This window comes from Tenrec ecaudatus, chromosome 2 (assembly GCF_050624435.1).
Source record: "Tenrec ecaudatus isolate mTenEca1 chromosome 2, mTenEca1.hap1, whole genome shotgun sequence".
NCBI classification, from domain to species: domain Eukaryota; kingdom Metazoa; phylum Chordata; class Mammalia; order Afrosoricida; family Tenrecidae; genus Tenrec; species Tenrec ecaudatus.
The window spans coordinates 115407903-115552081 of NC_134531.1; the positions used below are offsets into that span (position 1 = coordinate 115407903).

Sequence of the window (144179 nt, forward strand, 5' to 3'; positions counted from 1 at the left end):
TTAAATTCATCTTGATTATAAAAACAATTCACTCTTATGAAGTATATTCCAAAAACACTGCACATGCATATGTTTAAAGTTACCCGCTTAAACAAATAAAACAACCACAAGACTCTGCATAGTCATTACTTGGTGCTTGCCTCGCCAGATTCTCAGTTACTTTAACCAGTTGTGGGTTGCTATGGTGCCTTCTGTCTATCATTCTCTCTAGGGCATTATGAGCCTTGCTTTGTTCCTGTATCCTTCAAGAATTCTACCTTTACCTGTTAGATTTTATGTCAACTTGGAATTGTGTAGGGATGGAGTCCAACTTGGTCATCAGCTCAGCCTGATGATGCCTCCTGGAAGGTGTTACCTTTTTATAAAAGACACTGGTGTCCCCCGCCTTTCTGCCCCTTTGTCTTCCTGATGGCAGTCTAGCACAGCACCCTGAGTCACAATGATCGTATGTAAAGAGAACTCTTAACCGGAAGCACACAGTGAAAGAGTAATCACGTGGTGCTATCCCCAAACCACTGAATTACTTATTATTCAATGAGGTTGCCAATCTCTAAGGGTAAATACTGTGACAGAGAGGATAGAACTGGACTAACTTTCATTGAGTTATATCACAAATCACTAGTCATACTTAAATATATTACCTTACTTAATGCTGTTGTTGGTGGGGAATCATTGCTTTTGAGCCGATTCTACTCAGAGTGTCCCAAAATAACAGAGTAGAACTGCCATGGCATTCCAACACGGCAAATCTTTATGGAACCAGATGGTTAGGGAACCATCTTTTCCTGTGTGCATTCTAATGGTGACCCTTTGGTTAACGGCAGAGTGCTTAACCATGGTGCCACCATGGCTCCCTTAGGCGGGAATAGGTAGTTAATGGATATGTGAAGATTCTTCTTTATGGTGTGGAGGATGGCAAGTGAAGGTGACAGAATCTAAAAAGGTTTAGTCATATGCCCAATTGTAGGAGCTGGGCTTGAATTTATTTCTGTCAAACTCACATCTTTAACATTTACATATGCTATCTTAATATCAGGGTCAGTTCCACACAGACGCTCATACTCACTCACTGCCATCAAGTCGATTCCAACTCACATTCATATGTTAAGTAACATAGTTTTGTTTTTTTATTAATCATTTTATTGGGGGGCTCTTACAAATCTTGTAACAATTCATCATTCAATTGTATTAAGAACACTTGTACATATGTTGCTGTCAACATTTCCCTAACATTTTCTTTCTACTTCAGCCCTTGGTATCAGCTCCTCTTGTTTATCCCTCCCTCTCCCACCCACCCACCTTGAGAATCTTTGATCAATCATATATTATTGTTGTCATTTCATGTCTTATACTGTCTATTGTCTCCCTTCACCCACAGTTGCTATTCGTCCCCCTGGGGTGGGGGGGCTATCTATCCAACCTTGTGATGGGTTCCCCCTCTCTCCTCCTAAGTAGCATATTTTCACAATCACAGCCACTGTGACAGTTTGTTGTACTGTGGTAGCTTGCATGTTGCTATGATGTTGGAAGCGACGCCACTGATATTTCAAGTTCCAGTAAGGTCACTGATGGTAGGTCACATTTCAGCAGAGCTTTCCTACTAAGACAGACTAGGAAGGAACGTCTGGAAATCGACTTCTGAAGGAAAAATAAGATGGTCGCTGAACATTGTCTGATGTAGTGTGAGGAGAGGAGCCCCTCAAGCTGGAAGACACTCAAAACACGACTGAGGAACACCTGCCTCTTCAAAGTATAATCGACCTTAATGGTGTGTATGGAGTACAGCTTCGGAGACCTGCATTTGATGATGTGGCACGACTTAAATGAAAAGAAACAAACAAAAGCATTAATTATCAAAATGGAATGTACAAAGTCAGAGTCAAGGAAATTTGGAGGTTGTCAAAAATGACAGGGTGTGCATAAAGATCAATATCCCGAGCAATATCCTGGTCTTGTAGTGGCCATTTTTAGTCATATTTAGTCAGCCAATCTATATGATTACTGTGGCGAGGAAGACAAATAGAAGTAGAATGCTATAACGATCATTGTCGAAAAGGACATTTCAAGATTAATCCTGAAATACAATGTTGTCGGTGATAGGATCATATTTCCAAAGAAGAATAGTTGATATTACCATTCCGATTTACCCACCAACACTAATGCCAAATATGAAGATTGTTACCAATTTCTGCTGTCTGAAATTGATCAAACATGCAATCAAAATATGTTGAAAATGACGGGTGTTCAGAAAATGAAAGTTGGAGATGAAGAAAAGAAGCAATAGTTTCGTTGAAAAATAGGACCGTGGTGAAACAAATTACCTCAGGGGCCACCGGAGAGAATTCGCTCGAACAAAGACTCACTCATTGCAAACACCTTCATTCAAAACCATGAAAAGCAGCTATACATACGAACCTCATCAATGGAATGCCCAGAAATCAAGTCAACTATATTTGTGGAAAGAATCAATAGACAAACTCTGTGTCATCAGTCAACACAAGGTCAAGGGGCCAACTGCAGAACAGACTGCCAACTGTTCATATGCAAGTTCAAGTTAAAGGTGAAGAAAATGTAAATAAATCCCTGACAGCTGACATAAGACTTGGAGCAAATCGCATGCAAACATAGAGACCATCTCAAGAGGGAAATTGCTGGTGATATGTGCCGTTGAGCGGACTCCAATCCATGGCGACTGTGTGGAAAACAGAAGAAACCCGGCGTGGTCCTCCTCCATCTTCACAACTGATCCTGTTGAGCGTCAGCCCATTGTTGCAGTCATTGTGTTCATCCACTTCCCTGAGGGCCTCCCTCTTTTTCATTGCCCTGCTACTTTACCGAACACAATGTCCTTCTCCAGGGACCAGTCTCTCTTGACAGCATGTAGAACGTTCGGAAGACGAAGTCTTGCCATTCTTGCCTGTCTAAGGAGCATTCTGGCTGGCATATTAAACAGTAACGACTAATGACCAGAAGAGTTGTAAGATGCCACCAAGAACATGACCCCTAAAGAAAACAAAAGGTCATTAAACAGACCAAAAAGGGTGTCAGAAGACTCTGAACCTTGCTCTTGAAGGTAAAGTAGCTGAAATGAACACCTGGACATGCTGCCTGGGTAAAGTTTTCTTCCTTCTGTGACCTTTTAAGTAAAATACTCTTGTTACGTCCTGTAATAAATGAAGGAATGAATGAATGTAAGAAATTGTGAAGTAAAAGAGCTGAACAAAAGATTTCAAAGGACAGCTGGAGATTACAAAGTAAAGTATTATAATGAAATAGGCAAATATTTGAAAGTAGAACACCAAAAGAGAAGACCATGCTCAATCTATTCTCAAGCTAAAGAATGAAAGAAAAAATTCAAGCTACAAGTTACAATAATAAAGGATTTCATGGACAAAAATTGAATCACACAGGCTGAATCAAAAGAAGATGGTCATAATACACAATTCCAGCACCAAAAAGAATTGGTTGATGTCCAGCCATTTCAGGAGTTAGCAAATGATCTAGAACTGGTTGTATCGAAGGAAGGAGTCGAAGCCACACGGAAAGCATTGGAGAAAGGCTTCAGGCATTTACAAACTACAACTTGAAACGTTTTAACAAACCAGTGAAGTGCTGCAAGTGTTCACTTATCGATGCCAAGGAATTTGGGTAAAACAGATGACAGATTTATGTTTATGTCCACTCCAAAGGGAGGTGGCTCAACAGCTTGAGGGAATTATCCAATAAAATCTCATAGTAAAATCTTGCTGAAGATAATTTAAAATACAACTGCCAACAGTATTATGGAGTAGGAGCTGCCAGAGATTCACTGGATTCAGAAGAGGGTGGGGAACCAGGGATATCATTCCTGATGTCAGATGGATCTTGGCTGAAAACAGAGCAGCATAACAGATGCTCGCTTGTGTTTTATTGACTGTTCTAAAGGCATTCAACTACGTGGATCATAACAAACTCTGGATAACATTGCAAAGAATGGGAACACTTCATTGTGCTTACGCAGAACCTGTACACAGAAGAGGCAGTCAAACAGGAGGAGGCTCTGTATGGTTTAAAACCAGGAAAGGTTTGTGTAAGGTCTGTATCCTCTCACCATGCCTGTTCAATCTGTATGCTATGCAAATAATCTGAGAAGGTGAACTATATGAAATAGAATGCAGCATCAAGATTGGAGGAAGGCTCATTAATAAGCTATACTATGTAGATGAGCTACGGTAGCACAGAGAATTAGGCATTGGGCTGTCAGCTACCACTCTACCAGAGAAAGACTAGGCTGCTTGTTCTTGTAAATACACGTCTCAGAAACCCTTAGGGACAGATTTAGTCTGTCTTTCAAAAAGGTTTACAGCCTCAGACACCCACAGGGACAGTTCCACTCTGACCTACAGGGTTGCTATGAGTCGGAACCAACTTTTTTCCTTCCAAGGGCCATTTGGATATTTAAACCATCATTTGCAGGCTATCCAAAACTAGCAACTTAAAAATTAGCCTGCTATATTTGGCCAAACACTTAATTAACTCACTCTTAATATGATGGCTGGAACGGCTTCTCTTTGGTGTGAAGTGTGATAGTAGCTGGAAATGATGCTTTCACAGACTGTGAATGACCTTCAGGAGAAGTGGGCGTGCAGTGACTACATATTGGGCAGCTAACCAGCTGCTCCGTGGGAGAAAGATGGGATTTTCTCTTGTGAACAGCTACGGTCTCAGAGGCTCACAGGGGCAATTCTATTCTTTCCTATATGGTCACTATGAGTGGAAATGGACTTGATGGCAATGAATGAGTCTGGTTTTCTTTTTAATATGGCCCTTGGGCTGGACGGTCCCTACCTCTCCAAAGGAGCACTTCTCTGCTAACCTCCCTACATTTGTGAGAAGGTAATAACTCAACACATGCTGAATTTGGAACGAATCCCCATGATTTAAAAAAATCAACATTTTCAAATATGTTCCAATTCAAAGTGAGTACTACAACAATATCCATACACCCATCCCCAGTTTTAATGGATATCAGGATTTTCATTATGAAGATTTTAAGAAAAACCATCAGCAATAGACAAAACATTCATATTTACTAGTCCTAAGTATGCCATGGAAAAAATAACCTCAGTTGTACGGGATGTAAATACACTATCAAGCTATAGAGATAAAAATACCTAATTTATCTTCAACTACATGCAAGCGTAAGTTATGACTATGCTTTAAAAACTGGACTCTTTAATGAAATGGGATTATTGAACGTGCGTGGTCATCCTTGGTGATTTTAGCAGAGTCCCGGGTTCCCATGAAAGGATTGCCTGAGTAGCTTCTCCCTGCTCATCTCTCACCCTTTCTTAACGTTCTTCTAATAGGGGATCCTGGGCGGTATATATTCTCCCAATTCTTCTGTATTCTTACAAAGATGCTCTTCTGGATCTTGATACTATCCTAGCTAAATCCTTAATTTTCCATTATTGGTACAGCCTACTTTTAAATGGTAGCCTACTGGCCGAATTTCTTTACAGCCGTACAAGGATAGGTGTCAATGGAAAGTTCTGATTATTAATTGATGTTTGTAGCTGTTTCTTCTCGTTTTGCATTGTGCCCCATTGACAAATGAAGATTTCAAAGGCTTTATTTCCACGGGTGTTTTTCTGTCCTAACAAACTATGTACAGGCTTGAGAAGAATGAGCATCCAAGATATTTCATTGTGCTCCTGCAGAGCCTGTACATGGATCAAGACACAGCTGTGCAAACCCAAGAAGGAAATACTGTCTGATTTAAAATCAGGTAAGTTTTGTGTCACGGTTGTGTCCTCTCACCATGCTCATTCAATCTATATGATGAAGAAATAATCAGGTTCAGATGAACGTGTATTTATTTATTTTTAAAGAAATACTTTTATTAGGGACTCTTACATTTCTAATTACAATCCACACAAGCATCCATTGTGTCAAGCACATTTGTACACATGCTGCCATCACCATTTCAAAGCATTTTCTTTCTACTTGGGCCCTTGATATCAGCTCCTCATTTCCCCCTTTCTTCCCCCACCCTCCCTCATAAACCCTTGATAAGTTATAGATTATTATTTTCATACCTTACATCTTCCTCTGTCATCCTTCACCCACCTTTCCGTTGTTCATCCCCCTGCGAGGGGGGTTTTATGTCAATCCCTGTGATTGATTCCCCCTTTCTCCCCCACCTTCCCCTTACCCTCCTGCTATCTATTCTCAGTGTTGGCCCTGAGGGGTTTCTCTATCCTGGATTCCCTGTGCTGTAGGCTCTTACCTGTAGCAGTGTGCATGCTCTGGCCTAATCTGATTTGTAAGGGAAGAATTGAGGTCATGATAGTGGGGGGAAGGAAGCTTTAAGGAACTAGAGAAAAGTTGTGTGTTTCATCGGTTCTATACTGCACCTTGACTGACTCATCTCTTTGTTGTGACCCTTCTGTGAGGAGATGTCCAATTGTCTACAGCTGGGCTTTGGGTCTCTACTTCACACACACACCCCAATTCACATTGGGTATGATTTTGTTCTGGGTTTTAAATGCCTGATACTTGGTCCCATCAGCACCTCATGATCACATAGGCTGGAGTGCTTTTTCCATGTGGGATTTGTTGCTTCTCAGTTGGATGACCGCTTGTTATCTTCAAGCCTTTAAGACCCACATGCTATATCTTTTGATAGCCAGGCACCACCAGCTTTCTTCACCACATTTGCTTATGCACCCATTTTGTCTTCAGCGATTGTGTTGGGAAGGTGAGCATCACAGAATGCCGGATTATTAGAACAAAGTGCTCTTGTTTGAGGGAGTACTTGAATCGAGGCCCAATATCAATCTGCAACCTTAATTTTTAACATGTAGATATAAGTACAGAGATCTGTTCCTCTGTCATTATATACAAATAATATATAAATATATTTACATTTCTACATGCCTGTATTTAGACTTCTATCAATGTCCTTTACCTCCTGGTTCTTTCCTCTGTTTCCTTCTACTTTCCTCTTGTTCCACCATCATGTTTGGCCTTCATTCAGGTTTAGTAATTCTTCACTGCTACATTGCCCTTGATTAAGCCCCAGTAGGCATCATACGCCCTTCTCTCCATTGATTTTAGTCCCTTGTCCCTGGGTTGGTTCCACATACCCCCACCTCCCTTTCTCCCACCTTCCCTTCTTCCGCATTCCTCCGGAACCATTGGTCCCATTGTTTTCATTTTCGAACTGTTTGTCCCGCCTATCTTATCTAGATAGACATGCAGAGGCAATAAACACGAAAACCAGGCAAAGCCAAACAAAACAACAAAGGAAGCCAAAACCAACAAAAGAAAAACAAAATAACAACAGCCAAAAGAAAGCCACTGACAAAAATGGAAAACCCTATAAATAGTTCAAGGTCTGCTTGTGGGCCTTTATGAGCGTTTTCCAGTTGAGTCAGATGGGGTGCCACACTCTGTCTCCAAAGTCTATTTTTGGTATTCCCTGGGGATCTCATCACTTTGCTCCCCTTGCTGCTCTGTTGCATGCCGTTAGTGTTTCGCCCCAGTGTGATGGGTCAGATCGGGCACAGTTCCCGTACTGTGTATGCAGTGTTGTCCCCCGCAGTGCTATGGTTTAGTGAGGGATATTGTATCTTGTGGTGGGCCTGGCCCTATGATGTTCTCTGTGCAATGTCTGCTCTGAGCAAGAATATTGTCCTTGGAACTTGGTGGACCAGGATGTGTTTCTCTCCTTCTCCATGCCTCTTCGTTTCTCCTGGGTGCTCTAATAAGATGTGCCCCTCTCCCCAAGCTGTAGCCTCAGTGCTGTCCTCTGAAGTGCATTCTTCTGGAGTGAAGGGTGTGTCCACATAACTGGGATTGAGGCCAGCCCTGCAGACCTCTCCATGGGTTTCCTGGTATGTGCCTGTATGTTTTATTCACATCTTGGCACATCAGTTTGAAGCCTGGTCTCTCTTTCCCTCTCCTGTGGAGATATAAACAATACCTTTCCCATGGGTGGGTTAGTGTCCTGATACCCCCCTACTCATGACTTCTTTTTTTTCTTTTTCCCTCCGACTTAGTTGGCTGCCATATGTATCCTTGGATTGGGTTTGGCCTCTGCCATAGTACCTGGACCTCATCCCAGGAATGCTTGTATATAGTAGCTTTCCCTCTATGCCCCATTTTAAAGCTTACCTCAGTGAAATCATGTTGTAATTGTCCTGTTGTGCTTGGCTTACTTCACTTAGCTTATTTCCTCCAGTTCTTCCCATGAAGCAAAGTGTTTCATGCATTCATCGCTGCTTTTTAGGGATGCTTAGTACTCCATTTTATGTATGTACCACAGTTTTTTGATCCATTTGTCCGTTGGTGGAAATTTGGGTCTTTTTCCAACTCCTTGCAATTGTGAACTGTGCCGCAATGAACACTGGAGTACAGGTGTATGGCCTTGGTTTGTTTCTTGCCTCTTCTGGGTATATGCCCAGTAGGGGGATTGCTAGGTTGTATGGTAGCTCAATTTCCATCTGTTTTAGATATCACCAAATAGATTTCCATAGTGGTCGTACATACCTACAGGTCCACCTGCAGTGGATGAGAGTTCCTGTCTCACCACAGCCCCTCCAACACTTGGTGCTTTCTGATTTTTTGGATTGGGCTACCTTTGAGGGTGTTAGGTGGTATCTCATAGTTGTTTTAATTGGCATTTCTCTTATGGCTAATGGTCGAGAACATCCTCAGTGGGCAGTTAGTTTTTCTCTTATTGTAAGCTTGCAAAGTATTGTAGATTTTAGTAATAAGGCCTTTGTCTGATATGTCGTTGCTAAAGATGTTTTCCCAGTCGATGGGCTTTCTTATTATTCTCTTGGTGAATTCGCATTTTGCAAGTCTTATTGCAATAATGAACATAGGCTGAAGATCATTAAGAAAGATGATTAGGTATCATATATTATATACATGAAACTTATGAAGGAGTCTTATCCAAAAAGTGTACCTGGATATGACCAAATCCATAAGCCTGCTAACAACTTATAGAAAATACAGAGGATAGTAGAGCAGAGAACATTACATGAGAACGCAGTCAGCAAAATGCAGGTGTGTCCTACAAACCAAGTCAAACAACTCAATTTCTTACAGAACCAAATTATAAAGAAAAGTGGTGTATGTATGGGGTAGGTAGGGCTTGTACATTTAAAGCATCTTAAAATAGGTTTGGTTTTTTGTTGTTGTTTTTTTTTTAAAGAAAATTAAACAATAGAGTTTAGGGATGCATCTGAGTGGCAAGCTATTTTACAAAGCAAGGGAGTGATACCTTAACAGTCAAGACATGACAACTTTTAGAGGGAAGAATGAATGAAGGCCCTGTGGATGTCTGGAGAGTGGACCCAATTAGGACACATCCCATGGGGAGTTTGTTTTCTTTTGGGAGAGATAAAAAATAACTGCTTTATAAACAAACATTATAGCTTAGTGATAAGTGCTAAAAATAAATATGTATTAAATATAGTATATCCCAAACCTGTAAACATGGGGCAACTGAGTGTCACTCTTAATATAAAATAAAAAGCCAACTGCCATCGAGTTGATGACAGTTCTAAGACTAAATTTTTATGGAAGCAGATAGTCTTATCTTTCTCCCTCAGACCAACTAGTAGGTTTGTACCACCGACATTGCTGTCAATAGGCCAAAGCTTGTTAGCTTTTTTCTTATTGTAAGCTTGCAAAGTATTGGAGATTTTAGTAATAAGGCTTTTGTCTGGTGTATCATTTCTCAGACTGTGGACTCTCTTATTACTCTCTTGGTGAATTCTTTCTATGTACACAGGTGCTTCATCTTCAGTATACTCCACTTGTCAATTTGTGACTTATCCGTTGTGTTAGTCTGGGTAGACTAGAGAAACAAATTCATAAACACTCATATGTGTATAAGAAAGGTTTATATACAAGAGCAATTGAACATTGAGAAAACATCCTAGCCCAGTTCAGATCAAGTCCAAAAGTCCATATTAGCCCATATGTCCAATATCAATCTATAAGTCCTCTTCAGACTCATGAAACACATACAATAAAGCCAAATGCAGGATGGTCAGGAGCTAGGGGGTAGAAAGTTTTTGGGTCCAGCAGCGTTGTAAGTGTCTCAGCACTTATAGGGGTCTCTCTGTGGCTTCTCCGGCTTCAGAGGTCTGGTTGCATCCATGTGGCTTGTCTTCTGTAATGTCTCCCAGGAAGTCGCAGAGAGAGGTGTCTTCTACCTTCAAGGAAGAAGTACCAGATTTCTCAGAATTCTCAGGAGAAAGCCATGCCCTCACAGAAGTCTCATTGATCATTTCCAGATTGACAGCCTAGACTCCACCCTTACACTCTTAATCCTTAAATTGACACCAGATTAGGTGACTACCACATCCATATTTGTGTCCTTCCCTACATCTGATAGACTATGTATTCCCTGCACCAAAGTTTGATGAAAGTGTATTAACCACCTAAGACATGTCCATGACACAACCTTGCTTGCTGAAAGTGAGGAGGAATTGAAGAACTTGCTGATGAAAATCAAGGATTATAGCCTTCCATAGTTAATAGTTAATACATGATGGATTATAACTCAATGTAAAGGAAACCCAAATCCTCACAACTGGACCAGTGGGTAGCATCATGATAAACGGAGAGAAGATTGAAGTTGTCAAGGATTTTCATCTTGCTCGCTTCTACAAGCAGTGCTCTTGAAAGCAGCAATCAAAAGATGTGTTACCCTTCCCGACATGATTGCTGAAGATAAAGCGAGTGCATAAGCAAATGTGAAGAAAGCTTATGGTGTCCAGTTATCAAAAGATATAGCGTCTGGGGTTTTAAAGGCTTGAAGATAAACAAGCGGCCATCTAGCTCAGAAGCAACAAAGCCCACATGGAAGCAGCACACCAGCCTGTGTGACCACGAGCTGTCAAAGGGATCAGGTATCAGGCATCAAAGAACAAAAAATCATATCATTGTGAATGAGGGGGTGTGTGGGGTGGGGACTCAAAGCCCATCAGTAGGCAACTGGACATCCCCTTACAGAAGGGTCTCAGGGAGGAGACAAGCCAGTCAGGGTGCAGTGTAGCAACGATGAAACATACAACTTTCCTCTAGTTCTTTAGTGCTTCCCCCGCCCCCCACTATCATGATATCAGTTCTACCTTATAAATCTGGCTAGACCAGAGGATGTATACTGGCACATATAGGAACTGGAAACACAGGGAATCCAGGACAGATGAACCCCTTAGGATCAGTGGTGAGAGTGGCGATACTGGGAGGGTGAAGGGAAGATGGGGTAGAAAGGTGAAACCAATTACAAGGATCTACATATAATCCCCTCCCTGGGGGATGGACAACAGAAAAGTGGGTGAAGGGAGACATCGGACAGTGTAAGACATGACAAAATAATATTCATTTATAAATTATCAAGGGTTAATGAGGGAATGGCAGGGAGGGAGGGGAAAATGAGGAGCTGATACCAAGGGCTCAAGTAGAAAGAAATTGTTTTGAGAATGATGATGACAACAAATGTACAAATGTGCTTGATATAATGGATGGATGTCTGGATTGTGATAAAGAGTTGTAGGAGCCTCCAATAAAATGATTATAAAAAAAAGAAAGATGTGTTGCATTGGGTCTCTCTGCTGCACAAAATCTCTTTAGCGTGTTGAAAAGCAAGGCTGCTACTTTGAAGACTGAGGTGATCCTGACCCAAGTCATGGTATTTTCCTTTCCCTCCTAAGCATGTGAAAATTGGACATCGAATAACAAAGATCAAAGAAGAATAAATGCATTTGCATTGTGGTGCTGGCGAAGAATATTGAAAGCAACATGGACTGACAAAAGAGCAAAGAAATCTGTCTTTGAAGAAGTACATTCAAAATCCTCCTTAGGAACACGGATGATGACATGTCATCTCATGCACTGTGGACATGTCAGAAGAGCTCAGTTCCTGGAGAAATACCTAACACTTAGGAGAGTGGCAGTGAACAAGAGAAAGGCTCTCAACAGAATGGATTGACAGTGGCTGCAGCAATGGGCTCAAACTTAAAAGCTCTTATGGGGCTGGCGCAGGACCTGGGAGCGTAGTGTTTGGCTGAGCGCATGGCCACTGAGTTGGAACCAACTCGATGGCACCTAACAGCAATAGCATATGTCAAATGACATCTTCACTTCCCATTAAGGCAAATTTCCTCTGTTATCAGATAATAGATGGAACTTACACTGATGATTTAGTGTCGCTATTTTTGGCTTGAGTCTTTCAGCAGCTTTTCTAATCTTTTGGGCGATTTTGGGGGTGTGGCCTGGAGGTGTTGGTTTTAGGTGTCATCGAGTTGGTTCTGACTCATAGTGACCCAAAATATAACAGAATAATCACAACCTGATCTTGCATCATACTTGTGATTGTTATGTTTGGGCCCATTGTTGCCAATAATTAGTTCCTTTTGTTGAGACTCCCCCCCCCCTTTTTTTTTCTGATCCTCGACTTTACCAAGGATGATATAGAGTATATTCAATATCTTTCGCCAATACCATAGTTCAAATGTATTAATTCTTCTTAAAAAATCTTCCTTATTTATTGTGTGATGTTCACACATGCATGAAGCTATTCAGAACACTATGACTGGAGTCAGGACACCTTAGTGCTCAAAGGGACAGTGTTGCTCTTCAACAATTTAGAGAGATTTTGTGCAGCAAAATGAAATGAAACCTTTCACAACTTCAGTGTTTTCTCCATTTATCCTGGTATTGTCTATTGATCCAGTTGTGAGAATTTTTATTTTCTTTACATTGAGTCATAATCCATAATGAAGGCTGTATTTTTTAATCTTCATCAGTAAACCTTCAAGTTTTCTTTGTTCTCAGCAAGCAAGAGTATACTACTGCATATCATAGGTATAATATATATAACAACCCTTTTAAAATTTTATTCATTTATTAAAAAAATTATTTTATTGGGGGCTCGTACAACTCTTTTTAAAAAATTCATTTTATTGGGGGCTCCTACAGTTCTTATCACTAGCCATCCATCCATCCATCCATCCATCCATCCATCCATCCATCCATCCATCCATCCATCCATCCATTGTGTCAAGCACGTATGTACATTTGTTGCCATCATCATTCTCAAAAGATTTGCCTTCTACTTGAGCCCTTAATATCTGCTGCTCATTTCCCCCTCCCTCCCCACTCCCCCTACCTCATGAACCCTTCATAATTCATAAATTATTATTATTTTGCCATATGTTACACTGTCCGGTGTCTCCCCCTGCCCTCTTCTGTGCTGTCCATCCCCCAGGGAGGAGGCTATACATAGATTCTTGTAATCGGTTCCCTCTTTCTACCCCACATTCCCTCCACCCTCCAGGCATCGCCACTCTCACCACTGGTCCTGAAGGGATCAATCGTCCTGGATTCCCTGTGTTTCCAGTTCCTATCTGTACCAGTGTACATACTCCGGTCTAGCCAGATTTTTGAGGTAGAATTGGGATCATAATAGTGGGTGGGGAGGAAGCATTTAGAAACTAGAGGAAAGTTGTATGTTTTATTGTTGTTACACTGCACTCTGACTGGCTCATCTTCTCCCTGTGACCCTTATGAAAGGGGATGTCCAGTTGCCTACAGATGAGCTTTGGGTCCCCACTTCACACTCCCCCTTATTCACAATGATATGATTTTTTTGTTGTTTGATGCCTGATACCTGATCCCTTCAACACCTTGTGATCACACAGGCTAGTGTGCTTCTTCCATGTGGGCTTTGTTGCTTCTGGGCTAGATGCTGCTTGTTTACCTTCAAGCTTTTAAGACCCCAGCTGCTCTATCTTTTGATAACCGGGCACATAAGCTTTCTTCACCACATTTGCTTATGCACCCATTTGTCTTTAGTGATCATATCTGGGAGGTGGGCATCACTGATATGATTTTTCGTTCTTTGAGGTCTGATAACTGGTCCCTTTTACACGTGGTCAGATAGGCTGGATGTGCTTCTTCCATGTGGGCTTTGATGCTTCTCAGCTAGATGGCCACTTGTTTATCTTGAAGCCTTTAAGACTCCAGATGCTATATCTTCTGATAGCCAGGCACCATCAGCTTTCTTCACCACATTTGCTTATGCACACATTTTTCTTCAGCAATCGTGTGGGGAAGGTGTGTATCATGGAATGGCAATTTAATAGAACAACGTGTTCTTGCATTGAGTAAGTGCTTGAGTGGAGGCCCAATGTCCATCTGCTGCCTTAATACTAAACCTATAAATATATGCACATAGATCTGTTTCTCCACACTATTATATAAATATATTTACATATGTACATTCAAGTCTGTAGACCTCTATAAATACCCTTTGTCACCTAGTTCTTTCCTCTATTTCCTTTTCCTTTCCTCTTGTCCCACTCTCATGCTCAGCCTTCATTTGGGTTTCAGTAATTTCTCTTGGTTACATTGCCCTTGCTGAAAGCCTATCAGGTCTCTCACACCCTCCTTGCCACTAATTTTGGATCACTTGTTGTTCCCCCATCCCTGAGTTGGTCAGCACCACCTCCTTGCCCCTGCCTCCCCTTCTCTCGTGGCCCCTCGGAACCAATGTTGCTGTTGTTTTCTCCTCCAGACTCTTCATCCAGTCTATCTTATCTAGATAGATCTGTGGAGATAATAATATGCACCAAAATTCAAGACATAGCAAGAAAGGCAATGACTGAGAACACAGCGGTGACAACAAAAAAGGAAACCAAATACCCATAGAAGAATAAATTAATTAAAATTAAAAGTTTTAAAAGAAAGAAAAACTTGTAAATAGATCAAGGTCTGATTTTTTATCTCTAGGAGTGTCCTTCAGTCAGGTCCAATGGGGTACCATGCTCTGGCCCCAGAGTCCGTCCTTTGTACTCCCTCAGGGGCTCCCTGCTCTGCTCCCACTGTTGCTCTGCCGCACACTTTTAGTGGTTTGCCTCGTTGTAACGGGGTCAGTCTGGGCCATTCCCAACACTGAGTCTCCAGTGATTTCCTCCTTAGGGCCCTGGGTCATCAAGGGATGGCGTGTCCCATAGTGGGATCAGCCATCGTGTCCACTCTGTCCATTAGAATAGGCCTTTTAAAAATCTTGATCCCAAATTCTTTTTATATAGTCCATTTTCTCAGATCAGTTGCTCACCATGCAGATTGATTAAGTTTGGTGAAAGGATAGAACCTTTATACACACCTTTCTGGATTTTAAGCCATGCGCTATCTCCTTGTTGTGTTCAAATAGTCGTCTTTTGGTCTATGTACAGATTCTGCATGAAAACAAGGAAATGTTCCTGAATTTCCATTCTTCCTAGTGCTGTCCATAATTTGTTATGATCCACACAATTGAATGCCTTGTCATAGTCAACAAAACACTTCGTTCTGGTATTTTCTACTTTTAGTCAAGATCCATCGGACATCAGCAATGATGTTCCTTGTTCTGTTCGCTATTCTGAACATGGCTTCAGTTTCTGGCAGTTCCCTCTGAACCTGCTGCTGCAACCATTTTTGAATTATCCTTAGCAAAATTTTACTTGCATGTAGTATTAATGATATTATTGTGTCACCATTCTTTGCAGTCTGTTGTCTAAGTAGCTATCTTCCCAATTTCCTGGTGTAGACTAATGAGTGCTTCCAGGGCTGCATCAGTTGTTAAAAAATTTCAATGGATATCTCATTAATTCCAAACGCCTTACTTCATGCCCATGCTCTCAATGTAGCATTGTCTTTTCCTCTCAGAGCGTCTGTTCTTGATCATATGTTCCCCCTGGAAATGGTTCAGTGCCATTTCTTTTGGGTATCTCAACTCTGTGTGTTTTGTATCAAAAACCCTTTTCTTTTGCAGGAAAACGAAGGATGCCCTAACAGAGACATGAACCCTGGACCCTAAGATTAAAAGTTTGATGCTCTATCAACTGAGCTATTTTTCCATCTTTTCTGGATGCTTCCTGCATCATTCAATATTGTGCCATAGAGTCCTTCAACATCGAAACTTGAGCCTTAGCTTTTCCCTCAGTTCTTTTAGCTTGAGATATGCTGAGCATGTCTTTCCTTTTGTTTTCTTCCCTAACTCCTGGTCTTTGCACTTTTCATTATATTGTTCTGCTTGTCTTCTCCAGCTGCCCTTTGACCTTTCCTGTGTTCCTGTCATCGTTTCCTTCTTTCACTTCAGCTACTCTGTGGTTAAGAGCAACCTTCAGTGTCTTCTGATACCGACTTTGGTCTTTTCTTTCTTTCCTGTCTTTTCCATGATGCTCTGCTTTCTTCATGTGCATGTTATTCATGCCCTCCCACAACTTTTCTGGTTGTTAATGTTTAATGTGCCAAATCTGTTTGAGATGATCTCTAAGTGTATGTGGCATGGGATCTTCTCTTGTATACCATCCTTTTGCTTAGAAAGTTTTTCTGTGTGAATTTCTCCAAACCTCTTCTATTTTTACTATGGATCTTATATTTCTTGAAAATTCTATCTTCTCAAAAAATTAAGCATGTAAGTCTAAGATGGGGTTTTCCCTCTTCTCAGTCACACTCAGCCTGAGCTAACAAGTGCTCTGAGATATATATTGTCTTTTCCGATCTCATTTCCTGGGAGCTGAGATTTAGTATTTGGGATATAGTTTAAGGGTGTTCTAAATATTTTGAGGCACATTACTTATAAATACTTAAAATTTAAACTCTAAGACCTAAAAGATCATGTATTTTATATTTTTCTGTATTGTTGCTGGCTATATTGGGGTTTGTTCTCCTACATATGATTGGAATATGCTATGGTGATACTGTAGTGGATAAGAAAAAGAGGAAGAATGTCAACTAGTTGACAGAATCTCCCAGAGTCATTTTTAATAATATGGGCAATGTCTCACATGAACCCAAAGTCTCAAATGTCATCTCCATTCTTAGTATGATTCTTGCTGTTGTTTCGATAGTTCACAGAAGCTGTATATTCAAACCAATGACATGCAAGGCCCAAGACAAAGGAAAGTAGCTTTCTAGTACCACCTTGTGGCAAATCTATTAATACACATTTAAAACCGATGGTAAAAAAAAAAAACTCACTGTCGAGTCAATGCTAACTTTATTTAAATTTTAATCACACCTATAAGCAATCTTAAGTTAGATTGATACTCTTACCACAGTAATATGTCTCAGTTGACAATGTACTATCTCTTGCCATCGAGGTGCAAAGTAATACTCAATTAGAGAAACCCTTTGAAAAAATAAAGTGAATAGTTAGAAATCTCTTATGTAATTAATATACCACACCCTCCCCCCCACAACCAAACTCGCCGCTCTTTAGTTAATGCTGCTCAGAGTGACTCCTATGGTTTCCTTCTCCGGTGGAGCTGCTGGTGATTTCTAACTGACCTCCATGGGCATGCAGCCCAACTCGTGAATATGTAGGGAGCTATATACACACACAGAATTGAGCAAAATATACATTTTTGTAAGTATGCTTATATGTGCATTTATGTGTAGCGATAGGAAGAAATTTTAAATCTAATCAAAACTTGGATCTCTATCTCACTACCATTAAGTTGACTCTGACTTATAACGACCCTATATACAGGTTTTGTGGCTATAAATCTTTACAGGAACAGAGAGCCTCATCTTTTGGAGCGGGTGGCTTAGAACTGCTCACCTTGTAGTTAGCAGCCCAACACTAACCACCAAGGCTCCTTTGAAATTCCTTCAGTGCTGACAAATGCTCAACGGGCACCAGGCTCTGCAAGCGATCTTCTTGTCAGAAGGCACTCAGCGTTTCTTATTCAATGGGCTGAGAAACCCACCTCTCTTTCCTGTGGTCTTGCCACTGTTGGGTTCTCCCATCTCATGGACTCAGCAAGGTTCCACTGCTCTGTCTTCGGGTCTTGATGTGGCCTCTGGAGCTCCTGTGTCTCTGTGGCTTCTGGCTGGGCTCTCGCATGCGCTCTGCCAGCGGCTTTTCTTTCCTGGTGGTTGTGGGATCCCTCTCGTCCAGCTGCTGAGATGATTTGCTTATACCCAAAGGAATGGCCAAACTGACCAATCACCTGCTTCAGCTGGCAAGGCTCACTTCCTGCAAGACATCCCTGAGGAGAAGCCACATGGACCTTCCCTGATGCAGCCCTGGGTGGGACTTGTAGACTTGAGCAGCACTGGTTTGGGATGTTTTCTTTCTTCTTTTTTAAAAATCATTTTATTAGGCATTTGTACAATTCTTATTACAATCCATACATACATCCATTGTGTCAAGCACATTTGTACATTTGTTGCCATCTTCATTCTCAAAACATTTGCCTTCTATTTGAGCCCTTGATATCGGCTCGGCATTTCCCCCCTCTTCCCCCCCCCCGATGAATACTTCATAATTCATAAATTATTATTATTTTGTCATATGTTATACTGTCTGATTTCTCCCCCTGCCCACTTCTCTGCTGTCCATCCCCCAGGGAGGAGGCTATACATAGATTTTTGTAATCGGTTCCCCCTTTCTCCCCACATTCCCTCCACCCTCCAGGCATCACCACTCTCATCTGAAGAGGTCATCTGTCCTGGATTCCCTGTGTTTTCAGTTGCTATATGTACCAATGTACATCCTCTGGTCTAGCCAGATTTGTAAGGTAGAATTGGGAGCATGATAGTGTCAGGGGAGGGGAGGGGAAGCATTTAAGAACTAGAAGAAAGTTATATGTTTTATCATTGCTACACTGCACTTGATTGCCTCATCTCCTCCCCACAACCCTTCAGTAAAGGGGTGTCCAGTTGCCTACTGATGGGTTTTTACCTCCACTCTGCACTCACCCTCATTTACAATGATATGATTTTTTGTTCTTTGATGCTTGATACCTGATCCCTTTGACAGCTCGTGGTCACACAGACTGGTGTGCTTCCTCCATGTGGGCTGTGTTGCTTCTGAGCTAGATGGCTGCTTGTTTACCTTCAAGCTTTTAAGACCCCAGATGCTGTATCTTTTGATAGCCGGGTACCATAAGCTTTCTTCACCACATTTGCTTATGCACATGTTTGTCTTCAGTGATCAAATTGGGAAGGTGGGCACCCATTGATATGATTTTTCATTCTTTGATGTCTGATAACTGGTCCCTTTTACACCTTGTGGTCAGACAGGCTGGTGTGCTTCTTCCATGTGGGCTTTGATGCTTCTGAACTAGATGGCCACTTGTTTATCTGCAAGCCTTTGTGACCCCAGATACTATATCTTTTGATAAGTGGGCACCATTAGCTTACTTCACCACACTTGTTTATGCACACATTTGTCTTCAACGATCGTGTGGGGAAGGTGTGCATCATGGAATGCCAATTTAATAGAACAACATGTTCTTGCATTGAGTAAGTACTTGAGTGGAGGTCCAATGTCCATCTATTGCCTTAATATTAAACCTATAAATATATGCATGTAAATCTGTTTCCCCACACTCATATAAATATATTTACATATGTACATTCCAGTCTGTAGACCTCTATAAATACCCTTTGTCACCTAGTTCTTTCCACTGTTTCCTTTTACTTTCTTCTTGTCCAACGATCATGCTCAGCCTTCATTTGGGTTTCAGTAATTTCTCTTGGTTACATTGCCCTTGCTGAATCCCTACCAGGTCTCTCACACCCTCCTTGCCACTAAATTTGGATCACTTGTTGCTCCCCTGTCCCTGGGTTGGTCAGCACCACCTCCTTACCCCCACCTCCCCATCTCCCATGTCTCACCAGAACCATTGGTCCCATTGTTTTCTCCTCCAGACTATTCATCCAGTCTATGTTATCTAGATAGATCTGTAGAGATAATAATATGCACCAAAAATCAAGGCATAGCAAGACAGGTGATGAATGAGAACACAGCGAAGACAACAACAACAACAACAACAAAAACCAATTACCCATAGAAGAATAAATTAATTAAAAGAAAATAATTTAAAAGAAAGAAAAACCTGTAAATAGATTTTTGATCTCTAGGCGTGTCCTCCAGCCAGATCTGATGGGGTGCCATGCTCTGACTCCAGAGTCTGTCCTTTGTACTCCCTCGGGAGCTCCCTGCTGTGCTCCCCCGTTGCTCTGCTGCATACCTTTAGTGGTTTGCTTCCGTGTTGCGGGGTCAGTCTGGGCCAGTCCCGACACTGAGTCTCCAGTGTTGTTTCCTGTAGGGCCATGTGTCAGTGAAGGGCAGCGTGTATCCTAGTGGGATCAGCCATATTGTCCACTCTGTCCATTGGCTGTTTGGAGTGGGGATATCATCCTCCAGGCCTGGGGGGCCAGGATGTGCTCCACTCTCTCTTCCTCCCCCTACATTTGCTCCCACATGCTCTGATCAGATATGTCCCTCTCCCCTAGCTACAGCTTAAGTGCCGTCCTCTAAAGTAAATTTGTCTAGGGGAGGGGCGGTTGTCCACGTGGCTGGTATGGGGCTGAGCCCTCAGGCCCCTCCACTGGCTCCTCTCTCCATGCTGGCACGCTGCATTCGCATCCCGGAACACTGGCTTTATATCTGGTCCTTCTTTCCCCGTGGAGACACAAACAATACCCTCCTCTTGGGTGGGTCAGTGCCCTCTTCCCCAGCCGCACATCTTTCCCTCCTCCTTATCCTGCCCCCCTTTCAGTTGTCCACCATATGTACCCCTGCATTTGGTCTGGCCCTGCCATACTACCTGGACCTCACCCCTCGAGTGTTTGTAGACAGCAGCTTTTCCCTGTGCCCCTTTTGCAGTTTTCTTTTCTGTTCTTGTTTTTCTTTGTAAACTTACCTCAGCAAACTCATGTTGTACTTGTCCTTTGTGCTTGGCTTACTTCATTTAGCATAATTTCCTCCAGTTCTTCCCATGCGGCAATATGCTTCACGCGTTCACCACTGCTTTTTAGCGATACATAGTACTCCATTGTATGTATGTACCACAGTTTTTTAATCCATTCGTCTATTGATGAAATTTGGGTTGTTTCCAACTCCTTGGAATTGTGAACTGTGCCACAATGAACATTGGAGCACAGATGTCTGACCGTGGTTTGTTTCTTGCCTCTTCTGGGTATAGGGATGTTTTCTGGATGTGCACTTACCCTTTATATAAAACTCTTTCTTTTACCTGGGTTTCTGCAGATTTGCTTCTCTAAAGTTCCCAGACTAGCCCAGAATGGAAGATCCATATCATGTGATTTCACGTCACTGCCAGTGCTTTAGCCTTTTCCATAGACTTGCTTCCCACTTCTGATGTCAGTGAATCAGGAGATGAGGAAGGGGTTTCTGATCCATGTTCACAAATAACATAGGCAATATTGAATTATTCACATTTCATTTCCAATAGTGCAACTCTCTCATGTCTGATACGTCCTATGCCCTCTCCAGATCTTTCTTTGGCAGCAGGAAGTACTCTGCTGCTCTACATCACAATGAGCCCACTAAGCCCTACCAGCCTACAACACACTGTGCTGCCGTTCCCACCTCCCTGCCCCCACCTCCCTGCCCCCACCTACCTGTCGCTCTAGGCCTTTCCATGGGAGAACAGCACAGGTCATATGCATATGTTCTAGGATCTCCTACAGAGCCTTTGGGACCAGGGCGCAGGATCATTTAAGTGGCCCATTGGAGTGGAAGTATGAGGTGTCTTCCTCTTCCAAGCCTTAAAAGAAAATATTTAATCTTAGAAATCTGGCTTTGATGTTATGTTTTTCTTCCAAGACAATTGTTCTTTGTGATTGCTGTTTCTCCCAGATCCTAAGCTTCTGAAATGTCAAAAGGCAATGTCCCCTCTCTGGGTTCTGTGAACATATTGAAGAAGTATTTGGTGTATTTCTCAGATTCCTGTAGGATTCTAGAGATGCTGTACAGTGTTGGCTGACAACTCAAAGCTAGCTTCTGCTCCAGACATTTGCTCTCTACCCAGGTCACTGCTTCACTTGGAAAGCAACTTCCCATTCCTCCAGACTCCTATATTGCCTTGGCTGTTTGCCATGGTGTTTGCTTTGCCTGGGGCTACAACCTTTAGACTCTTTCTCAATATGGAGTCACTCTATGGCGCAATTTATGTTCCAGAGCTCCTTGTAGTATTTGATCAATGCTGCTCTCCATTGAGAACTATTATTGCTTAGCTTTTTTTCATGCCCCAATCCTTCTTCCTTTCCTCCCTTCTCCTGAGGTGACATCCCCAGGAATCACTGGAACAAGAATCCCTAGTTCAGGTGCTGCTTCTTGGGAAGACAATCTTCCTTTTCTGAGGCAATGGACCCTAAATTATCTAATTAACAAAAGTGAATGCGGTAGAAAGTAGAGGTGTTAGGGAATAAAAGAAGTCATAAAATATCAGTAATAACAACAATAGAAGCATATTGATTATGTTTTAAATATATGTTACTCTGCAAGGCTAATGCCATTGATGAGAAGAGAGTTTTCTAGAACAGTTTTGCTACCACTTTGCCTTGGTATGCCACGAGAGGTTTACACGTGTATGTAAAACTGATTGCTCCTTCTATCTGCCCCTATCCCCAACCTTGAGACAGATGAGTAAGACCAGGGTAGCCAGATCCATGAGTTCAGTTACATCTCATGAAGATCAGCTTTATCTATATCTATATAGATTCACCATCATAAGCTGTCACCATACCATCCCCATACATACTGCTTTAAACAAACCCAGTGCAAACCTTAGTGGTTGAAATTAATATTTATTTTATTTGATAAAACATTTTATGGGTTAATAATTTCGGCTCCTCTATGCCACCAGGGGTCCCAGTGTTTACAACACATTACAAAACGGAGCACTGTCGCTAGAAGGACCATGCCAAGTAATTAACTACAGCATACTTATGCTCTAAAAAAGACCATTTTCTACCTCCGTGCATGTACTCTGCATCAAGTGGTGGAGGGAGACTGGAGCAACCTCAGGGTGCCAGGCTCCGGGACTCCTCACTGGTGATGGTGCATATGGAGTGCCTTTGGACAGGCGCTGTAAAGGTACCCTACTTGGGTGATGGGAGGATTCTTTTAAGGTCCTAATCCTGCTTTAGGAAGAATATTCTTGCTTAATTCCTTTCAGTTGCTGGCTCCAACTGCTGTAGGTCCCTCCTTGTTCACCCCCCTTTTTAGCCACATCTTGAGTGGGCACTGGCAAGGATTTCCTCCCAGGAGGCCACACGACTTTCAAGGTTCCTTTCGTGTTAGAACAATCTTTGACGGCGTGGTGATTAAGATGGTTTCGTGGCTCAAGCCATCAAGAGAAAGTTTTTATATTATGGCTTGAGGTTTCTTTGAAAATATATTCTCCACCAAACATAGCAGGGTTCTCATTAATTTATGTTCTTGCCTGTCAGGTCTGCGCACCAGAAACAAAAAACACAATTTCCAAACTCATTTTGGTCTTTGCTTCTGCACTCCCGGATCTATGTTTTTCTTACCTTAATGTGAGCTAACTTGAGGTTATTTGAAATAACAAATTATTTTAAAAATATTTTTTCATCTGATCTTTCCACAGAATTTAAGCATTTGCTTATTGAGAAGTTTTATTGGGTGGCTGATCTCAAGTGTTTTAAAATCTTATCTCTTACTTTTTAAAGTCTACCTCTGAATTTCTAGACTATTGTTTTTCAAGTCTGTAAGAGAGTCAAATTCTTTCTTGAATTTTCTTTTTCCTGATCAAATGCCACCAAGACACGCCAATATACATTTTTAATGAGAATTAGTGCTAGACTTTCAGAAAAGTTGCAAAAGTAGTACAGAGACTTCATGCAGGTTTTCCTAATGTCTACACTTTACATACCCATGGCAGCTGTGGTGGCGTACCAAGTCTCCTTCTTCCTTGCATGGAAATAGTATATTATAAATACCGCTTTATACATTTTCTTCCTCAGTTAACGATATATCTAAAGTGCAAAGCACTTATGTTGCTTCGTTGTTGAGCTGGTTCTCACAGAGACACTATCGGCCACAGTGGAACTGACCCACAGTGTCTCCAATGTGGTAACTCTCTATCGAAGTAGACAGACACGTCTTTCTCCTACAGAACACTTGGTGGGTTTAACCACTGGCTTTTCAGCTAGCAGCTGAATGCTTAGCCACTGCGTCACCAGGGCTGCGTAGTGATAAATCAGCTCGGTTAGTCCGGGTAGACGAGAGAAACAAATCCCTAGACACACATATGTGTATAAGAAAGTTTATATACAAGAGCAGTTGAATATTGAGAAAAATATCCCAGCCCAGTCCAGATCAATTCCATGTCTGATATTAGCCCATATATCTGATACCAATCTATAAAGTACTTTTCAGGCTCACAAAACATGTGCAATGATGCCGAATACAGGAAGGTCATAGTGGGTGGGAAGTCTTGTGGACCCAATGGCAGTGGATGCAACTCCATATCTTTAATGTTGCCATTTGAAGAAGGTTGAATACATGGAATCATATGTATGTGTAATCTTTTGAGATTAGATTTTTCCCCCTTTCAACATAGTTTCCTTGATAGCATCCAAAATGTCGTATGTATCAATGGTTTGTTCCTTTTCAGTGTTGGATACATGAATGTAAGCCAAAAAGTACTGCTTCTAATGTTCCAGCTTATACACGCATGGGTTTATCTCCCCACCTCAAATGTGATCAAACACATCTCTGTTATCAGTCAATGGCTGCAAATAAAAGTTTTTCTCAGTTATCTTCTTGTCTAAGGCTTATTAGGGGGTCTTCAAAAAAATATCCAATCAACATGTAGCTTCAGAGAAAACCAACTGAGTCATTTAAATTTAAGGCTACGTGGTCAGCTTTAAACTTAGCCTTTAGTTGAATTTTACTTTAAAAAGGAAATTTAACCTTAAATTTAACTCAGAAGTTTATGAGAACTATTTGCCGGGGTGTGTGTGTTAATCTTAATAGACTTTCTCAAAGGATCCGGGGGGCTTATTATGAAGATGTTTTACAAAAACTGGAACTTGTTTTGGTGAGAAAAAGGCCAGGAAACTTGTGCGGAGGGATTTTTTCCATCACGCCCCTTGGACACCTTACCCCATTCACCCTCCACGCCAGATTTTTCCCTTTCAGACTTCTCTTTGCTTCCCAAACTCAAAGAACGTTGACAAGAAACATGGTTGGAGCCCCTTGAGGATACAAAAGCTATTTTTTGATGTGGCATAAGTGGGAGAACATAGACTTCTTTGGGGGGAAAGTAATCAAACCCAAATCACTCCCATCGAGTTGATGTCGACTCATGGTGACCCTGTGGAAAAGGGGGGCACTGCCCTGTGGTTGCCGAGGCTGTCCATCTTTATGAGGCAGAAGTTCTCATCTCTCTTCCAAGGGGAAGGACTGCAGAGGAGAGAAATACCAACCTCGGAAGTGTACAGATGATGAGGTAGACTAGGCCAAGAAACAATAGCTTCATATTTTGATGCTCTGCTTAATAAAGGTTTGTATGATTGCACTAGACTTTGACTTACCCTTGTAGTCCGTGATATGAATATACAAGGTGAATTGGGCAAAGGGTTTACCGAACAAATCAGTTTTCCGTGTAACAATTCATACACATTTTGTTTTACATCATAGATTCCTAGCCTCACAATGTAACATCAGCCATCCCACTTCCCCCCTGTGTTTTCTCTTCCTATTCCTTATTTTGATAGCCTTCAAAATTTTGTCCTAGTTATAGATTTTTTTCCATATCTTACATCGTCCTCCGTTGCACTTTACCCACTTTTCCGTTATTCGTCTTCCTGGGAGGAAGTTCTGGGTTGATCCTTGTGATCAATTCCCCCTTTTACCCCACACCCTCCCCTAATTCTCCTGTTATCTCTACTCTCCTTGTTGGCCCTGAGGGGTTTATCTATCCTGGATTCCTTGTGTTGCGGGCTCGGGCTCTTATCTATAGCAGTGTGCATGCTCTGGTCTAAGCCGATTGGTTTTTTATTTTTTTAAGTATTTTTTATTAGGGGCTCATACAACTCTTATCACAGTCCATACATACACCAATTGTGTAAAGCAAACCTGCACATTCACTGCCCTCATCATTCTCAAAACACCTGTTCTCCACCCAAGCCCCTGGCATCAGGTCCTCACTTTTCCCCCTCCCTCCCCCCTGCCCCCTCCCTCCTGAACCCCTGATAATTTATAAATTAATATTTTGTCATATCGTGCCGACATCTCCCCTTACCCACCATTCTGTTGCCCGTCCCCCAGGGAGGAGGTCACATGCAGATCCCTGCAATCAGTTCCCCATCTCCAACCCACGCTCCCTCCACCCTCCCAGCATTGCCACTCACACCACTGGTCCTGAAAGGACCACCTGCCCCGGATTCCCCGTGTTGATAATTTATAACTTATCAAGGGTTTGTGAGGGGTGGTGGGCGAGGGAGGGAGGGGAAAGAAATGGGGAGCTGATATCAGGGGCTCAAGTGGGAAGAGCATGCTTTGAAAATGATGATGGTGGCATATGTGCAAATGTGCTTGACACACTGGAGGAATGTATGGATTGTAATAAGAGATGTAAGAGCCCCCAATAAGAGTATTAAAAATAAATAAAAAGACATAAGAGCTCATGACACAGGATTTCAGGCACAGGAATGGGCATAGCGATACCAGGAGGGTAGGGGGAAGGTGAGGCGAGTGGGGGAAGAAAGGGGAACCGATTGTGATGATTGACATACAACAGCATACCCCTCCCCTCTCAAGGGACATGGGGGAAGGGAGACAGCTGTTGGTGTAAGATATCAAAATAATAATTCATGGTTTATTAAGGGGCCATGGGGGCTGGGGAGGGGTGGGGAAGAGGAGCTGATACCAAGAGCTCAATAGGAAGTAAATGTCTAGAAAATAATGATGGCAACATATGTACAAATGTGCTTATTATAATTGATGTATAGATTATTATAAGAGCTGTAAGAGCCCCCAGTAAAATGATTTAAAAGCATAAAAAATTGTCCTAGAGTGAATACTGCCCTTTGGACCTCAAATGGTTGTTTATTCTGGGTCTGCATATGTTCCTAGTGAGTAATAGGCGTGAGTTCATTTTCCGACCTGCAGTGTGACTAAGAGCCATGGTCTCTGGACTGCCACCCATTTGTATCTGAGAAGTAAACCTGCTCTTCACTATCCGCTGTCAAATCTGTAATATTCACAGGAATACCACCACTTTGGCTCCACACCTGTTCACCCTTTGCTTCTCTCTAAGCACTGACCTGTAGATCAGCTTTGTTCCAGAATCTTCTCTCACAATCGTTTCCTTTGTTGTCTTTAATTCTTTTACTTCTCTCAGCCTCCGTACTTGCTGCAGACCTTCCTCTTATTGCATATATGGGCTTTCTCTTCATTCGTGGTAGCATGTGTCTGCCCCCTAGTCAGTACCTTTACCCCGTCCTGCTGCAAATCATCTTCTAGTGTGAAAACCTTTTCTTCACGCTTGATAATAGTGATCTCCTACAATATTTGTCCTTCCATCATCTTTTAATTTAATTTTCTCATTCTTTCTGAAGCCTTCTCATGTCATGGCTTGTTTAGTCATTCAACAGTGAAGGACATTGGGACTGCTCCTAGTTTGGGGCTATTACAAATAAAGTTACTATAATCAATTGTGTGCATTATTGCTATATGCATTTTTGTTCTGTAGATGATAAATATCTTTATCTGTGGCCTCTTTTGCTCTTTTTCTATTACTTTAAGAGAGCACACATTCTTACATACCAGGCAGTGCTGCTTATGGGGGCATTGAGCTGTTGGGTATAAAGTGTAACAGAACCAAGTTTACCACCAGAAATGGCTGCTTCAAGTTCACATCAGGCAAGGAACAAAGCTCGAGACAACTAGCAACACCGAAGAAGAGTATACTTAAGTTGAAGACACAGCACTTGATCTGAAACACGAAGTCTGTACCTACTCCACAGCTTAGAGGGAGGACTTCCCAACACCGCAGTCGTCTTCTTTCCTCCAGAGCTGTACTGTGAGGTTGCCCAGTGCATCAGCAGTCATATTCTTCATTAGCTTGACAGGTCATTTTTCTCCTGCTCTTTTTTTAATACTAGCAACTTTCATCCCTTGAAACATGTACTGAAAAAGAAGAATAAGCAAACACTACTGAAAGTGTAATATTTGATTATCACTGTGAGGTGAGCTTTGATCCAAACCTTTTCCACAACAATCAAAACAATTGGTACCCCAATGGTATTTCAGCAGCATTGCACAAAGCTGGGGTTATTGAAAAATGCTAACCTCTTATGGATTTATTCAGTCTTCAGAATGTCAACCTAGACTATTTTTCTACTGTTCTCAGTATAATGGCAACTTGCAGGACTCAAAAGTAGGAGATGATGTTGAATTTGAAGTATCATTTGATTGGCAGACTAGGAAACCCATTGTTGTTAAACTGGTGAAGATAAAACCAGAGATCCTCCCCAAAGAATGGATGGATGAACAAAAGGGGTTTAATCTGACACACACCCCTAAAGATTCTGAAGGCAATGTTCAGCTGGAAACCAGAGATAAAATAAACTTTGTAATAGACAACAATAAGCATACTGGTGCTGTAAGAGCTTGTGATATTACGCTCTTGGAAAAGAAGCAAGCTCTCTGCAAAGGAGTAGTTTGTGCCACGAAGGAGGCATTTGGCTCTATTGTTAAAGAGATTCTTTCACTACAGTGAATTTAAGGGTGACCTAGAAGCCTTACAGCCAGGAGATGATGTGGAGTTCACAGTCAAGGGCAGAAATGGTAATGAAGTTGCAACAGATGTCAGACGTTTGCCTCAAGGGAGAGTCCTCGTTGAAGATATCAAAGCATTGAACATTGTGAAGGCACTCTAGCCAGTGACCCCCAAAGTACCCAGTGAAAACCAGAACGATCCACTGCCGGGACACATCGGAGTTGATTTTGTAATTCCTAAAGAACTTCCCATGGGAGACAGATACAAAATCCAAGGTGAGCCTGCTGGAAGGTGACCAGGCTAGATTTAATATTTCAACAGACCGATGTGACAAATTAGAGCAAGCAACGAGTATGCAAGTTCTATCCAATACACTTCCATTCAAGCCGGAGAAATGGGCGTGACTGCTGCCAGGAGAGATGGTTTTGGTCTCAACAAGTGTGTGGCTCCTGATGCTCATGTGTTCTTTCACTCCCGTGAGATTTTGATGGGAACCAGCTCCATATTGCCGACGAAGTCGTGTTGACTGTAGTTCCCGATATGCTCTCTCCCCAAGGAAACCATGCTATTAGGATTTTAAAACTTCCTGCATAGTTTTGTTTCATTCCCATTCCAATCATCACTTTCTGGGCACCGTAGAAAAAGAAGCCACTTTTCCCCATCCCAGTACCACTAGCCCAAATGAAGGCAAAGAGAAGGAGGCCGAGGATGGCATTATTGCCTATGATGATTGTGGGGTGAAACTGTCTATTGCTTTTCAAGCCAAGATGTGGAAGGATCTACCTCTCCTCAAATGGGAGATAAGGTTGAGTTTAGTATTAGTGACAAACAGAGGCCTGGTCAGCAGATTGTAACTTGTGTGTGACTTTTAAGTCATAATTCCAACTCCAGGAGGCTGTTGGGTTATGAGACAACGCTGAAGGATAATTTTGGATTTATTGAAACAGCCAATCATGATAAGAAAATCTTTTTCCATGATAGTAAGTTCTTTGGTGATGTCAGTTGCCTGGAATTGGGAGATAGTCGAGTATAAGCTTGTCCAAATGCAAAAGCAACATAGTCATTGCGGAAAAGCTGAATAAAACACAGCGAATGGTATTACTGAAGAAGCTGATCCCACTCTCTAGTCTGGGAAAGTCATTCGTCCCCAGAGGAGTGTTGATTCAACACAGACTGAGTACTACGGGATGATTGAGATTGTGGAAGGAATGCATGTGGAAGGTGAGGTGTTTCCTTTGAGCATAGTTGGGGTGGCCAACAAGGGGATTGCCTGCAGGAAGGGCAGAGTGCCAAGTTCCACTTGTGTGTCCTGGGCCAGCATGCACAGACTGTGGCCTACAACATCACACCTCTTCAAAGGGCCACAGTGGGGTGTGTGAAGGATGGGTTTAGCTCCATTAACTATGAAGTAGGAGATAGAAAGTATGTGTGGATTATGATAAGAGTTGAATGAACCCCTAATAAAATTATTTAAATAAAACAACAAACCAAACAAACACCCAAATCAGAAAAGAAAGAAAGAAGCTCTTTTTGCATGTGAAGGAAGTTCAGGATGGCATTGAGCTACAGGCAGGAGATAAGGTGGGGTTCTTGGTGATTCTTCATCTTCGCACTGGCAAATGCAGCACCTGACATGTTTGGTGTGTCTAGGAAGGCTCCAAGACCTGGTCAGTGGGTCAGTCGCTTGAAGGCTATCACTCTGGATGATGCTAGTGCTCCTCACCTCACGGTTCTTCATCAGTCAAGGGGACCAGATAACTCAATGGGATTTGGTGCCAAAATAAAGCTCTATCAAGCTGGTGTCATTGACTTATCATACCCACAAAGCACATCATTAGTCAACTATGATCAAGTTGGGGTGTGGGGGAAGGGTTATGAGTATCTCCCTCTTCATCCTGCCTGAAATATGGAATGCTTATTCAAATAAGCTATAACACCAAAACTTCCACATATTACGTTAAAAAGAAATTTAAGAAAATCATCTTAAGTTATCCACAGTTGCAGCCTGGAAAAACTTAAGGTGGCGCCTTTTAGTATCAATTTTAGGAGCTTCTTTTGGTGCATCTAACACAACTGGTAATTGCAAAATCCACTTCTGTTGGGAACCGGACATAATCAGCCTGACAAGACCGACTCCATGCTGTCTGCCCGGCAGGGCTAAAGCCACTTCACCTCAACCTTACCTTATCCTGACAAACACCAGATGGCCCACCTTTGTTGACTCCGGCACCAGACATTACAACCGTAGATTTGTGTCTCCCTACCTTGTGTGCTCTACACCCCCTCCCTTCCTTTTTTTTACCTTCCCTTGGAATTCCTTTGTTTGCCTCACCCTTTAAAAAGAGGCTTGTGTAGCAATAAACAGAGACCTTGACAAGAATCTGCTTGGTCTCCTCTCTCTCGCCCGTTTCTCTTTCAGGCTGGGTCCCCCTCGGTAACCTCTCGAATAACTGAGTCCCGCTGTCCCGGGCACACTTCGCTGGTTTAAGTGATAAATATAGACAGTTACCTTGTTGGTCCTATGAAATCCTGCCCTTGACAATTTCTGCCTTCATGACTTCTGCCACGATGTTCTTCCTTAGCACTTGGCAACTCTTCTCCTTGACCTTCCTGTTTGTTCATCATGCTCTCATTCTGAGGACCAGATGAGGGTGACTAAGCTACCTTTGAAAAATGACAAACATTTGTCACAGACAGATTCCTTCCATGGATGGCCAAGGGCTGGTTTTCATGTCGTATACAATCTTCTCACAGTCCACTAGTGAAGCTTGGTTAGATTTCCATGCAAATTATCTTCCAGAGTGGTCCCCCCGCCTTCCCCAGGATAGGGGTAGTGCGTGAGGGGGGCTAACTTTACTACAATTAGTATGTATGGTGCAGAATTTCATGCAAATGAGGTGTGCCAGGAATGTGATCATTTAAACGTATTTTAACTAAAACAACAAAGGACGAATGCACAAATGTGCTGCTACTTAGACCACTGCAGTTTCTGGGACCCAATTTCTTTTACTGATTTAAAAATAAAACAAAGAAAGTTGTGCCTGAAATGAATCCTTTTTTTTTTTAATGAACCAGTAGCCTTGGTCTGGTTCCTGTATCACGTAAAATATGGGTGCTGGAGCCTTGGTGTGGCTTCTGTTTGTCCTGTCACGAGAATGAATTGGTCTAACTTCATGACCCTCATCTTGAATTGGCCTCGTAGAGGGCACCTGGCCAGTGAACTAAAAACAGTGTGTAAGGGTCTGCTCAGGGGGAAGGGGGGACAGAGCTTTATCTTCCCCATTGTCATTTGAGGTTTTGGTCTTCTCTGGGTAAAGAGGCATTTATCTTTGTGAACACAAAACAATTTTGCTTTCTCCAGTGGGGGAAAAATGGAAATGAATCAAGTTTTACTGATTTTTGAAGAAAAAAAAAAAACCCCACGAAAACAAACAGATAAGAGAATGTATCTTAACCAGTACTGAATGTGAAGGACAGCCCTGGAACTGTATTAAGAACTTTATCTGCATCAAGGTAATTTAATATACCTTAATCCTGATAGTAACTCAATGATGTAGGCATTTTAATCATATATGGGTACATTCTACTAATGGGGAAATAAAAGCATAGGAAAATAATTGATATATTGGTTCTATCTTATAGTTGTCTGGTCAGAGTACCTTGTTTTCATCACACGACTATAAAATAGTAAAAAAATCATTTGTAAATATTCTATCTTTCTGCTACCTTTAATTTTCTCTGAAATTCATATGTAAAATAAAATGACAGTGCTTTAGTCTAAGCACTTAGAAACCTTTATGGGCATACAAAATATTGTAGAAGGTAGGCTCTGACCAAGCTTATATCTTATTGCTAGGTAACTTTAGGTACATAAGTGCTCTCTTCTCCTTTGAACAGGTTCCATACCACTGCTAGGTACTAGGGACACAAAGGGAGCCCTAGTGGCATACTGAATTACAAGGCCAGCAGTTCAAAAACACCAGCTGCTGCATGGGAGAAAGCTGAGGCTTTCTGTTTCTGTAAAGAGTTAAAGTTCAGAAATGCACAGGTGCCGTTCTACGCTGTCCTGTAGGGTAGCTATGAGTCGGAATGGACTCAGTGGCAGTGAGTTGAGTTGTTGTGGAGGGATATACATATTTAGGCATTTATCCAAAAAGTAAAGAAAAAAGGCAGAAGACAACCTTTAATGAGCTCTCATGGCACTGTCAGTAGGACCGACCGCTAACCTCAAGGTTGCCTATTTAAACCCACCAGCTGCTCCTTGAGACAAAGATAAGACAGTCTACTGGTTCAGCTGTTTGAACTCACCAGCCATTTCTCAAGTGTAAGGTTTACAATGTTGGCACCCCTATAGGGCAGTTCTACTAGCTCCTATTGGGTTACTGTGAGTTGGAATCAGCTCAATGGCAGTAGGTTTGTGTGGTATGAGCTGGGGGTACCAGCCCCCACCACTATTCACGGGTTCAGTAAGCACAATTGTACAGTTGAGATATATAAGTATATTATATTAAAGTCATCGAGAGCATGAGAGATAAGAGATATTGCAATAATGGAGTCAGACACATTTCATAGTAGCATGCTCACCTCAGCTTTGCTTGGTGGTCCGCATGGAGAGAGGGGGAAGGACAGGAGGGCAAGGGGAAAGGGGACAGGGGAGTGAGGATGGGATAGGAGAGGAGCAGCTGAGCGAGAGGGGCGGGGGTGACCAGTGAGAGCCATCTCTATTGCTAACCCAGCCTATATACCTTGGGGGGGGCGTGCAAGCCCACTAATTACAGGTAAAGACATAGGTCACAGGAAGGGGTTGCACTATAGGTTATACAGTAATGAGAGGGGGTGGTCTAGGGACATACACACAATAGGAAGAGGAGGGATTGGGGTATACATGTGACAAGATGGGCGGGTCCTAGATTTAGGATGGCAGCTTAACTTTGACCTGTTCTTTGGATCTCCATAGGAACCATTATCAGTAGGGTGTGAACTCCACCTACAGGAACCAAATCAGTGACTGCAGGCTTTTCCATTGTCTTTAACAGCAGGGAGTGGGGCCCTCTGCAGTCTGGCAACTAATAGTCCTCAGGGAGGATGTCTGTGAGCATCTGACCTCCCCCCACATGTTTGGTTTCATGTAGGTACTTAATAAATATCTCATTCACATCAATGCTATAAACCCAGAAACCAAACTCATCATCGTGGAATTGGTTCTGACCCTCCAATGCTGTAAAACAAGTCTTAAATAAACCATTTAAGGATGAGAGCATGGAAGCTGCTTGAGATTAGTAAGTATCTCAAGCCACAAAGCAAATAAATGATGGGCCAATGTATGGTGGCACTAAGGAGTTTAGAGGGTGATTGATAGAGATAAATGTCTGATCCCACACAGAGTGCTTTCAGTTTTATCTATCTCTCTGTCATCTATCAATAATAATCGTTATTATTTATTTATTTTAATCAGTTGTTATTATTTATTTTTTGGGAGACAAAAATTGTACACATTTTTTTCTTTTTAAAATCATTTTATTGGGGGCTTGTACAACTCTTATCACAATCCATCTACTATACATTGAATCACAATATATTTGCTGCATTGAGTTATTTTCTAATTTTTATGTTTTGTTCTAGAATGAAGCTGCGTTTCATGATTTTCTAGCCTAGTTTTCATCTTTATAACCTCCATGGTTTGGAGCCAGTTTTTATCTATTTATTTATTTTAAATTTAATCATTTTATTGGGGGCTGGCACAACTCTTATCACATTCCAAACATACATCCATTGTGTCAAGCACATTTGTACATTTGTTGCCATCATCATTCTCAAAATATTTTCTTTCTACTTGAGCCCTTGTTATCAGCTCATTTTCCCCCTCACTCCCCACTTCCCTTTTCCTCATGAACTCTTGATAATTTATAAATTATTATTTTGTCATATCTTACATTGTCTGACTTCACCCACGTTTCTGTTGTCCATCCCCCCAGGGAGGAGGTTATATATAGATCCTTGTAATCGGCTACCCCTTTCTACCCAGCCTTTCCTCCACCCTCCTGATATCGTCACTCTCACCGCTGGTCTGAAGGGATCATCTGTTCTGGATTCCCTATGTTTCCAGTTGCTATTTGTACCAGTGTACATCCTCTGGTATATCCAGATTTGTAAGGTAGAATTAGAATCATGATAGTGGATGGGGAGGAAGCATTTAGGAACTGTAGGAAAATTGTACGTTTCATCATTGCTACACTGCACCCTGACTGGCTTGTCTCCTCCCTGAGACCCTTCTGTAAAGGGATGTCCATTTGCCTACCGATGGGCGTTGGGTCCCCACTCCGCACTCCCCCTTATTCACAATGATATGATATTTTGTTCTTTGGTGCCTGATAGCTCATCCCTTCACCCACTAATCACATAGGCTGGTGTGCTTCTTCCATGTGGGCTTTGTTGCTTCTGAGTTTTGTATTTTTGTACTTTTAAAAACAGTTGTATTGACACTTCATCCACATATAATATAATTCATTGGTTCAATCATATCAAGAAGTGTTGTATGATCATTACTACAATTAATTTTAGAACATTTTCTTCATTGTACTCACTGTAACTAATGTAGTTATTTTTTACTTGTGGCAAATATAGACATAACAAACCATTCTCCAAATCAACACCTTCTCAAAGTATAATTCACTGCTATTGATTATCCTCTGTTTACAACCATTATTGAGGTCCTTTTCCATATTGTTCCACCACCATTAATGTGAGCTCAATGCCCCCAAACAACTCTTCCTCTTTCACCCACGGGAACCATAGGTCAGCTTTGGTTTTGATTTTTTTTTTTAGTTGAAATTTAATACATATAATAGCATTGTAAATTGTACCCCAATTTCCAACCATTCTTTTTCTACATTGACTCCTTTACTGACTAGGCAAAGACTGTGCGAATCATGATAGACTATGGGTAGCATTGAAGGGAATGAGAATTCGAGATACTTAACGATACTGATACAGAGCCTGTTCAGTTGTTCGAGTGGAACAAGGGAATTTGTTTAATTAGAACTCGCATGATTTAAAATCAGGGTTGTATCTTTTCACCATATTTATTCAATCTGTATGCTGAACGAATTATCCAAGAAGCTGGGCCATATGAAGCAGAACACGGCACAAGGACTGGAGGAAGCCTGATTAACAACCTTGTTTGCTGAAAGCAAGAGGGGTTTCAAGCACTTGCTATGAAAATCAAAGACTGTAGCCTTGAGTCTGGATTACAACTCATTGTAAAGAACAGAAAACCCCTCACAAATGGATCAGTAGACTACATCGTGACGAATGGAGAGCAGATTAAAGTTGTCAATTATTTCATTTTACTTGTGTCCACAATCAAGGTTCATGGAAACAGCAGTCAACAAATCAAAAGAGACACTGCATTGAGCACATTTGCTGCCCAAGACCTCTTTAAAATGTTCATGGGTGAAAATGTCACTAAGGTTTGCCGGCCCAAGTTATGTACTTGCAGTCACCTCAGATGCTTGTCAAAGTTGAACAATGAGTAAGGAAGAACAAAGAATATCCATGCTTTTGCATCATAGTGGGGTGAAGAATACTGAAAATTCCATGGACTTCCAGAAGTACAAACAAATGTGTCTTGGAAGAAGGACAGCCAGAAGCGAGGATAGCGAGACTCCGTTTCACATGCTTTGGACATAGTATTAGGAGGAATGTGATACGTGTTTGGGGAAGGACAACATAGTTGGTAAACTGGAGAGGCAGTGAAAAAAGGAAGACTTCTGATGCGATGTATTGTTGCTCAAACATAACAAGTTTAAGAATAGCAGAGAACCGGGCAGCGTTTGATTCTGTTGTGTAGTCGCTATGAATCAGAAGCTACTCCATAGCACCTAAAACGACACACTTGTAGGCATGGAAGAAACAATGACAAACAAAATTAACAAGGTCCTCGGTTTTGCTTTTTTAAGCTTTATTAGCACTTCATCCACACATCATACAACTCAATAATTCAACCATAGTAAGGAGAGTTGTACAATTGTCACCATGTTCAATTTTAGAACATTTTCTTCTTCCTTGTACCCATTGTTATTCATGTTCTTATATTTTCTAATGGTCGCAAAAATTACACAATAAAACATTCTATGGTTCCACAATTTTTACTTCTATCATTTAGTGCCATTGATTATACTCTTCGTGTTGTAGGTCCCTGTTCTTAAGGCACTCTATTCTGTTACCAAGAGGAAATTTTAAATAAAGAGACACTTTCCAACAGTGGTAAATGATAAGAGATTGAGGTGAGAGAGCCTGCCTATGTAAGGCATGGATCCTGCCTTAGATGATGAGAAAAAGACACCCATGCATGAAGTTCTGTGAGGAAGACTGGTCTGTGCAGTAGGAAACTGTGTAAGGAATAAGTTCCTCCGGAGGTAACTAACTTGGTGATTCAAAATAAATAAAAAGACTATTTAACTGAGACTTTGAAGTAAGGGTGAGAATGGGGTGCGTTGAAATCATGACAGTAGGCAGGGACCAGTCAGGGTTATAGGCAGGAACTGAGTTTGTTCTAGTTGCAAAGCAGAGCCTTTGTAGGGCTTTGATGAAGGTGCACTCCGAAATCACGTGTGCATTTTAAAGATCACTCTGGTTGCTCTCTAAAGATTGGATGATAGGAAACCATCATGGAGGCTAGGACTAGGTTTGTATTAGTGGCGTTGTGGACAAATAAGCGAAAGTCCTTTCGCCTTTTCTTAACCTTCCAAACTGCAGGGCCCTAGCCCATCACATGATATAATACTTATCACTATCACTTAATTACACATTTGCTGCTTCTGCTCTGCACTTAGGGTTGCTAGATAAAATACAGATCACCAGCTAAATTTGAATTTCAGATAAACAACAAATAATTTTAAGTTTGTGTATGCCTAAAATTCAGTGTCTGATAATGTTATGCTGCTATTCATAAGGTACATTGACCGAGAGTGCCTGAAATTAGAGCCAATTCAGAAGAGAATGTGGAACAAGTCACCATATAGGTCTTGGCTCAAAGCAGGAAGTACAGAGAAATGTTTGCTTGTGTTTTATTGTCCATGAAGACATTCAACTGTGTGCACAACTATGGATAACATTGAGAAAAATGGGAATTCCACAACATTTCATTGTGCTCATATGGAATCTATACACAGATCAAGAGGCAGTTGTACAAACAGAACAGAGGAATATTACATGACTTAAAACCAGGAAACTGTGCATAGGGTTGTATCGTTCACCATACTTAGCTATATAATGAGCAAATAATCTGAGAATTTAGACCACATGAAGAACACAGCATAAGGACCTGAGGAAGCCTCATTAACAACCTTTAATATGCAGATGACACAACTTTGCTTGCTGAAAGTCAGGACGTCTTAAAGTACTTGCTGATGATCAAGGATTGCAGCCTTCCCTAAGGATTGCAACTCAGTGTAAAGTAACCAAACATCCTCACAACTGGACCAAGAGATAACATTATGATAATTGCAGAAAAGGTTGAACTTGTCAAGAATTTTATCTCTCTTTGATCCATAATGAATGCTCATGGAAACAGCAGTTGAGAGTAAATGTCACAATGCATTGAAGAAACTTGTTCCATAAGATCTCTTTAAAGTATTGAAGAGAAAGGATGTCAATTTGAGGGCCAATGTGTGTGACTGAAGCCATGGTATTTCCATTCTGTCGTATTGCATGTGAAAGTTGGGCATTGAATAAGAAAACCAGGAGAAGAATTGATGGGTGCAAGCTGTCAATGAATATTGAAAATGCCAAGGAGTGCTAAAAGAAGAAACAAGTCTGTCTTGGAAGCAGTACAGCCAGAATGCTCCTTAGAAGCAAGGATAGTGAGACTTCTTACATGGACTTGGACACGTTATCAGGAGAGATCAGTCTGTGGAAAGAGACATCAAGCTTGGTAACAGAGGAACAGCGAAACAGAGGAAGACCCTTGACAGGATGGACTGCAACAATTGGCTCATAGTTAAGGACTGTGAGATGGCACAAGACGGGACTGTTTTGTTCTGTTTTACATGGTGACTGGGATTAGGTTTGTTTGTGACATTGTACACAATGAGCATTCTTTTACTTGTCCCTAACCCTTCAACCAACTCAACAGCACCTAAGAACACCTTACTCACTGCCGTGGAGGAGATTTTGACTCATAGTGACCCTAGAGGCCAGGATAAACTGCCCTTGTGGATTCTTGAGACTCTAACTTATCCGGGGAATCGAAGCCTCATCGTTCTCCCAGGGAACAGCTGGTGGATTCAAACTGCTGACCTCGTGGCTAGCAACTCACATCGTCACCAGGGTTTAACCACAACAATAATAAGAACAACATTTTACGGGAGATTCTTATACTACAAAAAAGATTTGTTGTTTTGTACAGTCAAATGACCTGGGAGTCGTGATCTGGTCCTCATAGAAGCATTGGGATGCTAACCACAAAGTCGGTCATTCACACCCGTCAACCGCTCCATGGGAGAAAGACGAGGCTGTCTGAATCGGCTTCATGACAGTGGCTTCTTTTTGGAGAAGATCCTGTATTTTTTTTATGGCCTTAATCTGGGAGCCCTGCACACTAGAATATAAATTCCCGAAGGGCACGGACCTCATCTATCTAGTTCTCCGCGGTAGTTAGGGAAGGAGAAAAATGGTAGGCGCCTGGAAGAGGCACACACATTCGTATTTAATGACTCTATAAGGATTTAAGCACACACTGAGGGACAACAGACGGACCGACAGCCTTCTGTACAGAAGAGGAGAGGACGCGCCCCGGCCCCCACGGGCACGGCCGCCGGGAAGCCAAGGGCGACGGCGAGCGCGCTGACGTCACGGGCGTCGGCGGCGCTGCTTACGTCATCACGCCGGCGCGCCCACCTCGCCGGGGCCCCAGCGGCGCGGGCGCTTCCTGCCTCTGCCTCTGGCGACCCGCGGCTGTGCAGTGACCCCGGGCGGCCGGCGGCGTAGTCCGGCTCGGCAGCGGCCCCGAGGCCCTTTGCCCGTGGCGTCGGCCGCCGAGGTCCCGGCGTGGGCCGCGCTCGCGCGGGGGCAGCCTCTCCTCAGGACCATGTCCAGGCCGAGCAGCGTCTCCCCGCGGCCCCCAGCTCCCGGAGGGGCCGGCGGCGGCGGGGGCCCCGCGCAGGCTGGCCTCGGAGGCGGCGGCCGGGCCAAGGGGCTGAAGGACATTCGGATCGACGAGGAGGTGAAGATCTCAGTCAATATCGCCCTGGAGCGGTTCCGTTACGGGGAACAGAGAGGTGAGGTGCCTACGGGGACCCCGCCCGCCGAGTGGGTGGCCGCCCCCTCAGCGGGTCGGCAGGGGCCGAGGGCTGGGTGTCCTAACCCGCCCTGAGAGCCGGGGCCCCGGCCGCCAGGGGCCGGGACCACCGTCGGCCATCCTCGCGTGCGAGGTGGAGAACCAGCAGCCCTGCGGGGGAAGCCGTTCTTGCTCTGCGAGCGGCTCCGGCACCGTTGGGAAGGTGGCCGTCATTGGATTTATTGTCTTTTTATCTTAACTTTCCCCAACGCGTAGCCCTAAGAGAGTCACACTGAAACCAGAACCGTTGAATGAAGGGGAACCAAGCAAGCGTGCACAAACGCCCTGGCACGGCACAGTGCTCCGTTCAAATCGCAGCAAGGCTTTACAGCACATTACAAACGTAAACCTTGTTTCGGTGTATGAAGCGTCGCTCTTAGGCTGAGCAGCGACCTGTCGTGGGCCATCCGTGGCCTGCAGCCCGGCCGCCAGCCCCGCGGGTGCAGCGGATATTGAGCGCTTACTCAGATTTGCTGGGTCCACCAGGGGACCCTTTATGCTGGATGCGTGCAGTCCGACACAGGGTATGACCCCGACCTAGTGACTCAGAATTTACATCGCACAAAGGTCAAGCCTCAGCAAGGTAGAGCCACAAAATTCAGCCTGAAATATTGAAATGCGAGTTCTCTGACGTTTCCAAAGGAAAGCACGTCGACTTTGACGTTGAGCATTCATCAAGCTTGCGCAGCCCTCATCGTTGAAGTAAACGAACATTTTGCCCAATAAGTAACGATTAAGCTGATATTAAATGATGTCTGAGTCACTTTACCAAGGCTAGATAACAGATAAGAGCAATAATCTTTGACTAAGAGTTCTTTATCACATTTAGCTTGATCTATAGATGACAGTATTAATTTCAAAATTCTGGTAGACTAATTTCAAAATTTAGTCATTGGATGTACTTATCACATACATTTAATAGGAACAAATTTGATGATATGATTTTCATTTCATATTTTGGATTTATGTGTTTCGGAGTACCTTGAAAGGAAATTGCTTATCCAGAGTGGTACTGATTTTTGTGTGTCTCTTCCCATGTAGAAATGGAATTTCCTTCTTCTTTGACCAGTACTGAAAGAGCTTTTATTCATCGATTGAGTCAGTCTCTTGGTTTGGTCTCAAAAAGTAAAGGGTAAGCTTATCATTGTTATTATGAAAGAGAAAAAAAGATTTTTATTTTTTGTTAACAAAAGAAAATGTGTGTTTTTGATCACATTGAAATAGATACTAGTATTTTAGATTAAAATTGTTCATTATCTTTGATGTTGGTAAACTGACTCACATTTGTACCTCATCACTTCCTTTCCTCCTATGTCTCCTAGCCTTTGGTCAAAAAAAGTGTCTTCTTGATATTGATTGCTTGAGAAATAAAACAAAAACACAAACAAATAAAATACCTTCTTTTAAAATAATGGGAAAATGTTAAATATAGTTATTTACAGAACTTACCTCCTTTAATGTTAATGTTTTTATACTATAACGGTCAACATTATGATACATCTTCTTTGTTTTCTTTCCTACCAAGTCAAGAAGCTGGTGATTAGAAATAAAGTAGAACAGGAAGAAACTATATATAATTATATATTAGATATGCACACACTGTATATATAATATATATTATGTATATAATTGTAAATGTGTCACTAACCGATAAGAGAAAAAGTTATTTGAGTCATCCAAACTTAAGGACTGTAAAATTCAGTGAAGGAATTCCATTTGAGTAGGGATTGTGGGGTTGATAAAGACTAATTTCTCAATACTGTATTTGAGCTGGACGTCCCTTTGCTGGTAGACGATGGTGTGTCTTGTAGGATGCTTGGCAGCACGCCTGGCTTCTATTCACTAGATGCTATTCTAGATATAGGGGGAACAAAGAGAAAATCTCAGCTTGCTTGTTTCCAGATTAAGAAGAGGCGAAAACAAAATTTGTTATACACATAAGTGCATACAAAATCTATATGTTAAGTAGGAATGAGCAAGAAAGTGCTGAGATAAAAGTATGTTTTCTCAGGAAAACCCTGAAAAGAATGAACGTTTTATATAGGCATGTGCAACACAGTGCTATATTACTGACTGAGATAGAGGAGTTAGTTTAAGTGCAAGAGTAATTAGGTTCTTGAACACACTCATACCTTCAGTAAGTACATGAAAGGCGCTCTGGTGGTGTAGTGGGCTATGTATTGAGCATTGACTTGCTAAGCACCAGCTCAGTGGTTTGAACCCGTCAACCTCTGAGGGAGAAAGATGAGACTGTCTATTTCTTTAAAGATCTAAAGTCTCGGAAACTCACAGGGACAGTTCTATTTTGTCCTCTGGGGTTGCTATGAGTAGGTGAAATACTTTGCTTACAAATAAAAAATTTACCGAGTTAAAATTCTTTACGAAAAGCATTTGGGCTAAATATGTTTTGAGACAGATTTTAGAAGGGCCTTACTGGGCGAGGTGGAGGAGGAGAGAAGGAAAGCACTGGTAAAGGAAGCAAGGCGATCCTTGCTGCTGATCCAAACCCCATGGAATATTCTATTTCCTCCCTTTCGTCTGTGAGCCAATTTAGTGTATGTTTCATCTGATGATCCTTGCTGACTTTTGGTCCTCAGTGGCTATACTTAAAGCTCCACTTGAATAGAAGATTTAGATAGTGAAAACAATATAGGCTTCATCCCATGCTTAAGATAATTCTTAAAATGAAAATACTTTAAAACAATTTAATAAAAATTAGGGGAGTAACAATGCATTTCATTTAAATTATATTTATGGTTATATAACATTTCTATTTTGTGATGTGACATCAACATATGGTTAAAGAATTATGTAATGTGTTGGGTCTCAAAAATAAAAAGACCAAGCTTACTAGTCTGATAAAGAGTATTAAGAATCTTTGAGACTGTGGCTGTTAGTTACCCTTAAGGTGTAGAACTGAATTCACACCCAGGTCTTAGTTGTCAATCAATAAATCTATAAAAAGGGAACGGGAACACCAGGGAGGTATGCACACTTTAGAGTAATCACTTATTTTGAGATCAAAGGACACCATTTCCCCAAGGACAGAGTTCAGAAAGGCTTGTAAAGAGGATTTGAAATAGGAAACATAAGGAGGCAATAGTATAATTTACTATTATAATTTGAATAACCCTTTGTGTTAGGTGTGATTATTATTAACTTAGATTCAGCTACAATTTGTTGTGGTCCCACAATTGGAGTAATAGGGCTGAGATTCAAACTCAGATCACTGCCTTCAAAACTGGATCCCTTAGTCAGAACACATATGAAAGGTCTGTTAACATTATTTAAAAACCATGGTCAAGTTGAAGAAATAACTTGACCAGGAAATATCCTGGACCAGTTGAAGAAATAAATATTCCTACATCATGTACTTTTTGAGAATGAGTAAATCATTGTTACTGTAAGAATACGGACTCAGGTTGGAAAGTTTGAAAAGGTTCTCTTTTTAAAAATCGCTCAAACTCAACTCACTGCCATTGAGTTGATGCTTACTCACAGTGCCCCTAAAGGACAGGGTAGAACTGCCCCAGTGGGTTTCCACAACTGTATGTAACACTTTACAGGAGTGCAAGATTCCATAAAGGCATCCAAAAATGGTTGTCAGAAATGTTGCTGTATATGCATTTTCAGATTCAACCACTAATACATGGCAATGTGACACTACCAGCGTGCTGTGGAAGTATGCAGTGAATTTACGTAATAGTCTGGGCAGCGAACCATACTTTTTCAGGACGATTTTAAGATTCTGTTGTCCGAGTTGGTCTTCTCCCTCTCTATGCCTCCTAGCATGTGCTCACTGGTAATTTGTTAGCTACCATGAAGCCTGCTAGAGACAAACTAACACTTATAGGCAAATAAGCTTTTTGTTTGGATAATTTAAAATAGGATTGGCAACATTTTGAAATGATAAATGAATTTGGTCTTGTTACCACTCTAGCACTAGCCCTTCTTTACTGTTTTTTTTTTGTATGAGAGTACATTCAATGTCTGTCTTAGCATTTTGATTTTTTACCAAATGTGTTGCTTGAGATGTACTTTCTGAGTAGGCTTATATCATATGTGAACAAGTTGAGAATGTGCAGTAAATAAATGCTTTTTTTTAATGTTCAGAAAGGGAGCAAATAGATACCTAACTGTGAAGAAGAAAGATGGATCAGAAACAGCTCATGCAATGATGACCTGTAATTTGACTCATAATACAAAACATGCTGTCAGGAGCTTAATTCAAAGATTTCCTGTCACCAATAAAGAGCGTACCGAACTTCTGCCTAAAACAGAAAGAGGAAATGTATTTGCAGTTGAAGCTGGTATGTATTTTCTGAGGAACCTTCCTTACTGGTCCTATTATGTGCTGACTCTTCTTTTTCCATTTTAGCACTTGCAGTATGTTCTAGACTGTGTACTGTGCATTTTATCATTTTACTATATTGGACCTCATAGCAACCTTTGCAAGGTGAGAAGTCCCCATATTCCATAGGTGAAGAAACCGAGGCCCAGAAAGATTAAGTACTTTGTTCAAATCCACACTACCAGCTAGTCAGCTGCATCAGTAGGATTTGACTGTAAACCCTGGACTTTCCCATATTCCGCTGCCGTTGTACACTAACAAGTAAGATTTTGAATTGGGGCTTTATCTTCTGGGAAAAGAAGAGACAGAGTCTCTAGGACATTAACTTGTTCAAAAGTAGCTAAAGAAATAATTGTTTAGATTATAAAATGAAGTTTTAATTTTATTATTTGGAAAAGTTAACTTTCCTAATGAGAAATTAGGAGTTTGTATATTTATCATTGTCCATTGGCACACCATATTTGTCCATATAAATAATGCATTACATGCACATAGTGTGTCTATAGGAAACTTGTGTTCAAGAGGATTGCACTATCTGAATAAAACACAAAAACGTGAGTATGATTTGTAAAAGTAAAATACCTATGAAGAATGTCAGAAGTAAAGGATCCAAGATATCAAGGATTATAATTTTTCAATAGTTTTATTGGCATATAATTCAGATACTATACAATTTAATCATTCAGCCATATTAAGAATTTTGCAATCATCACCACAGTCAATTTCAGAACATTTTCTTTTACACTTCTTGTTGTTAGCTCCCCATGGCACCCTATCGCCCCCTGCCATGCCCTTAAACAAAAAAGGGCAAAAACCAAAAAACCAAACTCACTGCCATGGAGTTCATGCCAACTCACAGAGACCCTGTAGGACAGAGTAGTCCTGCCCCTGTGAGTTTCTGAGACTGTAATTCTTATGGGAATAAAAAACCCTATCTTGCTCTCACAGAGCAGCTGGTGGTTTTGAACTACTGACCTTGTGGGTGGCAGCCCAATGTGTGCCCACTATGCCATTCGGGCTCCTAGGTAATTATTATGTCCCTGTTATTGTTGTCAGGTGCTATAAAGTCAGTTCTGAAAGAGAGCCAAAGGCAGATAAAAAAACCAAACAAACAGATCCATGAATGGGTTTGGGCTCACACTCAATCCTAGTTCCAGTTTAAAAACTATTAGTTGTTACATCATGACCCTGCTCTATACTCGCCCTCAGGAAAGGAACACAGAAGATATGGGTGCTATAGCAAGATGTGGCGAAGAAATTAGATGGTACCTGGCTTATCATTTAAAATAGCATCTGGGGTCTTAAAGGCTTGTTTCCAAACAAGCAGCCATCTAAGTGAGATGTCAACTAAGTCTACGTGGAAGAAGCACACCATCATCAGTCACGGAGGACTGGAAATCATATAATTCAAGTCAAAGGAAAGATGAGTGTCAGATCCTAAATTGTGAGAATCTGGTGTGCAGAAGGCGATAAATGACAGTGGGAACCCAAGCCTCTGGTGAACTCCCTCTGTCCACAATTGAGAGATGGGAGGATCGTGGTTACTAAATAGAGAGCTTTGGAGAAATGAGATAGAAGATCAAAGGTATAAATCTGACTTGAACAGTGAAACCTGTGTCAGTTGATTCCCCTTCTCATGCATGCTGGACCTGATCTGGTTTTCAACATTTTCTGTATTTTTGGTTTGCTTGTTCATATTAGTGTGTATCTCAGAGGCGCTATGTCATTGAAGGTTGTCCTCTTGAAGTTCTGTTAAGTGTTTCCCTGTGTTCCAATAGATGAAACCCGGAATTGATGAATCTATAGGGACAGCAAGGAGAATAAGGGTTTCAGGGAGGAGGGACATGGTGGTGGTGGGGTAAAAGGGAGACATTGTCAAAGAGTCCATGTAGAAAAAGAGTGTTCGAAAACTGATTGTGGTAGCAATTGTACAATTTTACTTGATGTGATTGAACTATGGAATGATATATATAATAACTCCCAATTAATAATAAATAATAAAAAGTCTTGTGCAGTCGATTTACCTAATGCAGCATGACTGCTGTGCCCATTGACTGTGGATCCAAGCAAGAAAAAGCCCCTGGCAACGTCACCCTTTCTTGTATGCTCTGAGGTAAATATTAATCCAGCTGCTGTCTCTATAGATTTACCTCTCCTGGATTGCAGGTTTCAAACACAGAAACATGTTTTCAGCTCTGCGAAGAATATCAAAGAAATCATACCTCTTTTTTGTTCCTGCTTGCTTCACATTATTAGGCATAATGTGAACACTGACTAAAATGCTCAATTAAGGAATTATGCCTTATATTTGCAAATATTATTTAGCCCTATAATTTTTAACTTTTAGCATATATGATATTTTCCTTTTTCTAATGTGTTCTCATATTGTACATAACAGATTTTATAAGTAAAGTACACTGGACCCATTGGCTTTTTTACGTTAAAACTAAATTTTCTGAGCCATTATTGATGCAAGTTTATTGCAAACCTGATTGCTGTAAATTATTTTAGAATATCAAACATTTTTAATGGTCATTTAATGATTGACTTTTGTGTGATTTTAAGCATCAAGGACCAGAAATACTGCTGAGCAGTTAGTCTTTATAGGATTGCAGTAGCTCTTATGGAAATACTTCCTAATGTAGACCAAGTAGAGAAGAAACAGAAGTAATTAGTCTTAATTTGAAAAAATATAAAAATTGCAACTTTTAAAAATATACTTTGTTTTTCAATGTTTATCATAAATGTTTTTGTTCTTTTTATTTCCACAGAAAATCGGGAAATGAGCAAGACAAGTGGGCGACTCAACAATGGTATACCTCAGATCCCAGTGAAAAGAGGAGAATCTGAATTTGATTCTTTCAGGCAGTCTCTGCCAGTGTTTGAGAAACAAGAAGAAATTGTTAAAATAATTAAAGAGAATAAAGTAGTTTTGATTGTGGGAGAAACTGGGTCTGGAAAGACTACACAGGTTTGTTTCTTTTTTGTTTATAGAATAAGAAGAAATACTTGATGCCATTTCATTGCTTTATCTAAAATTTATGGCACATGCATTTTAGAGATAATATAGCTGTTTAGCAAAATGTGTTGCACGTAGTAGGTAAGTTAGAAGTAATATTATACCAAATATTATTATAAAGTTGACTCTTGGATGGTGTTGATGAGTATGACTTAGAGGTTGTAAAGCAAAGTACTTTATTGTAAAGCTTTACTATTACAGTATAGATGGGAGAATAAGGCATGATGATATGTCTTTCTTGCTACATTCTGTAATTTAGCATATTAAAAAAAGTAAACTGACTGCTTTTGATAGAGATTCAGATAATATGTTTTATATAATTAAATTTTCATCTTTTCTTTTTTGGGCAAAATTGTTTTTCACAATCTCCAAGATTTCCTAGGGTTACATTGTTTGGTTTAATAAAGTAAGTGGCGAGGAGGTTGAGCATATATCTCACCATAGGTGTTTACTTGTAGGACATTCTAATGCATTGCACAGCAGTGTCACTCTTTATCTCTAAAACTGGAGTCTGGAAAACCAAATAATTAAAAACATGAAAATTTTGTCAGAAAACAATATGAGATTTTTTTTTAAGCAAGTATTGCTAACTTCTATAAAATCTTTCCAAAGAATCTATCCAGATGCCTTTGTTGCTGTGCTATAATTGTTTTAATATTGGAGTAAAATTTGCCACCAAGCCTTAACTGTAGCCATTTATTTATATTTTGCTCTTGTTTACTTGGAGTCTTAATTCATGTTGAAGCCTGAAATCCTTGATCTTTAATAGCAAATGCTTCAATTCTTCCTAACTTTCAAAAGCAATGTTGTGTCAGCTGCATATCTCAGGTGGTTAATAAACCTTTCTCCCTTCCTGATGCCACATTTTTCTTCATATAATCAAGTGTCTCTGATTATATGCTCAGCATATAAATTGAGTATGGTGAGGATGCAACCCTGATGCACATCTTTTCTGATTTTAAAATATGCAGCATTTCTTGTTCTGTTCCCACAATTGCCTCTTGTTCCATCTACAAGTTCCTCCTAAGCACAACAAGTGTTCTGGAATTCCCAGTCTTCTCAAGCGTATCCATAGCTTATTATGTTCCACACAGTGGAACTCTGCCTTCGCACAATGAAGCACAAACATTTTTCTAGTATTCTATGTTTTGAGCAAAGATCCATCTGACATCAGCAATGATAGCTCTTCCATATCTTCTTCTGAATCCAGCGTGAACTTCTGGAAGTTCCTTGTAAATGTGCTGCTGCAGCCGTTGTTGAATTACACACACACACACATTTTTTCTGAAAAGAAAAAGTGGATTATCTTAAGCAAAATTTTACTTGCTTGTGATATCAATGATATTCTATAGTTTGAGCATTCTGTTGGGTCACCTTTCGAATGGGTGCAAATGTGAATCTCTTCCAGTCAGTTGGCCAAGTAGCTGTCTTCCAAATTCTTGGCATCAGTGAGTGCTTCCAGTGCTGCTTCAACTTTCTGAAACATTTCAGTTGGTATTCCATCAAGACCCGGAGCCTTATTTTTGGCTAATTCATTCAGTGCAGTTTGAACTTTCTTCAGCACCATTGGTTCTTGCTCATATGCTATCTCCTGAACTGGTCGAATGTTGACTAGTTCTTTTGGGTACAGTGGCTCTGTGTATTCTTTCCATCTTCTCGTGATGTTTCTCGCTTGTAGAGTCTTTCAAGATTGGAACACAGGGCTTGTATTTCCTGAGTTCTTTCAGTTTCATGTGTGCTGAGTCTGTTCTTCCCTTTTGGTTTTCTAATCCTCAGACAGGGTAGACTTGCCCCGATGGGGTTCTGAGACTCACTCATTACAGGAGTAGAAAGCCTTGTCTTCAACGTTCGAAATGCATAGAATAAGAGTGGCAGAGCAGAAATCCAAACAAAGGATCTTGTTTTGTATTGATTGTACAGGGAAACCTTTGAGAGCTGGAATGTGATGGGACTGCCTTGTGTTTCATAATTTGTCAAGTTTTCCACCTTTGACAGGATGCAATCTGACCGTTTTTTTGCTCATCTTAGTGGAAAATATTTGAACTTTCTTTGGCAGAATGACAAGAAGGAAAAAAATTGATGATACCAACTATTGGCATGGCTATTAGAAAATTAACCTTTTGATTTATTGTAGTAATATAAATTGTTTTTCAGGGCACTTTGGTAGTTTTTCTATGTAGATAAGGAATTCATCTACCCTTTGATATAAGATTTTCACTGCTAATAACTTATGGCACATAATTCTTTGCAAAGTTATGCAATGGCAGAAGTTCACTGCAGCATCATTTATAACAGCAAGCAACTATAATTACAACAAAAAACTGAAAAATGCTTAAATTTATAGTTACCTTGTTAAAACATCTCTATAAGATGGATTATAAGTTGAATTAGGATCTGATAACTTGAATTAAAATTACACACATTAAGTACATTAATTCCATGTGAATAAAAAGCATTTTAAAATATAAAATATGCTGAATTATATAAATGTCCTCCCCCTGCCCCCAAAAGAGTGTGTAAGAAAATTAGCAGTTGTTACTTTCATACATAGAGGACTATGGGTGGTGGTGGGTGGAAGATGACTTACCGTATTTTTTAATTTAAAGCTTTATGGCTTGTTTGAATTTTGTATTTAGAACTGTATCCCAACCTGGAATTGTGGCTACTGAGACTTACCATATTGACTGTTCCCATTCAGCAATATGGCATTAAAAAAAAAGTCAGACTTTTCTTTATGTTTCTCAGTATTTATCATCTTTTTCTTTTTTATTTGAATCATTTCATGGGGGGGCCTCATACAACTCTTATTGCAATCCATATATACATCCATTGTGTCAAGCACATTTGTACATTTGTTTCCCCTTTCATTCTCAAAACATTTGCTTTCCACTTGGGCCCTTGGAATCAGATCCTCATTTTTCCCCTCCCTCCTCACTCCCCCCTTCCTCATGAACCCTTGATAATTTATAAATTATTACTATTTATCATATCTTACACTGCCCGACGTTTCCCTTCACTCCCTTTACTGTTGTCCATCCCCCACGGAGGAGGTTATATGTAGATCCTTGTAATCTGTTCCTCCTTTCTACACCACCTTACCTCCACCTTCCCGGTATGACCATTCTCGTCACTGGTCATGAGGGATCCATCTGTCCTGGAGTCCCTGTGGTTCCAGTTCCTATCTGTACCACTGTACATCCTCTCGTCTAACCAGGTTTGTAAGGTAGAATTGGGATCATGATAGTGGTGGGGGGAAGAAGCATTTAAGAAATAGAGGAAAGTTGTGTGTTTCATTGATGCTAGCCTGCACGCTGAGTGACTTGTCTCCTGCTGCTACCCCTCTGCCAAGGGATGTTCAGTTGCCTACAGATGGGCCTTGGGTCCCCACCCCACACTCCCCCTCATTCACAATATGATTTATTTGTTCTTTGGTGCTTGATACTTGGTCCTTTTGCCTCTTGTGACCACACAGGCTGGTGTGCTTCTTCCATATGGGCTTTGTTGCTTCTGGGCTAGATGGCCGCTTGTTTAACTTCAAGCCTTTAAAGACCCCAGACACAATATCTCTCGATAGCTGGGCACCATCAGCCTTGTTCACCACACTTGCTTATGCACACATTGTCTTCAGCATTTGTATGAGGAAGGTGAGCACACAATGATGATTTTTGTTCTTTGGTGTCTGCTACCTGATCCCTTCACCACCTTCACCACACTTGCTTATGCACACATTTGTCTTCAGCCTTTGTATGAGGAAGGTGAGCACACAATGATGATTTTTGTTCTTTGGTGTCTGCTACCTGATCCCTTCACCACCTCGTGATCACACAGGCTAGTGTGCTTCTTTCATGTGGGCTTTGTTGCTTCTCAACTAGATGGCCCCTTATTTAATTTCAAGCCTTTAAGACCTTAGGCGCTATATCTTTGGAAAACCAGGCACCATCAGCTTTCTTCACCACAATTGCTTATGCACACAGTTGTCTTCGGAGATCGTGTCGGGAAGGTGGGTATCATGGAATGTCTGTTTAGTGAAGCAAAGTGTTCTTGTATTGCGGGAGTACGTGAGCGGAGGCCCAATGTCCATCTGCTACCTTACTACTAAACCTATAAGTATATGCACATAGATCTATTTCCCCATCATCATTTATAAATATATTTACATATGTACATACCTGTATTTAGGCCTCTATGTATGTCCTTTGCCTCCTACTTCTTTCCTGTATTTCCTTTTCCTGCCCTCTTGTCCCACCATTACGCTCAGCCTTCATTTGGGTTTCAGTGATTCCTCTTGGTTATGTTGTCCTTGATCACTCCCTACCAGTCTTCCCACCCCCTTTGCCACTGGTTTTGAATCACTCATTGTTCCCTTGTCCCAGGGTTGGTTAACACCACTTTCCCCACCACCCCCTCTTTCATGCCCCCCTGGAAATATTGGTCCCGTTGTTTTCTTCTCCACATTGTTTGTCCGGCATATCTTATTTATGATAGACTTGCAGAGATAATAATATCCACATAAAAACTCAACAGTGCCAAAGTGACACAGAAAAACAGCGATGAAGCAGCAACAACAAAACCAATGACATACAATATCAAAAAGAAAAAAAAAAAGGAAGAAAGAAAAGCCTGTTGATAGTTGAAGGTCTGTTTGTTGACCTTTAGGACTATTTTCCGGTCGAGTCTGATGGGGTGCCATGCCCTGGCCCCAAAGTCTATTTTTGATACTCCCTCTGGACTTCCGTGTTCTGCTCCCCTTGCTGTTCTTTTGCACGCCCTTAATGTTTTGCCTTGGTGTGGTGGGGTCAGTTCAGGCACAAATCCCACAATGTGTCTCCATTGTTGTCCCATGTAGGGCTATGGGTCAGAATAGGATGTCGCATCTTGTAGTGGGACTGACCACATGGTCCTCTCTGTGCATTGACTGCTCTGAACAGGGCTGTTGTCCTCAGGGCTTGGTGGGCCAGGGTGTGCTCCACTCTCTTCCTCCCGCTTCATTTGCTTCTGCTTCTGTCTAGATATAACAGGTCGGTTCCTTTCCCTTACCAGGAGGTCTATTGTGATTCTCTGTGGCACACCCTTCCATGGTGGGGGTCAGGCTGATTCTGGTTGGGGCCGGCCGTGTAGTCCAGTCTTTTTATGGATTCCTCCATGTGTTATGGTGCCATCTTGATTTGGCACATCATGGTGGGGTCTGTATGCACATTCCAGTTCTGTGGGGACACAACCAATGCTCTTTCGCTGGTTGGATTAGTGCCCTCTTCCCCGCATGTCATCAGTTTCTTCCCACCCCTACTATCCCTCCTCCTGACCCCTTTCCCCTTCTTTATGCTGGACTCACATGCACCTCCCTGGGTGTGGTCTCCCACCCACCACCCCTGACTACCTATGCTTCTACCCATTTATTACACGGTAAGTGTCTACTATTTCTGCCGTGCTGATTGTACTTACCTCAGGGGACTCATACCTGTCCTTTTGAGATTGGCCTACCTCACTTAACATGATTCTTTCCAGTTCTTCCCATGAAACCACATGCTTTATGTGATCGTTTGTGCTTTTCAATGCTGCATAGTACTCCATTTTTTGTATGTGCCAGAGTTTACTAATCCACTCATCTATCGATGGAAACTTTGGCTGTTTCTGAGACTGTGATCGTGAATTGCGCCGCAGTAAACGTTGGAACGCAGATGACTGGTTGTGTTTTATTTGTTAACTCCTCTGGGTATATGCCCATTAGAGGGATGGCTGGGTCATAAGGTAGATCAATTTCCATTTTCTTTAAGTATCGCCAGATTGCTTTCCACAGTGGCTACACAAATCTACACGACCACCAGCAGTGGAGGAGGGTTCCTATTTCACCACAGCCCCTCCAACACTTGTTGCTCTCTAATTTCCTGATTTGGGCTAGCCTCAGGGGTGTTAGGCAGTATCTCGTAGTTGTTTTAATTTGCATTTCTCTTAAATCATCTTTTTTTTAAAATTTATTTATTTTATTTTATTTTATTTTTTAAATCATCTTTTTCTTATAAGCCCTAATTATTTCTTGATAATTTTTTTCTTTAGTATACTTGTTCACATTTCTTTTGTTAACAAGATCTTTTAAAATTACAATTCCTAGATTATTATTAACAGTTGCATGAAAGTCGTTGATTTCTTTAGGATTATTTTATATTTTGCCGTGTATGGGACTTTGTAAACGAATAGCTTTTCAGTGTATTCCCTTGGGTTTTCTGGTGTTGTACAATCATATCTTATAATACTGTGAACTTTGGTTTCAGATTCCTCAATTTCTTTTAGATGATTGCTTCAAAAATGGTATACCTTGCCGTATATTTTGTACTCAGCCAAGGAGATTGGCAGCAATTGCGGTGGCTGAAAGAGTGGCTGCAGAGAGAAGAGAAAGGATTGGTCAGACTATTGGGTATCAGATTCGATTAGAAAGCAGGTAAAGATATTCCTTTTGTAACTCCTTTTATCACACTAAGAAACAAAGATTACAGTTCCCATTTAAAAATATAGACTGCTAATTAAAATGTTAGTCGTTTTGCCCCAAGTATCAAGATATAGAGGCTTTGCCTAAACCCAATGAATTTTTCTTAATAAATGTTATTTGAAAGTATGATAGTCAAAGTGCAAAGGAAATTCATTTACTGTTATTCTTCTTTATGAAGAACTCTTCTACATTGATAGGGTTTAATAAGGTACTAATTAAACCTTCTTAAATTAATAAGGTTTTAGGGGATTGTATTTTATATTGAGTTCCAAAATGATATCTGATTCATTAGTCATTTAAATTTGTAAAACTAGAGAACTGATGAACAAAAATACTTGAGCATTTGAATATTCATGCAACAGTTACAAACTTGGTCCATAAAAACAAATCCCATTTCATAGTTTCACTATAGTGTAAGTTACTTTGCCTCTTTGTACTTTACTTTTGTCATGTAAAACAAAAATTTTTTATATGAGGACGCTAAGTCTATTATCTTTTAGGTTCATTTTGTGAAATTTATATCCTAAGCACTCAGTAAATGTTACTGACTTCCATAGACATTGGATAATGCAAGTTTTACTTTCTGAGATGTATGAATTTGTCAGTTATAAAACAGTATTTTACACATGCTAATAATCATATGTGCTAATAACCACATGTATGCTAATAAACTATATAAGGGGGAGGGGACTTCAAAAAGTTTGTGTGAAAATTCCAGTTTTGTTTTTAATGTATATATTTTTAAATCTTTTTATTGGGGCTCATAAAGCTCTTATCACAATCCGTACATACATAATTGAGCAAAGCGCCCTTATACATTCGTTGCACTCGTCATTCTCATAATTCACCTTCCACTTGGGTTCCTGGAATCAGCTCGGTTTCCCTTTTTTTCTCCCTCCCCCTCCCCCTTCCTCCCTGCTCCCCCCTTGTCCCTTGATAGTTTATAAATAATTATTATATCTTAATCTTACACTCCCCGGCGTCTCCCCTCACCCACCTCCCCATTGCCCCTCTCCCAGAGAGGAGGTTACACATAGATCTCCAAGATCGGTTCTCCCTTTCTACACCCCCTTCCATCCTGGTGTTGCTACTCCTACCGCGGGTGTTGAGGGGTTCGTCTGTCCTAGATTCCCTGTGTTTCCAGATCTCTACTGCACCGCTGTACATCCTCTGGTATAACCAGGTCCGCAGGGTAGAATTGGGGTCATGATAATTGGGAGGGGAGGAAGCGTTCAGGAACTAGAGGAAGGTTTTGAGTTTCATTGTTGCTACACTGAACCCTGAGTGACTCATCTCCTCCCCACTACCCCTCTGCAAGGGATGTCCAGCTGTCTACAGATGGGCATTGGGTCCCCATCACGCACTCCCCCTCATTCATGGTGGTGTGATTCTCACCACCACCCTGCCTTTGTTGTTTGAGACCTGGTCACCTCTGCCCTTCACGATGTTGGTGTGCTGCTTCTGTGTGGGCTTTGTTGGTTCTCGGGCTAGATGGCCGCTTATTTGCTTTCAAGCCTTTAAGTCCCCAGACGCTATATCTCTCAGTAGCCGGGCACCATCAGCCTTCTTCACCACACTTGCTTATGTACACTTTCGTCCTTAGCGATTATGTGAGGAAGGTGATCACACAATGATTGTTTTTCTTCCTTGGTGTCTGCTACATGGTCCATTCAACACCTTGTATTTGCTTAGGCCGTGTGCTTTTTCTCTGTGGGCTTTGTTGCTTCTGAGCTAGATGGCCTCTTGTTTGCCTTCAAGCCTTTAAGACCCCAGATGCTATATCTTTTTGATAACCGGGCACCATCAGCTTTCTTCACCACGTTTGCTTACACACACGTCTGTCTTCAGTGATCATGTCGGGAAGGTGGACATCATGCAATGACCGTTTAGCAGGGCGAGGTGCTATTGTATTGGGGGATTATGCATGAGGAGGCCCAATGTCCATCTACTACCCTACTACTGAACCTATAAATATATGCACATAGGTCTATTTCCCCCATAATCATAAATATATTTACATATGTACATGTCTGTATTTAGGCTTCTCTGTATGCACTTTGCCTCCTACTCCTTTCCTCTATTTCCTTTCGCTTTCCTCCCATCCCACTACTATGTTTAGCCTTCATTCTGGTTTCAGTAATTCCGCTCAGTTACCTTGCTCTTGGTCACTCCCTACCAGTCCTCCCCTCCCCTCCCTCCTCTGGTTTTGAACCACTCGCTGTTCCCTTGTCCCTGTGTTGGGCGACACCACCTCCCTTCCCCTACCTCCCACGCTCTCATGTCCCTCCAGGACCGTTGGTCCCGTTATTTTCTTCTCTCATTGTTTGTCCAGCCTATCTTGTCTAGGTGGACCTGCTGACATAGTAATATGTGCATACAAATGCAGATGACTTTGATAGCGCCCAAGTGGCACATAAGAACATGGCTTTGACAGCAGCAATATCGACACGCTGATAAGTAGAAAAGCCACTAACATACAACATTTACAAGGTAAAAAAAAGAAAAGGGAAAAAAAAACAAAACCAAAACACAAAACAAAAAGATAGCAAATATTAAAAGAAAAATTGCTAGGAGTTCAAGGTCAGTTCGTTGACCTTTAGGAGTGTTTTCTAGATGTAGCTTGTGAGGTGTCACATCCTGGCCCAAAAGTCCATCCTTTATACTCCCTCGGGATCCCTTTGCTCTGCTTCCTCCGCTGCTCCATTGCACGCCCCCAGTGTTTGCCTCATTGTGGTGGGGTCTGCTCAGTCATACATCCCCCACTGTGTCTCAGGTGCTGTCCCGTGTAGGGCCATGTGTTGGTTCAGGATGTCGCATCTCGCAGTGTGGCCAGCTGTATGGTCCTCTCTGTACTATGGGCCCTTCGAACTGGTCTATCGACCTTGGGCTTGGTGGACCCAGGTGTACTCCACTACGTCCTTTCTCCTTCTTTTGTTTCAGCTTCCTTCTGAATGTGGTGTGGTGGGTCAGTTCCTTTCCCATTCCAGACGATCTATTTTTGTTTTCTGTGGTATTCCCTTCGAATGTGGGCGTCGGCCTAATTCTGGTTTGGGCCAGCGTGTCGTCCAGCCTCTTTGTGTAGTCCTCTGTACTTTACGTTGCCCTCCTTGTTTGGTGTGTCTTGGTGGGGTCTGTATGCATGTTCAAGATCTGTGGGGACACAACTGATACTCTCCCCCGGGTGGGTTAGTACCCGGCCCCCACCCCCCCATACCATCCACTCGAATTCTCCCCCTCCCGGTTCTCCCTCTCCCTGCTCCACTACTCCTTCTTTATGCTGGGCTCCCATGTACCTCCCTAAGTGTGGCCTGCCCTCCCTCTAACTATCTATGCTTCCCCCCGTTTATTGTGAGATGGATGTTTATTCTTCTATTTCTGTCATGCTGATTGTACTTACCTCAGGGGACTCATGTTGTATCTGCCCCTTTGGGTCTGGCTTACCTCGCTTAACATAATCCCTTCCAGCTCTTCCCATGAAATAACGTGTTTCATGTGCTCACCCGTGCTTTTCAGTGCTGCATAGTACTCCATTGTGTTTATGTACCAAAGTTTATTAATCCACTCGTCTATCGATGGAAACTTAGGCTGTTTCCAAGTCTTTGCTGAAAATTCCAGTTTTAAGGAATTTCCATTTTCTATAAACGCTTTGAAACCCTTTCATATATCAGTACATTTATTATATGAGTAATAATTCAAGTATCTATGATCAGTATTTAATGTGATCTGATTTTAATTCTATACGGAGCCCTAGTGGTATGGTAGTTCCGTGCTGGGCTGTGAGTTATATGATCGGCAGTTTGAAACCACCAGCTGCTGCTTGGGAGAAAGACTGGGCTTTCTATTCCTGGAACAGTTACGGTTTGGAAACCCACAGGGGGTTCTGTGAGTCGGCATTGACTCAATGGCAGTGAGTTTGGTTTTTTTTGAAGGTTTGTTTTAATTATGTAAGAGATTTATAATTATGCACCTTATTTTTATTTTTTTTCAAAGGGTTTCTCCAAAGACGCTTCTGACATTTTGCACTAATGGAGTATTGCTTCGAACTTTAATGGCAGGAGATAGTACATTGTCAACTGTGACACATGTTATTGTGGTAAGAATATTAGTGAATTTCCCATGTTTACCTTAAGATTGCTTGCTTATTGCTGTGATTAAAACAAAAAATTGACATTTAAAAAATAAGGTATACATGAGAAATAATTTTTTCTTTTGAGCAGGATATTATGATTAAGGTTTTATTGTTATTGTCTACAAGTAGTACAAATAAATATTTTACATTAACTAGAGATATTTGCACCACTAGGTTTATGAGGGGGATATAAAATAGGTAGTTTTAAAAAAATGTTCATTTTACATATCAAAATGATTAATACACTAAGAATGCTCTTTACTTAGTCATCTGATTCCCTGTTAGTATTTTGTATTGCAGTATTAGGTTTATAAGCCACATGTTATTATAAACACCCCCCAAACTTCCCCCCCCAAAAAACCACGTTATTCAACTCCATGGTTAAACTGCTTATAAATTAACATAATGCACTGAATGCTTTAGCCAATAATGAGATTCTAGGAATTGATGGAATACCGATCAAAAAGGTTTCAGCAGCCTGAAAAAACACTGGAAGCCCTCAATCATCTATGCCAAGAAATTTGGAGGGCAGCTACTTGACCCAGTCACTAGAAGAGACCCGTATTTCTCTCCATTTCAAGGAAAGATGACCCGATAGCATGCTAAAAACTAGAACAATATCATTGATATCACATGCAGGTAAAATTTTGCTTAAGATCATCCAACAATGGTTGCAGCAGTACATTAATAGGAAACTTCCAGAAGTTCAGGTTAGATTCAGAAAAGGATGTAGAACGAAGTCTCATTGCTGATGTCAAATGAATCCTGGCTCAAAGCAGAGACGACGCGAAGGATGTTTACTTGTGTTTCATTGACTGTGCTAAGGGGTTTGACTGTGTGGAACATCATAAACTGTGAATGAATTCCCTTGAGAAGACTAGGAATTCCAGTCTAGGAATTGTGCTTGGGAGGAACTTGTATGCAGAATGAGAGGCAGTTGTGGGAATGAAACAAGGGACTACTGCATGGTTTAGAATCACTAAAGGTGTGTATCCTCTCGCCGGACTTAATTAATCTTTATGCTCGGCAGATAATCAGAGACGCTGTATTAGATGAATAAGAATGTGGCATCAGACTTGGAGGAAGGCTTGTTAACAATCTGAGATATGCAGATGACACAATGTTGCTTGTTGAAAGTGAGGAGGAATTGAAGCACTTGTGGATGAAGATCAAGGATTTTAGCCTTCCGTATGGATTACAACTCAATGTAAAGAAGACCAAAATCCTCACAACTGGACCATTAGATAACATCATGATAAATCAGAGAAAAGGTTGAAGTTGTCAAGGATTTTGTATTGTTTGGTTCCACAATCAGTGCTTGTGGAAACAGCATTCAAAAGATCAAAAGATGTATTGCATTAGGTAAATATGCTGCATAAGACCTCGTTAGAGTATTGAACGGTCAGGATATTACTTTGAGGATTAAGGTGTACCTGATCCAAACCACGGTCTTCTCCATTGCTTCATGTGCATTTGAAAGTTGGACATCGAATAAGGATGACTGAAGAATAAATGATACATTTGAATTGTGCTGGAGAAGGAAATAACCATGTACTGCTAAAACGATGAACAGATCTGTGTTGGAAGAAGTAAGACCTAATGCTTCTTATAGGCAAAGGTGGCAAGACTTCATCTTACATACTTTAGACATGTTGTCAGGAGAGACTAGTAAGAATATCACACTTGGTAAATAGCTGGGGCAACAAAAAGCCCCAAAAGGCTTTCAATGAGATGTGTTGACACAGTGACTACATCAATGGGCTCAGGCATAGGGACAATTGTGAGGATGGCACAGGCCTATGCAGTGTTTCGTTTTCTTGTGTATTCAGTCACTGTGAATCAGAACTGACTTGTTGGCATCTAACAAAAACAGCAATATAGAATGTGCTGTAGTTTCTGTGGCTTTTTATTCTTTGGAAAATAGGATAATAGGTAGTACTTTGTTATCAATAAAATCCCTATTACTATGAGTTTGTTATTTTTGACTCAAAAGCCATACTTATTGCCATCAAGTCGATTTTGACTCTTAGTGACCCTATAGAGTAGAACTGCCCCTTTGGGTTTTGGGGACTGTAAGTCTTTACATGAGTGGAAAGCCTCATCTTTTTCTTGGGGAGTGGCTGGCTGGTGGTTTTAAACTATTGACCTTGTGGTTAGCAGCCAATGTATAACCCTTTATGCCACAAGAGCTCTTTTTTCTGACTCATATAAAATCCTATCTATAAGGTATCCAAGATTGAAAACCTTTGTGGGGGCACAGTCTCATCTTCTTCCTTGATGAGAGATAGTGGGTTTGAATCAGCAACACTGTGGTTAATACTTATTCCATAGTTCCTTTTATTTTCATAGTAGTTTGTTAATGTCTAGTTATTTCTGAATTGACTATAATATAGGATTTTTAGTTAATATATTGACTGTGTACACCTGACTTAATGAGTATAAAATCCAGCATTTTCATTATTTTAAAGATTTTGTCATAATGATTTAACTACTACATGGTTTTAATTTTATTTATTGTAGGATGAAGTACATGAAAGGGATCGATTTAGTGATTTTTTACTTACAAAGCTAAGAGATTTGTTACAGAAGCACCCAACTTTGAAACTAATTCTTTCTAGTGCTGCATTGGATGTAAATCTCTTTATAAGATATTTTGGAAGTTGTCCAGTGATACATAGTAAGTTAAAATCATCAGATTACTTCTATAATGTTTATGAAAAAAAAATGTTTATTATTATGTTTATTCTGTATAAATTGGGCAATATTTTTGAGTAGAAGTTATCCATTTTTGTTTCTTCTGAGATAATGCTTAGTCATTTTTTTCATATTTCCACACTTTAGTTTTCTATTTAAAATATTTTTATTGGCACTTCATCCACATAGCCTACAACTCAATAGTTCACTTATATTAAGGAGAGTTGTACAGTTGTCACTGTTTGCTTCAGGAGGGCAGCTGTAAGCATCTCTGTTCCTGGCTACCGTTTGTATTCCTAGTGCCTAGAATTATGGCAAACATGATAGTAAACCCAGGGGGGAAAACCACTTGCATGAATTGAACATCAAAGTTATAGGACAATGCTATGAGGATTACTTGAAACTGTGAAATTGCTTGTAGATTTTGCATTTTGGCCTCATGTTTTTATATGAAATGAATTATTTCCAATAGACTTAAACATTTTTTCCCTATTGTTTAGTACAAGGAAGACCATTTGAAGTAAAAGAAATGTTTTTGGAAGATATTTTAAGAACTACTGGTTATACAAATAAAGAAATGTTAAAATACAAAAAGGAAAAACAACGAGGTAAGCTTTATCAAAGAAGCAAAGAAATTAATATTGATAGTAGCCTTTTTGAATACTCCCATTTAAACTGTGGAGGTAGAAGACACATGAACATTTTTTTCTTCATTTGTATAATTGTGCACATTATGTTAGGATAGTTCTAGTTTCTGGTTTCTGGCCCGAAGTGAAGATCTATAGAGAGGAATTAAAAGTTGATGCCAAAATTGGGAGGCTAATTATGCCTTTATCCAAAGATTCAGCCACCATTTTAAGGAGGCAAAGAGTAGATAAGCTGTATTCTGAGTGCCCTAAATATAACTCATACGATGGGGAAGGGGTGTGCGTAGATGGGAGTGGAAAGAGTAACCTGTGGGCCCACCCGTGGCACAAATATCATAAAATTTTAAGTCTTGATTTTGGTGTGGAATTGCAGTTAGTATTATTGGACTGTTAATGCATGTCTTTATATTAATTGAAGAGCCCTTTGTTGTCCAGGTGGGGAAGCACTGGACTGCTAACTTCAAGGACCGCAGTTCAAACCCACCAGCTGCTCTGTGGGAGAAAGATGAGGGTATTCTGCTTCTGTAAAAATTTACAGTTTTGGAAACCCTATATAGGGTAGCGATGAGTCTGAATTGACTTAATTAGTGACAATGGATTTGATTTTAATAACACATTATATTTGGCTTTTGAATTAGGGTTTAGATTTCTTTTGTATACCACATTATTCATGATAGAAGACTTAGCTTCATGGTTATCTTTTTTTTAAGATAGGAATTTTTTGTTGAGAACTAGGTCAACATTTCAGACTATCATCAACCCCTATATTATACCAACCTGTGTTAGGCTGACCCTATTTTAAATACCCCGCACCCCTGAGTATTTCTCTTCCTCCTCTTATGAGTCTCTGTTCTCCCTTTTACCCAAGCTAATTTGTAATACCTGTCAGTCTTCTTGTTCATTGGTTGAAAGCTTTGATTGCCTCATTTGCTCTGAATAACCTTGGACACATACCTTAAGTACTATATGTTTTAGATTTTAGAATCTTTTGAATACTATAATTTACAAGATTTATTTCATACTACTTGATTAGTGGTATGTAGATTATAAAACTTCTAGATCTAGAAACTTTTCCAGATGAAAATTGTATCTTACTCATATCTCAATAAACAAGGAGTTCAATAAATATTTTATTATGACTGTTATATTATTAATCATGGTTTAAAAAAGTATATCACATAGCTAAAATATTCTTATTGAAAATATGAAATTATTTAGAGTTCCTCTTACTAGTAAGTGAAAAGATTAACTTTTTATGTAGTTTCATGTATCATCATTTAGCATAGCTCATTTTATTGAATGTTCCTAATATATGAGGGGACTTCAAAAAGTTCATGGAAAAATCCAATTTTGTTTTTGAAGTCCTCATATTAAAAAAAAAATCAGTAACTCAAAAATAAGCCCAACATTTAAGTACCTTCAGGCTCATTTAATTTTTTAAACAAAGAAATGTATTTGAAATGCTAAGATTTTATTGTTTACTTTTTTATTTGGTTATTTCTTTAGAAGAGAAACAGCAAACTACGCTTACAGAATGGTATTCAGCTCAAGAGAATACTCTCAAGCCTGAATCTCAGAGGCAAAGAACTGTTCCAAATGTGGCTGAAGAATATGACTTATTGGATGATGGTGGAGATGCTGTGTTTAGTCAGTTGGTGAGACATCAGTAGTGTTACTATGATATTGTGGATGAAAATTGTGTTATTTAAAGAAAAGTTTGTGAGATTATAATTTTAATGGCTAATCAGAGAATAATTCTCTTTTACGCTCTAACTTAAGAACAACTTTCTAAATGCTTCTTTAGAAAAAGAATTTATCTACTTTTGAGTAGAGAAGGTACATTGCAGATACATTTGCAGTTTTTACCATTGTGTAAAGTGTAAAGGCACTGAGATGAATTATTCATTCTCTTTAAAAAATACTTCTAAAGAGTATTTAAAAATTCTTACTTAGCAAAGAGAAAACTGATTTGGTTTAAGAAACATTTTACCATATAAATTAGTGATGCTTAAGCTGAATGCACGTTAACATCACTTGAGAATATAAGCCACTATAGAGTCAGGAATTTGCCCCCCACTGGAAATTCTAATATATTTGCTCTAGGTTAGTACCTGGAGTCGTGTTAAAACTTCCTCAAAAAGTTAATGGAAACACTCCATTATCTTTTAATATTTTCTTCTATGAACCTTTTAAAGCCCTACAGGTGGGAGAAAATGTTCAGCTGCTACTCAAGGTTTTTCATGGCTAATGTTTCAGAAGTGGTGTGCTTTTCTTTCTTCTCTACCTTTGGTGAAACCAGTCCACCATGGATGACTTTCTTGGTATTTGAAATGCCAGTGACTTAAATTCCAGCAATCAAGCAATATGCAAGTCACCATAGTTCTGCAAACTGATAGACAACACTCTCTAGACTCACTGCCATGTCGTTGATTCTGACTCACAGTGATCTTGTCCGACAGGCTAGAACGGCCCCGGTGGGTTTGTGAGACAGTAAATCTTGATGGGAGTGGAAAGCCTTAACTTTCCCCAACTGACTGTTGGTAGAAATTGATACCACCTGTGGAAAGAGACCTGGATAAGCTAAATATCATTAGCCAAACAAAAACAGGGACTGACTGACTGAACAGACTATAGATTACGTACATGTAAGTTCAGATTGATGCTGAAGAAAATAAAAACAAGTCTCAAAGCGACAGTACAATTTTGAGTATATCCCACATGAATTTAGAAGCCCTCTCAATAGTAGATTTGACACAATGAATACTAATGACCAAAGACCAGAGGAGTCATGGGGTGACATCAAGAACATCCAAAAGAAGAATTCAAAGAGTCATGAAAAAGACATAAAAGAACAAACCCAAAGAGTCTACAAAACTTGATCTTGAATGTGGAGTAAACGGAAGAAACGAAGTTAAAGAACTGAAGAGTAAACGTCAGAGGACAGCTCAGGAAGACAAAGCTTATACTGTGGAAAGACTGAGTGTTAGAACACCAAAGGAAAGTATACCCTCAGAATTTCTTAAGCTGAACGAACTGAAGAGAAAAGAAATCACGCCTCAAGTCTGTGGGTGGTAAAGAAAGCCCAAATTCCATCTGCAGAGTCCCCAAGTTCCCACATGGATTAACCCTCCATTTAATCCCTCTGACTATTGACTAGAGATGTGAATAACCTTTTCCTCAGATACAAGTGCACTGGAAAGTGAACTAATGCAGGTCTATTTAGGTTAAACTGATATATTTTATCATTTTTCCCCTTTTGACCCATTTTTAATATAGTCTAGTTTTTATTATTTTCTGCTTTCTTTTGGATTGAAGTTTTTCTGTTAAACATTTTCTTTGGGGGTATGATTTACTTTTAATGAAATCCAAAATAGGTAAATCCATAGAGATGCTAATTAATTAGTAGTTTCTTAGGGTTATAGTAGGGGAGGGAAGCTAATAATAATGAAGAAAATGTTCTAAAATGGTAAGAAGCACACCAGCCTGTGCGATCACGACGTATCGAAGGGATCAGTTATCAGGCATCAAAGAACAAAAAATAATATTGTGTGATCACCTCCATGGTACATCGCTGAAGACAAATGGGTGCATAAGCAAATGTGGTGAAGAAAGCTGATGGTGCCCGACTATCAAAAGATATAGTGTTTGGGGTTTTAAAGGCGTGAAGGTAAACAAGCAGCCATCTAGCTCAGAAGCAACAAAGCCCACTTGGAAGAAGCACACCAGCCTGTGTGATCACGAGGTGTCGAAGGGATCAGGTATCAGGCATCATCAGAACAAAAAAATCTTATCCTAGTGAATGAGGGGAGAAGTGCGGAGTGGAAACCCAAAGCCCATTTATAGGCCTCTGGGCACCCCCTTACAGAAGGGTCTTAAGGAGACAAGCCAGTCAGAGTGTGATGTAGCAACGATGAAACAGATAACTTTCCTCCCCCCCTTCCCCCTACTATCATGTTCCTAATTCTACCTTGCAAGTCTGGCTAGACCAGAGGATGTACACTGATACAGATAGGAACTGGAAACACAGGGAATCCAGGGCGGATGATCCCTCCAGGACCAGTGGTGTGAGTGGCAATACTGGGAGGGTAGAGGGAGGGTGGGGTGGAAAGGGGCAACCGATTACAGGGATCTACATGTGACCTCCTCCCTGGGGAATGGACAACAGAAAATTCGGTGAAGGGAGATGTTGGACAGAGCAAGATATAACAAAATAATAATTTATAGATTATCAAGGGTTCATGATGGATTGGGGAGCAGGGAGGGAGGGGGGAAATGAGCTGATGCCAGGGGCTTAAGTGGAGAGCAAATGTTTTGAGAATGATGAGGGCAATGAATGTACAAATGTTCTTTACAAAATTGATGTATGTATGGATTGTGATAAGAGTTGTATAAGCCCCTAATAAAACGATTAAAAAGAAGAAGAAAAGAAAATGTTCTAAAATGGATTGTGGTGATGATTGAATAAATATTAATTTTAAAAAATCATTTTATTGAGAACTCGTACCAGTCTTTCGCAATCCATACATCCATCCATTGTGTCAAGCACATTTGTACATATGTTGCCATCATCATTCTGAAAACATTTGCTTTCTACTTGAGCCTTGTTATCAGCGCCTCAGTTTTTCCTCTCTCTCCCTTCCTACCATTACTCTCTTATGAACCTTTGATAATTTATAAATTATTATTATTTCCATATCATACATCGACTGCTGTCTCCTTTCACCGATATTTCTGTTGTTCATCCCTTGGGGGCTCGGGGTTCGGTTATATGTTGATCATTGTTTTTGGTTCCCCCTTTCGCCCCCCTGCCTTCTCCCTACCCTCATGGTATCACTACTCCCATTATTGTACCTGAGGGATTTATTTGTCCTGGATTCCCTATGTCAAGAGCTCTTGTTTGTACCAGTGTACATGCTCTGGTCTAGCCAAATTTGTAAAATAGAATTGGGGTCATGATGGTGGGGGGAGGAAGCATTAAAGAACTAGAGGAATGTTAGATGTTTGTCAGGGATATACTGTACCCTTGGCTGGCTCATCTCTTTGTGCCAAGGAATTTTGTTCCATCACAACAATGCATCTCCTAATTCTTTGAGAGTAGCTGGAATTTTGCTGGGAAATATTATCTCATCCTTCCATCTGCATTACTGATCTTGCCTCTTCAGACATTTTTCGTTCCTCAGTTTCAAAAATATTTATAAGGAATATAAATTGAGTTCCTCAAGATGGCAGAAATGCCTTTGACACGGTGTAACTTGAAGAGGTCAAAATTATTCAGAGATGGAAAAACCACCTTAAGAAGTATTCAGACCTAGATGGAAGAAGAAGTTGAGAAACAGTTGATTCGTATTTCAGTGCTTTTGTATTGTGACTGGATTATCATCCTTTGTTGATCAGCTTTTTCTGAGTTAAAAGATGAATGTAAAAAAGAGGATATTGTGATTATATTTTGATTAAAATAGAAATTTTATGTCATGTTTTTTATAATATGTGATTAGGTTGGAAGACCTGAAGGTAGTGGCATTTGTGAGCAAATAATTTTTGTAAGTGGGTGTAGAGCTATTTGGTAATTTTTGATCTTTTTGTTTAATTTTTTTAGACTGAAAAAGATGTGAATTGCCTTGAACCATGGTTAATAAAGGAAATGGATGCTTGTCTTTCTGACATATGGCTTCATAAAGATGTTGATGCTTTTGCTCAGGTCTTTCACCTTATTTTAACAGAAAATGTTAGTGGTAAGTTTAATTTATTAAAAAACAATAGAGCCTTTGTTTTTTCTTGTAGTAGTAATGTAATTCAACTTAATATATTTGTTACATTTTGACCCATGAGAACAGAGCAGATTGTAAATTTTTATGGTTACATGCAGTCTTACTTTTCTTCAGTGGAGGGGCTGATGGGTTTGAGCTGCCAGTTTTGTGGTTAACAGCATGAATGTTAAACCCTGTGCCGTCGAAGCTCCTTTTGACATAGTGGATTATAGTTGGTCTGCTAACCACGGATCAGCAATTTGAAACACTTCACTGCCCCTCAGGGGACAGAGGAGGCTTTTTAACCCATGGTGGCGGTCTACTTTATATTATAGGGTCCGCTATGAGTTGGAATTACCCGATGACAGTAAGATTATTTTCTTTAGTTGTTATTTTAAATGCACAAATCAAGATAATTTTAGTAGTGTAATAAAATAAGTAAATACTGTACTAAGTCAGGGATTCTTAACCTTTTATACCCATAATAGTATATGTGGTCCCTGAATACATGTCATTTGGGTGCCCAAGTGCTTCTTTTTTACATCTGTGCATGCTCATATGCATTATTTCTCCATCTTCACATTGGGGAGGGCATCTTTATTTTTCTTTGGCTTTTTAACAAGATTTGTAATTTCAATAGAAGGAAGGATAAGAAAAGATAGAGTTTTATGTAGATTATTTGACAAATGAAAAATTTTATATATCTTAGTTACACAAGCTCATGTTCTAATTCATGTGTACATACTTTATGTCATATTTCTTATTTTCACTAATGAGAGCTGTCCTGGATTTTGTTAGTTGATTATGGTGGGGAAAAAAGGCACTCACTGTATTTGATTGGCTATTAGTAATTCTCTGACCCCTGCTCAGATCAACAACAAAATTATTATTGTTAATCAAATGCGTACTATGTGCCAGACACAATCCTAAACTCTCAGTATTTTAAATCATAATTTGTCTTAACTCTGTATAATTTGTCTTAACTGCCATCCCTATTTTACAGATAAAGGGCAAATGATTGAGAGCATTTAACTTCCTTAGGGACACATAGCTAATCAATGACTTATGTCCAGGCAATTTGGCTACAGAGATTGGGTACTTTTCTTATTAGCTGCTTTATTCACTTCTCCCCCAAAATTTTATTTTTTGTGTTATTGAGAATGCACACAGCAAAATAGACACCAATTCAACAGTTTCTAGATATGTAATTTAGTGACATTGATCATATTCTTTGAATTGTGTCACCAGTTCTGACCGTCTTTTGCTAAGTTGTTCCTTCTTCACTAACATGCACTCACCTTTGAACTTCCTATCTCATCTTCAAGTTGCTTTTGTCAGTTTGAGTCCATGTAATGCTTGTCAAAGCAGACCATTCTCATTTGTTAAGCTAAACTATAGTTTGGCTTTAAGATGACTTAAGGTGATATCTTTGGTTTAAGATGTAAAGATGGGGGGATGAACATATCTGATCAGAGCACACGGGAGCAGATGAAGGGGCAGGAGGAGAGAGTGAAGCACAGCCTGGCCCACCAGGCCTTGAGGATGATGTTCCTGAGTAGAGCAGCCAGTCCACAGAGAGAACAACATGGCTGGCCCCACTATGAGAAATGATGCCAATCAGTGACTAAGGGCGATACAGGGGACTGCACCGGAGATACAGTGGGAATTGCACCTGACCTGATCCCACCACACCGAGGCAAATCACGGGGGCACTGCAGCGGAACAGCAAGGGAATGGAGTGACAAGGTCCCCAGGGAATGCTGAAAGTGGACTTTGGGGCCAGGGCGTGATGCCCCAACAGACTGTACTGGAAAACGCTCCTAAGTGCCAGCAAACAATCCCTGAACTAACTACAAGCTTTTCTCTTGTGAAAAAAAAAAAAAAAGATGTAAAGATGATCACAGGGCAAATAGTTTAGATGTTTCACCTTTTAAAAATAATTTTTAAAATAATTGTAAGGGGATATCAAATGCTTTGAAATCAGGAAAGATATGTGTAAGGATAGTATTCTTTCACCATATTCATTCTGTTTATATCCTGAGTAAGTCATTCAAGAAGCTGGACTACATGAAGAACAGCATCAGGATTGGTTGAGAACTCATTAACAACCTGTGATGTGCAGATGATACAGCCTTGCTTGCTGAAAGTGAGGAGGGCTTGAAGCACTCACTAATGAAGATCAAAAATTGGTTACACGTAAACATAAACAGAAATCATCACCAACCACTGGACTGGCTTAATAAGCAACATTATGATAAATGAAGAAAAAATTCAAGTTGTCAAGGATTTCGTTTTACTTGGATTTGTAATCAAAACCTCTAGAAACCACAGTCAAGGAATCAAATAATATGTTGCAATGGGCAAGTCTACTGCAAAAGATATATTTAAAATATTGAAGAGCAAATATATCATTTTGAAGACTCTGATGCTCCTGACCCACACCATGGTATTTTCAGTTGCCTCATATGAATGCGAAAGTTGGACAGTGAATAAGAAAGACTAAAGAAGAATTGATGCATTTGAATTTGGCTCTTTGCAAAGAATATTGTATGAATCATGGACTGTCAGAAAAACAAAGCTATGTTGAAAGAAATATGACCCGAGTGCCTCTTACAAGTGAAAATGTCATAAATTCATCTTAATGTACTATGGACATGTGATAAGGAAGGACCCATTTCTCGAAGGACATCATTTAAATGTGTAGATCTTAACAAATTATGAGTAACATTGCTTGGTAAGGTAGAGGATCAGTGAAAAAAGGAATCCATTAATAAGATGATCAAAATAGTTGCTTTAACAAATGGGATCAAACATAGGAACAATATTGAGGCTGGTGCAGGAATAGACAATGTTTCATATCCTTGTGAGCTGCAATGGACTCTAGCATATAACAAGAATGCTAAATAATTATAAGATACTGAATTACTTGAGGGATAGGAGTAGGAAGTGACTAAATTTAAATAGGACCTTAATTATTTTTCTCCTGAAACAATTTTGTGGGAATAAACTTTCTTAGTGTTTTCTCCTTTAAATATTTTGGGACCTAGTAGCCTGGAATGATGAAGGGAAAAAGGCCAAACACCACCCAAAAAAATCATGCTAAAAATTATACTTGAAGTTTTTTCTCAGTTAAACTTTTAAGCTTTAAAGTTTTGGATTTTTCCCCCTCCCTTTATCATTATCATTCAGTGATTGAGCCAACATGAAGGTTTGGGAAGAGTTTTAAGGGTTCTGTAAATTAGCTGCTTTTCTTTTCTATCTTTACATAGGTGAATTTATAACAGCCTAACAACTATCTTTCCTTCTACCTTCCAACTGATTGTTTCTATTTCATCCTGTTTCTGAGCAAAGCCATTTTCCTGGGTTGCTGAGTGGAATTATAGGGCTCTTATTATGTAGGTATGTGAAAGGATAAGTAGTGGTTAATTCTCCCAGAATTAATTAATTCCCTTTAAAAGTTTTTAAAAAGTTAATTTATTTTAAATATTCCTGAAATTACCAGTTTTGCTTTTGTTTAAGTCGATTACAGGCACAGCGAAACAAGTGCCACAGCTCTGATGGTTGCTGCAGGACGCGGTTTCACAAGTCAAATAGAGCAGTTAATTAGTATGGGAGCCAATGTCCACAGTAAAGCTTCAAATGGCTGGTAATTTCTTTATATTCTATTCACTCTTTGTATTTGTTTTCATAACAACACGTCTTTTTTGATTTCTTACAATTATTTCTATTTAAAAGCTATTGTGTCATAACTATACAATTGTATTTTAACGGTTAAAGTATTTTGAGTGCTTAGTTTTATAATTTTAAGAACATTTTTGCGTCTTAATTTGATGTCTTTGACTTTTGGTAGGATGGCTTTAGATTGGGCTAAACACTTTGGACAAACTGAAATTGTGGATCTTTTGGAATCTTACAGGTAAAAATCTCCACTGTAATTCTAATCTCTTTTAAAAAAGTGTAGCCATGTAAGTCATAGACTGTAACAAATGTAGGCTGTTTATAGTCTCATCCAAAGATTATTTTTTATTTTGTAAGTTAATAGCATCTAGTGTGTTTTAATAGTTTATAGTTTACTCTGGAAAATCAGAAAAAAAAAAGAAAAGACTAGAAGGATTGATTGAAAAACTCTTTCTAGGTAGTGTAATTTAGAAATGGAGAAGATTTTTTGTTTTATGAAACTTATTAGCATTATATAAATATAATTGCTTTGATTTTAAAAAAAATTAGAAATGTAATGCTTCTAAAATCTCATTAATCCTATCTAATCATTAAATAATTAACAAATTTAAGATAAACTTAGATTATTAAAGGTTGTAAATGAGGTATTTGTAGAATGCTGTAACTATATTATAATCATTTTATTGAGGGCTCTTACAACTCTTGTTACAATCCATACATCAATTGTATCTGAAAAATTCATATATATAGTCCATCATTCTTTTCTAGACACTTACTTTCCATTGAACCCTTGGGATCAGCTCCTCTTTTTTCCCCATTACCCCCCACCACCCTCATGAATCCTTGATAGATTGTAGATTGTTACTTATTTTCAAATCTCACACCGACGAGCATCTCCCTTTCCTACTGGTTTCTGTTGTTCTTCCCCTTGGCTGGGGGTGTGTGGTTATGTGCCATTCATTGTAATCGGTGCTCTCCTCCCTTCCTACTTCTCCCCTCCTTCCCCCTACCCTTTTGGTATCTCTATTCCCATTCTTGTTCCTGGGTTCCATGTGTTGTGAGTTTTATCTCTTGCCTATACCTATACATGCTTCCATTTAGTCTAGATTGGGAAGCAGCACTGGGATCATGCTAGCTGGGGGGTGGGGGAGTTGGGAGCAGGAGACCTCAAGGGATCAGAGGTATACTGTGTGACCCTTTAGTGCTCCACTGCACCCTGATTGACTCAACCCTTCCCTGTGGCCCCTCTGTGGGAGAATGTTCCATTGTCTATCGATGGGCTTTGAGTCTCCGCTCCAAACCCCCTCCATTCTCACCAATGCATTTTTGTATGTTTGTTTACTGTTCGTTTTAAGTCTTCTGATGCCTATTGCCCAGTCTTAATGGCACCTCATGATCGCACCGGCTGGTGTGCTTCTTCTATGTGGGCTTTCAAGTAGAACTTGAACTACTTACTGATAAAAATCAAGGACTGCAGCCTTCAATGTGAATTGCAACTCAATGAATATAAAGAAAACCAAAATCCTCATAATTTGACCAATAAATAAACAGAAAAAATTGAAGTCGAGGATTTTATTTTACTTTGATCCATAGTCAATGCTCATAGAAGCAACAGTCAGAAAATCAGACAGTGTGATATATTGCCTTGGGCAAATCTGCACACACCCTTTAAAGTGTTGAAGAGTAAGGATGTCACTTTGAGAACTGAAGTGTGCCTGACTCACTCAAGCAATGGTATGTTCAGTTGCCTCATATGCATGTGAAAGTGGGACATTGAATTAGGAAGATTATAGAAAATTGATGCATTTGAGTTTTGATGCTGGTGAAGAATATCGAACGTACCATTGGCTGCCAGAAGACCAAACAAATCTGTTTTGGAAGAAGTACAACCAGAATGTACTTAAGGAGTGAGGATTGGCTCCTGTACTTTGGACACGTTAACAGGAGAGACCTTCTCTGGAGAAGTACATTGTGCTTGGTCAAGTGGAGTGACAGTGAAAGAGAGGAAGACCCTCAATGAAAGGGATTGACACAGGGGTTGCAACAATGGACTAACATAAATTGTTGAAGATGGCATAGGACCAGGCAATTTTCATTCTGTTTTGCATGGGGTCTCTGTGAGTCGGAACCAACTTGATGGCACCTAACAACAGTAACAACGTGTGTGTGTGTTTGCGTGTTAGAAATGGAACTGCTGGAGCAAATGGCGACTTTTTAACATTGTGAAGAACTATCAAAGTGTCTTTACCATTTTACATCTTCCAGCAGCAATGCACGAGGGTCCCAATTTCTCCATTTGTTTGGTTATTACTCATTATTTTCTGTCCGTTACAGTTTAGCCATCTTAGTCGGTGTGAAGTTGAGTGTTATGCTCTTGTGATTTTGATTTGCATCTTCTTGGTTGCTAATGATGTTGAATTATTTGGTTATGTATCATTCTTTTTTTCTAAAGCACTTACTACTAAATTTTACTTTGAGAAATGTGCCCATAGCTGAAGCATGAATTAAATTATAGCTAGGAAGAACTACATTTAAGAGTTACATTTCTTTTTTTATTTTTTTGAGTTACATTTCTTAATAAAAATCAACTTTATCTGTTTTTAGTGCTTCATTGGAATTTGGAAATCTAGATGAAAGTTCTTTGGTTCAGACAAATGGAAATGACCTGAGTAACGAAGACAGAGAGCTCCTGAAAGCTTATCACCATAGTTTTGATGATGAAAAAGTCGATTTGGATTTAATCATGCATCTTCTGTACAATATCTGCCATAGCTGTGATGCTGGTAAATAAGCATTGGCTAAGAACTTTTTGTGTTTACATTTTTATATAATTCCATTAGTAGCAAATCTTGAATAGGGTCATAAATAATGTTAGCTATATTTGTAAACATGTGGTATAGTATTTTTTACAATAAGTTCTGTTGACTGGTCCTGAATTTAAGATTAAATTTAAAATTGAAAAATAATTTTTTCTAAGGTGCAATATTAATTTTCCTACCTGGATATGATGAAATTGTTGGATTGAGGGATCGCATCCTGTTTGATGATAAGCGATTTGCTGACAATACACAAAGGTAAAAGCTCAAGATTTATATTTGTTGCTTTGCATAAAAGATCAATGTTATAGTACAATTTCTCATTTATTTGCCAACAGATATCAAGTCTTTATGCTTCATTCAAATATGCAAACATCAGATCAGAAGAAAGTATTAAAAAATCCACCTGCAGGTGTTCGAAAAATAGTAAGCTTCATGTAAAATCTTTTTTCCAATTTTGATTATCATTGGTTGCATTTTCACATTAATTATAAAATAACATTCTGTTACAGATTCTTTCTACCAATATTGCTGAGACCAGCATCACAGTCAATGATGTTGTCTTTGTTATTGATGCTGGTAAAATGAAAGAGGTATGTTTGGGTCAATTGTATTTTTATATACATAAAGACAAAATTCCATTCTAATAAATGCTTTTGCAAATAGAATTCACTGTAATAGAAAAACTACTAATTCTAGGTGAATTTAACTTCGTAGCAATGGTTGATTTCACTGAAATAAAATACATAATCTATCTAAAAATTTAGTATATAGGATATAATTTGTTATAATTAACAAATTACTTGGGAAAGTTGTAGTAGTCTGCTTCTGTACTCAGCAGTCCTACTCTGTTCTTTATTGTCCTTATGAATTGGAAATGACTAGTTCATAAGTTATATTAACAAATTATACATAAAATTTAGCTTCTACTCATTAAGTACTAGTAAGAAAATTAGGGTTTTGCTAGTTATAGTGAAACATATCACACAGCACAGGAATTTGATTATATATTTTATATAGGAGGGGCCTTCAAAAAGTTTATGAAAATTTTCCGGTATCTTAATTCTATTTTTCGATGAATTTTTTGAAGCCCAACGTGTTTTTTTCTGTCAACTGTGTTTTCCACATAGACTGTTGCTTTTTCTCATTGTTGTACCTTTAGTTCCTTACATATGACCTAATTCCAGATCTACTGCCATCTAATCCATTGGACTCATAGTAACGCTGTAGCGCACATTAAATCTGACGGCAGCAGTCAGCGTTAGCTTTTCCTCATGATCCTTAGCCATAGTTACTGTTGGAAAATGTTTGGGTTCAATAGAACCACTCTGAAAAAAAGCAAACAAGCATAAACCTTAGCAAATTGCACTGAAAAGCCAAATCCGGCTCACTATGTGATTTTGTAAATAAGTGTTCATTGAAACACAGTGCGGGGAGGGAGGGGAAAAAAAAAAAAGAGGACCTGATGCAAAGGGCTTAAGTGGAGAGCAAATGCTTTGAGAATGATTGGGCAGGGAATGTGCGGATGTGCTTTATATAATTGATGCATGTATATGTATGGATTGTGATGAGTTGTATGAGTCCCTAATAAAATGTAAAAAAAGAAAAGGAAAAAAAAAAGATACATAAGGTCTTTTTTAAAATTAAAAAATAAATAAATATTTGGAATCTCAAAAAAAAAAAAAGAAAGAAAGAAACACAGTGCCCACCTTTTATGGCTGCTCTCATACTCCAATATCCGATTGAAGTAATTGTTACAGGGGCCTTGTAGACCTCTTACAACCCCAAATCTGACCCCACTGGTAATGAGTTGATTCTGACTGAGCAACTGTATAGGGCAGAGTACAACTACTGTAGAGGATTTCTGAGACTTGAAAGATAGCTGCCTCTTTCTCTCAAGGAGCACCTATTAGGTGTGAATCCTGGATTTGTAGCTTAATCTGGTGTACTACCACATGACTCTACTCGGGCCCTTCCTATAAAACATAAAATGTTTAATATTCTCTGATATAAGCAAAAGGAAGCATTTATTTCTTTTTAGCGTTGCAATGCTCAGCAATTGTCAGCACCCCAGACTTTTGTTAGAGCCTTTCCCTGAAAGAATGGAATTGATCAAGGGCAGAAATATGACACAGTTGAACTTTGAGCAATGTGGGGGTTAGGGATGCCAGCCTCCTACACAGTGGAAATCCACCTCTTGACTTTCCAGGAATTCAACAACTCAGTAGGTTACTTTTGACCGTAATAAACCTTAGCAATTGACAGTTGATGGACACATTTTACGTATATATTTGTTATGTAGTTTATACTTTTTGTTTATTATATATCATACCTACAACAAGCAGCATTTTTATAGAAAAGATAAAGTCACAAAAAAGTACAAGAATTTTGCGCCTGCTGGCATAGTTTATTTCACAAATTTTCTTTTCTTTTTTGACAACAACCCTTACACTGGATCCATTTATCTTGAAATGGCCTGCAACCAGTTTCAGACCTCAATCTATGTCCATATCAAACAATTAAACTTTTTATTGTAATATAATGACTTTGCTCTACTTCATGGGAGCCCTTCCAGCATTACTAGTGATAATCATATGTGTCTTATGATGGCGTTCAAGATATGCATTATTATAGTAAATCAGATGAAAAATACCTGAGTACGGGAGTGATCAATTTTTACCATGATACACAAATTTACTGGCAAGATGAATTGCTGAAGCAGAGAGGATTAGCTCTACACAATGCTTTAAAAAAAGTCCACATCTAAATGGACCCATGCAGTTGAAATCCATGTTAAGGGTCAATTATACATGTTTTAGGGAACATTGGTGATGTAGTGGTTAGATTTTGGGCTGCATTCTGCAAGATCAGCAGTTTGAAACCACCAGCTGCTCTGCTGGAGAGACAGGGTTTCGACTCCTGCAAACCGTTACAATCTTGGAAACATGCAGGTGCGGTTCTATCCTGTTCTGTAGGGTCATTGTGAGTCAGCATCGATTCAATGGCAGTAAGTATACACATTTCAAGGAGTTTTGGTGCTGTGGCTAAGGTGTTGGGTTGCTAACCACAAAGCTGACAGTTCAAACCCATCAACTACTCCTGATGGAGCGTCTACTCATATCAATGAGGACTTACAATCTTGGAAGCCTATGTAGGGTCACTATGAGTGCATGGAGCAGATGGCAGTAATTTGGTTTTGGGAATGGATGTTTTAGAAAGCAACTGATTCTGCTCTAGTATAGAAAAATAATTATTTTTACTGTGAAAAGTAGCAATTGTTTTATGCTATTGTAAATATAACAGAAATATCTTTAGAAATATTGAAAAATATTTAGAATTTTAAGAGAATTTCACAAAATAAAATTATAATTTGGACATTTCATGGGGTTGGTCATAGTGTAAAGGAGAGATAAATTTGATTTCTTACAAAAGCACAATAATGAATATTATCACTTAAATAACGAGTGGTGAGACAGTGAAATTTCAGATTTTTCTCACCATGAAATTATCTAAAGGTGATCGAAGCGCATTTTAAATAAATATTTGAGAAATAAACTTAGGTGTTATTTATATGGTAAACTTTGGTTAAATCATGGTGGTAGTGTCAAGGCAGTTTTTTTTACTTACAAAATTGACAAATGTAACATTAAAAACGAAATGAGCAATATCTTTGATAAAATTTTTTTAAAACTGTTTTTGTTTTCTCTGTCTAGTTTATGAAAGGAAAAATGATAATTAAATGTTTGAAATATTTCGCCTAGTTGAGAACTGTATTATTTTAACATAAAATATTTCTTTATAATAAAGTTTCACTTTTGCTTCTTTGAGGAGGTAAGAGGCAATAAATTTTGAAACATTTTAGGTAGACTAAGTTCTTCATTGGTAACCCAGTAGGGGGTTAAATGGGAAAGGTTACAAATTCTTTTTGGGTTAGGATTATTATCTCCTTATTCTTACCCTCCTAAGTGAACTCTCATTAATTAAATATAAATATATGTATTAAATCAATCGATATAATTAAATATATTGATCAATTAAATACATTTATTTAATTTAGAATATTTATATTTAATGAATTTCCTTATCCTATTAGCTGTGGGTTGCGCCTTGGACTAACAGTAAGAGTGTCAGTTAACACTCAGCACCTGCACCCAGGGGAAGGATAAGGTGCTCTGCTCCCGAGTGTGTACAGTTTCGAAACCCTGCATATAGGGTCCCTGAGTTGAAATGGACTTGATGGCAGTGGGATTTTTTTTCAGTGCTTTTCTTTTTACCTATTCTGCAAAATGATAAATTTTATAGAAGATAGATAAAAGAAAACATGATTTTTATTCATTTTGATACCTTATGAGAGCTGCCTGGTATCATTATCCAAGAGGATTGCAAGTTTTGTATAGATTTTGAGTTTTCTTTCTTTTTTTAGGTGTAACTAGAAAGTCCAGATTTCCCTCACCTCTATTTAGTACTGTGCTGTACTTACTTAGTCATTAGAAAGCCTTGAATTAAGGCCTTGACATGTTAAAATATGTAGATAAAGTTTTTTACTATTACTTTTTTTTAACAAAGATTTATTAAATGTTACAGAAGTCCTTTGATGCACTGAATTCCGTTACAATGTTAAAAATGGTGTGGATTTCCAAAGCTAGTGCCATACAACGAAAGGGCAGGTAATGTATATTTTAATGGTTATTCAATTGGGTAAAAATGATAATGTTTTCTTATGTATTATTTAATGTATATTCCATGTTCTATAAAACAAAAAGTTTTATATTCTGAATTTTACAATTTTTCTTTAAACAATTTTAGTAATTTTTCAAAAGGTAAATTTTGGCTACATGAAAATTAAAAACCTTTACCCAGTATAATCCATACTTAGAAGATATAAGATGCTCAAAAACAAAAGCAAAATTCGAAACAAACCAAGAACCAGAGCTTGAACCAGTGGTGGACTTCTCAGCCAAGGAAACAAGTACAGCTGAGTGATTTGAGGCAGGCGGCTGGCTTGTGGACCAGGGTACCTCTGGGTACTTAATTGGAGGAGCTAGACTTGTTGACCCACAGAGCTTGATTGCCCTCTGGTTGAGGCTTATACTCAGAGTGGTATTGGTGTACCTTTGGACATCTTTATTAGCAACCCTGAAAGAACTTTGTAACATGTCCCGATGAACAATTCTAACCTGAGCATTTCACATATACATTACAACCTGTTAACTTCCTTTTAAACCCTTTAATCATGAATTTTGCATGGGAGTTCTGTGTAGCTGTTGCAATGGATATTAGACCCTAGAAATAGACTGCTAGTGAAGATAACATAACAGCAGTCAAGAAACCAAATGATTTATAGTTTTGGTCAAAATCTGTGCAAGACCTCTTTAAAGTGTTACAGGGCAAACATAGCCCTTTGAGGACTAAGGTTTGCCTGGCTCTAGCCATGGTACTTTCAGTCAGTTCATACATATGGGGAAGTTGGACAATGAAAAAAGATCAAGCATTTGAATTGTAGTGGTGGACTGCAAGAAGAGCAAACACATCTGTCCTGGTGAAAGTATGGCCAGAATGCTTCCTAAAAGTAAGGAGGGCGAGATTTTTGTCTTGCTTACACTGGAAATTTTATTTAGATGAACTCTAGAGAAGTATATCATGCTTGGTAAAGTAGAGGGTCAACAACAACAAAAAAGACCTTCAACAACAGGAATTGACACAGTGGATGCAGCAGTGCGCTCAAACATGGCTACATTTGTGAGGGTGGTGCGGGACAGGACAACACTGTTGCATTACTATGAGTTGAAGCTTCAGTTTAAACTTTTGGTGGTTGTCTGAATTCCTATAAATCTATGTACAGCTGTGTATTGGACAGGGTTCTCTAGAGAGACAAACCAGATTGCTAGTAATTATATATAAATACATTTATAAAGATAGATATATAATTCAAGAAATAAACCGTTAAATAATATACAGATAGATAATACAAGAAATTAACAGTTAAATTATAAAGCAGTGAGACACTAGCAGTCCTTCAAGTTTTGAGAGCTACCAGGTGCCAGTTCCCTTCTGTAGAGAGAGCTGGGCTATATATACCCAGGCAGCAAACAGCAAGGCAGGTCCCCAACTGTCAGTCCCCAGCTCCAGAGATGAACATTCCAATCGTGTGGGCTTAAAGGGACCTCAACTTACAGCGACACAGTCCACAGGCTAGGCATCCCACAGGTAGTGTAGCCCTTTAAACTGAGGCACAGAACAACCAAGGTGAGGCTCACCGAGCCATTTATCCCTCTGCCCTTCAGTTAATCCTACTTGTGTTTATCGGCCAGGCTGGCACAATAAACTATAGCAAGCTGCAACTGTTTTTAGTAAAACTTATATGTGATATTAATGATATTTTTCAATAATTTGTTTTCTGTTGGATCACCTGTCAGGGGAAGCCAGCCCCTAACACATCATTACGGGTCCGGTAGGCACAATTGTACAGCCATAATAAGTAAAGATCATAGTAAAGTTATAGAGAACCTGAGAGATAGAAGTATTGAAATAAATGGAGTCAGACACGTTTCATGGTAGCATGCTCACCTCTGCTATGCTGATGGTCCACGTGGAGGGAGAGAGAGATTTAATGCTAGCCCAGGCTTTTTATCTTCTCTGGGGACGTGCAAGCCCCCTAATTACAGGTGAGGACATATGTCACTGGAAGGGGCTGTCCTATGGGTAATACAGTAATGAGAGGGGGGTGGTCTAGGGACATACAATAGGAAGGGGAGGGATTGGAGTATACATGTGACAAGATGGGCAGATCTTAGGTTTAGGATGGCAGCCTAGCCTTAGTCATCCTTGGGCGGGTTTGACCTCTCTGGGGTCTCCTACAAGGAAACCTTGTCTAACTACTATCCTTATCAGAAGGGAGTGGGCCCTATTTGTTGTTGGATAAACAGTGGTGACTACTTGCTCTAGATGGCTGATAGCTCTCAGGGAGAATAACCCCTGACCTATATCTGATGACCTCCAAGTATAGTCATTTCCAAGCAGCTGTCTGGCATATGTTTGGGGGAGACAGCTTGGGAGAAATCTTTCTGTATCCCACAATCACCGTTCTTTGGGATGGCCACAAATAGAGTTCTCTTTCAGTCAGTTTGCCAGGTAGGTCCCTGCCTAGTTTCCTGGCATGGATGAGGGCCTGCCTCTGTTTGTTGAAACTTCTCACTTTGTAATCTGTCAATTCCCGGACCCTTGTTTTTACCAAATCCTTCACTGTAGCTTGGTGGACATCTCCCTTTAATACCTTTGGTTCTTGATTATATTTTACATTTCAGATAGTTTACTGTCAACCAATTCTTTTTGGGACAGTGACTATATTCCTTCTATCTTCTCTTCATGTTTCCTGTTTCATTCAATATTTGCCCTTAGAATCCTGTGATATTACAACTTTAAATTTGTTTTTTTTCTTCAATTCTTTAAGCTTGAGAAATCCTGAGTGTTTTGAGAAATGCTGAGCATTTTCTTCCCTTTTGGTTTTCTAATCCAGGTTTTTCACATTTCATAATGCTTTGTCTTCTTGAATCAGCCTTTGAAATCTGCTCATCTCTTTTACTTCATAATTTGTTTATTTTGCTTTAGCCTCTGCATTCAAGAGTAACTTTCAGTGTCTCATACCAGTTTTGGTCATTTCCTTCTTGTCTTTTTAATGACCTTTCGGTTTCTTCATTTATGATTCCCTTGATATTGTGCAATTCATCTGGTCTTCAGTCATTGGGAATTCATTGAGATACTGTTAGTTGAGATACTGTTAGTTGAGATACTCTCCAAATTCAAATAGGATATATTCACAGATTACATTTTGATTCTTATGGACTTGTTATTAATTTTCTTCAGCTTCATCTTGAACTTGCAATTGATGGTTTGTTTGTTCTGCATTTAGCCCCTAACTTTCTTCTGACTTATGATATTGAGCTTCTCCATTTTTTCTCTTCACAGATGTAGTTATATGATTCCAATGTATTTCATCTGATAAAATCCATGTATATATTCACTGTTTTTATTGATGAAAAGATATTTGCAATGATTAAATCATTGGTCTCGCAAAATTTCTTCAATGATTTGTTTTTGGCATTTCTTTCTATCACCAAAACCATATTTTTGAACTGCTGATCCTTCTTCTTTGTTTCCATTTTTGCATTGCAATCACTAATAACTATTAATGCATTTTTTCTTTTCTCTTATTATTTTTTAATCATTTTATTAGGGGCTCATACAACTCTTATCACAATCCATACATACATCAATTGTGTCAAGCACATTTGTACATATGTTGCCATCATCATTCTCAAAACACCTGCTTTCTACTTGAGCCCTTGATATCAGCTCCTTATTTTTCCCCGCTCTCCGCACTCCCTCCTCTCCCCTGAACCCTTGATAATTTATAAATGATTATTATTTTGTCATATCTTACACATCTGACATCTCCCCTCACCCACTTCTCCACTGTCTGCCCCCCAGGGAGGAGGTTATATGTAGACCTTGCATTTTGATGGCATGTTTGATAATTCAGGATGGCAGAAGCTGGTAAAAGTCTTCATTTTTGGATTTGGTACATAAATTTAAATAGTGACCATATCCGCTTGTCTTCTTTGTAGGTATATGGATATTTTCCTATCATGGACAAGATACAACATAACCTGTTGTATTTCAGGTTAGATCTGGGATATCATTCCTCTTGAATTTATCATTTTTGGCAAGTAGACCATATGATTATCTGATTCAAAATGGCCAGTGTTACTCCATTTGAGTTCACTAATTCTGAGGATATTGATCTTTATGTGTTCCATTTAATTTCAGGCAACTTCCAATTTTCCTAGATTTATACTTTATTCATTCTACATGTAGGTTATTAAATATTTCTAGTTTATCATTTTGAGTCATGTCATGTCTACAGATAAAGGTCAAAAAAGATTTGCTTCCTTCACACCATTGCAATCTACTCCATTCACATTGCGGTTTACTCTACTTTGAAGAGACATCTCTTCACTGGCTCTAGTTTGCATGCCTTTCAGCCTACAGGGCTCATCATCTGGCCCGATAATCATACAATGTTCAACTGTTACTCCTAAGATTTTTAGTGGCTGATTTTTCTGCCTAGTTGGTCTCAGTCTTGAAGCTTCACTAAACCTTGTTCATTGTAGGTAATTCACCCTGCTAGTATTTGAAATACTGGTGGCATAGCTTTTAGCATGAGAGCAACACACAAGTGACCATAGCATGACAAACTGACAGACAAGTGGTGGGAATTTAAATTACCTTATATTTACTTATGCTTTGTTTTTTCACTCATTTTCATGTGTGTGATTTATTTTTATTTTGACTATGACCTTTGAAGGTGTAGTAGGTAGGTGTCATTAATGAATCTTACTTTGTAAGTACAATAAACAAATCCCAGAAAGATTTTCATAATGAAGAAGTATCAGTGATTGAATCCAAAATCAGATGTCTTGATCTTGTTTAATTGTTTTGCTTCTTTAAACTACATTGCTTTTTATTTTTTTACAATTAAAAAATTACTTTATTGGCGGCTTGTACAATTCTTTTTTTAAAAAAAACAATTTATTAGGGGCTCATACAACTCTTATATACATACATCAATTGTATAAAGCACATCTGTACATTCTTTGCCCTAATCATTATTTTTCTCCTCTTTTCTACATTGCTTTTTTACAGTGCTTTTAATCATTCTAGTCTTGATTTCTTGTTGAGTATTTATTTTACACTTTCTTTCTAAGGGCGGGACGATGTCGACCTGGAATCTGTTTCCGTCTGTTCAGTAGACTCCGATTCCAGAATATGTTGGAATTTCAGACTCCAGAATTATTGAGAATGCCATTGCAGGTAACTAAAGAATGTGTGTGTGTGTGTGTGTGTGTGTGTGTATGCCTGTGTGTGTATGCCTTTGTATGTGTGTATGTAGATAGAAGAATTTTAACTCCTGTTGATTGAACTGATTATAATAATTCAAGGAGTATTATAAAGAACACTTATGTATATAAGAGAAAAATTTCTTCTATAAAAAATGCAATTCACATGCCTTGAAAGTTTTTCAGAATTACTTGAGGGTATTTAAATTATAATGCAGTTTACAAATATATTGGAATTTACATGCAACATTTTAAGAATTTGTCAACTGCGTAGTGTTTATCATTTGAATTCTCAATAATGATTCGTAGTTGTATTTAAAGTCCAAATTGATTTTAGGTGCTGAAACTATTTTGATGATATGGAGCTGAGTGCACCGTTGAATATTTTCAAGTTTCACATACGCACTAATTTATAGGCGGTGCTATTAGTGTACATGAATGTGCATCTTCAATGTGCTGGATTGGTTGCTGTCTTCTAAACTTTTAAAGGCATACTGGGTCAAACATATTTTTTGCATTCAGTACCTAAATGGCCTCTCTCTCCCCATCTATGTGTCATTGTAAAAATTTCTCTTCAAATAATCCAACAGTACTAGTAGGAGCCCTAAATGACTTATTCCTGCTGATCTCCATCTTTATTTCCTGCTCGTCTTCACTTTCTACCCACACTAGTATTTAGTTTCTTAAGCACATTTTATTTGCTTCTCCTTCGCGGCCTTCATATGTGCTATCATTTCTCCCTTGAGTCACTGCCTCCTTTTCGAGTTAATTTGTATTCAATCTTTTCAGTCTTACAAATAAAAGGAGCCTTAGTTTTAAGGATCACTTCATCAGGGAAGCTTGTCTTTGACTTCCAGGGGCGTCCCTCTCTTGCTGTTGTCTGAAGATGAGTAAATCTTATTTGACCTCTGTTCGTTTACCACATCCTTCATCAAATTTATCAAAACTGCAATTGTATTATATTTAAGTCTCCGTTTACTACTACAATATAAAAACTGTGAGGATAGGCACTTGCCTGCTTGTCTACTTTTTTCCTTCACTTGCTGTGTAATGCCTTGGTACTTAGTAGGTAATTAATTATTTTTTTAAAAGATCAAAGATTCTAGACGGCAGTAAAAGGGGGAAAGGATTAATTTTAGAGCTAATTTTAAAAATCACTTATATTGTGACTAAGTAGTATTCTTTCAAAAACTGTCATTTGGATAATGACTGTGAGGAAACATCAGCAGTGGTTGGTGAAGGTCTGTATTAAGGTTTGACATGTAGGAGAAAATAGAACCTGTCATTCCTAGAAACCTATTTTTGCCTCTCCTGTTCAGACTAATCAGAAACTACTGGGCAGTGTTTGGAAAGTGTAATTCCTGTGATTTCTTTAAAAATAAAACTTCATATAATGTGTGTTCTTTAACTTTAATGCTTTATTTACAGGAACTGTGTTTGCATACCAAGCTCTTAGCCCCAATTAATTGTCCCATAGCTGATTTCCTTATGAAAGCTCCTGAACCTCCACCAGCTTTAATAGTAAGAAATGCAGTACAGATGCTTAAGGTTAGTGTGCTAAATAAAGTTAAATTTTACCTAACTTTGTTTTTGAACTTTAAACCAAAGGAGAAAATACTTTTTGACTAATTTTGTATTAAAAACAAAATATTACACTTTGATCATCAACTTTGAGTAACAATACTCTGATGGTAATTATAGTAGTTATAATTTGTCTATATATTTGAAATAAAATATATTTATTACAGTTTGTGATAGCAAAATACAGTTATTCATGCTCTTGCTTTTTAAATGTGTGAAGTTTGTCTAATGTAGTTTTGGCTATATCACATTCCTTTCTATCTCCTGTTATTTAGACAATAGATGCAATGGATGCCTGGGAAGATTTGACTGAACTTGGGTATCATTTGGCTGACTTGCCAGTAGAACCACATCTTGGTAAAATGGTCCTGTGTGCTGTTGTTTTAAAGTGTTTGGACCCTATCCTTACTATTGCCTGCACATTAGCCTACCGAGACCCATTTGTGCTGCCAACACAGGCCTCTCAAAAACGCGCAGCTATGGTTTGTAGGAAACGTTTCACTGCAGGGACTTTCAGTGACCACATGGCTCTTCTCAGGGCATTCCAGGTACTATATTACTGTCATTTTGTTTCTGGAAATGGTAACGATTAAACTCATTTCATGGACAAGCATATAATTAAAAAAAAGATGTACCCAATAATTTTATTTCATAATGAAGTCACATTTAGTGACTACTGCCAATATGTTAACATGACCACATTTTCCTTTGAGGAAAGCTCTAAAATTTTAGTTAAGAAATGTATTATTCAAAGAATATGTAATAAGGCTTGGGGTAATATTGTCTTGAATTTACTACCAATTTTTTAGAATTTGCTCTTGACTGTTTTAAGAACTTAATTTGATAGAGAAAAATCCAACAATCATTTGAAATCACTTAAGATAATAGGGAAAATTTAGGAAAAAGACATAGGACTACTTAAAGTTAAGGGAAATGGACCTTAAGGAAGGGAAATTCATAGTCCTTGAGGATTTGAGAATTGTTTCTTAAAAAGATAGCCATCTTATTTAAATTTTCCTGAATATAGGCTGACACTCTTCTCAATTTCACTTTATGTATGTAAAAAATACTTTAAAAAGTATATAGAATTTTTCTAATAAATACATAATTTTTTAGAGTAGTGAGTCCTTTTGTGAACATTATTAAACAATGAATTATGCATCTTTGTTAATTAGGTCTATTTGGTAACATTCATTAGAATAGATCAGTTGAATTGTAATAATTAGAGGGAAATTTTGAATAGAATTCTTCTCTGTACTTTGCTTTTCTCCAGCTCTTTCAAAAGCTGAAAGGATAAATTACTGCTTTGACGTTTCAGTTGTAATCTAAAGAAGAGAATTAGTTTTCTCAAGAGAAATTTTATTTATATTTATCTATCATAGAGGCAGTTTGTAGAAATCCCACTTTTCATTCTTAATTGAATTAGAAGGTTAATAAGTTATTTTATAGAGTAACAGACAGGATTCTTAACTATCAGTGGTTTTACAGTGGTGCAGTTGGAAACTGCCCACATTTTTATTGAAAAGATTGTAAGCATCTTAAGCGGTAAATATTTTTACATAGCTGGTCATTGGGTTACTTAACACTCACTTTTATTTGGGAATTTATAATGAATTTCATAGCATGTGAATATAAATTAACAGTAAATCTTACATGGTCAAAAAGTCTTAGATTTTATAGAATAATTAAGTTAAGAATTGGCCTGTGTGGTTTTATAGTATATTTCAGACTCTTTGCTTCCTTACTAAGATGTGATTGGTTAATGTGTCTTCGTATATAATTACTCTATAGGCATGGCAGAAAGCTCGAAGTGATGGGTGGGAGAGAGCCTTTTGTGAAAAGAATTTTCTTTCACAAGCTACAATGGAAATAATTATAGGCATGCGAACTCAGTTACTTGGTCAACTCAGAGCATCAGGTAACATTTACCCTAAAGAACCAATCTAACCCATTTGGAATAGCCTACTTATACCTCACAGTACTTCAAGCGTTAACTAAAGCCATCTTATTTTATCACATTTCTTTTATGTCTTGCAAAGTCTTTTATATGACTTTAACTTTTTTTCATTAAAAAAAATTGGTATTGAAGAAGCTGTTGTTGAAAACCGTGACTAGAACCTGAGTCCTACTGATACCGTTGTCCATGAACAGTGTACTTCTTGGCTGAGATCACTTCAGGTGATAGACAGTTCTGCCCTGCCATGCCCTGTAGGGTCTATGTGAGTTGGAATCAACTTGATGGCAGTGCGTATTCATAATAGCTAACAGGTGGAAGCAAATGCCCATCATTAGAAGAGTGGACAAATTATTATATATATATACAATGAAATGCTATGCCATGTTACAGAATTGAAAGGAATCTGAAAAACACCTCTTAACAGGGGTGATCCTGGGGAACATTATGCTCATTGAAATAAGTTAATCACAAAAGGACAGATATTATATGACACCACTATTATAAAAAGATAAGACAAGGTTTTCATGCTGAAGCAAACTTCCTTTGATGTTTACCTAGGGGAGAAGGGGAGAAGAGGGAAATTAATAACTAGAGGATAAATATATATTAAATTAGATAAAGGGAAGATAAAAATAAATTTTAAAGTGGACTTGGCTAAAAATTTACTGTACAAAGAAAACAGCAGTCTGAAGGAACGAATTACAAGAATCAGATTGACATGGATGTTGATCTTTATGCTTTTAAAGCAAATAATTGGCATATAATTGGTTATCACTTGAATATTCTTGCTTTTTTGTTAAGAAGGACACCATTATTTCTACTAAGCTTTAGAATTGTTTTTAATTTCTTTTTGCAGTGAAGTACATTGAAGAACTGGTCAGAAAGAACTTTAACTTTGACTCACAGATTAGCAAAGTGTCATAGCAAAATAAAAATTTAGCCAAAGGATTTAGAGTTTTTCTTTGATTTGGGGAAATATGAAGGAATTTTGAAGTTCAAGTTACAACACTATAAATAATTGATTGTATCGTTAGAATTAATGTCTTATCATAACTGAAGTATTAGTTATACTTGTCAAAAATGACTTATGATTCCAGCTGTGACTTTAATATACTTATGATAGAAAGTTATGAAACACTTAATAGTGAGAATTTCTTTAAAAATATCAAAACTTTCTTAGAAAATTGATATTATGTTTTAGACCTACCATAGGAGATTCTTTTAATTGCTATATAATTTGAATATCATCAAATATGTCAGTAGTTTTATAATGTTTTATAAACACAAATTTAAAAGCTGATTTTGTACAGTAGAAAAAGTTGGTGTGATTTTTTTTCCTCTGTAGGTTTTGTTAGAGCTCGAGGTGGTGGTGACATTCGAGATGTTAACACAAACTCTGAGAACTGGGCTGTCGTGAAAGCTGCCTTGGTGGCAGGCATGTATCCTAATTTAGTCCATGTGGACAGAGAGAATGTAGTATTGACAGGGCCAAAGGAGAAAAAAGTACGCTTTCATCCCACTTCGGTTCTCAGTCAGCCTCAATATAAAAAGGTAAAACATTTTTGATGCTCTTAGGCCCTGAGTTAAACTAACCCATTCTAGATAGTTGAAGATCTGTCTTCAAATACCTGCCTCCTTTAAGAATTTGTGTGTGTGTGTGTGTGTGTGTATAAAATTAAATAGTGGGAACACATTTTTGAATATTACAGTTGGAAGAGCTAATATGTTTAAACAGTATGAACTTTCCTACATGTTGTATGAATAGTGATTTGCCTTAATTTTTGCTAAGGTGCTTATAAACATCTTTTTTATCAAAGAACTTTTGGTATTTTAAAAATATATAAAATAATTTAGCTGATAGATAAAATCAAATTCACAGCTATCAAGTTGATTCCAATCAGAACGTTTTAGCTGATAGATAGGGCTAATAATTAACTAAAGTTTTTCCCTAACAGATTCCGCCAGCAAATGGTCAAGCTGCAGCAATTCAGGCACTACCCACAGATTGGCTTATTTATGATGAAATGACCAGAGCCCATAGGATAGCTAATATTAGATGCTGCTCGGCAGTGACACCTGTCACTGTGTTGGTATTCTGTGGACCAGCTAGGTTGCCAAGCAATGCTCTTCAGGAGCCCTCTTCCTTTAGAGGTATGTGTATTATGTATTGCTTATTGTGTATTTTAAAGAATAAACTATTTGGAACCAATTTTTCCAATAAACCAAGCAAATTGTGCAATTAAAAAACTTTATGTACTAGCAGACTGCTTTTATGTTAAAACTTTAATAAATATCAAGTTATACAGTCATTCTTGAGATTGATTTTTAACACTTATTTGTGCATTTTATATTAATCTAACTGATGGGAAGAAGTTTGCTTTTTCTCTTCCACTTGGGTTTATATAATGTTTACAGAAGTAGTCATTCGTATGAAGAGATCACTGAGGAAACGGGTGCTATAGCAAAGTGTGGTGAAGAAAGCAGATGGTGCCCAGCTGTCAGAAAGAATAGTATTTGGGATCTCAGAGGCTTCTTTTTAAAACAAACATCCATCTAAGTGAGGTGATAGTTAAGCCCGCACTGAAGAAGCACACCAGACTGTGTCTTACAAAGATTGGAAATAATAAAATCCAAGGCCACAGATGGGAAATGATATTAGAGCTTAAATTCTGAACACTCGGTTTAAAAGGCTGTAGATCAGTGGTTTTCAACCTTCCTAATGCCGCTCCACCCTTTAATACGGTTCCTCATACTGTGGTGACACCCCAACCATAAAATTATTTTCATTGCTACTTCATAACTATGATTTTTCTACTATTATGAATTGGGTGACCCCTGTGAAAGGGTCATTCGACCCCCCAAAGGGGTCACAGCCCACAGGTTGAGAACCGCCGTTGTAGATGATGCTAAAAGCCCCAAATTCATTTACAGGGTCCCTGCTTGGGTTAAGCCTCACATGAATCCTCTCTGACCATTGACCAGAGATGTGAATACTCTTGCAACCAGAGGAAGTGCATACAATGCAAGCTTTTTATCTATTTTGGTTGTACATATTTTGACTTTGTGATTTGATTATCATATATTCAAGTTGATTAATCGTTGTCCTATATCACTTGTGAGAGGGGTTCAAAGATTTCTTGGAAAAATTCCATGGTCTCTTAATTTTTTTTTCTACCAACTTTTTACAGGAGTAGAAAGCCCAGTCTTTCTCCTGTAGAGCTGCTGGTGATTTTGATCTGCCGACTGTGCTGTTGGCAACTCAATGCATAACCACTACACTACCAGGGTTCCTGTGCCACAAACTTTTTAAAGCTCCCTCATGCTTTCAAAGCAGAAAAAATTTCATTTTCTCTATTGATCTCATAAATATTTGGCTCATTTAAAGTTTTTTCTGTAATTTTCTTCTTAAATGTTTTATTTTTTCAACCATGTTGAGTTGGTTATGGTTAAAACTATGTCTTTTTTCTAAAATGCTTTTTTCTTGTTTTCTAAAACAAGCCTTATATCATCTTTTAGAAGGTTTGAATATTAAATTTAGAATCTTTTTCTAAATTTTCTGTATGCTTGAGTGTTCTTGTCTTTATTTGTACTACGTTATTATTTATTGATAAATCCTCATTTCAAGTCTTAAAGAATTTACTTAAAATTCTTTGTCATTTTTTCTGGTTTTAATATATGTTTGATAATTTTATTTTCTAAAAGATGAGTATTTAGTACTCATCTTGTTAAAACCTTTTATCAGCCAACAAAGCTTTGGGATTTTGATTTAGTAGTTGCTTCAAAAAATTCAGTGTATTTTTCTACTTAGCCATAAAACCCAAATCTCACTGCCATTGAGTTGATGCTAACTCATAGTGACCCATAGGACAGAGTAGAGCAGTGGTTCTCAACCTTCCTAATGCTGTGACCTTTTAATACATTTCCTCATGTTGTGGTGGCCTCCCCACCATAAAATTATTTTTGTTGCTACTTCATAACTGTAATGTTGCTACTGTTATGAATCGTAATGTAAATATCTGATATGCAGGATGTATTAGGTTATCCCTGTGAAAGGATCGTTTGACCCCCAAAGGGGTCGCGATCCTTAAGTTGAGAACCTCTGCGTTTCCAAGACTGTAATGCCTTACAGAAGTAAAGAGCCCATGTTTCTCCTCTGAAGCAGCTAGTGGTTGCAAACTGCTGACCTTCCAGTTTGCAGTCCAACTCAGAACCACAGCTCCACCTGGGCGCCTCTACATAGCGATACTGTCTGACTTATAGCTTCTTTGATTGGTTGTTTTTAAATTATGAAGGGATAATCTTTGTCACTTATCTGCTGAGCTTGTTTAATAGAAAATTATTATGGAGATTAATATCTAATTTACCATGTTCCTTAACTAATATTCTTAAAACCATGATTTTTCTGTTTATTAAGTCATATTACCTTCAGATGGTAGTACTTTATTTGTTACCAAAATTTATAATTTTTTATATCTTTTCAAGACTTCTGAGAATGGTACTGATAGCCCACTTTGCTTTGTTAGGAGTCATAGTGGCATAGTGATTGTGTGTTGGGCTGCTAACCACAAAGTCGGCAGTTCAAAACCACCAGCTGCTCCTGGGAAGAAAAGGGAGACTTGCTACCTCTGTAAAGAGTACAGTCTTGAAAACCCACTGGGGCAGTTCTACCCTGTCTTATAGGGTCTCTGTGAGTCGGCATCGACATGTGGCAGTGAGTCTCTTTGTTAAATGTGAAAGCTTTAAATTTCAAAATTGCATCATTGTGTATGATGTTAATTTTTAATCTTAGTACAAGTACTTTTTGATTAAAGTAAGGAAGACATTTTGTGGTTTTGTAGTTTCAGGAGTAATTTCTGAATTTTCTAGATCACTTTAAAAATCAGAATTTGTCTCTAGTCTAGGGAGTTATCCTTTAGTCTAGTCTAGGGGTCTATCCCCTTAGAGTGGGAAACTTTGTTTTTTCTGCTAAGGGCCATTTGGATATTTATATCCTCATTCATGGACCATACAAAACTATCTATTTAAAAAATTAGCCTGCTTTGTTTGGTCAAGCATTTAATTAGTTCACCTCTGATATAATTACTGGAACTGCTTCTCTTTGGTGAGGTATGTCGTGTTAGCTGATATTGATAATTTCATGGGCCTTATACAGCCTGTGGGATGGTATTTCCCCACCCTGCCTTAGACTAAGTAGGATTTATAGGGGCATTAAAAAGCCCATGGAGCAATTCCATTATCTTTTAATTACATTTTTCCATAAACCCCTTTGTTTTACATTATTAAAATTTTATTTTAAACTTTTGTATTTATGTTTATTAGTGAGTCTGACTTACATGGTATGTCTTTACACTTTCATACCTGTGTGCAATTATATGTATTCAAGATATCTTTTTAAAAGCAAGTTTTAGGATTAGGCTCTAATTTGTCTCATTGAAGAACTGGTCTTTATTTGATTTCATAAAAGTTTGAAAGACTTGGTTTGGATTTCTTTGGTAGTATTTAAGAACATCTTCAAAGTCTTCTTTAGATAATATTTTGTTTGGATTTCTCTGTTTTTTCCTTTTTTCAGTTTTCTAAATTAAATTTTTGTAAGATTTCAAAATTTTTATTTTATAATTACCCATATCTACTTAAAACATATTTTGCATCCATTTTATATTCTTTTAAAAATCATTTTATTGGGGGCTCATATAACTCTTACCACAATCCATACATCCATCTATTTTGTCAAGTACATTTGTACATTTATTGCCTTGGTATCAGCTCATTTTTCCCCTCCCTCATGAACCCTTGATAACTTATCAATTATTATTTTTCATGTCTTACACTGACCGATGTCTCCCTTTATTCACTTTACTGTTGTGCATTCCCCTGGGTAGAGATTCTATGTAGATTATTGTGATCAGTTCTTCCCTCCCCCCCTCCCCCTCACTTTCCCCTTACCCTCCTGGTATCGTTACTCTCAATATCAGTCCTGTGTTTCCAGCTCTTATCTGTACCCATGTACATGCTCTAGTCTAGCCAGATTTATCATGTAGAATTGGGGTCATGATAGTGGGGGGAGGAAACATTAAAAATCTAGAAGAACGTTGTATGCTTCAACAGTGCTATACTGCACCCTGACTGGCTTGTCTCTTCCTTGTGACCCTTCTGTAAGGGGATGTCTAATTGTCTACAGATGGGCTTTGGGTCTCCACTCTGCCCTTCCCCTCATTCACATTGATAAATGATTTTTTGTTCTTGGTCTTTGATGCCTGATACCTGATCTCATAAACACTTAATGATCATAACAGCTGGTGTGCTTCTTCCATGCAGACTTTGTTGCTTCTCAGTTAGATGGCTGCTTGTTTATCTTCAAGCCTTTGAGACCCCAGGTACTATATTTTTTGATAGCTGGACACCATTAGCTTTCTTCACCAAATTTGCTTATGCACCCATTTGTCTTCAGCGATTGTGTTGGGAAGGGGAGCATCATGGAATGCCAGGTTATTAGAACAAAGTGTTCTTGCATTGAGGGAGTACTTGAATAGAGTCCCAATGTTCATTTGCTACCTTAATACTAAACCTATAAATATATGTACATAGATCTATCATTATATATAAATATATTTACATATGCACGTGCCTGTATTAAGACCTCTGTAAATGCCGTTTGCCTCCTAGTTCTTTCCTCTATTTCCTTTTACTTAACTCTTGTCACACTATCATGTTTGGCCTTCATTTCGGTTTCAGTAATTCCTCTCACTTACATTGCCCTTGATCAAGCCCTACCAGGCATCCTGTGCCCTCCTCGCCATCGATTTTAGATCACTAGTTCTTCCCTTGTCCGTAAGTGTGTTAACACCCACTTCCTTTCCCCTGCCTACCCCACTCCATGCCCCTCTGGAACTATTGGTCCCGTTGTTTACTCCTCTGGATTGTTTATCCCGCCTATCCTATCTAAGTAGATTTGCAGAGACAATAGTAAGCACAAGATCAAGACAGAGCAAAGGAAAGCAACCAAAGAAAACAAATCAACAGCAATAAAAAGAGTCAAGCCTATCAATAGTTCCAGGTCTGTTTATTTACCTCAAGGAGTATTTTCCAGTCAAGTCTGATGGGTGCCATTCCTGGCTCCACAGTCTATTTTTAGTATCCCCCGGGGACTTCATTGCTTTGCTCCCCTTGCTGTTTTATTGGACACCCTTAGTGTTTTTCCCCCCACTGTGTTGGGGTGAGATAGGGCACCATTCCCGCATTGTGTCTCTAGTGTTGTCCCCCGTAGCATTATGCGTCTGTGAGGGACCTTCGGATCTCGTGGTGGGGCTGGCCCTGTGGTCCTTTCAGTTCATTGGCTGCTCTGAGTAGGAATATTGTCCTTTATATTTTTATTCACTCTTCTGATATTATGCTTTCTTCCTCCTTTATTAGAGCTGTGTAATTTAAAAATTTTAATCTTTACCAAAACCTGAGTTATGGTTTTAACTACTATTATTAGCATCTTTTCTTGTGTAGTTTATCTATTTTTAAAATATAATTGTTTCATTGAGTCCTCTGGTATTCTAAGATTTATACTAATATGTAGTTTTTTCTTTTTAATTTTAAAACTATAAATTTAAATATTACTTTTACCATATTCAATAGTTCTGAATATATAGTATTTTCATCTCTTTAATTGTACTTTTCATTTTCTTATTTACAGTTATTAAAAGATTGCACTTTAATTTTAAGTATTTTGTCTTTTTTATTTTGCTTTGTTGCCAAGTTGTTTAGAGAATATAGTTTTATAATGTCTTTCAATTTTCCCCTTTAAATAATGATATTTAATTTGTGATTTGTTTAGTTTGGAGAACGCCTCGTGTAAGTTGGTAGTAAATCAGAAGGATTTTGTGTTAAAAGTATCTATTCTATTTACTTTTTCGTTGTGATAGAAGATAGTAAGAGTGAGATTTTTTCTTTTAATATGTTTGAACAGCAGATGGTGTTCCTAATGATAGTAGTGATAGTGAAATGGAAGATAGAACTACTGCTAATTTAGCAACTTTGAAACTGGATGAGTGGCTCAATTTTAAACTGGATCCAGAGGTACGTTGCTTTTTAGTAGTTAAATGACTTTATTTTAGTTAGCAAATGTGAATTGATATACGATATTATTAAAAATTATATTAGACATTATGCCCGTAGTATTGAAAGAGTAAAGCTTGATATTTAATTTTCATAGGGTCCTCATTCATTCTCTGCTGTATTGGAGTTTGTTCAATAAAAGACTTGAAAACTTGTATTTTGTTCAATATTTAAGCATTGTAATACTTTAGTGTTTTTGTGTACAGAAGAAAATATTGAATATTGGTTACAGAAGAACTCCCTTGTATAACTTTCTTAGAGAAATAAGTTCATTCTGTTTTGACTTTTCATATACCTCTAAATTCAGTTGATGAGTGTTTCTTTTTAAATTAAAAATTTCTTTGACAAGACTTTCTTTTGGTTCTCTCTCTGCTTTTAAAGATTATTCCATGTCCATTTCATTTCTTTTTTAAATAGCCAAGCTGCCAGTCATTAATGCTTTCTTTTTTTACCTTTCACTTATTTATCATCACTTCAACCATCTTTTTCCCTGTTGACAGTTGACTTCGCCGAAACTGACTGTACCTGTGTCAGCATCCTCCATGTTCTCCAAGCCAGTCTGTTGTTTTTGATAAATCTGACCTCACTTTAGTTTCTGACAATATTGGCTTCCTTGAAACTCTCTTTTCCCATTTTCTCTTCACCTTTGCTCCAAATATGATATCACCCTTTCTTGATTCTTCAATTTTCTTTTTGGCTATTTCTTTTTAAGTGCTTTTAGTAACTCTTCTGTATGTACTTTTGTGCCTTCGACCTCATGCGTTCCTAGTGCTCTGTGCGTTGCTCGTCTCACTCTAGGGAACCTTGCTCTCTGCATCTGTCGCCCACATGGGTCCTTCTCTTGAGCTCTGGATCTATGATGTAGCTGCCTCTGGACGCCATCATTTGGATAGTCTATAGGCACACAAATATAGTATGAGAAGCACTAAATGTGGTTCCTTTATTTACTCTGCGAACACTTTTCTAGCCTTCATCCCTGCATCTCTCGTTGAACTGTTCAACTTGGTTCTGTGTCGTTAATGGCTAATATGTGGTACATAACTTTATTTCATTCGTTAAGAAAAAAATGGAATTAATATAATATGTTCTTTGGAAATAGTTGCAGACCTTAACTGATGAACAAATAGGTGTCTTGCGTGTGTGGAACACATTTGTTTGTAATATATGTGAACTATTTGTTATAGGCAGCCAGCTTACTGCTACAGCTTAGACAAAAGTGGCATAGCTTATTCTTACGTCGAATGAGAGCCCCATCTAAACCTTGGTCTCAAGTGGACGAAGCCACAATAAGGACAATTATTGCTGTCTTAAGCACTGAAGAGCAGTCAGCAGGCTTACAACAACCGTCTGGGATTGGCCAAAGACCAAGACCTATGTCTTCAGAAGAACTTCCTTTGGCTTCATCTTGGAGATCAAATAATAGCAGGAAAAGTTCAGCAGATACTGAGTTTTCTGATGAGTCTACGGCTGCGGAAAGGTAAACATAATACTATTTTATCAAAATTGGAGTCAGTTTCTCCAGGAAAATGAATCACATATATAAATTCATGTGCTTTAGATTATTTTTAAATTACCTATTTTTATAAATATTAAGTACTATGAAGGATTTAAAACTACCAGTATGCATGAGTTATTTAAAAAATTCTTTTTGGTTAAGAAGATTCAAAATGTTTAATTTCTATAGTTTAAAAACTCAGGACCTATTTAAAATATAGGAGTACTTTATTTTACTGTACATGTACTTGATATATGTGAAATGACATCTTTCCTAGATACCGTGCTGTGAAATGTTTTGGCTATGGTCATTTAAAGGAGCCCCTTGTCCACAAATTGTGCCTTGGTAGCAATGTCATTCATTGGACAGGACTTTCCTACTTAAAGTACTTGATTCATTAATTGATTCCGTGATGGATGGAATGCCTGTTGTTCTAAGTGTGGGCACAGTCATACAGATCAGGCAGCCGTGAATAAAAGAAGCATGTGGGGGAAAAAGACAAGGTTTCTTCCCTCAGAGAGTCTACATTTTATTGACATGAGACAAAATAACAAATAAGTAGGCAAACTTATTGTCACATGGTGAAATTTCTGTCGCAGTTTAGCTAACTAACCTGGGCCCTTTTTAATACCTCGCAGTTACGGAGGCCTGGTTGTATAATTGTTAAATAATCCACTGTTAACCAAAAGGGTGGTGGCTTCAACCCATCAACTGGTCTGTAGGAGCAGAGACCTGGCAGTCTGCTCCTGAAAAGATTATCGCCCAGGAAACCCTAGTGGATGTTGGTTGCCCTTTGTCATTATAGGGTCTCTGTGAGTTGAAGTAGAATCAATGGGACCTAAAAATAACTATTAGATATTTTTATAATTGGTCAGTTCCTCATAGAAGGGCAATGGAAGGGATGTTTAGGCCAGGATGGACTATAGCACTAATGAAACACACAACTATCTTCTAGTTCTTTAATACTTCCTCCCCTCACTATTATGGTTCTTGTCTTACCTAATTAACTTAGTTGGACATGACTATGCCTATGTGTATAACTAAGATTGTCTCATAAAAACTATAAAAACTCAGATAGATCCCCTTCAGAAACAGTAACAGTAATAATTCCCTGAGGGTACGGGAATAGAGCATGGTGGGGTGGGGAACTGAGTGCTGTGATGACTGTCTAATCCCACTCGAGGGGCAGGAATAACAGAATTGTAGGTGAATGGATATATTGGACAGTGTAAGATGGATGATGTTTAAAAAATTTATAACATCTATAACAACAAGGGCTCTGGGGGTGGGGTTAGAGAGGAAGGGGATAAAAAGAAGCTAATATCAAATAGTTCAAGAAGAATGAAAATGTTTTGATCTAAGGTGTTTGAAAATGTTTTGATCTAAGGTGGCAGTAATTGAATTATTACATCTGTAAGCTAAAATGATTAAAATAATAATAATAACAAATTAAATAATAAATATTAGTTGTTTATAATGTGGAAATACATTTTCACAGAAGCTGTTATGCAATAGTGTTATTCCTAGACCAGCCTATAAAAAATCCAGTTACCTTCTTGAAACTATATGTATGTGTGTGTGTGTATGTCTGGAGTTGAGGAAGACTCATTACCAAACTGAAATAGGCAAATGACACAAATTTACTTGCTGCAAACAAAGAAGACTTGAAACACTTACTGAAGAAGATCAAAGTCTACAGCCTTCAGTGTGGACTACACTTCAACATAAAAAAATCTTCACAACTCGTCAATAAGTAGCATCATGATAAGTAGTGAAATAATTGATGTTGCCACCACATTTCTATTACTTCCTTGTATTGAGGTCAGTACAGATGGATCTTGGCTGAAAGCAGAAAACACCAGGAAAAGTTTACCTGTCTTACTGACTATTAAAATACATTCAACTTGATGGAGCATAACAACCTCTGGATAACATGGTAAAGAATGGGAATTATAGAACACTTAATTGTGCTCTTGAAGAACCTGTAAATCGACCAAGAGGCTGTTATTTGAATAGAACAAGAGTATATTGCATTTTAGTCTTCTTGAAAAGATCAAACTCCTCATAACTGGACTAATAGATAACATCATGATAGAGAAAAGGTTGAAATTGTCAAGGGTTTTGCCTTGTTTGGATCCACAGTCAATGCTCATGGAAACAGCACTTAGAGCAAATGATGCATTGCATTGGGTAAATCTGCTGTACCAGACCTCGTCAGAAAATTGTAAAGTAAGGATGTTATTTTGAGGACTAAGGTATACCTGACCTAAGGTATGGCATTTTCAATTGGGTCGGAGCCAACTTGATGGCACCTAACAACACCAACAAACATAGTGTGTAGCTTAAAAACTGAGAAAAATGTTGTCAGGTTTGTATGCTTTCATGATAGTTATCCATTCTGTATGCTGGGCTGTATTATATGAAGCAAAACAGCATCAGGATTGGAGGAAGACTAACAATCTGCAGTATGCAGATACACCTTTGTTGCTTAAAGCACTTACTGATGAAGATCAGGCTAAAATCTCAGTATAGATTATACCACAATGTAAAGAAAACAAAACTCACAACTAGTCCAATAAGTAACCCATGTTAAATGGAGAAAACTGTTGAAGTTGTCAAGGATTTTATTTGACTTGGATCCACAGTCAGCATTTATGGAAGCAGCCTCTACTCAGGAAAATGAAGTGTGTATTGCATTGGGAAGATCTGCTGCTAAAGATCTCGTTAAAGGGCTGGAAAGCAAAAATGTCACTTGGGGGATTAAGGTGTACCTAATATGAAATTTTTTTTTCAGTTACTTCATATGCATGTAAAAATTTGACAGTTAATAAGGGAAACCAAAGAAGATTTGATCCATTTGAATTGTGACATTAGCAAAGAATGTTCAATAGCCTGTGGGCTTCCTGGAGAACCAACAATTCTGTCTTGGAAAGAAGTATAGCCAGGGTGCTCCATAGAAGCATATACTTTGAACAGATTACTAGGAGCTACAGTCCCTGAACAAAAACAGCATGTTTGGTAAAGCAGAGGGTCAGCAGAAAAGAGGAAGCCCTTCTTTAAGGTGGATGGACACAGTGGCAATGCCACAAGGATCGTGAAGGTGGTACAAGACTGGGCAATGTTTCACTCTCTGTTTAAGTTGCTATGAGTCAGAGCTGACATGACAGCATCAACAATATATGTACACATTTTTCAAAAGAAAGCCTTTTTCCAGTTACTTACTCTTTATGGATTTATCTATCCTGGATTTCATATACAGAAAATCATTTGAAACACAAACAGGAAGCAAGTAAAGTAACAAAATCCAACAATGACAGGACAGAAAACCTCAAGCAAAAAGAAAGCAGAAAATATTGCAAACTAAACTTTGAAGTGGGTTAAAAGGGAGACCAAATGATAAGGTGTTCCATTTTCTATAATCGACTTTATACAGTATTCTCTGTCTGACAGCAAGGCTATTCACAGCCCTGAACTATGATGAGAGGAGAGTCGCCGCAGGCCTAGTCTATGTGAAGAGCCTACAAATGGGTTTTGGACTTCCACGGTTATCCATATCCTTATGCAAACGGCGTCTTCATGATTTAAGCTCTAATATCATTCCTTCCTTAACAATCCTTGGATCCCACAAACGGATGTGCTTCTTCCTGGTGGATTTAGGTGACACTTCACTTAGATGCTGTTAGGGACATGGCAGAGGAGATTGGGGGAAATGAGCTAACTATATTGAACATGAGAAGAAATTGTTCTTAAATTGATTGTGGTAATGCTTGCATAAATCTTAATGTGATTGAATGATTAAAATGTATGATATATGAAGTACATGCCAATAAAACTACTTAAATTAAAAAAATAAAACATTTTTCTTTTTATACTTATTTAACAAAACAGGAGAAATGCATTTATTAAATACAGTGTTAGTTATGTTTTAGAATCTGATTATAACCATTCTTTCAGTGAATGTGATAACACAGTTAACTTTTCTTTGTATGGCAAGCTTTTGTTACTATTGATAAATAGTGAGATAGGTAAGGTTTTTTGTGCTAACTTGCCCAATAAGCATGTGGGGTTAATTGAAGGGTGGAGAGATTAATGGCTCACTGAGCCTTGCCTTTCTAGTTCTCGGGTCTCTTGTTTTCTAATGGTCAGACAAGGGTGCAGCTGCCTTAGCCAGTTCCCTACTTCAGCTGGCAACACTAACTTTCCTATAAGACATCCCCAAGGAGAAGCTGCATGGACCTACCCCGATGCAGCCCTGGGTGCTGGAGCAGCTGTGTGGAGACCCTGCCAGCACTGAGATGCTTACACACTCACTGATTCAGCTTTCCTCCTGCAGCTGACATGATTGCATGTGTTTTGTGAGATTGAGGAGGACTTTGTAGATTGGTATCGGACATATGGACTAATGTTGGACTTATGGGCTTGGGCAGCACTAGGTTGGGATGCTTTCTTAATGTACACTTACCCTTTAGATAAAACTCTCTCTTATACACATACATATGAGTTCCTGTGGATTTGTATCCATAGTTTATCCAGACTAACACCAATAGTTCTATCAACTTGTAGATTTTTGACGATGTTAATGAAACTCAATTAGTTTGGTGGGGAATAGAATAAGGACTCTAGAGAAGATTTATTGATGAAGGAAAAAGTTATAATTGTTATGCCATTACTTCTTCGGTACAAGGTTTAGTGTTTTCACCGTAGGTGGAATGGCTTATGGAAAAGCATATCTCCTTTCATTTTGAGAGGAAGCCTAATATAAAAGAGATGAGAGCTAGACTAGAAACTTATATCATTGAGTTAATTCTGACTTAGAAACAATGGAGGACAGATTAAAACTGTTTTATAATGTTTGTACGCTTGCAAATCTTTACAGAAACAGAGTACCACCACATAATGTTCCCATCTAGTAGCGGTTGGGCTCAGCCACCAACCTTTTGTTTAGCAGCCAAGCACTTTAATCACTGCACCATAATAACACAACTTTATTTACTTTAGAACGTAACAAAATAATGAAATTCCCTTTTTTTATTATTCCATAAATCATGTCATTTGACATCAGCTTTGTATTGGAAACTTAAGTGTAACTAAGCGTAATCTTGCTTTCTTTTTCTTATTTAAGAGTTTTAATGAAATCTCCATCTCCAGCATTACACCCACCTCAGAAGTACAAAGATAGAGGAATTTTGCATCCTAAACGAAACACTGATGACCGATCAGATCAATCTTCTGTGAAATCTACAGACAGCAACAGCTACCCAAGTCCTTGTGCCAGTCCTTCTCCGCCATCCTCAGGAAAGGTAAAATATCTAAAACAAAATAAAGAACAGATTTATAGCACATCTAATGTTACATATTCAGGCAAGATTCCAAAATAAGTCTGCTTTTGAGTTTTTAATAATGGTTTTAGATACATATTGAAGCTGACAAACTTGAGATAGCTTGAATAAATTTTTTAATGTTTGCCAGGGATTTCTAGTTTATTACCCTCTTGGAGTGTTTTAAAACGTGGACACTGATGACATGTAATTAGACATTTTGTTCCTTTTTACTTTGTAATAATCTTTGTTAAAATAAATATTTTAATTTTAGTTTATAATATTACAATTGAAAATGAGTTACTTTCAATTGTTAATTGTTTTCTGAAATTCAAAGATTTTATTAAAAACAATGTTGGATGAGATTAGGAAAGTGAGAATTGTTGATATGCAATTGAGACTGTATTGCTTTTTAAAATAAAGTTTATATGAATGATTTCAAATGTTTAAAATGTGTTTGCTTTTACTTTCCCATGTTACAAATACCTTTGATTTTGATTCAAGATTATTTATTCTTATACTGTCTTTTTGATGAACATGTCTACTTACAAGAGGAAAAATATTTGTATGAGTTTGGTTTCCTAGGAGTTGTAGTTATCTAGTGCTGCTATAACAGAATCTCACAAAGTGGATAACTTTAACAAACAGAAATGTATTCTTTCACAGTTTAAGAGGATAGAATTTCAAATTTAGGGTACCAGTTCTAGGCTAGGCTCTGTCAGATCTGTGGGAAAGTCCTTATCATCAATCTTCCCCTGTGCCTGGGAGTTTCCCAACACAAGGACCATGGGTCAGAGGCCCTGCTACACTCCTAGCTCTTGTTTTCTGTCCCTTTGATTGATCAATGCTTAGTTGTTTGATCCCATTTATATCCAAAAGAGATAGACTCAACATATAACCTAATGTTGTAGATTGCATCTAATGTTGTAGGTTGCATCTTCATTATCATTGTCTATAATCTTTTCTTATCAACATCACAGAGGTTATTTACAATCTAAAGGAACTCCTAAAACATGGGATTATTATATCAGATCACAAATGGTGTCTAATTACTAGAATTAAGAATCATGGCTATGCCAAATTGACACATATAGGAGTAAGGGTGAGGGACACAATTAATCCATAACACTAAATGTTTTTAATTTATTATAAACATTTTATTAAGATACAGTTTGTATCTCCAAATCTACCAAACCTTATAATTGAAAGAATTATGACAAATAGATACAATTCTGTAACAACTACCATAATCATAGTCATGTACTAAACACCTCTCATCCTTAGCCCTTGGAAACTACATTTTTGTTTACTGACCCTAGAATTTTTTTAGAATTCAAATAGAGTTATAGATATATAGATTTTGGGTCAGTCTTATGTCACTTTACTGTAGGTCTTTTAAAATGGGTTCATATTGTTGAGCATCGTATTAGTTTGTTACTTTTTATTGCCAAGTCTCATGACCTTTATGTTTTATATATACTTGTTTATTATATATCTATTTTTATTAATATATAAACTTTTTATTCATTTGTTAGAAATTAAGACGACTTTTTTTACTTTTGGGCTATTGTGAATAAAGTTGCTATAAACATTCAAGTATACGTTTTTTCATGTGGAAATATGTTTTCTTACGTTGGATAAATACCTGGGGGTAATGTTGTTCTGTGCCTCATGAGTATGTTCACCTTTACAAGAAAAAAGCCAGCTCCTTTCTTGACAACTGTTGACAAGAAAGCTAGGAAAGTTCTTTTGTTTCATGTCCTTGACAATACTTGGCATGACATTCAAATTTCATCTTTGTTGAAGTTTCTGTTCAAATTTGTTATCCATATTTTTTACTCATGTTTTTTGTTTATTGGCACATATGCTTTTATTGACTTGTAAGAGTTCTTTATATATTTTGGATTGAAGTCTTACATATGTTTGTAATTTTCTAGTGATCTCTGGCTTACATTTTTGTTTTCTTTACAGTGCTCTTTTTAAAAGAAATCTATCTCCGATAGCACATACAATTTTCATCATTTTCTATATGTACACTTCAGTAAAAGTGATTATATTCCTCAAATTATAAATCCATTTGTACACTGTATCCAAACTATCCCACTACCATTAATATACCTACAAGGTACTCCAACCTATTCCTCCCATTGCTGATATCCATTAATTCTTGGTTATTCTATATTTGTTTATTTCATATAAGTATTTTATACCATATTTTCCCTTTTGTGTCCTTCTGTGTGTGTATCTCAGCATAATGTCCTCAAGGCTTAATGGTGTTGTTTGCATAAGGACGTCATTTCTCTTTATGACTGAATAATATTCCATTGTATGTGTATACCACATTTTGCTTATCTAGGCATTAGTTGATGGACAATTCCATTGTTTCCATCTTTTTGGCTATTGTGAAATAGTGCTTCAATAAACATTGATTTACATAAGGCTGTTTGAGTCACTGCTTTGAATTTTTTGGATGTATACACAATGTATTTTGAGGGCCAAATATGTTTTTTTTTGTTTAGAAATTTTTATGGCATCACTTATTCCCTTATGGTTCATATTTTTGTGTGTGTCGTATGAAACCATTGGCTTAATCCATGGTAAAAATGTTTTCTTTGAGAAGTTTTGTAATTGGTGTTCTCATAATTTAGGGTATGACCTATCTAGAGTTAATTTTCCACCACTTGCCTATTGGTTTGTTATAGCTTGTTGGCTCGCATGCTGCTATGATGCTGGGAGTTATGTCATCAGTATTTCAAATAACATCAGGTGAACAGGTTTCATTGGTGCTTCCAAACTACAGACTCTGAAGAAGAAATAGGTTGTTCACATTTAAGGAATGAACCACTGAATATGAATAGCAGTAGAACATTATCAGATATATTGCAGGATAATGAACCCTGCAGGTTGAAAATCACTCCAAATACAACTGGGGAAGAGCTGCCTTCTCAAAGTAGAGTTGACCATAATACCATGAATGAAGTAAAGTTTTCCAGATCTTTATTTGCTGATGGTGCATGAAACATCTATAAACATCCATTAATAATTAGAATGTGGAATGTATGAAGTTGGAAGCTAGGAAAATAAAAAATCATTAAAAATTAATGGAGTGCATAAAGATCAATCAGTGAGGAGAAGTGAATTGGTATTGGCCAATTGCATTCATGGTCAAAGTAAACATTTTAAGATCTATCTTGAAGTGCAATGCAGTCTGTGATAGGATTATATATATAACAAAGTTCAGTTAATATAACTATTACTCAGATTTCTACATTAATCCTGAAGTTAGTGATGAAGATAATGAACTCTAACATCTGCAGTCTGAAATTGATCAGACATACAATCAAGGTGAATTGATAACTATTGATGATTGGAATGCAAAACCAGAGGAAAAAAAGAGTAGTTGGAATAGAAACAAAGCTGAAGATCACATGATATAGTTTGGCAAGATCAAAGACTTCATTGTAAATAGCTTTTCAACAACATAAGTGGGACAGTACATGTGGAATTTTCCAGATGGGATACACATGAATAAAGTTGTTTACATTTGTGTTAGAAGATGACGGAGTAGCTCAATATCAGCAATCAAAATGGAGGCTGACCATGGACCATACCACCAATTGTTCATATGTAAGTTCATCTTGAAGTTGAAAATTAAAACAAGTCCATGACTAGAAGGCTAACAGGTAAATGACTTGTGTGAAAGGAAGGATGGAGGTTCATAAGAGGATGAAGGGAAATCGGGAGTCAGTGTAGGATAGAAGATAGGGTTTAGGGGAGGTGAGAAGTAGTTTGAACTCTTGAATGCAGAGTTGATGGTCTCAAGTGCAAACCTCTTCTACCTAACTTACAATAAAAACAAAACAAAAATAAAGCCAGTCCCCAAGAGCGCAAATACAACATTGAATATTTTCCACTTGAATTAAGAGAACATTTCAAGAGCAGATTTGACACTGAGCATTAATGACAGAAGATTTCACCAGCTGTAGGATGATGCCCAAAGGTCACTAAAAAGGCAGGAAGGAAAGAAAAGGCAAAGTAGATGTCAGAGGAGACTCTGAAACTAGCTTTTGAGTGTAGAACAGTTGAAGCAAATGCAAGAAATAAGAGCTGAACAGAAAATTTCAAAGGGCAGCTTGAGAAAGTGGTGTGAAATGTGCAAAATCTGGAGTTGGAAGGTCAACAGGGAAGAACACCATCAGTATATCTCAAGCTGAAAGAATTGAAGAAAAATTGGGGCTGGAGTTTCAATTTTGAAGAGTTCCTTGAGCAAAATATTGAATGATGCAGGAAGCAATAATAGATGAAGGAATACAAAAAGTCACTGTACTAAAAAGAACTAATTAATATACATTCAAGTTATACCATATAATTAAGACCCAATGGTATTGAAGGGAGAAGTCCAAGCTGCACTGAAGGTATTAGTGAAAAGCAAGGATCCAGGAATTAGCAAAATGCCAATTGAAATGTTTCAACAGCTGACGCACTGGAAGCTGTTTCCACTCGTCTATGCCAAGAAAGCTACCTGGAAGACAGCTACCTGGCTGACTGGAAGCGACTCATATTTGTGCCCATTCCTAAGAAAAATGAACTAATGTGGAAATTATTGAATTTCCTTGCATTAATATTTCATGCAAGTAAATTTTTTTCTGAAGCTCATTCAGCAAAGCTGTGTCACCTGTATATGGAAAGCTATTAATAAGCCTTCCTCCAATCCTGATGGTGCATTCTTCTTCATAGAGTCCAGATACTCGTATTAGCTCAGCATATGGATTTGACTATGTCAAAAGAATACAAATCCTGATGCACACCATTAATGATTTTAAACAGAACTTTGCTCTGTTCACGCAACGGCCTTTCGATCCATGTGTAGGTTCTGCAGGCGCTCAATGAAATGTTCTGGAATTCCCCATTTTTCTCAAGGCTATCATAGTTTGTTATGACCCACATAATTGAATGTCTTGGCATCATCAATAAAGCACAGTAACATCTTTCCAGTATTCTCTGCTTTCAGCCAAGATTCATCTGACATTAGCAACGATATGCTATGTGCCACATCCTCTTCTGAATCTGGCTTGAATTTCTGGCAGCAATCTGTCAATGTATTCAAGGTATTCAAACTTTGGAGCTAAACCCACTGGCATCATGTTGATTCCAACTCATACTAACTGTATATAGGGTTTCGTAGGCTATAAATCTTTATGAAAACAGACAGCTTTGTCTTTTTCCTGAGGGGTGGTTGGGGATTTAAACTGCCAACAGCCTTACCCTGTCTCTTTAGACATCTCCATAAACTGTAATTAATATCCAAATAAAGACATTAATCATATTCCCACTAAACGTGATATAATTATCCTGCATACAACCAAAAGTATACTGATTTTTCTCTAGAGTGCATGCAAAGTGTATGGGTGATGTTCGCTCTTCTTGATAGCCTGTAACTTCAATATTGTTGTTCGCTACCCTTAAATAGACTCAAAGTAACCTTGTACACAAGAACACAGCATACTCTGGTGCTGTACTATGCCCATTACTGGTTGCATATCGGTCCTTTGTGATCCTTAGGATTTACAGTGATTGATTTGGGGAAGTGGTTTGTCTATTTCAGTGGTGTGAACACTCTACTAAAATTTGTTCAGCATCATAACAACCCATCCCATATTTTGTTTGGCCTCAATAAATACCTTAGTTGACTCTTTGCTTGATAGAGTGACCTAATCTTTCAGTTCAAAAGGGCCCTCCCTGATTTGGGTTGTTAAAATCTTCTATTTCCTTTAATCACAATGCAGAGTATTTATTACTAAGAAATGTCCAAATGGGTCTCCTGTATTTCAAACATATTCTTTCTAACTTTCATTCTATATTAAAAGTGCCATTTCCCTTTGGTAATTGGAGTCACACCAAGACAGTAGAGTAACTCCCTCCTTTGCTTGTTGGTTCAAAGTCATGAGGAGCACAAAGTTTCCAGATAGCAGCTTTCACTTCCATTTTAATGGAATTACTGATGTGTCTCCTGGTGGAAGCATTGCTTCATTTGGGACTAAGACCTGTCGACTTGAAGGGTGTAGGGTCTCAAGGAGAGGAAGCACAAATTTTGCTAGTGGGTCACTTAGGAGTGATGGTGAGTAGTGCTGTGCCCATTTATGTTTTCAGTACATTTAGACTATTAAAGTTGCTAACTCGTGATCTTTACTTGATAAGGTTTTTTGGAGTGCTCTGAAATGAATGCTTGGTTTTGGCTGTTTAACCTTATTTTGATTGGGCTTGTATGTTTTCAGATCTTTGTATTTATTGGATATTTGGTAAAAATATTTTGGTTGATGTGTTTATGAAGATGTTATTTAATGCAGCCTATTGATTTTGAAAGGTCAAATTGCCTTTCAAGATTTTATGCATTCTTTTGTAGGGGTCAAAATCTCCTTCACCAAGACCAAACATGCCTATTCGATACTTCATAATGAAGAGTAGCAATTTGAGAAACCTTGAGATTTCTCAACAGAAGGGTATCTGGTCTACAACCCCTAGTAATGAGCGGAAGCTAAACCGAGCCTTTTGGGAAAGCAGCATGGTTTACTTGGTATTTTCTGTTCAAGGATCTGGACATTTCCAGGTGAGCCATCCTGAAACAGTAAAATTGGGTTCTGGCTGCAACGTAGACAACAGATTTACAGGGGACCAAACACAGCGGCCCGGGTTTTGTTTTGTTGGAACGTTGGAAAGGATTTTGCTTGACTGAGAATATGAAATCCTCTTTAAGAGAATTGTGAACCCTTGGCTTTTGCTTTTTTACTATAGCCTCCCCAGATTAACAGTTTCTTTTGAAGACAATTTTAGATTTACTAGTTCCCAGGTGAATTAAAAGTAGTAAAAAACTGAAACGTCTGATAAATGCCCATTTAAACAGGTCAGGGAAGTTAGTGCTCAAAATTAAGATAGTGTTTCTTAAGTCATCTTGATTTAATATACATGTACAGAAGGATTTATAAAACAATTCTCAGCAGGATATTTATTAATATATTTTTCAGAAATGAGAGATTATTTTATATCTTTTTGTAGAATAAATGTGGACAGTGTTGTTTTACATTATTAGGAAATATCTCTTATTTGCAGTTGTTAGAAGTCTAGAATTGGTCTCTTGCTAAAATTTGCAAATATTGTTAACTCATTCTTTTTGTAGAAGTATACTTAATATGCAGCTATTTTTAATTTCTCTTTTATGTTTATATCCTATTTTTAAAACCTTAAAATGTAGAACATTACCAGGTAAAATGAGTTTAACTTAATGTATTCCTCACCCCTACCCTTCGCCCCATTTTATCGACAGGGATTTTCTAGGATGTCTTCTGAGATAGGAAGGGAGAAGAGTCAGGATTGGGGCTCAGCTGGACTAGGAGGAGTGTTTAAAGTGGAATGGATCCGAAAAGAAAGTCTTCCCTTTCAGTTTGCACATCATTTGCTTAATCCCTGGAACGACAATAAGAAAGTCCAGATAAGCAGAGATGGACAGGTATCTAATGGCATTTATTATGTTTTCTAAATACTTGATTTTGCTCAGCTTTGCTGTTATTCAGTGACTTGTTTGGATAGTATTGTTTATTCCTTATGTACATGGGAAACGGTGATTCAGATTTGTCAAGGACCTTTAAAGAGCCTACTTTCAAATATGTCTGTTAGGGAAGATTGCTTTTTAAACTTTGAAAAAAGAGGCTGGCATCTCAAGGGGGCACCCCCCAAAATGGAATGTTTTCCTCCTCAAAGCTATGTATTTAAAAATTTACAAAACATTATCACTTTCAAAGTACTCTCCATTACACTTACTATATTTGTCAAATCTGTGATTCCATTCTTGGAAACATTTTTCAAATTCATCTGACAGTACTTCCCTTGTTTTTTTGTTCACTTCTTTGATGTCATCAAATTGCTGTCCTTTCATGTCCCTCTACATTCACAGAAACAAAAAGAAGTTGCACAGAATGAGGTCAGGGTCTGGTGAGTCAGGGGCAAAAGGCATGCTGTTTTTTGTCCAAAACTGGCACACTGAGATGAATATGTGAGCAGGTACATTGTCGTGGTGCCAAAACCAGTCCCCTGCTTGCCACAAATCAGGCCCTTTTTTGTCACATACTATTACTCAATCTTTTCAGAACCTCTAAATAGAAAGCTTGATTAACAGTCTGACCTGGTGGAATGAAATCCAAATGCACTACGAATCAACATTTTTGTCCAAAGTTAAAGGATGTCCAGCTCATCAATTGACAGCTCACCTTTTGAAAATGAGAAAACCACTTGTACAATTGAGGTTTTCCCCATAGTGCTGCCCTTGTAAGTTGTGTTCAACATCATAACACTTTCTGAGGCATTTTCCAGAGCAGGAAACAAAATTTCACAGCCACACACTATTCTCTTGCGACTCCACTGGGTGCACTAACTCAGAGTGAGGTGCATGAGGCTCACCTAGCTTGAAAAATGCGTACTACAGAAGCTCTGCTCCACCCTGCGCAGTTCCGGTTTTGGGGGTGCCCATTCTTGTAAAATGATTCATGCAGGGCCTTTTTGTCTTACTAGACTAAAGATGAGGCCCAAATTGAATATAACTCTGAATTAATTTGGCTTAATTCTTAAGAAAATAGTCATCTATTTCTACATAATTTTAACTTTATATGTAGTAAATAACATTTTAATATTCTAGTATTTCGCATTTAGCATTACTGTGTTTCTATACTGGCATAGATTTTTAACTAGTTAACGGACATTGAGTCAATACTGACTCACAGTGACCCCATGGGACAGGGAAAAACTGCCCCTGTGAGTTTGCAAGCCTGTCAATGTTTATGGGAGTAGAAAGTCATCTTTATCCTGAGCAGTGGCTGCTGTGTGTGAGCTACTGACCTTGTCGGTATCAGCCTAACATGTAACCATTATGCTCCCAGGGCGCCCATAAGCTAGGTAAGGTGATGGTAATTAAAATATGTTGATAAAATACTGTGCTAACTGCCTTATAAAGTCTGATTTAATACTTATGAGTAAAATTATTTGACCAGAGAACTTAGTTTTACTTAAGGTCATTTACCTAATAATTTGAAAAAACGTGACTCACTTCAAGTACCTATCAGAAGTATGTCACAAGAGGATAATAAATCAGTCGGTTTTTTTCAATTGTTTAAAAACATTAAAAATTTTATCCTATAATAATAATTTTCAAATAAATCTAAAATTCTTAACAATACAATCACCTATATAGTTTCTTAGAAAACAAAATACATAATAGGTTGACAGTAAACTTTTGGACATTCAAAATGAGTGTTTGCTGTAGCTCTGTTAAAACTCTCAGGCTTCAGATAGAAATGTTTCTAAAAGTGTTCCATAGAAATCGCTCATTATTTTGGCACAAAGTGTTTATGTATTTTCAGGTTAGCAGTACAAAGGTGGACATCAAGTCCATAAACCTGAAAGCATAGAATTAGGGCAAGTCATATCTGTTTTAGGCTGGGTTGTCCAGAGAACAACACAAACAAACAGTGACACACACACACACACACACATACACGGCCTTCATATCAAGAAGCGTCCTGGCCCAGCACAACTCAAGTCCATGGGTCCAGTGCTAGCCAGAGCCCTCTCCAAACTCATGTAGCTGCAGGCCAATGAAATAGAAAGATGAAGTGGGAAGTGGGGCAGCCACAGGCTGATGGCTGTGTAGTCTTGTGGATCAAAGATCAGCAGGAGCATGGCAGGGTTTTGACAGTCCCAGGGTTGGTGATCCTTATGGGGTGGCCTCAGGCAGCAGACACAGAATTCAGGAAAGCAGGGAGGTAATGGATAAGAGAAACAGAGTGAGTGAGAGAGAAATTCACAGTGTCTCCTCTAAAAAACCATATCACCCCAGGAAGCATCATCAGGTTGTGACCTGATTGATAGGTTAGATTCTACCCCTGTACTTTCATCCAGCTATAAGTTGACATAAAATCTAACCACTACAATATCATATCATTTTAGCATGTTTTAGTAGAAAAATGAAATTTAAAGCGATTTAATTTTTTTGGTGATTTTAAAATACAAACACATTTCAATCTAATTCTTTTTATGTTTACTTTGGTTTTCGGTTTATCTAGGAACTAGAACCTCAGGTTGGTGAACAGTTGCTGCAGTTATGGGAACGCCTTCCACTGGGAGAAAAAACCACAACAGATTGACATTCAGGTTACAGATTATTTTACTCTGTGTCCTGGTGATGGATATAATCACTAAGCATATCTTCAGATTATTTATGCTGTCTTTCCCTCCCCCGCCCCCAGACCTTTTAGCTGCTGAAGAGCAACACCATGCCATTCAGAACCACTGAGTGCGCTGACAGTTGAAATCTGAGATGAAGTTATGTATTACAAATGGACTTCTTAGTTTAGAATGTTTTAGAATTACTTGTCTTAATTTATAGAAGGATAGTTTTAATTTTTATAGTGCCCACAGGGAATTATCACTTAGTGTTTCTAATTTTAGGCTTTTTGTTGACTAAAATAGGAGTTTCATTATCAACATAAAGCAGCTTTATTTTAAGCATACTTAATTTAAAATTAAGCATTTCATTGGTTTAAAATACTGACTTGTAACTCCTACTAAGTTCTTTTTTTTATAAACCTGAACCATATAATTACATTTAAACACAGTTTTATAACACTCATCTCTTAAGATATATCATTAAAAACAAACAAAGGGAAAACAACTAAATTCTAAAAATGTTACTTTTAAAAAATAGTACATGGCGATAAGGGCTATTCATTTTTTCAGTATTGATCTGAGATACAATAAGGTAAAAAGGAGAGACGTTCTTTTTCAACAATTATGAAATGCAGTGAAATCTGAAAAAGGTAGAGTTTGTCCCTGCTATTGATCAGATCAAATTTAGCATTCAGTCTTATTCCTGGTTCTGTTCCATTTAACCTGTTAAGTACATCCCCTTCCCTCTTCTCACGTCAACCTTCACGGGTCTGTCATACGAGTACAGTAATTATGACCTCTGTTTTGGGGGGACAGGGAAATATGACTTAGATAAGTTTAAAAATTGCTCAAAAATTACTTGAGGTAGCTTGATTGCTATCTGTCTTCCACACTAAAGCCTGCAAGCAGCACCATTGTAAATGCCTTCTTTCACTTTTATTTTCAGTAGTTTTCCCTTATTTATGTTGTTGGAGTTGATTTTCTTCATTGCCTTTATGGCGTAGTAAGTGGGGAATATTTTTTGTAAATCTTTGCTAGTACCAACTCATATTTCTTTTCCTTCTCAGAATTATTTGACTTTTTCTGTGTACTGTCACTGTCTACAAAGTTTTCATAAGGAGTTTTTAAAAAATCATTTTATTAGGGGCTCATAGAACTCTTTTTACAATCTGTATATATATCATATGTGTTCAGCACATTCGTACATATGTTGCCATCATCATTCTCAAAACACCTGCTTTCTACTCGAGCCCTTGGTATCGGCTCATTTTTTCCATAAGGAGTTTTTGAAGAGCAAAATACAAACACAGGAATATGAAAGAAATGTCTTAGTAACTGAGTTCTAAATACGACATATTTGGTAGTATTTTACATACATTCGGGTCATTGTTTAAAAACCATTGTGAACCTTCCTTAAAGACAAAAAAGAAAATTCTAAGTCCTCCAATTCTGTATTTGAGAACAAAGAATCACGTGTCAGCATCAAGTATTGAGCGTTCTACTTTCTCTGGGAAAGTATTATATGCTGGTGCATTTGTTTATAATACTAACTGTGATTTTAGTCTATATTTATGGTTAATTAGATTTTGAAACACATCTGTAAATTAAGCCTATGTGAATTATGTTACATTGTGTGCTGTGTATTATTACAGTTTTTTGTTATAATTTATGTCTTCTTGATAATGTATGCATTTTATTTAGGTATGTACTTAATAGTTCCCAGTGTTCTACATTTAAAAGCAAGGATTTAAAAAAAATAAAAGTTCTTTTAATTTCCATCTGTTTTCTAGTATCTGGCTCTGTATGTAAATGACAGGTTTGTTGGTATTTTGAATGAATACAATTTGAATGTAATAAAAATGCTGTTTTTGAAAGATGAAATTTAAGTATACTTATTAAATAAAATTGTATTGAAATATTCAGGTTTCATTATTTCTGATACTATATAAAAGGAATCTAAAGTAATATTTATGATAATCCTGTATTCTTACCCTCCACTAATTGGGGAGTTAACAGGCTTAGAAAAGGTAAGTTGTTTGTTTAGGGTAAAACCACAGGTAGAGACAGGTAGAGGTAAAAAGCACAGGTAGAAACAGGGTTCAAAGCTACATGTACAAAGATGGATTTTGTGAGAATCTTCAGCCCTGAGTTTCTGTTCTGTGTCCATCTCTGAGAAGCAGCAAGAAGGCTTGCCCATATCCATACACGGTCCCGTGCACCATTGAAGAGAGCATTGGTGGGGTGCTAACCATGACCAGCTAAGCCCTGTGAAGTTAGTTCTGTGTGAACCTTCAATTGCTATGAAATTGCAGCATTTTTGAATGTGGATTAGTACTATCTAATTTTGGAAAATTTTCCACAGTTTAGATATACACTAAGAGTAAATATAATATAAATTAACCATAATTTAACATCAACGTAATATAATATAAATTAACCATAATTTAACATCAACCGAATTTGACCTGAGGCTTCCAGGTGGCATGGTGAGATTTATGTGGTGGTCTAATGACCACAAGGTCTGCAGTCAAAACCCACCAGTGCTTCATTGAAGAAAGATGAGGCTTTTTACTCCTGTGAAGAGTGACAGTCTCAGAGACCCACAGGGACTCTTCTGTCCTGGAGGGATGCTCCGAGTCAGAATCGGCCTGATGGCAGTGAAAAGGTAACAAGATCTGTATCCCTTCAGAAAATACTGAATTTCAAACACCCTGAAGAATATTAAAAAGTATCATAGGTGATGGTTTCATTTCCAAAAATTTGCCTTGATTGGTACAATTGAGCCAGTTTCAACCCATAGCGACCATATATACAACAAAACGAAACACCACCCTGGCCTGCGCCATCGTCACAATTGCTCTTGTGTCTGAACTCATTGTTGGAGCCACTGTGTCAATCGATCTTGCTAAGGGCCTTCTTTTTTCGTTGCCTTTCTCCTTTACCAAGCATGGTACCTTCCATCAGGGACTGGTCTCGTGTCCCTGTTCACAGTCTATAAGTCTATAGACTATAACATGTTCACAGCCTATAAGACAATAGACTATAACATGTTCACAGCCTGTAAGACTATAGACTATAACATGTCCACAGTCTATAGGACCTGAAGCCTCACCATCCTTCCCTCTAAGCCTAAGGTTACCAAACATCCCGCTTTTGGTGGGACAGTCCCGATTTTTAACAATTTGTCCCGCATCCCGCGGTGTTTTAAAAAAGTCCCGATTTTTGGAAAGAATGCACGACAAGCTTGGGAACGACGGGAGAACGGGAAGGGAACGTACATAATACATAACGCCGTTCAAACAGCTGCTGATTTGTTGCCCGTAGATGTGGAGAATATTGTTAATAAAATATATTCTTGTTTCTATATATACACTGTGCGTGTTGAAATGCTTAAAGAATTTTGTGAAACTGCCGAAGTCGAATATCAGAAAATACTTGGATACAGTAAAATGCGCTCGTTAGCTTTTTTGACAGCAGTCAAAGAATTTTGAAAATATACGATCCTTTGAAGTCCTACTTTCTATCACAGGATAAATGTCCAAGAATTTTAGAAGAGTTTTTTGAAAAAGAATCTTCAAAAATTTGGCTAGAGTTTGTACACAATCAAGCAGCTCTTTCAAAATGCTATAAAACTTATTGAAAGTGACAAAATTTCGGTAATCGAAGTAGCAAATGAAAATAATTTAAAATTTCAGTGTCAAGAGCAGTTAGAAAATAATTTTTTTCTGTTAACTATCCGTAGTAGTATAAGCCAGCTAGAAGAACAAGGTGCAATAAATCATGAAGATAACCATGAATCACGTAAAAAAGTTCTATAGTAACTACATAGATTATTTAGAAGAGTGGACAGTACATTACAATGATATTAAACATTTTAATTAGGTTACATTAAAACAAGAACTTAATTGTAATGTGCAAAAATCATTTGATCATATTACTCAAAATTTCCCATTTAGTAATATTTCTGAAAATGATCTTTTTAATGAGGTATCATTAAAAATATATATTGATAAGGGAAAGGTTAAATCTTGGGCATCAGCAAAAAATCAATAGAGAACAAATGGTTAGAAATATTTCATCATTTTGAAACAACCCATGTTCCATACAATAATGCACTAAAAATTGTGGAATACGCGCTGTCCTTACCAGGAACTAATACTGCAACTGAATGCGTTTTTTTTTTCCTATGGGAAATAAAGTGTGGACATCCGAAAAAATCACAATTAATTCAACAAATTCTTGTGAAAAATGTCATGACCTTTTAAACAATGACCGCAATCTACTAGAAAAAATTCACTCAAATGAGAAATATGCCAAAGAATAAAATAATACTATACATAATTTTTAATGTATTATATTTGTAATTATACTTATGTTGAAAATTAAAAAATCGATTACAATACTATTTTTGCGTTCTATGAAATTTTTGTTGCTCCATATAGACCAAATTTTTTATCAAGAACCCCACCCCCACCCCGGTCAATGGTGTCCCACTTTACCAATGTTAAAATCTGGTCACCTTACCCTAAGGAGCACTCTGGCCACACTTTTTCCAAGACAGTTTGCTGTTTTGGTAGTGCATGGTACTTTCAAGATTCTTTGCTAGCAGACAATTCAGGTACCTCGATTCTTCTGTCTTCCCTATTCAATGTCCAGTTCCTTATCAATGAAAGGGCACAGGACAAATCTTAAAGCATATGTTTAGTATTGTCTAAACAAACCAAACAAAAGGCCAGCTCACTGCCATTGAGTCAATCCTGACTCATAGCAACCCTACTGGACAGGGTGGACCTACCTCCGTGGCTTTCTGAGACTGTTTATGGGATAGAAAGCCCGTCTTCCTCCTGCTCAGAGTCTGGCGGTTTTGAAATGCCAGCCCTGCAAATCGCAGTCCATTGCATAACCAGTATGCCACCAGGGCTCCTAAGTACTAAATAAATGTTCAGAAGCAGGAAATCTAGACTGTTACATTGAAACATTTTGTGTATTATAAAGAATACCTTATGCTTGATAAATACTAGTCTTTTTCCAAAAATCTATATCAAATTTTTGTCTTAAACACCCGGGAGAACATAATTGATCATATAGTTTTTCAGGAACCCTGTTTTTAGCCAAAGGATTTAGTTCTCTTTGTTAGGTATTTTATGTTTCTATCAGCTGTCTAGACATTCATTTTGAAAGCACAAAGCACCTATTCACCGAGTAATGTCCACGGGTTTCTATGTCCCAACTCTCAGTAGCCTCTTATACAGCAGACCCCAAACACCGCAAACAGGTGGCCAACCTGTGCCAGCCTCGCCACCATTGCTATGTGAGCCCATTGTGGCCGTCAGTCACTGTCGCTCGCTCTCTTTATGGAGATCGGTTTTTCTGTCCTTAACCCTTTCCATCTAGTGAGCTCTGTCTTTTAAAAAGTGAAGTCTATACTTCATACCTTAGTTTATAAACACAAAAGCAAGCCATTATGGATTAAAAAACCTAATTTTATATCTAAAATTATTAAGTTCTTGGAATAAAATAGAAGGGTGAAGACATGACCTAATTTAAATGAAAAAAAAGAGGATAGATTATCAAACATAACTGCATGAGCACCAGAAGACAAAATCAATTGTTGGGATCTTATGTAAACAAAATACTTAGGTTCATCATGCTCAAAGCTATGATACTAGTGTTTCACATATCAATTGGGTGTGAAAAAGATTTCATCAAAAGTGTGAAAAAGACAACCTACAATCTGGAACAAATCTTTGGGCATGATACTTCTGATAGTATTATATATATCCATATATATATATAACTCCTACAACCCAACAACAAAACACAAATAAATTAATCAAATCTAACTGTGCACATGAACAAACTACCTCCTTTTTCATGAGACCAGAATAGCTGGATGGTACCCCATTACCGTTTGTGAACATTTTAATAAAGAACTCAACAGATGACTCGAACAATAAGGGAGACACAGTAGAACAAAAAGGAGCAATCATGGGAAAATAGTGGAACAAAACAATGGGGGAAAACAGTGAAATAGTTTGGCTAAATTAGTAAAACATATTCACCATAAATATTGTACTCTCAAAATTATTTATAGAAGATCAAATTGACAATAGTACTTCTAAAGCACAGAGGGGAGTTTAAGCTAATGATAGCAAAATGGTTTGGGTAGAGACAGTAAGAAGCTATGAAGACTATAATCAATTTTTTTAACATGTGTATGCAGATATTGTTGAATGGATATCATTTCACCAAGAAATTGTAATTAAATATATTAATAAGATGTATACAAGATATGGCTTCTGGGAGAGTCAATTGATGTTAGTCCTTTGTCTTTACATGCTGGTAAACAAATGATAAAATGTGCTGCATTGAATGACAAGTAATGTTCTGATCACCTCTAGGAATTTAGTATCCCTATCAGTCAAAAATTTTATTTCTCGCAAAAGAACAAATACTGTATGAGACCACTGGTGTCAGAACAAGCAACAGGATGGGCACAAGCTCAGGCTTGCAGGGGATTCAGTCGGCCAGCTAGGGGGCAGACAGCCTGGTAGAGAGCCTGCCTGGTGCCAATGAACCATACACTATCCCCCTGGTAAGTCATGGGAAGGTCACTTTGCCAGAGAGCTACTCATGTAGCTCAGATCAGATTTTTAAGGGAGGGGAAGGGGATGTTGTCTACTGAGTGGCTGCATGCACACCTATGATGAGATCCTCCCAGATAGGTAGACAGTCCTATCAGAGGGATGAGCAATACTGATGGGAAAGGATAGTCAGGAGAGGGGAAAGGGAGCAAACCTGTCTGGGGGAGCACCTATGCATGACTGCTGGTAGGAATGGTGGGAGAACCAACCTCCAAGTGGGCGGAAGAATGACTGAAAATGCTTTGGGGGACCCTACAGGGGATGTCCCTGGTGGTGTACTGAATGGGCCACATTGTCCTGGGCTGCTGGGAACATCCTGCGGACCCACGAAGGGTGTCCTAGAGCCCTGGATCTTCAGGGCGCCTGGCAGGGTCCAGGGGCCGCATCAGTGAGATCCAATGTGTAAACTTCACTGGATGAACTGGATTCTACCTCGGGCACACTTGTAACCTGAGGATTTAAGACAGAAAATGCATGGTGTCTGAGGAGGTGAAGACAGCGTTACCATGATTGTTGAACTGACAATCATGGTCTTGCTACATAAATGCACTATATGCTGTATTAATATATATATATTATTCTGGCAAAACTATGACTGACATTCTCAGTGAATCTTATTGTACAATTTCCCTGACCACTCCTATTGCTTGTGTAAATAGCATCCAGCTACGAAAGGATTGATTCTGTTTACGTGAATAATTCAGGGACTGCAATCTGGAGTAGCCTACATTGGCCCATGATCCCTCTTTCAACAGGGCTTTAAAAAATTAGTGCCAGGGGCTAATCAAAGACAATTTTATGGAAGATCTTTATGCTCCCGATCAATAATACTCTACCATAAATTAACAAGGAGATTTTGAAAGGAGCCAAAGGCAGATTGAAAAACCTCCATAGATCCAGGATAGGGTTTTGGATTCACATTAAATCCTAGCTCCAATTTAAGAACAATTCCTTCTTACATCATGGCTCTGCTCGATACTCGCCCCCAGGAAGGAAACACAGAAGACGGGGGTGCAATAGCAAAGCATGGTGAAGAAATTAGATGGTGCCGAGCTCTCAGATAAAATAGTGTCTGGGATCTTAAAGGCTTGTTTCCAAACACGCAGTCATCTAACTGAGGTGTTAACTAAGTCCACATGGAAGAAACATTCCAATACCAGTGACCAAAAAATTGCAAACCATATAATCTGAGGCCAAAGGAGGGAATGGTATCCGAGCCTAAATTGTGAGAATGTGGTTTGCAGAAGGATATGGATGACAGTGGGAGCCTAAGACACATGTGTGAGATTTACATGGAAAACTAGCCTCCGGTGATTTCCATCTATCCACAAGAGAGGGATGGGAGGAAAGTGGTTACTACAGAGAGGGCATTGAAGAAATGACTGTAGAAGAACAAAAGAATAAACCAGACATGAATGATTAAAGCCTTGTCAGTTGATCCCCCCTCTGATGCCCATTAGGCCTGATCTGGTTTTCAAATTTTTCTGTGTTTTGTTTGTTCATATTGGGGGTTATCTCAGATGTGCTATGTGATTGGGGTCACCCTCTTGAACTTTTGTAATATGTTTTTCTATGTTTCAGTATATGAAACTCAGGATTGAGTCCTGAGGGACAGCAAGTAGAATAAGGGTTTCTGAGGACTACAGTGGGGTGGGGAGTGGGGGTCGGTGGGTAAAAGGGAGCTGATATCAAGGAGTTCAAGAAGGTAAAGAATGTTGAAATTGATTGTGGCAGCAATTGTACAATACTGCTTTATGTGATTGAACTACGGAACTATATGATATCTGTACTACCTCACAATAAAATGGTTTTTGGGGAAAACACTGTTTAAATATAAGGGGTTGGGTATTTAAAAGAGATTTATTGGAAGGTTGTCAAGCAGTTCACAGCATTGATGGGCTTAGAGAACCCTATATGGTAATGGGCAGAGTGGATGGAATTAGAGCTAAGCAAATGTGGGCATCAGTACTTCACCACTGCTTTTGCTGTCACTGGATATTCTACTGTAAAGAATTACAGTCTTGAAAACTCAGGGGGCAGTTTTACTCTGCTCTGTAGGGTCACTGTGAGTCAGCATCAACTCAATGGTAGTGAATGTGAGTTGGAATATAGCTAATGCTAGTCTCATACCTGCCCTCTCCCCACAGACCAAATTTCAGCCTTCCTTGTATTATTGCTGTACCTTCCAAAGAATCAAAGTCTGCTGGTATAAATGACTGTCCATTGCAAGTATCCTTCCTGCCAGAGAGTAGGGAACAGATGAATCTGGCCTCTTTTGCAGTGGAAAGTGGGACCCCATTTCCCACCAACCCTAATGCAATGAAGTATCCATCCCTAGTCAGATACAAAGGGTTTTGATAAATTAACAACAATAACCAAAAAGCAATAGAGGTTGTTGAATCTCAATCTGACTGAGCAGGGAGGGGCATGGAGGACTTCATATTCTCTGATAGACTGTATACAAAATTTTGATGGTCTCCATATTTTGGGATGGGAGTAGAGGGGGGTGTGGAGGATCCATAACTTTTATTAGATTCTCCAAAGAACCACAAGCAATGAAAAGTTAAATACTTCTTGGAAAGAGTTCTACATAATTACTTCTTAAGATATTTTACTTCTAGTACTACTATCTTTTGTCTGCTAGAGGGTGCTATTGTATAGATTTTCTGATACCAATTAAACGCTTTATTGGTAAGAGTTGAAAAGCACAGTAATTTAAATGATACATCTTGAGAATGAATTTAGGGACGGAAGGAATTTTAGAAATTACACAGTTCAATCTTGTTTTGTAGGTAAAGAACTCGATGCCCAAGCGTGTAAGGGAGAGCTTCACTGGAACAAGGCCTTTTGAAAAGTCACACAGGAACATCTTGAGTTGGGGCTGTCCTTTCTAACACTCACACACTTAGAGATGTCTGGTGAGGAGCTCGGGGTGCCACTGGCTGTGGACTTTAGATTCCTTTAGACATGAGAGATAGATTTCAATTTCTACCAGGCATACTTTGTCCAGGCAGAAGGCCTGCAGAAGGAAGGTGGAAGACTTTAGTGGAGGGAGTTTGCACAGCAAGCCCTTCCCTCTGACTTAAACCTTCTCTTTGCTTCTTCCCTCTCAGGCTGCTTTTAAAAGATCTGATTAGGTGAATTCTGTTCCTTCCAGAGCTAAGAGTAACCCCTTAGAAGCTTTGCTGACACACAAGAGACATGCTTCAAATAGTGGTGTTTGGGTCACTCAGACTTGCCTAGAAAAGAAAACATCAAGTCAAATAGGGGAAACTTTGGAGAAGTGCCTGGGCAGATTCTCACAAGCAGGGAACTTTTCCCAATAAAGCAAAATTCTGTAGCACCTCTCTTTACAGACACCAAACCTAGAGGCAAATAAGAGCCATGCATGTGCCAAGGATCTACCTCTTAGAAAGATAGACAGACAGACAGACTCCAACTCATGGCCACCCTACATTCCACAGAACAAAATGTTGCCCAGTCCGGCACCAACCTCATAATCGTTGGCATGCATGTGGCTATGCTGCCAGTTTATCTCACCTAAGGGCTCCCTTGCACTTGCTGGTCATCTGTTTCACCAAACACGATGCCCTTCTCTTGCAAGTGATCCCTCCTGATGATGTGTTCGAGGTAAGTAGGTTGGGCAGTATTCCGTAGTTATCCATAGGTTTTCATTGGCTGATTTTCAGAAGGGGAGGCCTAGCCTGAATGTAGCATTAATCAATAGACTGAATATAGCATTCAGCAATAGACTGAATATAGCACTCAGCTATAGACTGAATATAGCACTCAGCTATATAGACTGAATAGCACTCAGTTTCTCACTTAAAGGCTGATGGTTGGAACTTACTAGCCAGTCCATGGAAAGTGCGGCAGTCAGCGTAAAGGTTCCCATTGCCGACAAGTTGATTCTGAATCACAGTGACCAGATAGAACAGGGTAGAGGCTGCCCAGAGAGTTTCCCGGTCTGTAATCTTGATGGAATCAGACTGCCCCATCTTTTTCCCAGGGAGCAGCTGGTGCTTTCAAACCACTGATATTTCAGTTAATAACCAAATCCTTAACTACTGTGCCACCAGGGCTCCTAGTGTAAGGACTGCAGCCTTGGACATCCTGTGGGGGTAGCTTTGCTCTGCCTCACAGGGTTACTATGAGCTGAAATCAATTCGATGGCAAAGGATGGGGATTTTCAGAATTAGATTTTCTTACTCTTTGGGAGAACATGCTAGCAATCTACTTCCTTAAAGCCTGGTGCCAAGAAAACCCAGTGGAGTGAACTGGGAGCATGACTTCCAGCATTGTAGCACCGGGTAAGCTACCACAGGATGACAAACTGACAGGGGGTGGCCGCTCTGGAGGAGACTCAGAGCCCTACATAGAGCTGATTCTGACTCACAGCCAACCTTCAGGACACAGCAGGACTGCTGCTTAGGATTCCCAAGGCTGTCAAACGTTACAGGAGAGACAGCTTCATCTTTCTCCCTTGCAGTGGCAAGCAGGATTGAACTGCCAATGCCATGGTCCACTGTTTACCCCACTACACGCCCCACCCAGGGTCCTTGCAAATATCTTTTCAGCTTTCAGAAGATATTCTGTTTCTGTTTCCTTTACTTGTCTTTTAGACTGTGGCAATACATTCAGCTATGCCCTAACGAAGACATGACTTGGCGAACATTGTTATGAGTGAGATTAGTCATTTACAAAAGGACAAATATTACAGGAGGCTACTGTTATAAAAAAGAACAAGACAAAGACTTTCATGCCAAAGGGAATAATAGACTTTGGAGGTTACCAAGTGAAGGAGGTAAAGGAGGAGAAGATGAAACAGTAGACTAGAAGGTTGACAGGTATTAACTTGGATGAAGGGGAAGATAGCAATTCACAAGAGGGAAACAGAGATACTAAAAGAGTAGTTTGATAAGTAGTTTAAACTGTTGAATACAAAATGGATGATCTGAAATGTAAGCCCCTAAATAATTTACAATTTTAAAAAGTAAAAAACCAAAAGCATAAAAAAACCTAACAAAACCAAAACCAAAAATGCTTTCACACTTCACTAATGCTAATGGTTTTGAATCAAGAGAGTGTCTTTTAAGAAACAAGTTTTTTATTTGTACTAATAAACATGCCTACACTTAAAACTCAATATTGACCTTCGCTCAGTTTTGAAGGCCATTGTTATGGATTGACTGTTCCTACAGATCTGTAACCTTTTGTGTTCTGGATACGAACCTTTATGCATTCTGACTTGTTTGATTTGGCAAATAGGAGGCACAGGCAAGAGATGGAAGGGTGAGAGGAAAAAGAATTGGGATAAATTGGTTTCTCTAGGTCTCTCTTTGCTGGGTCACTGGGAAGGGTGACCATCTACAATCTGTGCTAAGGGCCACAGTTCCTGTCAGATAAGCAACTTGTACAGTTAAAACACTCTCTGGTTTCTAATATTGTCTTCCTTCTTCTTACTAATCATGCCTAGAGGTGGCTATAGCTTTCTGCTATTGACAATCATGGGACAGTTAATCCTCCCTTGTTACATTTCCTTAACCCTACTTCCAGACTTACAATCTTGGAAACCTAAATGGACCATCCTACCCTTCCCTTCAGGGTCACTATTAGTTGGAATAGGCTTGACAGCAGTGAATATTTTGTTTACCTCCTCTATTTCATTAAGATATCTTCACTCTCTTAATCTGTTTTCAGCCTGTACAGAACTTTCTTAAATAAATTATCTTTTGCAATGTACTTCTATATTACTCATTGTGAATATTCTTTTACATTTTTACATGTTTGATATTTCCACAATAATAAAAGTAGACAAAAAATGGCAACCTGAGAAAACAAAGTAAATTATGAAGTGCAAAGACCAGGAGTTAGAAAGCAAAGAAGGAAGAACACACAGCATATTTCAAGCGGAAAGAACTCAAAAAAATTCAACCCTCAGATTGCATTGTGTTGAAGGATTCTATGGACAAAATATTGAAGGATACAGAAAACACCAGAAGATGTAAAGAATATATGGAGTCACTCTACCAAAAATAACTGGTTGATATTCAATCATTTCAAGAGGTAGCATATGATTAAGAACCAATGATATTGAAGAAAGAAGGCCAAGCTACACTGATGGCATTAGCAAAAAAAACAAAGCTCCATACCTTGACAGAATATTAATTGAAGTGTTTCAGCAAACTAATGCAACACAAGAAGTGCTCATTTGTGTATGTCTAAACAGTTGAAAGGCAACTATCCAGCCTCATGACTGGTAGAGATCAATATTTGTGTTCATGCTAAATAAAAGTTACCCAACAGAGTATAGAGATTATTGAACAGCTTTATTAATATTACCAGTAAGTAAAATTTTACTGAAGGTAATTTAAAAATTGTTTCAGCAGTACACTGACAAGGATATTCTGGAGATTCAAGCTGGATTCAGCAGAGGACATTCAACAAGGGATGCCACTGCTGACATCAGCTGGAACTTGGCTGGAAGAGAATACCAAGAACATGGTTACTTGTGCTTTACTGACTATAAAAAGACAATCACAGCGTGGATCATTAAAAACAAACAAAAACCAATTATGGATAACATTGGGAAGAATTTGAATTTCAGAACACTTAATTGAGCTTAGCAGAGCCGGCACATAGACAAAGAAGGAGTTGTTCGAATAAAACAAGGGAATATTGGATGTTTTAAAATAAGAAAGGTGTGCTTTATGATTGTATCCTTTTACCATACTTATTTAATCTTTGTGCTGATCAAATAATCAGAGAAACTGGACTATATGAAGGAGAATGTGACATCAGGAATAGAAGAAGGCTTACTAATAACTTGAAATAGACAGATGACACAACCTTGCTTGGTAAAGGCAAAGACTTGATGCACTTGTTGATTAAAAAGCAAATACTTCAGCCTTCAATATAGGTTTCAATTCAATGTTAAGAAAATAAATATCCTCACAACTAGGCTACTACACAAAATTATGATAAACAGAAAAAGACTGAAATTATCAAGGATTTCATTTGACTTTGATCTACAACCAATTGTCATGGAAACTGCAGTAAAAAAATTGAAGTAGTAGGAGGAGTAAAGATGGTGTCCAGGTAGAATCATCTGCCTGGTGCTCCTGTTGTTAGATCAGAAAATTAAGAGGTAAAAAAGGCCAATATTGGGAGGCTGGGTGCTAAAATAGAGTCTGGTTCAGACCTCCTCCTAAGATTTTCACCCTCGGAGAACTTGGTGCAATACTCTAAGTTCACCGCTTCTGCTTGAGGGCTCTGCTAATCCCTCACCAGATTCCGTGGGAAGGTGTCTGCCATCTCTTCCTACATCCAAGATCTGAGATTTGCAGTGTGCAGTAATTTCCCCAGGCTGCTGTCTAAAGGTGGTCCTAATCCCAGGTTTGAGGAGAGCCTCTGGGAACTAGCCACAAGACCTCACTCCGGAGGTCCCCTCTCTGCATCCTCCCTTCCCAGCCAGGAATGGAGTGAGTATATTGGCCATCCCCTTTTCCCCTTTCCTCAGCTCCGAACCTGCCAGCATGGGTAATGATAGATAATTAGTTACTAATTTGCAGCAATTGAAGTACCCCCTTGGATATTTACTTGTAACATAGTTGTGCAGGAGAGAGCTGGGAGTGACACAAGAGTGCAGCTGGGGAGAATTCAGATCCAGGTGGCCCCCAAAACACTTCACTAATCTGGTCCCCCTTCCCTGGGGGACAGCACAACACAGCCCTGATACCAGAGCACTGGTGCCACAAGACCATTATTAAAATAAATAAATAAAATAAAATACAATTCTAGGCTGTGTTTCCTTGTGTAACTTTGAATGTAAGCTGTCAAAACCTGGTCCTGGTCTATTAGCATAATATTAACATAAGAAGACAGGCTAATCTAATCTAATCTGTTTTAACAAAACAGGAAAAGCCAGGCGTTGAAAGTCATAGCCCAAGCCCCAAACTAGCTCTACCTGTTCTGGGCTCCACAGAGAGTCTTTAAAAGACTGCAAATTGTGGCCAGGCAGTCCAGACCAGACTGTGCCCATGCTACAGGTCTGCCCCAACCTGACCCAGTGGCATATCTACAATTGCTGGTCTCAGCACACCCTCCAAGGCATCCCATCACCTCTGGCCACAGAGTCATTGTGGCACCTTGCCTACACAGCAGCCTGATCCACCACCATAGTAGGCCACAGGTAGTTTCTGAAACCACTATTAACAGTCCCACAGAGAAAGAGCTCAGGGTCCCTCAGTTTACCAGGGCTCATAATGCCCAGTTCTTCCAAATGAGTTGAAGAAAGCAATATACCTCAACACCCTCAACAAGAAAACAAGAAAAAAATGTGACAGCAGAAGAAATTCTAAACTTAACGACACTCAGAAGAAATAGACGTTGATCTGCCACAAAAAGAAATCTTTAGAATGCTGTTTGAGTGATACAAGATATGAGGGAAGCAACACAGATTAAGGACACAATGTTAGAGAAGATGAAGTCCACGATGGAGGGGATGAAGTACAGGTACCAAAGGGAAATACAAGAACGAATGGATGAGATAATAGAAGCAAAACACAAGATAACAAACCTAACCAACAGACTAGAAGAAGAAGAGAATCATACCAGTGATCTTGACAATCAGGCAGACTTCAACAAATGGGAAAGACAATCAAACAAGATAAACAAAGAAGCAGAGGAAAACCTAAGAACAATGATATGCTGTGAAGAGGAACCAATATTCAAATAATTAGTCTTCCAGAAAAGACACAACAAAGAAGTCAACAGCTACATTAACGAGGGAATTCCTAGAAGCAAACTTCCTCACCTTGATGAATGAGAATCAGACATTCATACAGGAAGCAGAAAGGACACCAATTAGACTAAACCCCAGGAAGAACTCACCAAGACATATAATAGTTAGATTATCTAACTTCAAGAGAAACTTGTAAGGGCAGCCAGAGAAACAAAGGTGGTCACATAGAATGGTGCTCAGTTAAGAATATGCTCAGAAATAACAGCAGATACCATGAAGAGGAGGAGAGAGTGGAGGAGTCGGGACAAACCTGAGAACTTTGGTGCAGGGAATACATAGGTTAACTGTAATAGGGAAGGGTACGCACACAGATGAAGCTGAAATCAACACACGGGATATACTAAGGATAAAACACCTCTGTGTGTCAAAAGACTTCACCAAGAAAGTAACAAGAGAACCCACAGAGTGGGAGAGGATTTTCAGAAATGACACAATAGACAAAGGGCTTATTAATAAAATCTACAATATCCTCTTAGCCTGTAAAAAGAAGAAAGCAGTTAACCCCCTGAAGAAGTGGGCAAGGGACCTGAACAGAAGTTTCACTAGGGAGGAGACCTGAATGACCAAAAAACAAATGAGAAAATGCTCTGATTGATAGCCATCAGAGAAGGCAAATTAAAACAACATGAGATACCACCTAACACACTTGAGTCTAGCCCAAATGAGAAAATGCTCTGATAGCCATCAGAGAAGGCAAATTAAAACACCATGAGATACCACCTAACACACTTGAGTCTAGCCCAAATGAGAAAATGCTCTGATAGCCATCAGAGCAGGCAAATTAAAACAACATGAGATACCACCTAACACACTTGAGTCTAGCCCAAATGAGAAAATGCTCTGATAGCCATCAGAGAAGGCAAATTAAAACACCATGAGATACCACCTAACACACTTGAGTCTAGCCCAAATGAGAAAATGCTCTGATAGCCATCAGAGAAGGCAAATTAAAACACCATGAGATACCACCTAACACACTTGAGTCTAGCCCAAATGAGAAAATGCTCTGATAGCCATCAGAGCAGGCAAATTAAAACAACATGAGATACCACCTAACACACTTGAGTCTAGCCCAAATGAGAAAATGCTCTGATAGCCATCAGAGAAGGCAAATTAAAACACCATGAGATACCACCTAACACACTTGAGTCTAGCCCAAATGAGAAAATGCTCTGATAGCCATCAGAGAAGGCAAATTAAAACACCATGAGATACCACCTAACACACTTGAGTCTAGCCCAAATGAGAAAATGCTCTGATAGCCATCAGAGCAGGCAAATTAAAACAACATGAGATACCACCTAACACACTTGAGTCTAGCCCAAATGAGAAAATGCTCTGATAGCCATCAGAGAAGGCAAATTAAAACACCATGAGATACCACCTAACACACTTGAGTCTAGCCCAAATGAGAAAATGCTCTGATAGCCATCAGAGAAGGCAAATTAAAACACCATGAGATACCACCTAACACACTTGAGTCTAGCCCAAATGAGAAAATGCTCTGATAGCCATCAGAGCAGGCAAATTAAAACAACATGAGATACCACCTAACACACTTGAGTCTAGCCCAAATGAGAAAATGCTCTGATAGCCATCAGAGAAGGCAAATTAAAACACCATGAGATACCACCTAACACACTTGAGTCTAGCCCAAATGAGAAAATGCTCTGATAGCCATCAGAGAAGGCAAATTAAAACACCATGAGATACCACCTAACACACTTGAGTCTAGCCCAAATGAGAAAATGCTCTGATAGCCATCAGAGCAGGCAAATTAAAACACCATGAGATACCACCTAACACACTTGAGTCTAGCCCAAATGAGAAAATGCTCTGATAGCCATCAGAGCAGGCAAATTAAAACAACATGAGATACCACCTAACACACTTGAGTCTAGCCCAAATGAGAAAATGCTCTGATAGCCATCAGAGAAGGCAAATTAAAACACCATGAGATACCACCTAACACACTTGAGTCTAGCCCAAATGAGAAAATGCTCTGATAGCCATCAGAGAAGGCAAATTAAAACACCATGAGATACCACCTAACACACTTGAGTCTAGCCCAAATGAGAAAATGCTCTGATAGCCATCAGAGCAGGCAAATTAAAACAACATGAGATACCACCTAACACACTTGAGTCTAGCCCAAATGAGAAAATGCTCTGATAGCCATCAGAGAAGGCAAATTAAAACACCATGAGATACCACCTAACACACTTGAGTCTAGCCCAAATGAGAAAATGCTCTGATAGCCATCAGAGAAGGCAAATTAAAACACCATGAGATACCACCTAACACACTTGAGTCTAGCCCAAATGAGAAAATGCTCTGATAGCCATCAGAGCAGGCAAATTAAAACAACATGAGATACCACCTAACACACTTGAGTCTAGCCCAAATGAGAAAATGCTCTGATAGCCATCAGAGAAGGCAAATTAAAACACCATGAGATACCACCTAACACACTTGAGTCTAGCCCAAATGAGAAAATGCTCTGATAGCCATCAGAGAAGGCAAATTAAAACACCATGAGATACCACCTAACACACTTGAGTCTAGCCCAAATGAGAAAATGCTCTGATAGCCATCAGAGCAGGCAAATTAAAACAACATGAGATACCACCTAACACACTTGAGTCTAGCCCAAATGAGAAAATGCTCTGATAGCCATCAGAGAAGGCAAATTAAAACACCATGAGATACCACCTAACACACTTGAGTCTAGCCCAAATGAGAAAATGCTCTGATAGCCATCAGAGAAGGCAAATTAAAACACCATGAGATACCACCTAACACACTTGAGTCTAGCCCAAATGAGAAAATGCTCTGATAGCCATCAGAGCAGGCAAATTAAAACAACATGAGATACCACCTAACACACTTGAGTCTAGCCCAAATGAGAAAATGCTCTGATAGCCATCAGAGAAGGCAAATTAAAACACCATGAGATACCACCTAACACACTTGAGTCTAGCCCAAATGAGAAAATGCTCTGATAGCCATCAGAGAAGGCAAATTAAAACACCATGAGATACCACCTAACACACTTGAGTCTAGCCCAAATGAGAAAATGCTCTGATAGCCATCAGAGCAGGCAAATTAAAACACCATGAGATACCACCTAACACACTTGAGTCTAGCCCAAATGAGAAAATGCTCTGATAGCCATCAGAGCAGGCAAATTAAAACAACATGAGATACCACCTAACACACTTGAGTCTAGCCCAAATGAGAAAATGCTCTGATAGCCATCAGAGCAGGCAAATTAAAACAACATGAGATACCACCTAACACACTTGAGTCTAGCCCAAATGAGAAAATGCTCTGATAGCCATCAGAGAAGGCAAATTAAAACACCATGAGATACCACCTAACACACTTGAGTCTAGCCCAAATGAGAAAATGCTCTGATAGCCATCAGAGCAGGCAAATTAAAACACCATGAGATACCACCTAACACACTTGAGTCTAGCCCAAATGAGAAAATGCTCTGATAGCCATCAGAGCAGGCAAATTAAAACAACATGAGATACCACCTAACACACTTGAGTCTAGCCCAAATGAGAAAATGCTCTGATAGCCATCAGAGCAGGCAAATTAAAACAACATGAGATACCACCTAACACACTTGAGTCTAGCCCAAATGAGAAAATGCTCTGATAGCCATCAGAGCAGGCAAATTAAAACAACATGAGATACCACCTAACACACTTGAGTCTAGCCCAAATGAGAAAATGCTCTGATTGATAGCCATCAGAGAAGGCAAATTAAAACAACATGAGATACCACCTAACACACTTGAGTCTAGCCCAAATGAGAAAATGCTCTGATAGCCATCAGAGCAGGCAAATTAAAACAACATGAGATACCACCTAACACACTTGAGTCTAGCCCAAATGAGAAAATGCTCTGATAGCCATCAGAGCAGGCAAATTAAAACAACATGAGATACCACCTAACACATTTGAGTCTAGCCCAAATGAGAAAATGCTCTGATAGCCATCAGAGCAGGCAAATTAAAACAACATGAGATACCACCTAACACACTTGAGTCTAGCCCAAATGAGAAAATGCTCTGATAGCCATCAGAGCAGGCAAATTAAAACAACATGAGATACCACCTAACACACTTGAGTCTAGCCCAAATGAAAAAATGCTCTGATTGATAGCCATCAGAGAAGGCAAATTAAAACAACATGAGATACCACCTAACACACTTGAGTCTAGCCCAAATGAGAAAATGCTCTGATAGCCATCAGAGAAGGCAAATTAAAACAACATGAGATGCCACCTAACACACTTGAGTCTAGCCCAAATGAGAAAATGCTCTGATAGCCATCAGAGAAGGCAAATTAAAACAACATGAGATGCCACCTAACACACTTGAGTCTAGCCCAAATGAGAAAATGCTCTGATAGCCATCAGAGAAGGCAAATATAAAACAACATGAGATACCACCTAACACACTTGAGTCTAGCCCAAATGAGAAAATGCTCTGATAGCCACCAGAGCAGGCAAATTAAAACACCATGAGATACCACCTAACACACTTGAGTCTAGCCCAAATGAGAAAATGCTCTGATAGCCATCAGAGCAGGCAAATTAAAACAACATGAGATACCACCTAACACACTTGAGTCTAGCCCAAATGAGAAAATGCTCTGATAGCCATCAGAGAAGGCAAATTAAAACAACATGCGATACCACCTAACACACTTGAGTCTAGCCCAAATGAGAAAATGCTCTGATAGCCATCAGAGAAGGCAAATTAAAACAACATGAGATGCCACCTAACACACTTGAGTCTAGCCCAAATGAGAAAATGCTCTGATAGCCATCAGAGAAGGCAAATTAAAACAACATGAGATGCCACCTAACACACTTGAGTCTAGCCCAAATGAGAAAATGCTCTGATAGCCATCAGAGAAGGCAAATTAAAACAACATGAGATGCCACCTAACACACTTGAGTCTAGCCCAAATGAGAAAATGCTCTGATAGCCATCAGAGAAGGCAAATTAAAACAACATGCGATACCACCTAACACACTTGAGTCTAGCCCAAATGAGAAAATGCTCTGATAGCCATCAGAGAAGGCAAATTAAAACAACATGAGATACCACCTAACACACTTGAGTCTAGCCCAAATGAGAAAATGCTCTGATAGCCATCAGAGAAGGCAAATTAAAACACCATGAGATACCACCTAACACACTTGAGTCTAGCCCAAATGAGAAAATGCTCTGATAGCCATCAGAGAAGGCAAATTAAAACACCATGAGATACCACCTAACACACTTGAGTCTAGCCCAAATGAGAAAATGCTCTGATAGCCATCAGAGAAGGCAAATTAAAACACCATGAGATACCACCTAACACACTTGAGTCTAGCCCAAATGAGAAAATGCTCTGATAGCCATCAGAGCAGGCAAATTAAAACAACATGAGATACCACCTAACACACTTGAGTCTAGCCCAAATGAGAAAATGCTCTGATAGCCATCAGAGAAGGCAAATTAAAACACCATGAGATACCACCTAACACACTTGAGTCTAGCCCAAATGAGAAAATGCTCTGATAGCCATCAGAGAAGGCAAATTAAAACACCATGAGATACCACCTAACACACTTGAGTCTAGCCCAAATGAGAAAATGCTCTGATAGCCATCAGAGCAGGCAAATTAAAACACCATGAGATACCACCTAACACACTTGAGTCTAGCCCAAATGAGAAAATGCTCTGATAGCCATCAGAGCAGGCAAATTAAAACAACATGAGATACCACCTAACACACTTGAGTCTAGCCCAAATGAGAAAATGCTCTGATAGCCATCAGAGCAGGCAAATTAAAACAACATGAGATACCACCTAACACACTTGAGTCTAGCCCAAATGAGAAAATGCTCTGATAGCCATCAGAGAAGGCAAATTAAAACACCATGAGATACCACCTAACACACTTGAGTCTAGCCCAAATGAGAAAATGCTCTGATAGCCATCAGAGCAGGCAAATTAAAACACCATGAGATACCACCTAACACACTTGAGTCTAGCCCAAATGAGAAAATGCTCTGATAGCCATCAGAGCAGGCAAATTAAAACAACATGAGATACCACCTAACACACTTGAGTCTAGCCCAAATGAGAAAATGCTCTGATAGCCATCAGAGCAGGCAAATTAAAACAACATGAGATACCACCTAACACACTTGAGTCTAGCCCAAATGAGAAAATGCTCTGATAGCCATCAGAGCAGGCAAATTAAAACAACATGAGATACCACCTAACACACTTGAGTCTAGCCCAAATGAGAAAATGCTCTGATTGATAGCCATCAGAGAAGGCAAATTAAAACAACATGAGATACCACCTAACACACTTGAGTCTAGCCCAAATGAGAAAATGCTCTGATAGCCATCAGAGCAGGCAAATTAAAACAACATGAGATACCACCTAACACACTTGAGTCTAGCCCAAATGAGAAAATGCTCTGATAGCCATCAGAGCAGGCAAATTAAAACAACATGAGATACCACCTAACACATTTGAGTCTAGCCCAAATGAGAAAATGCTCTGATAGCCATCAGAGCAGGCAAATTAAAACAACATGAGATACCACCTAACACACTTGAGTCTAGCCCAAATGAGAAAATGCTCTGATAGCCATCAGAGCAGGCAAATTAAAACAACATGAGATACCACCTAACACACTTGAGTCTAGCCCAAATGAAAAAATGCTCTGATTGATAGCCATCAGAGAAGGCAAATTAAAACAACATGAGATACCACCTAACACACTTGAGTCTAGCCCAAATGAGAAAATGCTCTGATAGCCATCAGAGAAGGCAAATTAAAACAACATGAGATGCCACCTAACACACTTGAGTCTAGCCCAAATGAGAAAATGCTCTGATAGCCATCAGAGAAGGCAAATTAAAACAACATGAGATGCCACCTAACACACTTGAGTCTAGCCCAAATGAGAAAATGCTCTGATAGCCATCAGAGAAGGCAAATATAAAACAACATGAGATACCACCTAACACACTTGAGTCTAGCCCAAATGAGAAAATGCTCTGATAGCCACCAGAGCAGGCAAATTAAAACACCATGAGATACCACCTAACACACTTGAGTCTAGCCCAAATGAGAAAATGCTCTGATAGCCATCAGAGCAGGCAAATTAAAACAACATGAGATACCACCTAACACACTTGAGTCTAGCCCAAATGAGAAAATGCTCTGATAGCCATCAGAGAAGGCAAATTAAAACAACATGCGATACCACCTAACACACTTGAGTCTAGCCCAAATGAGAAAATGCTCTGATAGCCATCAGAGAAGGCAAATTAAAACAACATGAGATGCCACCTAACACACTTGAGTCTAGCCCAAATGAGAAAATGCTCTGATAGCCATCAGAGAAGGCAAATTAAAACAACATGAGATGCCACCTAACACACTTGAGTCTAGCCCAAATGAGAAAATGCTCTGATAGCCATCAGAGAAGGCAAATTAAAACAACATGAGATGCCACCTAACACACTTGAGTCTAGCCCAAATGAGAAAATGCTCTGATAGCCATCAGAGAAGGCAAATTAAAACAACATGCGATACCACCTAACACACTTGAGTCTAGCCCAAATGAGAAAATGCTCTGATAGCCATCAGAGAAGGCAAATTAAAACAACATGAGATACCACCTAACACACTTGAGTCTAGCCCAAATGAGAAAATGCTCTGATAGCCATCAGAGAAGGCAAATTAAAACACCATGAGATACCACCTAACACACTTGAGTCTAGCCCAAATGAGAAAATGCTCTGATAGCCATCAGAGAAGGCAAATTAAAACACCATGAGATACCACCTAACACACTTGAGTCTAGCCCAAATGAGAAAATGCTCTGATAGCCATCAGAGAAGGCAAATTAAAACAACCATGAGATACCACCTAACACACTTGAGTCTAGCCCAAATGAGAAAATCAGAGAGCAACTAATGTTAGAGGGGCTGTGGCACGATAGTACTCTCTTCCACTGCTGGTGGTCGCGTAGATACGTACAGCCACTGCAGAAAGTCATCTGGCAATATTTAAAGCAAATGGAAATTGAATTACCTTTTAACCCAGCATATACCCAGAAATAGAAAGAAATAGACTACAACCAGTTGTCTGTGCTCCTATGTTTACTGCGATGCAATTCACAGTTGCAGAGCATTGGGAACAACTTAAATTTCCACCAATAGATGAGTGGATCGGAAAGCTGTGGCACACACACACACACACAATGGAGTACTACACATCACTGAAAAGCACTGATGATCACATGAAGCACATCGTCTCATGGGAAGAGTTGGAGGAAATTATGCTAAGCGAAGTTAGTCAATCACAAAAGAACAGTACAACGAGCCACTGAGGTAAGTATAATCAACACAGTATGTATAGAAGAAAAGTCATTCATCTCACAGGCAATCAGGCAGGGGACAGACCAACAAAAAGAAGGGGAAAGGGGAGAGGGGGAGGGAGAAAAGGGGGATAGAAAAGAGGGAGATGATGACACTGGGGAAGCAGGGCACTAATTCATCCAGGGGAAGAGTATTGTTTATGTCTTCACTGAAATGAGAGTGTAAGTGCAGATCCCACCACAGCACGCCAAACCTTCAGGGCAACGTAACCACATGGAGCAAGTCATCAACAGAGAGGTCGATAGGGCCAGCTCCAAATTGACATCCATCCACCTCATTAGAAGTCTGTGCTACAGAGGACAACACTAAACCTACAGTTTGGTGGGGAGGGGCTGGCCTGCCACACTCACACAGAAGCAAACCAAGAAGGAAAAAAATCAAATAAGGGACTAGATCCCATAGTGGCCTTCCAAGCCCTGAGGATGACGTTCCTGTACAGAGCTGCTAAGGCACAGGGAGGCCTCAAGATATGGTGTCCCCTCACTGGAGCATACTATGACAGAGGGGAGTAAGTCCAGTGTGACCACCTCCACATTGGGGTGAACCAAGAAGGGAACATAACAGATCAAAATCAGGAGCAAAGCCAAGCCACAAAATCCCTGAGCCTCCAAAATAGACTCAGGCTTGGAGGGGCAGTTCCCCAAACCCCTCAGGACCAGTGGGGAGATAGTCATAAAGGCCAGTGGACAGACCTGGAATATTGTATGCGTTTCAGGTTTTGGGTTTTTTTTTTCTATGCTAGTTCTTCCTTTCTTTTTTGTTTTTTTTCTCCTTTAATTCAATCTTTTGTTTTCTTTTTGTTTTGTCTCTGTTATTGTTGTTTGCCTCCCTATATAAGATAGGCATGGGAAGCAAACCCTAGTAGAAAGCAGTGGCACAGATGGTTCTGGAGGGACTTGCGAAGAGTAGGAGGCAGGAGAAAGGAGTGGTGAGCAAACAATGCCATAGACAGGGGAACAACTAGGGAATTAAAATCAACAACGAGGAGGACATAGAGATCCCAGTAGTGTTGGAGAAACAGCAATCTAGCTGAGAGGAATTTCTATGACGCAGAAGAGTGAGCATGTTGGTGGGGCAGGAGGAAGATAAAAGGAAACAGAGGAAACATCTGGGAAGCAAAGCTATAGAGAGAGGTATAAACATAGGTGTGCACATATGTAAATATATTAATTCATAAAAATAGAGGTCTTAACCTATGTAATTTATTTATATGTCCACTGAGGAAGTGGACAGACTTTGGGCCTCTGCTCAAGCCCTACCTCAATTCAAGAGCACTTTGTTTTAACAACCTGGCTTTCTGTGATGCCCACTCTCCTGACACAATTGCTGAAGACAAAATGGGTGCCAAAGCAAATGTGGTGAAGAATCCATGTGGAAGTGGACATTGAATATGAAAGACTGAAGAAGAATCAATAGTTCTGGGCAGAGAATTGAACATACTAAGGACTGCCAAAAATACCCCAAACATCTGTCTTGCAAGAAGTTCAACTAGAATGCTCTTTAGGATTGAGGGAGGTAAGACTTCATCTCACATACTTTGAACATGTTACCAGGAAAGACAAGTCCCTGGAGAAGGACATCATGCGTGGTCAAGTGGAGGTAAAGGGAAAACAAGGAAGGCACAAGAAGGCACAGTGGCTGCAACAATGGGCTCAAACATAAGAACAATTGTGAGGATGGTGCAGGACTGGGCTGTGTTTCGTTCTGTTGTACGCAGAGTTGTTATGAGTTAGAGTGGATTCAATAGCACCTACTAACAATAACTTTAATGATCATCGCTGTATAGGAGTCACATTGTGATGGTTACTGTATCGGATTCACATGACATATCTTTGATGGATTGCTGTATAAGATTCATTGCTTTTCAGTGTTTTTTTATGTACGGATTCCATTGTGCTTACCAGTGGTTGCTGTAATAATGACGTTTTGTATCATCTTGGTTGAAGCAGTATTGTCCCATAATGTGACCTAACTTAATGCAATCAACTCTGTGCTGGGATCTGTGATCTGACAGCATTCAACGACAACAACAACAACAACAGCAATTATACATCTGGAAGTTGAGCCTTGGGGGTGAATTCAGTTCCAAGTCTGGAGTGACCGAGTTCCAGATTCTCAGCAGGGGTGCCCTTAGTCTCTCAAACCTGTAAGTCTAGTGTGAGAGTGACATTCTAAAGTATGTAGCTTGACAAGAAATAAAAATGAGGAGCTGATACCAAGGGTCAAGTAGAAAGAAAATGCTTTGAAAATAATGATGGCAACAAATGTACAAATGTGCTTGACACAAGGGATGGATGTATAGATTGTGATAAGAGCTGTACGAGCCCCCAATAAAATGGTTTAAAAAATAATTAAACTACTCAATATTTATGCTTTGAAGAAGTATCTGACTGCTGATTTGAAAATAGAATAAAAAGATGAAAGAAAAAATTCTGAAATAATTTGTTCAATGTATAGTTTACTTCAATTGGCTTGAAAATTGTTTTTCTATTATTATTCTGTTTTATGTTACTGGTTCTATGATATGGAAACACTTTAATATATGAAGTATCAAGTGGAAGTGGTGAAGCAAATTCAGAACATTGCTCCAAAATTTTTTGGTTTAGGAAATTTCTCTTTTCTAAATGCTGTGAATATAGAGATCACATAGAAAATCTTTGTCGCTAGGTGCTTTCTTTTTCTATTTCTATGATTTCTAATGCACAAAGTTAGCAGTCTTCGCTCACCATTTCCCAGGAATGTCCTGTAGTGCAAAGGCAAGGTCTTCATTTCTGGCCTGCTATTTACTTAACGGTGTGACAGATTTCCTAATATGCTTACATCTCACTTTTGTAAAGTGAAGATAATATGTACCTTGTGAAGTTGCTGGGAGAATTAAAAAAGATATGGAAAACATTTGGGTCAGAGCATGGGGCAGATAAAGCACTCCTATAATAATCTTATTTCTTTTTCAATGAAAAGAGCTCACAAGTAATGAAATATGCTAATGCCAAGAGGAATGATTATTTCACTGAAGAATTTTTTCCCTCCTAGGTAGGAGCGCACCCGTCACATCTGTTACAGGACTCTATGATCTTTAAATTAGCACACCATAATGCTCTACTAGAAACTTCATGGATGGAAATAATTAAAAGTCTTATTTTTAGTCCAAATAATGACCTCTGAGCATATGGAAGTCTCCTAATTCATTGGCAATGAGTTTATAAATTCCATTGGATCTACAGCTGTGAGCCGACAGTACACATCCTCTGGGCATTTTCCACAGATTGCTACTTTCTGGTAATTAATAAATTAATAATTGGTGCTAAAAGAATCCAATATATCATAAAAGGAGAAACAGAAACAGCATGTAATAAATGCATTTATCTACTTTTTAATATAAAGGATATGCTTTTAGGGCTAGCATATTAGATTGATTATACTTTCCAACTTCTTGTGATTGGAAAATAAGTGTCTTTTATTTAAACATTTATCACTGGTGCTATGGAAGTTACCATGCTCTACTAAAATATTCCAATCACACCAATGTCATTGATATGATGTGGATTCTTGAATTACTCATTATTAGTGCTCCAACATTAAATCCGTGTAAAATGACACCTGCAGACTTGGAAAGAAAAGTAATGCACACATTCTTTGTTGTTGTAAAGAGTCACATTCATCTACATAATTATTATTCTTTAGTAAAAAAGATCTTTGTGTATAGTTCCTTGATTAGTCGCCATAAGTTAACTAATATTTAATAAAGGTAGCTCCCCCAATAACAAATTTTCAAAATCTATAGTATGTCTTTAAAGTGTTTCCTCCATTTGATTTTCATTATTTATTATTGATGTAATGTCCAGTGATTGGGAATCTTTATCAGATTATAGGTGTAGTGACCTTCAGATTATAGGTACGGCCTGAGAGGGTGGTGGACCATGTAAGAATACGCCCTCTGACTTCATTGACTTCCTTGGGAAATGAAGAACGGAATAAGAAAGCTGTATAATCAAGATAATCTTATTTTCATGCCTTTTCTTTCCTCTTTCTCTGTGATCAATTGATAAATGTGATTAGCGTCCAATTTAAGGTTCAAGGTCTACACTACATGCTCAACCTCTCCATTTGATATGTCAAGGGAAACATAGTTTTATTTCATGCTCCCCAACTTGCATACCTTTTGCTTCTTTCTTGCCCAATTGTCTGACTTGAACTTCCAGGACTAGGGTGAATAACAGTGAAAGTGGGCATCCTTGTCTTGTTCCTGATCATGGGGGAATTCTCCATCTTTCACCATTGTGTTTGATGTTAGCCTGTGGGTTTTCACCAGTATCCTTGATTATGTTGAGGACATTCCCTTCTATTCCTAGCTTCAGGGTCATTTTTACTATGAAAGAATGTTGTGTTTTCTCAAATGTCTTTTCTAAATCAATTGAGATACTCATGTAGCTGTTGTTATGACTATTTTGTTAATATTGGGTGGGATATAAATTTATTTTCTTATATTGAATGCATTCCTTCAATAAATCCTTTGTGGTCATGTTGGATTCAACATGTTAGTATTTTGTGGAGGATTTTTGGATCTATATTCATGAGGGATATTGGCCTAGAGTTTTCTTGTTATACCTTTATCTCATTTTGGCTTCAGGGTTATGCTGTACTCAAAGAATGAATTAGGGAGTACTTCCACCTCTTACATTTTTAAAAAGTTGTGAAGGACTGATATTAATTCTTCTTTAAATATTTGACAAAATTCCCTGGTGAGGACACTGGGTACTGGACTTTTCTTCATTAGGAGGTTTTTGATGATGGATTTTACTACGTTACTCATTATTGCTGTTTAGGTTTTCTATTTTTCTTTTCATTTATTACTAATTGGAAGTTAATGCATATATCATATCATTCCATAGTTCAATCACACAAAACAGTATGAAGCATGAATGAGATAATAGAATTTAAAGAGCAAAGAAAAAAAACAAAAACAAAAAGTAACTCAAAAACTCCATAAGAAACAAAGGATATTTATATAAGAAACAAAGATGGATGTTTATACTAATTAAAGGATAAATATATAATGGAAATATAGTTATCATAAAACTCATAATATAGCCCCAAGTAGAAAAACTATTAGCAAACAGAATCTTTGGGTGAGTCAGCACATTAACAATTATAGAAAGACCTACATTTCAAACTATATTAATTATTGTTATAAATCTACCTTCAGAAACTCATATATAAAGAAATGTCCAGACACACACAGAGCCTCTCATCAAAAAGTGGAAGACTTATTGGTGAAGACATTTAGGCAAATCTCTCACCAATCACTATCTGTAATAATCTAACATCAGTGTCCACATGTTATAAATGAATATAAAGTTAGGTACGAAGGAAGCTAACCCCATCACCAGCAGAAGTAGCAAAAAATAATAACAAAACAAATACCCATAAACCTATAGTGGGGGAGAGATTCTGATTTTCGGAGTTCCTATATTGTATTTTCTAAAACATTAAGTTTCAAACACACAAACAAAAATTACCTGACATGTAAAGAACCAGGAAAGCAAGACTTATAAGCAGTCAGTAGACACTGTTCCCGAAGGTTCAGATATTAGACTTAGCAGACAAAGACCTTAAGCCAACTATTAAAAATATGAGACTGATATCTCACCAAACATGGCAGTTATAGTTTATGTCATCATGTACTTGTGTAGGGGTGGAGCCCAATCTGTCAATCAAGTCACAGACTAGCGATGCCTGCTTCGGAGTGTGGCCTTCTCTATAAGAGAGAAGCTAGGAACCTCTCTCTCTGCCCGCTGCCCTCCAGCTTGCTGGGCCTACGTGTGGTCTCCAGGGTCGACTCCGTGTGAGCCCATTGATCCTGAGAGTTGTCAGCATTTTGCCTTGTTTCCACTGACCTTGCGACTCTGCACCCCCTGGCTATGATCTTCCTGCATCCCACGTCCCTTTTCGGGGTCATTGGCCTGCAGTGTCTGTGAGTCTGAGGAGGACTTCGACGAGCATCAGACCACATGCATTTAAAGTTGGGCTTGGCTGAGCTGGCTGCTTGATATAAGATTACATTTGTCATAGAGCTCTTTCTTATGCATATGTGAGCATCACTGTCCCCCACCCTTTTCTCTAGACAACCCAGCCCAACACACCAAATATATAACAACCCAGCCCAACAACACACCAAATATATAACAACCCAGCCCAACACACCAAATAAATATATAACAACCCAGCCCAATACACCAAATATATAACAACCCAGCCCAACACACCAAATTAATATATAACAACCCAGCCCAACACACCAAATATATAACAACCTAGCCCAACGCACCAAATATATAACAACCCAGCCCAACACACCAAATATATAACAACCCAGCCCAACACACCAAATATATAACAACCCAGCCCAACACACCAAATATATAACAACCCAGCCCAACACACCAAATATATATGTCTAGAATAGACATTGACCAGAAGGGCTCAAAAGCGGGTTGAAATTGGCAAAAAAAAGAATTATCAAACTTGAGTAAGGTCATCTCACCTCACATCACAGCCATGGAGTGGGGGTAGACTCACTGAGCTAATCTAGTTGTAGAACAGAAAGATAAAAAGAAAAGACATCAAACGAAGTTAAGAATACCAACATAGGCATAATGAGAATCCTGAAAGAGGAGAGAGAGAACAAACAGAAAGTTTATTTGAGTAAATAATGGCATGGCTAAAACAATTCTAAATATAATGAGAAATATTATTATGCATATCCAAGAAGCTAAAAAATCTTCACATAGGAGGAATGCAAGGATCTCCACATCTAGGCTATTACAGTTAAACAGCCAAAGCCAACGATCAGAGAATATTGAAAGCAATAAGAAAAAATGTAACTCGGGAACTGATGACAAGGATCCACATGTGACCTCCTCCCTGGGAAAGGGATGGCAGGGAAGTGGGGGAAGGGAGACTCCGGATAGGGCAAGATATGACAAAATAACGATGTATAAATTACAAAGGGCACATGAGGGAGGAGGGAGCGGGGAGGGAGGGAAAAAAAAAAGAGGACCTGATGCAAAGGGCTCAAGTGGAGAGCAAATGCTTTGAGAATGATTGGGGCAGGGAATGTATGGATGTGCTTTATACAATTGATGTATGTATATGTATGGATTGTGATAAGAGTTGTATGAGTCCCTAATAAAATGTAAAAAACAAAAAGAGGAGAAAAAAAAGAAAATGATTAGGGCAAAGAATGTACAGATGTGCTTTATACAATTGATGTATGTATATGTATGGACTGTGATAAGAGTTGTATGAGCCCCTAATAAATTGTTTAAAAAAAAAGAAAAAAATGTAACTCATTACATGCAAAAATAATTAACTAGATTACAAGATTATTAAGATCATAAGATTATAATGAATTATATGAATGAATGAATTCACAGGGGAATTCAGAGTGGTCAGAAGATAATTGGATAACATATTCAAAGTGCTGGGGAAAACACTATAAACCCAGAATTCTATATTAAGCAAAACGATTCAAAAATGAAGGAGAAATGAAGGCATTCTTAGAAAAACAAAACTGAGACAATTTGTCACTAGCAGACCTGCCTTTCAGGAGAGACTAAGGAAAGTCCTTTGGGCAGAAATAAATGGACCATAGAGAGTAACTTGGATCCACACCAAGAAATAAATATCACTGATCAAAGCAGCTATATAGGTAAAAGTAAACAACAAAATATAAAGGTATGTTTTGGACTTATTCCTTTCTTCAAAAGAAGGAGGTCCCAGAGAAAGTCGATAGAGGGTTTGGGGAGTGGAGTCAAAGCATTTGTGGGAATATTATCCTTGCAAAAAGGAAGAACAACTTCTAGGCAAAGGGGGAAGAGGAAAAGATATACGTTTGTGGGTGTTTTGGAAAAATCGTGAAGGAGTTCTATCACATGGATTCTATTTCTTTCTAAGCAGAGGAGGGTGTTTTCCTGAACAAGGGGGTGTTGGTGGGGTTGGAGGTGAGTCAAAGGTAGAAGGCGAGTCTCAGATGCCCTTCTTATTCTTGTTCTCTGGCTCCCTTCTCCCTACTGCCAAAGTGCTTCCTTTTCCAGAAGAGTACATTCAGGAAAAACAGGATAGTAGATAAAAGTTGCTAAAAGGCTAATTTATATGCTTCCAAAAGATCAGTCCAAGAAAACCTATGAAGATACATCCCACTTCTCTTCCCATTTGCTAGGAAATGGCCTAT

General features: G+C 38.8%; 1 protein-coding gene and 1 pseudogene across 3 annotated transcripts; both read left to right on the forward strand.

Moving 5' to 3' along the window:
* Positions 1-24459: 24459 nt before the first annotated feature.
* LOC142440076 (cold shock domain-containing protein E1-like) lies at positions 24460-30465 on the forward strand (annotated as a pseudogene).
* A 9028-nt stretch (positions 30466-39493) lies between these two features.
* Positions 39494-112140, forward strand: YTHDC2 (YTH N6-methyladenosine RNA binding protein C2). 3 transcript variants are annotated; one of them, XM_075541400.1, is made up of 30 exons: positions 39494-39841; positions 40942-41032; positions 44014-44210; positions 47023-47222; positions 53540-53706; positions 57745-57847; positions 60404-60560; positions 61078-61185; positions 62731-62879; positions 66821-66956; positions 70491-70617; positions 70822-70887; positions 73254-73432; positions 73627-73723; positions 73804-73891; positions 73978-74058; positions 78050-78132; positions 83230-83335; positions 84790-84909; positions 85218-85490; positions 86734-86860; positions 88245-88450; positions 88855-89050; positions 94854-94963; positions 96187-96479; positions 101620-101797; positions 108219-108422; positions 109137-109319; positions 111925-112012; positions 112108-112140. In XM_075541400.1, exons 1-29 carry the CDS (start codon positions 39652-39654, stop codon positions 112003-112005), a joined length of 4296 nt encoding a protein of 1431 aa, XP_075397515.1. In that variant the 5' UTR covers positions 39494-39651; the 3' UTR covers positions 112006-112012; positions 112108-112140. The 3 variants fall into 3 exon arrangements, with proteins under 3 accessions (XP_075397515.1, XP_075397514.1, XP_075397516.1); XM_075541399.1 differs by having other exon boundaries at positions 111925-112140; XM_075541401.1 differs by having other exon boundaries at positions 94857-94963; positions 111925-112140.
* Positions 112141-144179: the final 32039 nt, after the last annotated feature.

Coding starts and splice junctions, on each gene's coding strand:
- YTHDC2 (XM_075541399.1), top strand. CDS start 39,652: ATGTCCAGGCCGAGCAGCGTCTCCCCGCGGCCCCCAGCTCCCGGAGGG. Junction 44,211..47,022: donor TGTATTTGCAGTTGAAGCTG/GTATGTATTTTC, acceptor TTATTTCCACAG/AAAATCGGGAAATGAGCAAG. Junction 78,133..83,229: donor GCCATACAACGAAAGGGCAG/GTAATGTATATT, acceptor TTTCTTTCTAAG/GGCGGGACGATGTCGACCTG.